The 125,080-nt window shown below is 40.2% G+C and overlaps 4 protein-coding genes across 14 annotated transcripts; 2 read left to right on the plus strand and 2 right to left on the minus strand.

Annotated features, from left to right (window-relative positions):
- Window positions 1-3,580: 3,580 nt before the first annotated feature.
- ACADSB (acyl-CoA dehydrogenase short/branched chain) lies at window positions 3,581-41,794 on the minus strand. The gene is made up of 11 exons (XM_033180100.1): window positions 41,642-41,794; window positions 24,207-24,366; window positions 20,858-20,958; window positions 17,993-18,199; window positions 17,288-17,458; window positions 15,500-15,625; window positions 14,180-14,272; window positions 11,352-11,441; window positions 7,474-7,611; window positions 5,559-5,658; window positions 3,581-5,036 (listed from the first exon to the last, which is right to left on the minus strand). Exons 1-11 carry the CDS (start codon window positions 41,681-41,683, stop codon window positions 4,966-4,968), a joined length of 1,299 nt encoding a protein of 432 aa, XP_033035991.1. The 5' UTR covers window positions 41,684-41,794; the 3' UTR covers window positions 3,581-4,965.
- Window positions 41,795-41,866: 72 nt separating this feature from the next.
- On the plus strand, window positions 41,867-63,274 carry IKZF5 (IKAROS family zinc finger 5). 9 transcript variants are annotated; one of them, XM_033180143.1, is made up of 5 exons: window positions 41,867-42,018; window positions 43,531-43,681; window positions 55,455-55,620; window positions 57,907-58,089; window positions 59,363-63,274. In XM_033180143.1, exons 3-5 carry the CDS (start codon window positions 55,488-55,490, stop codon window positions 60,304-60,306), a joined length of 1,260 nt encoding a protein of 419 aa, XP_033036034.1. In that variant the 5' UTR covers window positions 41,867-42,018; window positions 43,531-43,681; window positions 55,455-55,487; the 3' UTR covers window positions 60,307-63,274. The 9 variants fall into 9 exon arrangements, with proteins under 9 accessions (XP_033036034.1, XP_033036005.1, XP_033036047.1 ...); XM_033180114.1 differs by having other exon boundaries at window positions 41,882-42,018; window positions 55,442-55,620; XM_033180164.1 differs by having other exon boundaries at window positions 41,898-42,018; window positions 55,442-56,088.
- Window positions 58,392-73,859, minus strand: PSTK (phosphoseryl-tRNA kinase). 2 transcript variants are annotated; one of them, XM_033180191.1, is made up of 7 exons: window positions 73,207-73,858; window positions 70,819-71,110; window positions 70,373-70,571; window positions 67,694-67,769; window positions 67,114-67,207; window positions 63,674-63,907; window positions 58,392-58,680 (listed from the first exon to the last, which is right to left on the minus strand). In XM_033180191.1, the coding sequence occupies exons 1-6, from the start codon at window positions 73,531-73,533 to the stop codon at window positions 63,708-63,710; spliced, it is 1,188 nt and encodes a 395-aa protein (XP_033036082.1). In that variant the 5' UTR covers window positions 73,534-73,858; the 3' UTR covers window positions 58,392-58,680; window positions 63,674-63,707. The 2 variants fall into 2 exon arrangements, 1 of the variants encoding a protein (XP_033036082.1); XR_004429912.1 differs by lacking the exon at window positions 58,392-58,680 and adding an exon at window positions 66,582-66,749 and having other exon boundaries at window positions 63,691-63,907; window positions 73,207-73,859.
- A 22,498-nt stretch (window positions 73,860-96,357) lies between these two features.
- CUNH10orf88 (chromosome unknown C10orf88 homolog) lies at window positions 96,358-116,760 on the plus strand. Of its 2 annotated transcripts, XM_033180078.1 has the most exons (6): window positions 96,358-96,673; window positions 97,698-97,901; window positions 99,020-99,092; window positions 102,245-102,451; window positions 109,547-110,001; window positions 114,998-116,760. In XM_033180078.1, exons 1-6 carry the CDS (start codon window positions 96,510-96,512, stop codon window positions 115,230-115,232), a joined length of 1,338 nt encoding a protein of 445 aa, XP_033035969.1. In that variant the 5' UTR covers window positions 96,358-96,509; the 3' UTR covers window positions 115,233-116,760. The 2 variants fall into 2 exon arrangements, with proteins under 2 accessions (XP_033035969.1, XP_033035978.1); XM_033180087.1 differs by lacking the exon at window positions 97,698-97,901 and having other exon boundaries at window positions 96,480-96,673.
- Window positions 116,761-125,080: the final 8,320 nt, after the last annotated feature.

Raw genomic sequence — 125,080 nt, forward strand, 5'->3', positions numbered from 1 at the left:
AAATACATTTGGATTCTTGTCTTTGTTCCTGGATGATCTTAGGCAAGTAATCTGTGCTATGAATCCTTCACTTTTAAAATGAGAGAGTTGGGTGGCTGGTTCTCTAAGGTCTTTCTAGGTTTAACTTTCCATAACTTAAAAATCTTTGACACAGGCTTATTTTTGTGTTGTAAAATGAAATCTCTAACAATACTAACTTGGCAGTTGGGTGGAATCCAGTGCCGCCCACACACATCTGCTCAAACAGTTCTTTACCTTCTGAGCACCAAGACAGCCCAATCCTCAAATAAACCACAATGGCAGGCTTCAGAAGGCTAATGGCTAGTTCTCCACCAGACACAAACGCAAGATAGTTTTAAAGCTCCTGAAGTCATAGTTATCAGAAGAAAAGCTATAATACAAGAACTACAGGGAAAGCCTGCAACATTCTCTTTGGAAAAATGATAAAATAACACATCTTACCATTTACTGATTCACTAACGGAAGAAGGTACGTACATATATTAACTATAATACGTAATTAATTTTAACTGTTATTTGTGAATATGCACAAAATATACATACAAATTAGAACTTGATCAATAAATATAAATTCAAGGTCCAGATGCAAATGGGAAGCTCTCTGATGCTGGTAATTTTAACAAGAGGTTTATTGTACTTTCACATGTTTCTAATTCTACAGGAAGAAGTTGGGATTCTTTTTACTAATGTTGGCTTCTGCTCCATTATCTGTAAAGTCCACCTCTTTCATATAATCACAGAAATTAAAGATGTCCAAGGCTTCTGTAGGGCATTTCATCCATCTCCTACTCATCAGATTATGGTCTTTTTGTTCTGAAAGACTGAATGAGTGGGTTTTCATCATCTCTCCATTTGAAAGTCAAGTAGGCTTTATCTCTTTGGATTCAAGGTCTAAATTTGTCCTTGTTTCTTCCTAATATTTTAATATAATTCCTATGTCAATTGTATTTACACAATTTTTAATATTTAACTCTGATTTGCATTATAGAAATTAGTCCACTTCAATAAACATGAATGTGCAAAGCAAAATTACTCTGGAAATGTCAGGTTTTTTAAATAAACATTATCCTTTCATTAAAGTACTAAAATGTTTCTCATTTAACAGTAATGATTATTCTAAGCAACTGCATGAGCCTGGGAACATTTTTCCTCTCTAACGCATGTTTCTCTTTCAGAAATTATCAAAACTCTCATTTCTCTGTTGTCCACCTTCCTCCTGAGGGGACTCAGGAAGTGTACCACAGAAGGGGTCTCTTCTGACTGAGAATCCCTAATACTGAAGAAGTGGCATCACCAGTGATATGGTTTGGCTGTGTCTGCACTGAAATTGCAACTTGAATTTATCTCCTGGAATTCCCACAAGTTGTGGGAGGGGCCCAGGGGGAGGTAACTGAATCATGGGGGCCAGTCTTTCCTGTGCTATTCTCATGATAGTAAGTCTCACGATATCTGATGGGTTTATCAGGGGTTTCCACTTTTGCTGCTTCTTCATTTTCTCTTGCCACCACCATGTAAGAAGTGCTTTTCACCTCCCGCCATGATTCTGAGGCCTCCCTAGCAATGTGGAACTGTAAGTCCAATTAACCTCTTTTCCTTCCCAATCTTGGGGAATGTCTTTATCAGCAGTGTGAAAACAGACTAATACAGTAAACTGCTAACAGTAGAGTGGGGCATTGCCGAAAAGACAGCCAAAAATATGAAAGCAACTTTGGAACTGGGTAACAGGCAGAGGTTGGAACAGTTTGAAGGGCTCCAAAGAAGACAGGAAAATGTGGGAAAGTTTGGAACTTCCTAGATACTTGTTGAATGGCTTTGCCCAAAATGCTGATAGCGATATTGTTAATAAAATTCAGGTGAGGTAGTCTCAGATGGAGATGAAAAACTTGTTGGGAACTGGAGCAAAGGTGACTCTTGTTATGTTTTAGCAAAGAGACTGGCAGCATTTTGCCCCTGCCTTAGAGATTTGTGGAACTTCGAACTTGAGAGAGATGATTGAGGGTATCTGGCAGAAGAAATGTTGAAGCAGCAAAGCATTCTAGAGACAACTTGGGTGCTGTTAAAGGCATTCAGTTTTATAAGGGAAGCAGCGCATAAAAGTTTGGAAAATTTGCAGCCTGACTATGCAATAGAAAAGAAAAATCCATTTTCTGGGGAGAAATTCAAGCTGGTTGCAGAAATTTGCATAAGTAGCAAGGAGCCTAATGTTAATTCCCAAGACCCTGGGGAAAATGTCTCCAGACTATGTCAGAGAACTTCCTGGCAGGCCCTCCCATCACAGGCCTGGAGCTCAGGAGGAAAAAGTGGTTTTAAGGGCTGGGCCCAGGGTTCCCGTGCTGTGTGCAGCCTAGGGACTTGGTGCCCTGTGTCCCAGTTGCTCCAGCTGTGGCTGAAAGGGCCAATGTACAGCTTGGGCTGTGGCTTCAGGGGGCAAAAGCCTCAAGTCTTGACAGCTTTCACATGGTGTTGAGCATGTGGGTGCACAGAAAGCAAGAACTGGAGTTTAGGAACCTCTGCCTAGATTGCAGAAGATGTATGGAAATGCCTGGATGCTCAGGCAGAAGTTAGGTGCAGGGGCAGGTCCCTCGTGGACAACCTCTTCTATGGCAGTGCGGAAGGGAAATATGGGGTTGGAGCCCCCACACAGAGTCCCACTGGGGCACCACCTAGTGGAGCTGTGAAAAGAGGGCCACTGTTCTCCAGACCCGAGGATGGTAGATCCACAGACAACTTGCACTGTGTGCCTGAAAAAGCCGCAGGCACTCGATGCCAGCCCATGAAAGCAGCCAGGAGAGAGGCTGTACCCTGCAAAGCCACAGGGGCGGAGCTGCCCAAGACCATGGGAGCCTAACTCTTGCATCAGTGTAATCTGGATGTGAGACATGGAGTCAAAGGTGATCATTTTGGAGCTTTAAAATTTGACTGCCCCGCTGGACTTCAGACTTGCATGGGCCCTGTTACCCTTTTCGGCCAATTTCTCCCATTTGGAATGGTTGTATTTACCCAATACCTGTACCCCCATTGTATCTAGGAAGTAACTAGTTTACTTTTGATCTTACATGTTCATAAGTGGAAGGGACTTGCCTTGTCTCAGATGCAACTTTGGTCTGTGGACTTTTGGGTTAATGCTGAAATGAATTAAGACTTTGGGGGACTGTTGGGAAGGCATGATTGGTTTTAAAATGTGAGGACATGAGATTTGGAGGGGCCAGGGGTAGAATGATATGGTTTGGCTGTGTCCCCACTGAAATCTCAACTTAAATGGCATCACTCAGAATTCCCACGTGTTGTGGGAGGGACCCGGGGGAAGTCATTGAATCATGGGGGCCGGTCTTTCCCGCGCTATTCTTGTGATAGTAAATAAGCACACGATCTGATGGGTTTATTAGGGGTTTCCACTTTTGCTTCTTTCTCATTTTCTCTTGCCGCCACCGTGTAAGAAGTGCTTTTCACCTCCCACCATGATTCTGAGGCCTCCCCACCCATGTGGAACTCTAAGTCCAATTAAACCTCTGTTTCTTCCTGGTCTTGGGCATGTCTTTATCAGCAGCATGAAAACAGACTAATACAACCAGGTCTATACTTTATTGATTTTGCCTGTTTATAACCTGTATAGTAAAACAATAGATTCATTTTTGCCTTCCCAAATATAAAATTATTTTAATATTGAATATACTTTTTCAAACTCCACAGCCCCCTTCTCTCCCTCATTTCTTATGAGATTTTGATACACTTCTTAATGGGCAAGAGATCTTTCTCTTGAGAATCACTGAACCGAAACCCAATTTCTGAATTATTATTCAGGATAAAGTGCAATAACCATGACTGAAGAAACCGTATTCAATTAACAGAAATTGTCAACAGAAAAATAGTGCATGACAGAATATTCCAACAATGTATTGAATATTTTCTGATTATTAAATCAAATTACTTAAACCTTATACTTGAAAATTAATGTACATTGGTTTTTAAAATGACCTACTGAAACCACCATAAAATGTATCTTTTATACAGGTCAATTATAGTAACAAATCATATTGCTTTACATTGTTAAAATAATATTTTCTTCCATTATATGACCTACAAAATTATACCCTTATTTTTCACTGATTCTCATATTTAAAACCAGAATTTTTAGATTTTTCTAAATAAATTTTCATCAGTTTTGACCTCACTTGCAACTTAGAGTTGAATCTATAAAGTACTGGATAAAAATTGCCTACTATATAACAAATTTTCCTCTGATGCCACCAGATTAAGATTTAATAGGAATATAAAGTAACTATTTCTATAAGTAATGTTGTACTTCAGATACCTTTGTTTTTCAAAATGATGGGATGAAACTTCTGTATACTCTGAAACTAGAATGATAATATAAATATCTGGCCAAGCACGGTGGTTTATCCCTGTAATCCCAGCACTTTGGGAGGCCAAAGTGGGCGATCCCTTGAAGCTAGGAGTTCGAGACCAGCCTGGGCAATATGGCAAAACCCCATCTCTACTAAAAACACAAAAATTAGTGAGACGTGGTGGTGCACACCTGTAGTTCCAGCTGCCTGGGAGGACGAGGCATGAGAATCACTGGAACCCAGGAGGTCGAGGCTGCAGTGAACTGAGATCATGCCACTGCACTCTTGCCTGGGTGACAGAGTGAGACTCCGTCTCAAATTAAAAAATATATATATGTATAGAGCTTTAAAAACAGTTTTGGAAAAAAATACAGGTGCTTATTTCCCAAGTTTAAAAGTGGATCTCCTGTGCCTAAGTTAAACAGCCTGAAAAGAGAAAACCAAAAAGGCCAACCCCCAGGACCCTGACTAAGGGCTTCAGTAAAATATTTGAATGCTGTGGAAGTTTATTCCCATGCAAGGCACTTGTTCCCAACAAGACACAACAGTTTAAAATTTTACAGCAGTGACACCAGGGAGGGGTCCTACTCCTACAGACGTCAGTATTCTGCATCGATAAGCTTTGCAATGGTGTTCAACTGGATGTTGGAAGCTCCTTCGTATATCGTACCTTAAGCAAAAGGAAGCAGAAGGAACAATGAGGAGTTGGCACACAGTTAAGACAAGAAATAGCTCTATAAACATCACCTCTGCGCTTGCTATAAAACAGTTACTAGTCACATCACTTGATGTCCCCTGAATAGAGTCCTATTTCACAGTGTAATTTTGACTAAGAGATGACAATTTTCCATTTGGTTTCTTGATGTCCAGGATCAGGATTAAACTGACTAAAGTTTAATCAAAAGTTGAAGATTTTGATTCTTCAACAATTGATGCATAAGTTCAGACTGTTACTTGTGGCAGTTTTACTAAAAAACTTGTTAAGGCAATTTGATATTTAAAAAAGTACAGAACAATTTTTTTTTTGAAGGACAAGGTAAGAAAAAAATCCAGCTACGTAAAGAGAGCCAATAAACATATACTACAGAAATTAAAATTGCCTTTGCCTAGGATAAAATTGACAAATAAAACAGCCAAAATACCTACAGAGGCAAATAAAACATAATAAAAATAAAAATAAATATCTATTTACCAATCTTTGCATCTCGGAAGTATTTCTCCACAGGGTAATCTTTGGTGTAGCCTACTCCCCCCATCCACTCGATACATTTACTGGTTGTTTGTCCTGCAATCTACCAAAAGCAAGTGCAATTACACACTGAAACCACATAACTTCTACATGATAAACACTTCTGGATAACATTTTCAGCAACATGGATTCACTGTTAGTGGCACTGGAAGGACTGAAGTTATCTTCTAAACTAGCACTGTCTCTTCAGTCCCATTCTCCATACCATTTCTGTAAAACATCCTATTAATTCACTAAATCCCCATTTTCTTAAGAAATTGGAGCATTGTTCACGTGAATCTGCCTGCTGAGGGATATCATTGATTCGGGAAATGTTTACTGGGGGCCTAACGGATGAGCTAGGGGACATTTCAAGCTGAGGACCAACATGTGGAAAGCCTCCAAGGGGAGAATGAACTCTTCCATTTCCAGCCCCTGAGGCAGCCAGTGGGCTGGGACTGGGGTGAAGTGTGAAAAGAGAATGGAGGAGCGAGAGACCCTGCAGAATGGCCCCTCAAGGACGTCCACATCCTATCCCTCAGAGCTGCGGATATGCTGCCTTCCATGGCAGTAGGGACTCTGCAGATGTGGGTAAGGACATGAGATGGAGAGAGTACCCTGAATTATCTGGGTGGCTGTAACATAATCACAGGAGTCCTTATAAGGAAAAGGAGGAGGCAGGAGAGTTAGTCATGGAAGGTGACATGACCACGGAGGCAGGAAGCAGAGTCAGAGAGAGATCTGAACACACCACATTGTTGGCTTTGAAGACAGAGGAAGGGGTTACAAGTCAAGGAATGTGAGCAGCCCCTAGAAGCTGGAAACAGCTGTCCCCCAGAACGGCAGAAAGGCAGCTCCTGTATTCCAGCGAGACCCACTTCAGATTTCTGACCTCTAGAAGTGAGAGAAAATGAAATGGCGTTGTTTTAGGTCCCTGACTTTTTGGTAATTTGTTATAGCAGCAATTGAAATCTAGTACGGATAGAGTTCCATTTGTTGTGAGAAGCCACTGAAGGGTTTCAAGCGGGAAGGTGACATGGCCTCGCTGCCACTTTGAAAAAGGAGAGAGGCTGGATGGGAGGAAGCACCAGGGACCAGGAGACCAGCAAGGTGACTGCAGTACAGAGGTGGCAGTGGAGAGGGAGACAAATACACCATTCAAGGAATCTTTTGGGGGTAGAATTCATCTGGGGGGTAGAATTCACAGGAGACGATGCTGGACTCAACGTGTGGAGTGAGGGAAAGCAGGGAGTCAAGATGACGTTCAGGTTCTGATGGTGAAGCAAAAGTTGGACGTGTTAGTCTGGAATTCAGAAAGAAGTTGAGGCAGGAGATTTAAATTTATGGGCTGGAGAGGTTAAATGAGAATTTAAAGCCATGAAATGAGTAAGATACCGCTGAGGCTGCGAAATAGCTGCCCGATGATTTGGCTAAATTCTCTAGCCACAGTCTAATGTGTTAGCTATAGAAAGCCAATGTATGAGTAGAAAGTTTTAGACAATCTTTTCTTGGTGTTTTAAATCTGATTTCTTCATATGATGGACCCATCATCTTCCACGGCATTCACTTTGCCTGAACTTGACACCATAGGCATGACACCCTCATTCAGAGGAGGCTCAGCCATGGATTTGAGATGGGTGGTCTATCTGAGCTGGGCTACTCAACGAATCACTGAGACCTCAGAGAATTCAAGTGTTTTCCTATGGCAGTTTTCCTTTTTTGCTTTTCTATTATAAGAAGTAAGAGTCCATGTTATCTTAACTTGAAAAACAACCAAAGTACAATCAACAATCCCAAGAGAAACTGTTAATAAGTATATATCTGGAAAAAAAAAAAAGAAGGCTAAATTACTTTTTCTTTTCCTTTTTTTTTTTTTTACCTCTGATGCATAGTATTTGGCCATTGATGCTTCTTTTATGAATGGCTTTCCAGCTTCTAAAAGCCTAGCAGCGTTGTATGTTAGTAATCTTGCAGCTTCCAGCTGGGTGGCCGCGTGAGCCACTTGGTGTTGGAGGCCCTGTAACAGTCAGGCCCAAGTTAGAGAATTATGATTTCAAAAAAGCACCTCAACCTGAAAGTCCTGCCTAGATACACAACACTGACAGACTCAAAATATACCCCAAAGGAAATTCACATTCATGTCTTTTAAACACTTTAACATTTGTAATCTAAAATGAAATGTGACATTATAAGTAACGTTAAACCCTCTTTTCCTAGAAAAACTTCAAAGTTCATGTAATTCTTCATGATTATGAAGATTTAAATAGTAAAATATCATAAAGTTAGGTTTAAACACTTGACTGTTATATTTAATAATTATTTCAACTCTCTTTTGATCAAAATTGAGCTTAAATTAATCCTGGCACAGCAAAACTTTGAATATATTCTTTATTTGCTTGAATTAAGAAAATTTTGATTTTGCATATGGCTTCCAGGCATTAAAAGATGTTAGCTACAAAGCAATGAAGAATATATGAAGCACCAATTACTACCACCCTGAAATTTTAGAGGGTGATTAGGTCCACACTAAATGTTTGCCAATAAAAGAAACAACGGTTAACTTAGTGAGCCAGAATACAAACATTAACATTTGTAAACAATTTCCTGGAAATAACAGGCACAGATGTTTATTACAAACTGAAATATTTCTCATGCCTAACCTATCCATCCACCCAGATAGTTATTGGGCACCTCTGAGATGGCAGGCACCGCCCTGAGCGTGACGGAGGCAGTGCACTGAACATTACAGCCAGAGTTCCTTGTTCTCATGATTTATAATATATAGTCCAGCAGGGAGAACAGACAATTAAATAATTGTAATAATGTGTGATGAATATTAAGACAGTGAACCTTAATTAAGGCAATCACACACAAATCCCAGGAATGGCCTTTCCTAAACAAAAGGGAGGGACAAGTTGGAGAAAAACGGCACTGTTCGTTAATACCCTACAGATTCTTCTCTTTCTCTTCCTGAAATATGTGATACACACGACAATTTCATATGTACAAAAAAAGACGATGTTCCATATATGTAGGCTATGAAGCATAATAGTAAGTTAAACACCCACAAACCTATGTGTAGAGTCAATATCTTCTCCCCTGTGATTTATCTTTTCACTTTAGAGCATCTTTCCAGGAAAAAAATTTACCAATCTTACCACCCATCTTATCTTTAGGATTAGTCCTTTTTGTGTCCGTTTACAAAAACCTTTCCTACTATGAGGTTATATTCTCTGTTTTCTCCTAAAATCTTTAAAGTTTTGCTTTTAACATTATGTCTTTACATCTGACATCTATTTTCTGTGTATGGTGTGAGGTAGGAATACAGTTTCATTATTTTCTCACACAGAAAGAATATTCCCATTTAGTGATCTGTAATGCCATCTCTATCATACATCAAATCTGCATACATGCATGGGTCTATTTCCGGCTTTTCTGTTTTGTTCCATCAGTGAATTTGTCTGTTTCTATACAAGTATCACTGTTCTAGGAATTTGGCTTTTTATGTGGAACTCAGAGATTCTGATTATTTTTGCAAAATACATTCAGTTCAATTAAACTTACAGTCACCATCCATGCTGTCTATTCCATTTGCCACATTAAGTACTGAGAGAGGCAGGAAAGTGACTGAGGCATGTCTCCTGCTCTACCAGAACTCACCATTGCTGAATACTCATTCCGTAACTACATTGTGAACACAAGGCCTGGCATGGAGAACATGCTAAATAAATCTATACTGAATAAACAATTGAAATTAATAAAGATGAATAGGCTGGTCTCTACCCTCAAGGACCATGCAGTCTCGAGGTCAGAAAGATATGAATGAATGCATGCAAAGCAAACATGAGATAACGTGTTAGAAAAAACTCTACTAACTTTAATCAAAGCATTATACAGCTATAATAATGTTGCTTTTTAAGATCAAAATGTCTTCTCCTCGATGTGCTTATTTCACATAGCATGTCTCTATCAAAACATCTCATGTACCCCATAAATGTTTGTGGGTACCTGTGTACCCACAAAATTTTTAAAAACTAAATTAGGCTGGGCGTGGTGGCTCATGTCTGTAATCCCAGCACTTTGGGAAGCCGAGGCAGGCAGATCACAAGGTCAGGAGATCGAGACCACGGTGAACCCCATCTCTACTAAAAATACAAAAAATTAGCCAGGCACAGTGGCAGGTGCCTGTAGTCCCAGCTACTCGGGAGGCTAAGGCAGGAGAATGGTGTGAACCCGGGAGGTGGAGCTTGCAGTGAGCTGAGATCACACCACCGCACTCCAGCCTGGGTGACACAGCGAGACTCCGTCTCAAAAACATAAAATAAAATAAAATAAAATAAATTAATTAATTAATTTAAAAAATCAAGTGTTCTTTTAACTACCCCTACTAGGCATCTCTAAAGATGTCATTATGATTATACCTGTTAGTATACCTGACCCCTTCCATCTATCAATCTACCTATCTATATGCACAAGAACACAGTTTCCTGTGCATAAAGAAGATCAAAAGCCTCCCTTCAAAACAACCTTTACATTCTGTCTCTTTCACTGTAATCTTTGTGGTAGCTGGCTCTGAGAAAGTACTCTAGTATAATAAAAATTCGACTAGAGGCCAAGACAAAAAAATACCTCTACTTTTGGTGCCATATTAGTTTTATGACCTTGGGAACTCAGCCTCCATGTGCTTCAGGTTCCTAGGCATAAGATGGGAATGACAGCATGGGCTGCGGTAGGCACTGGCCGGGCCTGCCACGCTCAGTCCTTCTGGGTCTTAAAATGACTGTGCATGTCCACAGCCTCGTATCTCTACATATGTGCAATCTGAGTGTGCTCATAGAAGGCCTAGTCATTATTATAAACCCGAAGACAATGCAACGTGAGAGCTAGCAGTGCAATCAGAAATTGTACTTGGAGCCTAGAGCTGCTTAAGGGAGGTTTTGCAACCATGTAAAGTAATTATTCTGGAATTTTAGGTGACATGCCTTCAGGTTGCCTAAAAGGTTTGGTAAGTTGCCACTCTAGGCTGCCCCCACCCTGGCAAGACCTCAAGGAAGGCAGGAAGAATACCACTGCCACCAAGGAATCCCCAGGTTGCCTGGGGAACTCTGAGAAGCCGCGGCACTGGACCAAACCAGTATTACCCAAGTGCTTGACTGAGAGCACCCCATTTGTATTTAATGCAGCAAACTGTGTCTTCCATGAGACGTAGGTGTCAAAGTACAGTCCTCTGAGGATTACCACATGGTTCTGGTCTGAATGGGGGCCCATAACAAGTGTTACCATCTACTGAGCACTTGTTATACCCATGCAATGTGTGAAACACTTTACACATACCTCATTTAAAACTGGGTAAGTAAGTAGTTTTATCTTCATTTTATAGATGAGGCAGTTTAAGACTAGAATGAGGTCACTTGCCTAAGGCCTAAAGCTAGTAAGTAAAAGAACCAGGATTTGAATCCAGGAAGTCTGACTCCAGACCCCCTGCCCCGAGCTTCTGAAGTAGTGAGGAGACAGCTTCATAGTGCTCACCAAGACATCCTGAATCACACCACAGCCTGGCCTCAAGGACTACTCCTCTGCCCTTGGCAAAGATCAAGGTATTCACAAGTACACTCCCTGAGACCTATTCCTTCCTCCCCTACCCATCTCCCATTAAAATCCCCCTGAGGGGATTCCCTCCATGGCTTTCAACACAGCCCTTCATTAACAGGAAGCTGGGAAGTCCAGCGCAGCAGAAAGACCTTAATAATTACACACCTGAAAATCAAACAGTCGTTTGCCAAATTGCATCCTTTCTTTAATATATGGAATTGTACAGTCAAAACATCCTTGTGCCAGTCCCAGCATCTGTTAATAGATAAAAAAAAAAATCAGAATTTCTTATTTTGTTACAAGTTTAATTATTCAAGTTGTGTATTCCTTCTAAACATAAATGGAATGAATGGGGTAGAGGAAGAACTGGAGATGATGAGGTGGTGAGGTGTGTGTTCATAACACATCTTCGCCCACTGCATTTGTAGAACTGAATTTCCAATAATTGGGAGAAAAGTTTGAGTGATTTCATGTGAATATGAGCATATTTAATTCTAGCAGAGGCAAATCTCCCAGCAAGGTTGTGTTCACACAACCTTTTTAAGTTAAGATTACTTTTTAGGACTCTTCTTTAAGCTTTGATTCTCCAGGTATAAAATAAGCCATACAAGTTTTGCTCAGAACCGGCCTTGAAGACTGTAGAGGAACTCCCTCCAGTTCTTCTAGAAGTGAAATGTGGAAGATCACTTCTTAACTTTCTACCTTCCCATCTATGTTGTATACGATTAGGATTAATGAGAGCTTCGATGGGAAGGACATTAGAACATAAGAGAGCAGTGGTTTGGAACCCGGCTGCACCATAGAATCATTTGGGGAACCTGATTTAAAACAATACTGACACTCAGGCCTAATGGATTCAGCATCCAAATCTTGGGAGTAGAGTAGGTGAAGGAGTGTGACCTAAACCTCAACTTTATAAAACTCCTTAGTGACTTAATACACAGCTAGGGTTGAGAACAATGCATAGAAAGCATCTAGTAAAAACATTAATTTACATAGGACATGGTGACAATTTTAGTTGAACTGTCTCACTGCTAACCAACTTTGATATCTATTATATGATTCAAGCTTAGAAATGGTTTCTAAATGTCAACATTAGGTGCCATTAAATCACTATCTAATTATGTCAAATTATGGTTTTAGAAAATCAATAGCAAAAGCTTTTGGGGGAAATGCCCAGCAAACTTATCAATTTATTTCATTAGTATTCGTTCACATTTTCTTTTAGTCTTTTATTTTGAACTCTCTAGAAAACAGAATAATAAATTAAAAATTAAAGGCACAAGAAAACCACAAACCCCAAATTCAAATGACACAGCAGACTCACTGCACTCTTGGCTGTGAGATAAGATGATGTCACTATACCCTTACAGCTAAAATTTGTACATAAATAATACCCTATATTGAAATGAAGACTGAAATGATCAGTTATCCATCAAAATGGGCTTTTCTACCTCAGTAAAATGTTTCTACTACAAACACTGAAAAACTGAATTCTCTTGGCCTGCAAGGTTTCAAGGACAGATGCCTTCAGTTCACTGTTACACTCCATGTGCCTCTTCCTCTCAAAGGCATCCACTGACATAGTAACTACCTGACCTTAACTTTTAATTAGGTTATTAGATAACTTGGAGTAATTAGACTGAAGCCCAGCCCGTGTATTTTATTGCCAGAACATCTATATTATTTATATGTCTGAAAAAAATGAGATCTAGTATTGTAGTTTTTAATGTCATCTCTAACTAAGTTGAATCACAGAAAAACTTTTAAGAGAACTGATAAAACAATATTCTTTAGTGACGCACTGTCTAGCATTGTAGGAAAACTAGACTAAGTTATGGTCTAAAAATAGTTAGCAAAGTAACAGCAGCAGAAAAAAATCTAGAGTAATAATCTAATATTTATTCCAATAGCTAATATATATGTAACGTCTTCAAAATTGAAAAGCTCTAAGTTCTTGAGTTTTGTATAATCACTGATTAAAAATATACTCTACAAAGGCCAGGTGCAGTGGCTCACACCTGCAATCCCAGAACTTTGGGAGGCAGAGGCAGGCGATCACGAGGTCAGGAGATCGAGGCCATCCTGGCTAACACGATGAAACCCCATCTCTACTAAAAATACAAAAAATTAGCCGGGCCTGGTGGCGGGCACCTGTAGTCCCAGGTACTCCAGAGGCTGAGACAGGAGAATGGCGTGAGCCCGGGAGGCGCAGCTTGCAGTGAGCCAAGATCGTGCCACTGCATTCCAGCCTGGGCAACAGAGCGAGACTCAATCTCAAAAAAAAAAAAAAAAATTATATATATATATATGTATATATATATATACACACACACACACACTCTACAAAAATGACACAATCTATAATAAAGCCAAAGACCTTATTAATGTTGTTAATCTGGAAAATAACTAATATCACTTAATAGAAAAACAATATACATTACAAAAGCCAAATTTGGTAAAAAAAATTTTGAATAGTTCTCATTTTATATATCTACTTAACTGTGGCTATTTTATTTCATGTGCTGCCAAAAAAATTGCCCAGTTTTCACATGCAAAACAGTAAGCAACAAATTTTTTATTAACTATAGATAAGAGATCTTTACTACACAGTGGAATGAATATTATTTATCCTTAATGTAAAAAATTCCTTCCAGAATGAATTTCATGCTTTGAAAAGTAGATATTTTTTAAGTGCCACATTTAATTTACGATACATTTTAAAAGTTATTGGTTCAGGTATTAGATAATACTTTAATGTTCTCAAAGCACAAACACTGTTACCACCAGGCCATTGTTTGGTTCTATAGACACTGACATAATTGACCAAAAGGGAATTTGAAAGAAATAATCAGAAGCCATTCTATCCCTCATGTAAGGGAATGATGCCATCTTGTGTCCACAAGCTTCCAAATTTTCACTGGTTTCATTGCATTTTTTTCTTTTCACATTTTAATTGACTCGCATCACGGAAGAGTTAACACTGGACTTACCTGCGCAGCGATTCCTATTCTACCTTCATTAAGACTCCCTATGGCATACTTATAGCCATGCCCAACTTGTCCCAAGATATTGGCTTCTGGAACCTGAAAATCAAATGTGCACTTATTTCTCAGTTTCATTTTACACAATTCATTTTGATTATGCATTTGTAAGTAGGCATAGACTCCCAATTCGTGTGCTAGCCGTCTCACAGAACTTGCAGCAATCTGTCTCCCTCTACACTGCTTTTCCACAGCTCTCTGAGGAAAAGGACTCAAGTTCATGCTGTTCATGACTGCATCCTCCAGAGCCTTGCACAGGTATTGAATGGATGAGTGAATCTAGAGTAAGGGAATCTCATAGAATTCATCAATAACATACATTAATACTCCTGCCACCCAATTCTTATCTGTAGGTTACAGTGTAAGATAACAGATTAGGAACTACAAAAATCTGCAAATACTTGCAAAAACAAGTGTAGTAAGCCTTTCTGCTGTTCAGACCATTCATCCTCATAAAAATCAACTGTGGGGTAAATGTGTGTGTGCGTGTGTGTACACAGGTGTATGTACAAGAAAGAGAAAGAGGAAGAGAGAACAGACGAAAATGCTTATTTACAGTTCAAAAAATAACAAAGAATTAGAAATAATAAAAAACTATACTTAGTTTTACAACATGGGTAGTTGGGGGAGTGAGCAGGGAAGAATGGAGAAAGAAATGGGAAAGTAAGAATGAGGAAAACAGTTGGGGTGAAGTAGTGAAGCCCAAATGACATCTGTAAAGACATCCTCCCCCTCGCTCCCCACAGCCATGCTAATCTAAAAAAAGATTAGGCTCTGTGATGAGTGGTGGAAAAGCCGACACCACCTGACCCACCTACAGAGAGTTCTACAGCACCAGCGCTAACATCCACGATCTGCTGCTGCTCACGTTTAATAGCCTGGCTGTTTCCGCTCTCACTGAGCAACACCCCCATCTTGTGGCCTTTAGCGCACCGACACCAGACTTCCTTCTCTGCAGCCCCGTTTGGTTCACAAGTCTCAAGCTCATAAAGTACACATGGTCAGAAGTACATAAGTTATAAAACATAAATGGTATGAATTCTTGACACTTGCTTCCCAGGAAAGCTTCTGGGCAGAAAGGTTTCCACTTTTGTGAAAAGTACATTTGTCTGGTCATGACTAAAGAGCACTGTTCAGGGTTTTACAAAATACTCTCCTGCGTGTGCTTATAGCCACTTAATATTTTCACACCTGTCTTGTACACCTCCCGTGGCTCCACGCAAGGCTTATTTCACATCAGTCTTTTACTGATTAGTCCAAGACACCCACCTTGACATTTTCGAATGTTACTGGGCAGGTGGAAGAAGCTCTGAGCCCCAATTTGTTTTCAGGTTTCCCGATATGAAGGCCCGGAGTATCACGATCTACTAAGAAGGTGGTAATTCCCTTATATCCCTAAAAAGAAGATTTAAAATGCTATTACCACTTGGATTTATAAAACGCCTTGTTTCTAAAGAGTTTAAGTAAAAAGAAAACTACAAATGGACTTTAGTAATAAATACTAACGGACTCAGAATTGCAACATGGGCATTATGAAATGAGAGCAACTAGAGGACATGAGATCCAAGAACCTTACCATTTCTTTCACTTTTTCAGAGGCCATTATAAATATTAAAATTATTATTACACGATTATAATCATGAGAATGCCATGTTCTCAATTTAATTTTACTATGTAAAGTTTTAGGCCGGGCATGGTGGCTCATGCCTATAACTCCAGCACTTTGGGAGGCCGAGTTGAGCAGATCACCTGAGGTGAGGGGTTTGAGACCAGTCTGGCCAACATGGTGAAACAACGTCTCTACTAAAAATACAAAAATCAGCTGGGCGTGGTGGCAGGTGCCTGTCAGGAGGCTGAAGCAGGAGAATGGCTTGAACCCAGGAGGCAGAGATTGCAGTGAGCCGGGATCACGGCCTTGCAGTCCAGCCTGGGCGACAGACAGAAATTCCGTCTCAGAAAAAAAAAGAAAAAAAGTTTTAACAATTTAATTCAATTGTTACATTAGTGAAAATACTGTATTTACCAATGAAAAATGTATTTATCATTTTGCTATATGTCTATTTTCCAACTGAATATTCTTTAAAATAAATGTACTAAATAGGTACTTAAATTCTTCATTACTAAATAGAAAATTGGAAATTCAACAAAATTAAAGATTAGGGCCGGGTGCACTGGTTCACGCCTATAATCCCAGAAATTTGGGAGGCCGAGGCAGACAGATCACCCAATGTCAGGAGTTCGAGACCAGCCTGGCCAACATGGAGAAACCGTCTCTACAAAAAATGCAAAAATTAGCTGTGCATGGTGGTGCGCACCTGTAGTCTCACATACTTGGGAGGCTGAGGCAGCAGAATCGCATGAACTCAGGAGGAGGAGGTTGCAGTGAGGTGAGATCACACCACTGCACTCCAGCCTGGGGGATATAGTGAGACTCCATATCAAGAAAAAAAAAAAAAAATAGGAAAAGAAAAAAGATTAGCTTACTATATAACACATTAGGAGATAAGTAACAATTGGTCCTCCACAAACAGTCATCCCTCCATATCTGTGGGGGAGTGGTTCCAGGACCCCCCATGGATACCAAAATCTGACTGTGCTCAAGTACTTTACATAAAATGGTGTAATATTTGCATATAACCTGTGCACATGCTCCGGTAGACTCTAAATCATCTCTAGATTATTTGATACCTAATATAATGCATGCACATCACTTTATTCACATGAATTCAACATGGTACTTGGCACAAAGCAAATTCAAGTTTTACTTTTTGGAACTTTGCAGAATTTTATTTTTTTTTACCAAATATTTTCAATCTGGAGTTGGCTGAATCCATGGATATGGTGGGCCAACTCTAACTAATAATTTTGTCAACAATATTTACTTTAGGAGATTAATAAATAAAGCAAAAAAATGTCAGCTCAAGTCTGACATTTTCAGTACTGAGAAGACTAAAGAGTTCAAGATGAAGTCATAAAAAGGAAACAGAAGGATGAAAAGATAAAGAAAGAGAAAAGAAGGGGTTTGGAAAAAGAAAGAAATTTCGTTTTCAAACTTACAATGGTAGGGTCTACATTCGCCATCACCAGAAAGAGTCCCGCGTACTCAGCACTGCTGATCCACATCTTTGATCCATTGAGGACATAATAATCTCCCTCTTTATCAGCTCTGGTCTTCAAAGCAAATGAGTCACTACCTGCTCCAGCCTCTGAGAGGCAGAAACTTCCTACCTACATATGGGATAAAAAAAGTCCAAATTAATAACTATATTTATACTCTGTATAACAAATACTTATGGAAAAATGGACATTTGTAAATCAAATCTTTAGCTGCTTTTTTAAAAAGCCTATATTTATGAAAATAGCAATGGTGTTCTGAAAGTATTATTTTCCAAAAATATACCCTATTTGTCTAAGACAAATTTAAAGACTTACAAACACATACTCATTGAAATTGATTTTAATAATCACAGTAGAAACATATCACAATGTAAATGAAACCATCAACAAAGGTATTAGAAAATATAATTAGGACAAAAAGAAATAATGTTATTATCTGATGATTATTTTCTAAATTTCCAAGTGGCAAACAAGAGGTAGAGTGTACTTTTCCAGCAGCATTAATTTATTGAGCATTGCTTGAATTAATGATACTGCACTGTGGTCTTGGATAGTAAGGTCAACATTGCAGCTACTTTTTTCCTGAAAATATTGTAAACTTACTAAAGATTAGATCCATTAGATCAACAATTTATCTCAACTCACCATTTCTGTAGTGAGCTGAGGCAAATAGGTGGCCTTTTGTTCTTCCGTTCCATGTTTTCCAATCAGTGTGTTAATGAGTGTGTTCTGGACCTCACAAAAGACAGCCACAGATGCATCAACTTTGGCTAATTCCTCTATCACGATCACAGTGGATAAAAATGAAGCTCCTGTACCTCCATATTCTGGGTCAACTGCAATACCCATCAACTAAAGAAAAAACAAGGCAACATAGATTAAGAAAGCTATTTTTATATGGGGAAATTTCTTGCAAGAACAAGTTAAAAAATAAAATGTAACCATATTTGCTTTTTTTTTTTTTGGAGACAGAGTCTTGCTCTGTCTCCCAGGCTGGAGTGCAGTGGCGTGATCTCAGCTCACTGCAATCTCCACCTCCCGGGTTCAAGTGATTCTCGTGCCTCAGCCTCCCAAGTCACTGGGATTACAGGTGCCTACCATCACGCCCAGCTAATTTTATTATTATTATTATTATTATTATTTTTAGTAGAGATGGGTTTTGTCGTGTTGGCCAGTCTGGTCTCGAACCCCCGACCTCAGGTGATCTACCTGCTTCAACCCCTCAAAGTGCTGGGATTACAGGTGTGAGCCACTGTACCTGGCCACCATATTTATTCTTAATTTTAAAATTTTGTATGTATATTTTATTTTAATTTGGTATGGCAATTTTTCCATAGGTAACAAAAAAATCTGTAACAGAAACTGTATATTTGAAAAGGATAAAATTATATTCCATCATTTGCTTCCTTTTGGGATTAAAAAAATAATGAAAGGTAAAATGCTTTAAAGTATAGCTTAATGGAATGAGAAAATATCTTATATAAATATACTTAGATGACCTTTCTTGCTAAGAACTGTTGTTGCCTGCTTAAAGAAGGTAGGTGGGGTTTTGGTTTTTCAACATGCCCTACTCATCTTATGCTGATTTCAATGTCATAAGGAAACAGAAGAAAACAGCCTACTCCTCAACGGGAATGTCTATGGTTTCATTTGGCAAAGTTTCTTCCAGTCAGGTTCTTTCACCTTGACTTTTTTGACAAGTTAATAATTGAATGACCATTCATTTTATGCCACCTTCAAAAGTTCAGGATGGTTAGCAGAGGTGGTGGTGTTTGCTAGAGTCACACTAGCCAAAGAACGGGTGCCTGTAAACATGACCAGTGCTAGCCAAGCCTTTCCAACAACCCCGTTCCGTCACTACTGAAGCTCACATAGTACTCTCAATTTCACAAAGAGAATGTGTGCCTGTGTAATTCAAAGCCCACCACTGTTAATAGAAGGATAATTCTCTTAGTCTCTCTCTAGACATTCCTGGAGTCACACTATGCTGCAGTCAGGGCTGTGGCTGTTACATTTTGGGCTCCAACAGGAAAACAACCAGAAATGGGAGTGACTGAATGGTGATAAAACCAGAAATGAGGAAGAACGGAAGGATCTGGGTTTGCCTGAGGACTGAGTAGGGCACTCTGGCTACCTCATGACAATGTCTTGAACAGATGTCAGAGACATTGCTTCTCTAAAAAAAGTCACTAATCTCTCCCAAAGTGGAAATATTGTTTTTGCAAGCCATTATGCCAAAAAGCCATGACAATGGGAGTAAGGAGGCAGGTGAGGCTCCATCTGCGCAGCAGCGGTTTGTGGAGATGAGTAGCAGGGTGCAGGCAATGCATCCCTCTGCAGACAGCCCCGCTGCAGAAACGACCACCACAGGGGAGATCTCATGCTGTGAAACCGTGAGACTGCTTCCAGAAGCCGAGAGGGTCTGCAAGCAATAGAAATAAAACCTGGCTGAGGAATGGACTCACAGAGTCCATCTCTTCCCCACATCAGCCTCCTGTTTGACCACTATGGCTCTACACAAGATTCCATTTTCCCAAGAGTTTGACTGCTAAAAGAAAGATGGAAGAATCGCTACTACGCACGGTATAAAAAAAGCTGGTTGCTTTAAAACAGAAATAAATAAAACTATCTAGCTAAGTGGCAATGGTTATTTTTCAAATCGGATGGCAGACAAGATTTAGGCCAATGGCTCTGAATAGCAGCCACTTGTTCTGGGACATCTTTAGTATTAAAAATAAAAAAATAAATATTTTATACCTCTGGAGAAGTGAGAAATGATGAGTGTGGTGATTTAAAAAATGTTCTTCTAGAAGCCCCTATGCTAATAGCCTCTCCTCTATCACAGTGAGAGTGGTTTTACTTGGATCTATTTCATATGTTGTATTTCCATTAAAGAGCTATATGACTTGGAAAGATGGGAATCTGTTGCCTGGCTAATGTGGAATTCATGTATCACCTCTGCTTCTAAGTTTATCACTTACATAGAGATTCAGGTAGAATATAAACTATGCTATGTAGTGTTACTATCTAAAGTAGGGTTTCTTCACGGTGGCACTGGGTTGGATAATTCTTTGTTGTGGCAGTTGTCCTGTGCACTACAGGATGTTAAGCAGCATGCCTTGTCTCTATCCCACTAGATGCCAGTAGCACACCTCCGCTGTGGCAACCAAAGATGTCTCCAGACGTTGCCCAATGTCCCCTGGAGGGCAAAATTGCCCCTAGTTGAGAACCACTGGTCTAAAGATACAAATAAATTACCATCTTACTTCCAAACTTTTCCTTAAAATATACAGTATTTCCAATTAAAAATGTTAATTCCGTTTTTAAAATCTTTTAAGTACATAAATATTAAGTACGATTTCAATCAAAAAAAGAAAACAGCTAATTTTGACTGGGAAATGAAGGGTTCATTGTGCTATCATTACAGTCCCTGAATTTAAAAATATGCCTATATTTTAATACCAAAATGTTTTTATGAAAGCTTGAAACTGGAAGAATTATAAAATATACCCCTTGTTGAAATAATCCTTGTATTACTGATTTCTCCATTTTCGAATTTTCATCCATGGTTGAAACCAAAGGTGCAATTTGTTCCTGAGCAAATTTTTTAACTGTAGGAAAAAGAATTACTGGTAAGTCTATGTTAAAGTTACAGTCACATTAATAGTTTGCTGACAAAATTTTACATTTTAACTAAGTTAAAATATACACAGGTACCCTTCTTATATTTTTAAAATAGAATTTATAAAGTTTTCTTTTCAACAGAGAAAGGTGTAGTTCCCCATATCCCTTTGTAACTCTTGATGACATCACAAAATAAATGATATGTGTAGATGGTGCAAAAACACAAGCACAAAATGAAACACGAACGCCATGCTCCACTCTACCCAAAGGTGACTAATTTTAAGTTTATTATGTATTCTTTCTGAAAACTTGTCTTTGAAAATCATCTCTACTTACCTGTACACACGCACGTTCACACATAGGAATCAGGAGATACACATTGGTGTGTGCCTTGCTTCCCTCAACTATATCTTGATGATCTTTCTATGTCAGCATATCCCATCTAACCTGGTCCTTTTCATAGCTGCGTGGTCATACAGAACAGTGTTTCTCCACCTTGGCACTATGGACACTTTGGGGCAAGTGAGCCTTTGTTGTGAGGCTGTTCTGTGCATTGCAGGATGTTGAGCAGCATCCCGGCCTCTACCCCACTAGCTGCCAGGAGCATCCCCACTTCTAAGTTGTGGCAATCAAAAATGTCTCTAAATATTGGTAAACGTCCTCTGGGGGCGAACTTGCCCCAGTTGAAAACCACCATTTCACTTTTTAATGTTTTTAAGACTTAGGTGCATTTAGAATTCATTTTGATGAAAATACCTTCTTAGGGTTACTACCAACGTAATACCAAGTCGGTAGAGAAGGCAACAGGGTTAAACTCAGAGTTTAGTGCATGCGGCTTGCTTCAGTATTCCTTTGTTTCTGCACGGGTGACTCCCATTATGTAGAATCTCTTCCCTTCCCTTGTCCAACTGGCCAACCGCACTTTGTCCTTCACGGTACAGCTCAAGCTCCACACTCTCTGAGAAGCCTTTCCTGACTGCTTCCTTAGCCCGCTTCTGCCACACCTAGCAAATTCTAGGTGTCCTCTGCTTTGCTCACCAAATACCTCCGTGACATTTACCATGTTATTTTGAAACTATTTCCTTTATTTGACTGTCTTTGCCATTAGACTCTGAGTTCCTTAAAAGCAGTGACTTTTTTTCTTGCTCATCTTTATTGCTTCTGTGCTTAGACTAGGTGGGTACTAAAGAAATAAATACGACTGAAGACAGAGAATCAAGATACTCTAAGCAAATTCTTTGATTTATGTAAAACTATTTGACGACTCACCCTGTTTTTCCTTAGCCATCCCAAACTCACTTCCCTGAGAACGTATCTAAAAGGTGAGGGAGCAAAGGAAAAGAAATTTACTAGCTGGGCGCAGTGGCTCAAGCCTGTAATTCCAACACTCTGAGAGGCCGAGGTTGGTGGATCATGTGAGGTCAGGAGTTCGAGACCAGCTTGGCCAACATGGTGAAACCCCATCTCTACTAAAAATACAAAATTAGCCGGGCGTGGTGGCATGCACTTGTAACCCCAGCTACTTGGGAGGCTGAGGCAGGAGAATCGCTTGAACCCAGGAGGCAGAGGTTGCAGTGAGTCGAGATAGTGCCATTGCATTCCAGCCTGGGCAAAACGAGCAAAACTCCATTTCAAAAAATAAATAAAGAAAAGAAATTTACTTATCGTGACAGAGTTCTAAGACAGTGCCAAGATTCCCAGCTGCTGGTGTATACATGTCCTCTCTCAGTTATTCAGACATGAATCTAAGTGCTGCTGTGAAGTTGATTTTACAGGTACAATCAAGCTCCCAAATCAGCTGACCTTAAAACAGGGAGGTGACAGTTGGGGGGCCTGACCTAATCAGGCGAGCCCCGAAGAAAGATGGGGCTCTTTCTGGTCAAACACGTCTTAAGGATGAGAGAGACTTGATGCTGGGAGGGAGAGTTACTGGTTTTGAAGATGGAGGGAACCACATGGCAAGGAATACAGAGGCCTCCAGGAGTTGGGGACAACCTCTGGCTAACAGCCAGCTGGGCAACAAGACCTCAGCCCTGCAACTGCAAAGCACTGTGTACTGATACAACCATGGGAGCTTGGAAGGACCTTGAGCTTCGGACAAAAACACAGCCCAACTGACATACTGATGTTGACCTTCTGAGACCCTGAGCCTGGACTTGCTGCAGCTGGACTTCTGACCTACAGACTGTGAGCCACTATACGGGCGCTGTTTTAACTTGTTAAGTTTGGAGTGATTCAATACCCAGCAATAGAAAACGAATACACTTACCATCCATATTCTCTAAGAACAACATTCTGATGTTCTGCTACGGATTTTTAAATAGATCATAATTTTACACCTACACCTATACCTATAAATAAATGAATGCAAACTGCTTTAAGGTTTAGTGGTATACAACTTCTGCTTCATTCAACCACAGGTGTTTCATAGATAAAGGTAAAATTTAAATTCCACATAAAGTATGAAAACCCACTGTCTAGGCTGGGCATGGTGGCTCATGCCTGTAATCCCAGCACTTTGGGAGGCCAAGGTGGGCAGATCACGAGGTCAGGAGATCGAGACCATCCTGGCTAACATGGTGAAACCATGTCTCTACTATTAAAAAAAAAAATACAAAAAGCTAGCCAGGCGTGGTGGCACGTGCCTGTAGTCCCAGCTACTCAGGAGCCTGAGGCAGGAGAATTGCTTGAACCCAGGAGGCAGAGGTTGCTGTGAGCCAAGATTGTGCCACTGCACTCCAGCCTGGGTGACAGAGTGAGACTCCATCTCAAAAAAACAAACAACAACAACAAAAAAACCCACTATCTAAAGAAAAGTGGAATATAAACGTACTTCTAACTCTGCAAGGCTATATAAGAAACTGGTAACAAGGTGGCAAGAACTGGGGAACTACAGAACATGGGCGGGAAAGCCTTCACTTTTAACTACATAGCCTTTTATTCTGTCATTTTAATCTTGGATATGCGTTGCTTTTCTTAAAAAAGAATTTATGTCAAAAAAACTACATTCACAAATTTAGATGAACGTATCTTTCAATCCTGTCATATGTGACTTCATATTGTAGACCCAATTCATGACCAGACGAATAATAAGGTGACATTTGTCCAGCTATTCAGGAGACTGAAGCAGGATAGCTTGAGCCCAGAGGTGGGGCTGTAGGGAGCCATGATTGTGCCACTGTGCTCCAGAGATCCTGTCTGGGGAGAAAAAGGTGATACTCATAAATTTACTTACCTGAACTCTTTATCATCATCTCCTCATCTGTGAGTGTTTGCAGGGGAGCCAAGTGTAATCCATTATTTGTTATATCGAGTAGAGCTTCTGACTGGGAAGATTTTGAGACATGAGGAGGAATCTTCCAAGAAGACAAACAAGTTGGGAAATTTCTTCTTAGCTGTAGGAACAGCCCCCATTAAATAGGGAACAAAAATACACACACACACAAAAAGGTACTTGAATATCATTTTCTTTGGGAATAACTTTATAACCCATTCTTGTATTTCATGTCACCAAAACAAGGAAACTTAACCTAGTGCACTTTAAAATTCAGTCTTTTAAACATAACACAAATTAGTTTGTTAACATGACGTGATACCTTCTTTATCCAGCAATGAGCTATTTTAAATAAACAAATTTCCTAGATAATTAACTTTTACCAATAAAGGAGACAGAACTTTCTCAAAAGATTTCATTCTCCAATGTACTTCACATTTCAGTGACATTTTAGAAAGGGAAACTGGAACTATAACACCACTGATGTCTAAAACTGACCATTGTCAAGAGCCTTCTCTTGCGAGGGCACAGAGCTACCTGCCCTGCTCTGAGTGGGCCCAGGGAGCTGGTGATGACATAGAGATACCTGCCCTGTGCTGAGTGAGCCCAGGCAGCTGGGCTTTTGTAATTTCCGCGGCTAATTTTTTTTCCAGCATCTTACAGGCAGCATAAAGATTAAGAAAATAAGCTCTGAAGTCTGAAAGAACTAGTTTCAAATCCTAGCTTCTGATATTTAAGTTACGTGATCTTGGGCAAGTGATTTTTAACCTCTCAGTTAAAACCTCTCAGAATCTCAGTTTCCTTACCTGTAAAATGCAGATACCAACCTCTTGAAGTTTTGTGAGGATTAGTAAGACCATCCATAAAAGGGCTTAGCCTACAGTAAGAGCTCAATACACCGTAATGACTATTTCTACCACAGCTGCTAAGAACACAGAAGTGGAGGTGGTCATCAGAGAAACAGCAACAGTAACGATCTAGTTAACCTGCCAGCCATCATTGCCCGCCATGAGAGTGCCTTCCTGCTATAATGTCCCAAATCCTTTAACAAACATAGTAACATACTGAAATATGTTTTCTCAGTAGTTTTGATTACACACTGAAAAGTCAAGAAAAAGAAACTGTGCACGAGTCACTGCGTTTGAAACCACTGTCAATCTTGGCTGCACGTTGGTCAATCTTTGCAACTATGTGCCTAGGAGCAGACATACTCTGCTCTGGATTCACCTGGGAACGAGAAACATTGGCCAGTCAGAAGAAAAGCGGTATGCATCTCCATTTTCCTAGCTAATTGTTTTGTTTTGTTTTCAGAAGTAGGAGTTGGTTTAGGGCAAAGTTGCATGGAACATTTTTTCTCATTAAAGACAGAGTTGGGACAGGAAAACTTTGGGCTAGAAAGGAGGACAAAGGGGACATAAGGTATTTTCTTCTTGATGACATGGACAGGAAGAGTCAAAAAGAAGGATAAAGGAGAAGTGAAGTAAGAATCGAGGTGCAAAGGGGCTCAAGAAGGGGAAGAATGCCGCTAGCAGCAGTGGGAGAGAATGGTCGGTGGCAGCTGGCACAAAGAAAGGAAGAAAGAGGGGAAAGAATAGAAATTGGAGGCTAGGCATGGTGGCTCACGCCTGTAATCCCACCACTTTGGGAGGCTGAGGTGGGCGGATCACCTGAGGTCGGGAGTTCAAGGCCTGCCTGACCAACATGGAGAAATTCCGTCTCTACTAAAAATACAAAATTAGCCGGGCGTGGTGGTGCATGCCTGTAATCCCAGCTACTTGGGAGGCGGAGGCAGGATAATCACTTGAACCCGGGAGGTGGAGGTTGTGGTGAGCCAAGATCGCGCCATTGCACTCCAGCCTGGACAACAAGAGCGAAACTCTGTCTCAAAAAACAAACAAAAAAAAAAATTGGAGAAGGAAGAGAGGTAAGCATAGGGGCCAAGTCTGCTCACTGGCTGGTGGTGGAGCCTTGAATGGGGTTCTTGATATATATTTGAACGAATGAAAGAATGCATCAACTAGTCTTCTTCACAAAAGGCTCATGAAACTTACCTACTACATTTCAAAAACTATAATACATTGCCCACATTTCTTACTTCTAAGGGAGATTATTTACTTCACTAAATCCATGACAGAATTCTGTGTGTCTGTTAGTTAATATATCACCATTGTACCTAAGTTTATCTTTAAAAGAAAGCTCACGGGGCCGGGTGCAGTGGCTCACACCCGTAGTCCCAGCACTTTCGGAGGCCGAGGCAGGTGGATCATGAGGTCAGGAGTTCAAGACCAGCCTGGCCAAGATGGTGAAACCCCATCTCTGCTAAAAACTACAAAAATTAGCCAGGTGCGGTGGCAGGCGCCTGTAATCCCAGCTACTCAGGAGGCTGAGGCAGGAGAATTGGTTGAAACCCGGTGGCAGAGGTTGCTGTGAGCTGAGATCACACCACCGCACTCCAGCCTGGGCGACAAAGTGAGACTCCATCTTAAAAAAAAAAAAAAAAAGAAAGCTCCCTACTGAGAAACTTAAAAGCCAGTGGATCTTACATTAATACCTATTTTTCCCACAACTGCGAGCCTCTTGGTTTCAATACTGCTACTGACAAAGTATAGGACCACTCAAAACATAGCAGTGATTTTAGATTCATAGACACGGTAACAGAGACAATTGTACTTTAAAAGGTAAGAAATGGTATAGGATCACAGGGTAAGATTATTAAAGATACTCTTCATAAAATACAGTGACAATATGCTAAGTGAATGGAATCCATTTTTGAGCAAAGCATTGAGAGATATAACCTAACGTTTTTCGGCAGAAGAAATTTTCCATTTATTAATACTATGACAGTCTTTAATAAAAGAAACTTTTCTTTTCCTTGCCTTTGACTGCACAGCCTGATGTTTTGATGTTGATTTTCTAATGTCCCCTGGCCTTCAGTGTTGACCTCAGCCTTTGCAGCTTTGGTGTCCACTCCATCAAAATGATTTTCCACAGTTATAACCCATTGCACCACATCATCACATTTTTTTGTATAGAACAGCAATTGCTACTTGAATGGAATAATGGTTATTTATGCCTTGCCAAATACTTTCCAGAGCTTGAGTCTGATCTGTTTCTTACTCAATTGACCAGAGTTCTGTTGCACCTAGAAGTGTTGATGATTAAGTCTGGGCCTCTGTGGACAGAACAATAAAGTCCATGAACTTGGACAAGGGTAAAATTACATCCTTATTTCACTAACCTCTAACTAAAATACAGCATTTCCTTCTATTATGAATGTAAGCAACAAGTTACAGTAGTCTTAGCAGTATCTGTGACTCTGTCATCAAAAGAAATTACAGATACTTTTATATCACATTGATTTGGTACAAATATCTTGAAATATTATTTGTGCTTTTCGTTACTTCAAATTCACAGCAGTTATCTGTGAATAGAACTACTGCTGGATCTTATTTAATTAACAAACACACATTACTATATCACAATTAAAAAGTATTTTTTATATCCAGCATCTTTGGGGGAAAAAATAGATTTCCCTTGTAACCCTCTATATTTTATGCACTTTGAATCATTGAGAAAAGGTCTATAAACTTTATTACATTGTTGTTTATTCTTCATTCAAGACACAAAGAAGGTTAGGAACTCCTGACTGTGGAATGTTCTGGTAAAGGCTCTTTTGCCAGTTAGTAAAAGAATTGAGTTAGTTCCCTTCCTCCATTATGCTCCAGCATAATGAAGTATTGCTCTAAACATTCTTAAAGTACTTTAAACCTAGAAGCTTTCACAATATATGAAAGGCAAAGGAAGATGTATCAGAGGTGTTGTGTTGTCTCCTGAAGCTTCTCCCCAACTACTTGACCCTTAAGAGTTAGGAAGGGTTGTGGGGAGAAAGAAGAAGAAAATTTTTTTTTCTTTTTCTTTTTTTTTTTTTTTTTGAGACAGAGTCTCACTCTATCACCCAGGCTGGAGCGCAATGGTACGATCTTGACTCACTGCAAGCTCAGCCTCCCAGCTTCAAGTGATTCTCATGCCTCAGCCTCTTGAGTAGCTAGGATTATAGGTATGCACCACTACACCCAGCTAATTTTTTCTATTTTTAGTAGAGATGGGGTTTCACTGTGTTGGCCAGGCTAGTCTCGAACTTCTGGCCTCAAGTGATCCGCCCACGTCGGCCTCCCAAAGTGCTGGGATTACTGGCGTGAGCCACCATGCCCAGCTAGAAAGGAAAAATTCTTACACTCTGTGGGTTGAGTATATAAATCACTGTTGCAATCACTTTGGACAATTTAGTGATAGTAAAGATAAAAACATATGCCATGGTTTGCATGTGACCCTTCTAAAATTCAGATGTTGAAATTGAATGTCATAGTATTAAGCAGGGGCCTTTAAGAGGTGATTAGGCTATGAGAGCTCCTCCTTGGGAATGAGACGAAGGCCCTTCTAGAAGAGGCTTCACACAGCACCAGCCCAACCCTTCCATTCCGCCAAGTGAGGATGTGGGAAGAAAGCCTTCCTCAGACAACCGAACCTGCCTGTGAATGGATCTTGGAATTCCCATCCTCCAGAACTATGAGAAATACATTTGTTTTCTTTATAAGTACCCAGTCTATGGTATTCTGTTACAGCAGCACAAAGTGAACTAAAACAACATATTTACACTAAGGCCCAGTAATTTTACTTCAGTTCATATGCACAAGTAGACATGTGCAAAAAGATGTAGTGATTTTTGTAAAGGCAAAAAACTAAAAATCCATTTATCTGTCAACAAAGCAATGCATAAATTGTCATATATTGACACAACAGAATATCTTATAGCAGTTAAAGGGAACTAGGGAGCTATGTGGATCAACATGCATAAATCTTGAAAATACAGTATAGAGTTAAAGATGCAGTTAGCGAGAGGATTTGTTCAGGATGACAGCATTTATGTACGCTTTAAAACACCAAATGATAGTATATATTCTTATGAGGACATAAAGATATAGCAAAATTTTAAAAACACAACAGGAAGCATACAGATGAGCTTCAGGATGGAGGTTATATCTGAGGAGAGGGTGCAAGTGTGAGTTTTGTGTTAGTATTGTTTTATTTCTTCTTTTTTTTCTCTCTCTCTCCTTTTTTTTGAGACAGAATCTTGCTTTATCACCCAGGCTGGAGTACGGTGGTGTGGTTTCAGCTCACTGCAAACTCCGCCTCCCAGGTTTAAGTGATTCTTGTGCCTCAGTCTCCAAGTAGCTGGGACTACAGGTATATGCCACCACGCCCAGCTAATTTTTGTATTTTTAGTAGAGACAGGGTTTCACCATGTTGGCCAGGCTGGTCTCCAACTCCTGACCTCAGGTGATCTGCCCGCCTCAGCCTCCCAAAGTGTTGGGATTATAGGCGTGAGCCACCACCACACTGGGCCAGGCACTCTTATATTTGTGCTTCTCTTCCTATGCGTTTGAGCACGTTTTCATATGTCTACAAACTATTCGTATTTCTTTTTCTGCATACAGCTTATTCATGTTCTTTGCCCACTTTCCTATTCAATGTCTTTTTCTGTTCCCATTGATTTCTAGGAACTTTATACAAATTAGGGAAATTGGCTCTTTGGTGGCAGGAATTGCAACTTTTAAAAAAACCAGGTCGGCTGGGCGCGGTGGCTCAAGCCTGTAATCCCAGCACTTTGGGAGGCCGAGACGGGCGGATCACGAGGTCAGGAGATCGAGACCATCCTGGCTTACACGGTGAAACCCCGTCTCTACTGAAAATACAAAAAACTAGCCAGGCGAGGTGGTGGGCGCCTGTAGTACCAGCTACTCGGGAGGCTGAGGCAGGAGAATGGCGGGAACCTGGGAGGCGGAGCTTGCAGTGAGCTGAGATCCGGCCACAGCACTCCAGCCTGGGCGACAGAGCGAGACTCCGTCTCAAAAAAAAAAAAAAAAAAAAGCCAGGTTGTGATTTGTCTTTTGACTTCGCTTATAGTTTTGGGTGTTTTGCCACGCAAATGCATTATTTTATTTATTTATTTATTTTTTGTGACAGGGTCTCACTTTGTCACCCAGGCTGGAGTGCAGTGATGTAATCACAGCTGACTGCAGTCTTGACCTCCCGGACTCAGGTGATCCTCCCACCTCAGCCTTCCAAGTAGCTGGGACTATAGATGCACACCTTTCCCAGCTAATTTTTTGTTGTTGTTGTTGTTGTTGTTGCGGAGACAAGGTCTCGCTATGTTGCTCAGGCTGATGTCAAACTCCTAGATTCAAGTGATTCTTGTGGCTTGGCCCCTGCAGTGATTGCAGGCATGAGTGACCGTGCCTGGCCTAAAAGCCTTTTATTTTTATTAATTACTTTTTCTTCAGGGTGATCTGGTTTAACATTTGTTTTGTTTTGTTTTTGTTTTCGAGACAGTCCCACTCTGTCACCCAGACATGAGGGCAGTGGCACGACCACTGCTCACTGGAACCTCAACTTCCCAGGGTCAAATGATCCTCCCACCTCAGCCTCCCGGATAGCTGGGACTGAGGCAGGAAATAGGGTCTGGAGGCAGGGAACCTAAGGGCTTCCTAGAACAAAATTAAATGGAAAGCCCCCAACCTTCTAAAGCCAAGTAAATAATTTTGTAACTCTACTTCAGCTATGGCAGGAAACATCATACACCAAGTAACCAACGGGAAACCTTGAGAGTATATTTGAACCCTAGAAAATTCTGTAACTGGGCCCTTGAGCTGCTTACTTGCGCCCGCCCCCACCCCGTGGAGCGTGCTTTCATTTTCAATACATCTCTGCTTTTGTTGCTTCATTCTTTGCTTGCTGTGTTTGTGCATTTTGTCCAATTCTTTGTTCAAAATGCCAAGAACCTGGACACCCTACACTGGGAACATATTTTGGTTAGCCAGCCAGGTGGTAAGCCCAAAGTGTGGGGTTTATTTTTCACCTTTTCCTTTCTGCACCATCCAGGGGAATCTCTCTCTCTCTTTTCCTTTCCAACTCAGGATCCTTGGTGGGCAGCATCTAAACATGGAGGCAACTGCAGGTTTCTGGCCAGGGCCACTCTCCAGCATTGCCTGAAGGCCAAGGAATGAATAAGGATAGTTGCCCTCCCTAGAAGAGGTAAGGACTCTTTTCTATCATTTCCGGTTGTGGTCCCTGATCCCTATATGTGGCGCAGCTAATCTGGACTGAACTTGAACACATTTGAGTTCTCTTCTTATGCTAAATTCTTCCCTTCCCCTATTTGACTGGCTAAGGACAAAAGAAACCCACTCAGCCTCCAGTGCCTATCATTACAGCTCATGACTATCACTTGAGTGGAATGGGAAGCATGGGAAAGCAAGGCCTTATCAAATTATGAGGATGCTAAAAGTTGGGGATTACACCCAGGAACCAAAGGAAAGCTCATAGTAGGCCATTGCCTCTGGAGGGAAAACATGCAAAGTGGGATTGGTGCTCACCTAAGGTCAGAGACATCTGACACTCTAAGAGTGGACCCCAAAGGGGGATGCCTCAGGGGATGGAACTCCAGACTTCAACCTCTCCAAAGGGGACACCCTAGGCAGAGGTTCTGAGGTCCAGTACTAAGCCCTCCTTAGAATTTTCTCTCACAGATGACAATGGGAAATTTTGCAATACTGTTTGGTCCCAGTATTGTTTGGAATCTGGAGTTTGCTGCTGAATGGGAAAGTGGGATGGAGTTGCATGTACCCAGGCAGGCTTTTGTGCTGCTGCTCTAAGCAGGGGGCCTGGTTAATGAGTGATGCTCTCCTTTGGTGCTGTTTGGCCCCAGTGTTCTTTGGAGCCTGGGGAGGTTTGCCCTTTAAAAATCAAACTGCCATGGAAACTGCTTTACCCACAATTTTGGTTCACAGCCTTCATTGGATTATCTATTGGGGCATACAAAGTAAAACTGTTGAGCCTGTATTGCTATCTCACGGCTAGAGTTCCAAGGTAAAAGCTATTGGATCTGTGTGTGTGTGTGCATGTGTGTGTGTGTACCTGTCTAGATGTGTTTATTTGTATATATACTGACTATTAAATGTGGTGTCTACCAAACTGGCTTATAAGTAAAAGAGTGTTCATAAATTAAGTACACAAGTCTAAGAAAATTTCAAGTTCACATGAGTTCAGTATAAACAAGCTGGTTTGAAAACTATTGATAAAACAAAACTAGAAATGCCTTCAGAATTGTCAACATACATTTTTGTCTGGATTTTATATTTGTTTCCGCTAGATATTTTGAGGTGTCAGGGTTTGTCATACAAGGTTATAAAACTATAAACCCAGCCAAAACAAAATTATCTTGATTTGCATGTCTTTTTTTTTTTTTTGGACAAATGAGAGTAATTTAATGTTGTTAGCCAAGTCTTCTGAGTTATCAGTAAAAATATCTGTGTATTCTGTACTCCAACGGACTCCACTACTTAATAAAAATATGCCCTAGTTTGATACTCTTAAAAAAAAAAATCTGTGTATTTAACTTTGAGGCTCTTACTTAGGTTTAGGTGAGCACTGGATGTTCACTGGCTATTAAAACAATTATAGTGTCTAATATCTCAGTTTGCAGAAGTAATCCAGATGAACTGTTGAAAATGAAGGAATTGAGTACAGTAAACGGGATAAATGTTTTAGGTAAACTTTTTTGGGTAAATTAAAATCTTAATTTTGATGCTCATTTACTATCTGGGTCATTTTCAATTAAGAAAGGGTTGTGATATGGGGAAATATGTTTCTAAAATTGTGCAAATGTTCTTATCTATAAATGCCCATATCTGATACTTCAGAATTTCTTGTTTTTTTTTATGGTTTCATTAAAGTTTCAGGTTACTAAGGATATCCTTGGGTTACTGAAGATAAGAATTCTAATTAACACATAATTCTGAATACAAAATACGCCAGAAAGGGTTGTGTTATTAGTGAGAAAAAGTAGAATTTTGTGTAATTCAGAAGTTATCTAAAAGTTAGTTCAAATTACAGATTTGAAAAGGTTCCCTTATAACCACATGCAGTACTTTCTCTCAGTCTCCACCATCCAGACCAGGAATTTTGGCGTTCATGTCATAGTTAGCTGTAAAATCATCTTAAGTAGTTGGAAGTCTTTGCAAACTCAAAATTAACTACTCTAGACTCCTTCTGGGAGGGGCAGTGGAGATTGTCCAATGCTGTGGCTTGGTAGCTGTGGCTTCACCATTTTACAGTGGTGTCACAGGTTCAATCCTGGCTTGGGGAAAGAGTTCTTTCTGGTTTGACATCTGTGTGACATTTACCATTTGCTGATTCTCTTCCCCTCCATGAACTGGCTCAAATGTTCTTTTCTCTGAGCACCTGGGAGGTTACCTTTGGTAAAATTCAAAGCCAGAAATACTGGCCACTTGGCATGGCTAGAATTGGGTAATGGGAGATTTAAAAGGATTTTTTTTTTTAATAGAGCACTATGGTTAAAAGCCTAATTAAGACACAGCGAGACTCGTCTCAAAAAAAAAAAAAAGAAAGCCTAATTAAAAGTGGATATCCAAGCTATATGTATACTTAAAAAGCCTTTACGTATTTTTTTCCTCTTCTTGGATCTTGTTTTACTGGAAAGAAGTTCTTTTTTTTTTTACTCTCTTCACAGTTGACTATTTTTCTCCATTTTGTCTTGCCACTCTTAATGCACACATGAGAGGCCCTAAGATAACTTTGGAGAGCATGGGACTCCTTGGGAAAAACAGAAAAGTCACCAAGGACCCTATTTTGGGGGAAAATCCCTGTTTTCCTCAGAACCCCAAGAATTAAAAGTGCTATGATAGATCCCTCTCAAAATCTATTCTTGTCTTCCAGTTATACCTGCTTATTAAGCCGTAGAAACTGTGTGTTTCCCTGGCCCTGTTTCGTGAAGAGCTCCACCCTGAGGCCAGTAACCCAATTAGTAGATTGACAGATGAAAAATCTTAAAACTACTGCATCTTTTGTCTATCTGTGTAGTTATATATGTGTTATGTGTGTGATGTTTATATAAAAAAGACATGCAAGGTGTGTAAAGAAAGTAAAATATGTTTTTTATAAAAGATTATAAGAAGCCATGGGAATGTAAATTTTTGCCCAGATGGTTAAAGGATTGTTTTCAGTTAAATAAGATAAAGCTAAAGGTTTGAACAAGTTGTGGAAGGTTTGTAAAAATTAATCTCGTAAAATAAATTCTCTGTGTGAATATACTGACTACATTCGAAAGGGTATTATTTTATTTTTCCATAAATTGAGCATTGGAATAAAAGCACAAGGTTTTCTTAAGGCACTGATCTGCTCTTTAACAAAAATGTATAAAGAGACGATGAGAATCCCATCTTATGGTCATTCTGATTAAGATTGAATGGATTTGTCTATAAGGTTTCATTTCAAAATAAAATACTGGGGTTGATATTAACGGTGGACCAATGCAGGGGGGAAATTTGGCTTTCTCTCCCTTGAACAAAATTTTCATGTAATTGTAAAGGATAATGAAATACCCAAGCCAGGATTGAACCTGTGACACTATTATTGCCTTGCAAATAAACTACTGAATAGAAGAAGACAGGAGACAGATTGTTTGGAAAGTTAAGTCTTCTTATTTATTTATTTATTTATTGAGATGGAGTCTTGCTCTGTCACCCTGGCTGGAGTGCAGTGGCACGATCTCGGCTCACTGCAACCTCCACCTCCCAGGTTCAAGCGATTCTCCTGCCTCAGCCTCCCAAGTAGCTAGGATTACAGGCACATGCCACCACACCCAGTTAATTTTTGTACTTTTAGTAGAGATGGGGTTTCACCATGTTGATCAGGCTGGTCTGCTGGCACTATGGCAACCATTCCAAAATATGTCGAAGTATATTTTGGGGTTAAATATTTTGATTTGCTGCTCTGGCAAGGGAGATGAGAAAATGAATCTCTCATACATTGTTTTTGGGAATGTAAAATGGCACAGTCACTCTGGAAAACAGTTTAGCTGTTTCTTACACAATTATATGACCTAGCAGTTGTACTCTTTTGTATTTATTCAAGAGAAGTAAGAACATAAGTTCAAAGACCTGTGCACAAATGTCCACAGCAGCTTTAGCCACAATAGTAAAAAACTGGAAACAATCCAGATGTCCTTCAGTGGGTGAATGGTTAAACATCTGTGATACATCCCTATCATAGTGCAGGGACCCATTTGGAATCCCAGAGTTGGCATAACGCTTCTTTTAAGCTGAAGACATCTAAGATTCAACAAGTGGAGGAAAAGCTTGTTCTAGAAGCTTCCCTTATCCTACTGGGGAGTTTTTGGCCCTGAAGATGGATAGGCAAATGTTATTACACAATTTCTTACCACTTGTTTGTTTTCCTAAAAATCTGTCTTTCCCAAGGGGACCTATTTGTTTTTCCTGTAGAGGCCCTTTCTCCCCCTTCCTTTATATACCTAAGGATATTATTAGGTACATAAAGGTTAGGATAGTGTTACCACAGGGGCAAATCAGATAACAAGATGCAAGATCTCTCTGTATTTTTTTTTATAACTGCATGAAAAGATGTAAATATAGATATACAAACATGTAAATATAGACATAAATATAGGTATATAAACCCTTTAACCATTTAATGAGCCAGGTACTTGCTCATTATGCATAGGAAATAAACCTTTTACTATTGTTAATCTGTCTTTTGTTATTTAATTTCCAAGCCCCAGTCACTGAACCCAAGAGGGTGGATGAAAATTTTTTCCTTCCCCTACAATAAATTCTATTCAGCAAAAAAACAAAAAAAGACTGGATGATTCTATTTATCTAATATTCTTGAAATGACAGATTTATAAAGCTAGAGATTAGTGTTTACCGGGGATTAGAGACCAGGACAGGAGGTTGGGGTAGTGAGTGGTTGTAAGAGGACAAACAACACAATCCTTACGCTGTTGGAACTGTCTGTAGCTTGACTATAGCGGTGGATACACAAACATATGTTATAAAACTGCACAGTCCTACACACACATATACATGTAAAACGGAATATCTGAAAAAGCTTGGTGTGTCATATTGTAAAAGTTGTCAGAATCGGCCGGGCGCGGTGGCTCAAGCCTGTAATCCCAGCACTTTGGGAGGCCGAGACGGGCGGATCACGAGGTCAGGAAATCGAGACCATTCTGGCTAACACGGTGAAACCCCGTCTCTACTAAAATATACAAAAAATTAGCCGGGCGAGATGGCGGGCGCCTGTAGTCCCAGCTACTCGGAAGGCTGAGGCGAGAGAATGGCGTAAACCCGGGAGGCGGAGCTTGCAGTGAGCTGAGATCCGGCCACTGCACTCCAGCCTGGGCGACAGAGCGAGACTCCGTCTCAAAAAAAAAAAAAAAAAAAAAAAGTTGTCAGAATCAAAATGGAGTCACTAATGTAAAACAAACAGACACAACAACATTAACAAATAGAGTGAGGGAAGGCCATTAAAAAGGGTTCTCATATTTGCAAGCCTGATAAAAAAACTATCACCAAAGATTGCAAACACCAAAATATTGCACAAAGGCCATCACAACCTTACAGAAAAAATACTTCCGCAAGACCTATCTGTCCCAGTGACTGCCTGTCCAACCCCAGACCTGCATCATCCTTGTTACTGATCTTGTAGCCAACTATAATTATTTTAAAACAATTATGTAATCTTATGGCACGAGTATTTCCATTGCAATGCTCTATTCCCAAATAAGCATCTTTTCTTTCAAAAAGCCTCTTTCTGTTATTTAGGTTGACAGTATCAATGTCAATTTCTTGGTTGTGATATTGTACTATAGTTTGGTAAAGTGTTAACCACAGGGGCAAATCAGATAACAAGATGCAGGATCTCTCCGTATTTCTTTTTATAACTGCATGAGAATCTACAATTATCTGAAATGAAGTTTAAACAAATTCTCTCACCACCCCCAAAGGAAAATTAAACTACTTTATGGGCTTTAAAATTACAGGAATTGATGTGGCTTATGAGAATCATGTCAACAATTTATTAGAATTTAATGAAAAAACACTTAACACTATATTCAGTTTCGATTTCGATTTCCTATGCCAAATTGTTTATACCTGCTTGATATGGTTTGGCTGTGTCCCCACCCAAATCTCATCTTGAATTGTAGCTCCCATAATCCCCATGTGTCATGAGAGGGACCCAGCGGGAGGTAACTGAATCATGGGGGTGGGGTGTTCCCGTGTTGTTCTCATGACAGTAAGTCTCACAAGATCTGATCGTTTTATAAAGGGCAATTCCTCTGTACTTCTCTCTTGCTTGCCACTATGTAAGATGTGCCCTTGATCCTCCTTCACCTTCCTCACCACAGTTGTGTGGTCTTGCCAGCCATGTGGAACTGTGAATCCATCAAGCCTCTTTTTCTTTATAAATTACCCAGTCTTGGGTATGCCTTTATTAGCAGTGTGTCAATGGATTAGATTTTAAGTTGATCCCAATTTCATATCCCCAAGCCAAAACTTCTACACCAGAATCTGTCCAACCTCTGCTTGCTTTCTCCAGAAATAATAGCTTCGGTTTTAGGTATTCTCCAAAACTGCTAAAAACACAACTTTTCCCATCTACCAGTCTCTGATTCTTCATTCTGGTCTTTAGGAATTCCTAACAATGCCTTGCCCTTTTAAGAATCAGGCACAGTGGCTCATGCCTGCAATGCCAACACTTTGGGAGGCCAAGGCGGGAGGATCACTTGAGTCCAGGAGTTTGAAGCTGCAGTGAGCCATGATCTGTATCACTGCACTCCAGCCTGGGTGACAGAACAAGATCCTGTCTCTAAAAAACTAACTAACTTAACTAATTTTAAAAATAGCTAATGTTTACTGAGGATTTACTATGAGTCAGCTGTTCTAAGTATTTAAGAACATTTAAGAACATTTATTATGAGTCAGCTGTTCTAAGTTCTCAGGCTAAGAGGTGTGTCATTCCATAGAGAAAGGCATGAGGGTGAGAGAGGGTAAGAGAGAGTGAGAAATGAGGGGAGAGAAAGAGAGAGCAAGAGAAGCCCAAAGTTGTCCTTTTAGGAGGAACTCACTCTCTTGAAACCAGCATTAATAATTTACGAGGCCAGGTCCCCTATGACCCAAACACTTCCCATTAGGCCCCCCACTCAAAACCTCCGCACTGGGGGTCAAGCTTCCAACACATGAATTTTGGGGGACACGTTCAAACCATTTGTGCTCTCTCTACCTGGATGCCAAATACATGTCCAGAAAAAAATACTTCTGATTTTGTTGAAGAGCAAAAAGTTGAACAACAAGAATTATATCTATTTTGGCAGCTGCTGTCTAGCAGATGTTCAGAGAATTAACTGAACAAGAAATCACCTCAAGGATATTTTTCAAGAATCACTTCTTGGCTGGGTGCAGTGGCTCATGCCTGTAATCCCAGCATTTTGGAGAGTGAGGTGGGAGGATCGCTTGAGGCCAGGAGTTCCAGACCAGCCTGGCCAACACAGTGAGACTTCATCTCTACAAAACACTTTAAAACTTAGCCAGGTGTAGTGACACATGCCTGTGGTCCCAGCTCCCAGGAAGCTGAAGTCAGAGAATCACCTGAGCCAGGAGTTCAAGGTTACGGTAAGCTATGATCATGCCACTGCACTCCAGCCTGGGCAACACAGTGAGCCCTTGTTAAAAAAAAAAAAAAAAAAAGAATCATCTCTTAAAAGACATCAAGCGGCCTGGTGTGGTGGCTCATGACTGTAATCCCAGCACTTTGGGAGGCCGTGGCAGGTGGATCACGAGGTTAAGAGTTCGAGACCAGCCTGGCCAAGATGGTGAAACCCCATCTGTACTAAAACTACAAAAATTAGCCAGGCATGGTGGCAGGCACCTGTAATCCCAGCTACTCAGGCAGGAGAATCACTCAAACCCAGGTGGCATAGGTTGCAGTGAGCTGAGACCGCGCCACTGCACTCCAACCTGGGCGACAGAGTGAGACTCCGTCTCAAAAAAAAAAAAAACAAAAAAAGATATCGAGCTACATTAAAATGCTTTGGAACCACAGGTTAACTACAAGGTCCAATTCTCCACTAATTGGGTTGCTTAGAACAAATGGACAGGGCAGTTCTAATCCATCTGCAGGACTAGGAGAGACCTTCTGAGAAGGGAGGGGTAGGCTGAAAGCCAGTGTTGCAATCTGATTGTTGTGTGACTCGGGAACACTGGTTATTGCCTCCAAGTTCATTTGCAAAATGAAGCCACTAATATACCCAATTCAGACGTTTACAGGAAGAGTAAATAGAGTAGTGGGTGTAAAATGCTGTCCCTGGTCTACAATAAGTGAGTAAATGCTCTCTATTTGCCTCTGGATAGAAACCAAAATTAGCCTTACCTTGCATTTCTTCCCACTCCATGCCACTTGTGTCCACAGCAATCTACTTACCCTGTGGCACTAGGAAACTCCAAAGCTCCTGACCTTCAATAGCTCCTCACAATCCAAAAGGATCAACCCCCAATTCCCTAAAATGGCCTCAGTCCCCTTCTGTTGCAGTTTTCTGAACACTCCTTTCCCCTCCTAAACTCTAACCCAGCTTCCAAAGAGCATATCACTTCTCAATGGTCCTAGTCATTTCTATCTTCTGAATCTGCACGCAGATGGCAGCCCCTTAGGATTTGTTCCACACCTATGTGATATGAGGTTCGTTCCATATAGTTCTAACCTCTTCTCTAAAAGATAAACTTCTTGAAGGTAGAGTGTTTTACTCATTATTACATCTGCCGTAGCACACAATGCTTCATGCGTGGCAGTAAGAGCTGATATTTACCGAGAGCTGACTATATGCCAAGCACTATTCTAAGTGCCTCACATGAACATATGAACTCATTTAATTTTCACACCAGTTTTGGAATAGGCACAATTATTCTCTCCATTTACAGATCAGAAAACCGAGACCCAAAGCATAACCTGTCCAAGCTTATACCACTAGGAAGTGAGAGGGCCTGGGTTCAGACCCAAGCAGCCTAGCTGCAGAACCCACGTTCTTAACCACTACGCTACAGTCGATGTTCAATAAATTTGGCTAATTTATGTAAAAGAGCTTAAAAAACTATAAAGGACTATAAGCCACAATAAACCAAAAGTCCAAACAAAATAGGCTTTTGATATCTGTAAGGAAGGGGAGACAGTAGTATATGAAGGTTAAGTTTAAAATCAGACCAGAGTTCGAATACCAGCTCTATCACTTTCTATCTGTGGGCAAGTTACTATTCTTTTTCAGCATCTACCACTGCATCTGCAAGATTAAACTACTTGTTAAGATGGTTGTGAGAACTGAGATGACTCAGGTAGAATGAGAACGTGCCTACCACAGATTATGTGGTCAATAAATTTTGGCTCTAAAACAGAGTCAAATGGTAAAACCAAGGAAATTTTCTTTGCTAAGTTATTAACCAACAATTATAAACAGTATTAAACAATAATCACTTACTATTTTTTTATTGCATTTCAGGCCTGTAAAACAAATAACATTAATTATCTCTAATGAGTAAAAAGGTAAGAGTTCTGCCTCTGGGCATAAGACTGGAGCAGCAGTTGGAAAGCCTCTCATTAAAGCAAATGCAAAGGAAACACGGAAAGCACACGTAAGCAGTGGGAAAATTCCCAGCGAAGTGTACTGACAAACACAAGTGTATCCAAATGTGTACGTTCTGGAAAGCATGCTATATAATAGATCCAAGGGGTGAAGAGCATAGGATGTTTAACACAGGAGCTGTTAAAGAACCAAGTTTGTGTAGCTGCAGAGATCAGAATTAAGCACAAAAGGCTGGTTTCAGCTTAAGTTCATGGAAGAGGGACCGACACAGGCTCCCCTGGGCCGCGGTGAGTCTATCCACGGAAGATACCCGAGCTCCAGACATAAGGGGCAGAGGGAACTCTGTCCCTGGCCGGGAAGCCCGAACAACTCCGAAGTCCCTTACTACCTTTGAGCGGGGCCGCGGAAGGAAGAACAGGGAGACACCCTGCTCAGAATGAGACTGGGCCTATATTTTAACAATCTTTTTGCGGGGGAGGAGGTGTGAAATGTAATCACTGGGGAAAGGTGGGTTAGGGCATCAGGGAGGTAACACCTGTGCAAAATGTATCCAGAGATCCAGAGATCAAGACTCGGTTGCTTTCAGGACGCAACGGCCTGCAAAGGACATCTTGTTGATGCGACCCTCCGACTCCACTGAAGGCGCTTGCTCCGCCAAAGCAGCTTCTAGACAGCCCCGACCTCCTTGCCACCAGCTGCCGCCCCCAGAGGCCTGAAAGGGGTCGGGGTCGTGGGCTGCCCGCGGGTAAAGGGTCTGGGGAGATGGGCCCACGACGTGGAGCGGGGCTCAGGCTGGCGCCCCGAGGCCCGTTAGAAGGCTCTGCCAGCTGCGATGCCAGGGACCAAGGTCGCCCTGGGCCCCCAGGACGCCAGCCTCGAACGCACTCACCAGCCTGCTGCCGCGCAGCAATCGCACTGCCAGGCTCTCCATCGTCGCCGCAGGCCTCTCGGCTCAGCGCCTCTGGGTAACTAGTCAGCCCGTGGGAGCTACGCGAGGTAGGCCCCGCCCACTCAGTACCCGCCCCGCACACCCCCTACTTAATCCCTGCCCACTGCTGCCTACGGAACCCCGAGAGAGACAAATAGGCCCCTCCTCGTTTCCGCCCTCCATCCTGTTCACGCGAGACTTGAGCAAGGCAGGGGGGCGGGAAGGGAGTCGGAGACACAACAAAGATGGCGGCGGCGGCTGCGACGGTGACGAAGACGGTGGCGGCGGCGGCGGCGTTGAACAAGGCGGTGTGGTTTACTCGATGCAGCTGTCAGGAGGTAAGTAGCAGGCTGCCGGCTCGGACGGCGGCGACGCGGCGGGACAGGGCGGATAAGAAGGAGCGGCCGGAGGCGAGAGCTGGGTTCGCCGCGGGCCGGCTGATCCGGCGAGAATTCAGCGGAGGGTCGGGCGTGGTCGGTAGGCGGGCAGGTGATGGCCTGGGACCTCCTCAGCCGGAGTGCGGTGGACTGCGGCGCCTATGGCCACGAGAACCCTGAGGGAGCGGGGTCTCCTGCTGTCGGCGCCGTCGAGCAAGACCTCGGAGGCTCTGAGGCGGGAACTGCTGCCTGGCTCTGACAGGTGGTTCTGCGGGAGGCGTCCGGAGGTTTGCGTCTTCACGGGGTCCCAGGGGCGAAGGGAGTCAGGCGGGCGCAGGTCTCCTAGGTGTTTCGAATCCTGGCGAGGATGTCGCTCCGAATCCTGGTGAGGCTGCCGCCCCGACGCCGGTCCCAGGCTGCTCGTTGGGAGAAGGACATTTAAAGCCTTCGTATTTTATCTAATGATCCTGCCCGGATTCGTCTCTACTGCATGGGCACCCTTATTTTAGGAACATGTGAGATTTGAGGAAGACATTGTAGCAAATAGCTATTCGGGTTCATTCGGGGTTTAGATCTCTGGATAAACTGTGTGGAGTGCGAGTAGCCAAGCCTAGCATGCTCGATTACTGGATCTGAAGCTAAACGAGTTCTAGCAAACACTAACCACGTGGCCTACTTAAAGTCCCCCTGATGTGCTGGTCAGAACCCGAAAGAGGTGTGACAAGCGGGAGAAGAAATAAAGGCGTCTTAAATTATGTGATATGAGGAAATTCAGTTTTGAAAGAACAGAACTTATTTAAAACTACTTAAACGTCGGAACTAACAATTTCAAAAATTCAATTTAATTTTGATTTATGTCATGTTGTCACAACAACTAGAGGTTATTATTATTGATGAGAGCTCGTTACAGTGAATTGAAATGTCTGGTGTTATTTTCCCCTAGCGGTCTAGGATATTTCCCAGAAAACCGTAACTGTTTTGTGTTGTGATAGGATAAAAAAGATGGAATTCAGATATGCCCTTATCGGATGTGCATTTTTTTTGTTTTTTTTTTTTTTAAAGCCCTTTCCCGTTTCCCTACTTAGGACTAATGCATTGTTTTTATGCAACTATAGCTGTTCAGCAGTCCTAGGCTTGACCGTTTTAGAAATGTACTGTGACTAAATGAAGTTAATTTTAATTTCGTTAAACTGAAGTTTAACTTAAATTTAGACATTAAAAATCTTGCCCAAAACGAATCCACCAGTGAGAAAACGATAGTCACACCAGTTATTCTTTGGTGATCCTATGGAGTTTTTGCTGAAGTGAAGCTACTGCTTTGTTCTTTGATTATCTGTCAGTTCGTTTTCTTTTCAGCTAATGTAATGATAAGATTGGCATAAGTTATTAGCTCATTCAACCTGTAGATGCTAATTACGTTCTTATCTTAAAGGTTTTGATTTGTGGTGTGCTTTTTGTTTGTTTTTTGTGCAGACCTCTGTATGGCTTTTCAATTTTAGTTGAAATTCTCTCTCCATGGCCTTTTGGAGTCGCTTGCTGTATCTCCAGAGTAAATTTCAATTACTCTACATTTCATCAATGTTGGAGTGGCAAGAAAAAGGAGGAACTGATTTGGGGTGAAAAGGTTAGATTGTATAATTTCTCTTCTGATTTATTTCAGCATGGTTTTACTTATATTTTATTTTTATATTTTGATTTCTGTTTTCTCAGAGCCTCATAATTTCCTTTTTTGTCTTCAAGAGTTTTTGACAGTTCTGAAATCAGGAATTATGTTCTAATTATTTTTGAAGGCCCATGTTACTCCATAGAAACCAATCCTTATTTGTCAGCGTTGACTGTTTATATGTGTTCTATAGCAGAGTAAATCTCAGTGACCATAATTATTAGGCTATGCAGGGTAAGCACGTCTATTGAACTGTAATCACTTTGTGTGTATAGGCCTGCCTAACCCATAAATTATTATGTAAGTAAGTTAGTTGCTAATACTGTATTCTTCCTTATGGCTACCCATGAGAAGTAAGACTTCTCATGAATGCTAGGTGAAGGAAACATATCCTGCTGTTCCCTAATCATGTTCTCAAAATTCTCCCACAGTTTATAAAAAAGACAGAAGGAAGATAGGTCAGAGAGCCTCTTCTCTGGTTGTTTCATAGTTGTGAGTGCCTCCGAATTTGCATTTCAGTGCCTGTGTTTTAAATTATTAGCTACTGGTTAAGAGGTGGGGGGGTGCATGTATACATGCTTGCATTGATCAACTGCTTTACATTTATGAGACTGAAGAAGAAAGATCAGAGGACTTCATACAAAATAAATCCTTTATCAGAAACCAAGGAAGATCGGAAATTAGCTTAAATTATCTACTTGAGGTAGAGGTTTTCCTGTCCTTTGGGATATCAAAGCTTAATTATCATACACCTCTTTTTCCCCTACCGGCTTGCATAGCTTCTGGTTGTTTTCTAAAAGCATTAATTTTGAGCCTTGAATAATAATTTGGGGGATGCTACTGGCATGATAATACTTTAGGTATACCCTAGCCAGTTTCTATATAGATAACCACCTACACCCCATGGAATTTCATACTAAATTCAACGTAACTTTAATCAGAATAATCACAGGAAGGACTTGGGAATTTTGCTATATCATAAGGAACAATCATCATGAAGTATGGGAATATTGTTCTCTTTGGTTGATATGATTAGATATCTTAGTTCAGGTTGTTATAACGAATTACCATAGACTGGGTGGTTTAAACAAACACTTATTTTTCACAGTTCTGGAGGCTGGGAAATCTTAATATCAAGGTGCCAAGAGATCAGGTATCTGGGGAGGGCTTGCTTTCTGGTTGTATCCTCTCATGGCAAAGAGCAGAGAGGAAGCAAGATCTCTGGGATCTCTTCACAAGGCACTAATCCCATTTAGAGGACTTCACCTTTATAACCCTATTATCTCTCAAAGGCACCACTCCAGATACCATCAAATTAGGGGTTAGAATCTCAACATATCAGCTTTTAGGGACATAAACATTCAGTCCATGACGATACCAGCAGAAAGAGTACATCTGAGTTGTAATAACACCACCCGCATCTGTAATAATACTGGAGAATACTTAAGTATATTTCTTGTTTAGATGACATGATATCACACATTGAAATTTTGTGTAAAGTAAGTCATCTTTTGGCTAACTCCAAGGTATTGAGTTAATGTCCAGTATGGGAAAGATACCACTAAAAAAATTATAGTTTGTGGATTTTCTAAAGTATATTTTATTATGTTTGCAAAGGTTTTAAAATTTATCAGTGCCTCAGAGGCATCTCTGGGCATCAGTTAATTTGTGGAATTCCTAGATTAAACTTTGAGACCTGAGACTGATGATAATTACATTAAAGACAGGAAAATGACTCGGATAGAAAATCTTTATTTTCTTTCTATAAGAGGAAGTCTTTTGTAGTTGCAGAATTTTTTTTTTCTTTTTAAAAAGTAGAGATGAGGTCTCGCTATGTTGCCTGGACTGGTCTTGAACTCCTGAGCTCAGGCAGTCTTCCCACCTTAGCTTCTGAAAGTGCTGGGATTATAGGCATAAGCCACCATGTCCAGCCTAGTTTCAGAATTATTACTATTTTTCAATTTATTGTGCTTAGAAATACTGACTTGAGATGTAGAAAGCTGAGTTTTGAGCCCAAGACTCTACTTCGCTTTAAGCACCTTTCATTCATGTGTGTCTCTGCTATAGACTCGGGCTTTGCGAGCACCTGTCATACCCTGTGTATATGATCTGCTATAGACTGGGGCTTTGCGAGCACCCGTCATACCCTGTCTGTATGATCTGCTATAGACTTGAGCTTTGCGAGCACCTGTCATACCCTGTCTATATGGTCTACTATAGACTTGGGCTTTGCGAGCACCTGTCATACCCTGTGTATATGGTCTGCTATAGACTGGGGCTTTGCGAGCACCTGTCATACCCTGTCTATATGATCTGCTATAGACGGGGCTTTGCGAGCATCCGTCATACCCTGTGTATATGATCTGCTATAGACCGGGGCTTTGCGAGCACCCGTCATACCCTGTGTATATGGTCTGCTATAGACCGGGGCTTTGCGAGCACCCGTCATACCCTGTCTATATGGTCTGCTATAGACCTGGGCTTTGCGAGCACCCGTCATACCCTGTCTGTATGGTCTGCTATAGACCTGGGCTTTGCGAGCACCCGTCATACCCTGTCTGTATGGTCTGCTATAGACCTGGGCTTTGCGAGCACCCGTCATACCCTGTCTATATGGTCTGCTATAGACCTGGGCTTTGCGAGCACCGTCATACCCTGTCTATATGGTCTGCTATAGACCTGGGCTTTGCGAGCACCCGTCATACCCTGTCTATGGTCTGCTATAGACCTGGGCTTTGCGAGCACCGTCATACCCTGTCTATATGGTCTGCTATAGACCTGGGCTTTGCGAGCACCCGTCATACCCTGTCTATATGGTCTGCTATAGACCTGGGCTTTGCGAGCACCCGTCATACCCTGTCTATATGGTCTGCTATAGACCTGGGCTTTGCGAGCACCCGTCATACCCTGTCTATATGGTCTGCTATAGACCTGGGCTTTGCGAGCACCGTCATACCCTGTCTATATGGTCTGCTATAGACCGGGGCTTTGCGAGCACCCGTCATACCCTGTGTATATGGTCTGCTATAGACCGGGCTTTGCGAGCACCCGTCATACCTGTGTATATGGTCTGCTATAGACCGGGCTTTGCGAGCACCCGTCATACCCTGTCTATATGGTCTGCTATAGACCGGGGCTTTGCGAGCACCCGTCATACCCTGTCTATATGGTCTGCTATAGACCGGGGCTTTGCGAGCACCCGTCATACCCTGTCTATATGGTCTGCTATAGACCGGGGCTTTGCGAGCACCCGTCATACCCTGTCTATATGATCTGCTATAGACCGGGCTTTGCGAGCACCGTCATACCCTGTCTATATGATCTGCTATAGACTGGGGCTTTGCGAGCACCCGTCATACCCTGTCTATATGATCTGCTATAGACTGGGGCTTTGCGAGCACCCGTCATACCCTGTCTATATGATCTGCTATAGACTGGGGCTTTGCGAGCACCCGTCATACCCTGTCTATATGATCTGCTATAGACTGGGGCTTTGCGAGCACCCGTCATACCCTGTCTATATGATCTGCTATAGACTGGGGCTTTGCGAGCACCCGTCATACCCTGTCTATGTGGTCTGCTATAGACTGGGGCTTTGCGAGCACCCGTCATACCCTGTCTATGTGGTCTGCTATAGACTGGGGCTTTGCGAGCACCCGTCATACCCTGTCTATGTGGTCTGCTATAGACTGGGGCTTTGCGAGCACCCGTCATACCCTGTCTATGTGGTCTGCTATAGACTGGGGCTTTGCGAGCACCCGTCATACCCTGTCTATGTGGTCTGCTATAGACTGGGGCTTTGCGAGCACCCGTCATACCCTGTCTATGTGGTCTGCTATAGACTGGGGCTTTGCGAGCACCCGTCATACCCTGTCTATGTGGTCTGCTATAGACTGGGGCTTTGCGAGCACCCGTCATACCCTGTCTATGTGGTCTGCTATAGACTGGGGCTTTGCGAGCACCCGTCATACCCTGTCTATGGTCTGCTATAGACTGGGGCTTTGCGAGCACCCGTCATACCCTGTCTATGTGGTCTGCTATAGACTGGGGCTTTGCGAGCACCCGTCATACCCTGTCTGTGGTCTGCTATAGACTGGGGCTTTGCGAGCACCCGTCATACCCTGTCTATGTGGTCTGCTATAGACTGGGGCTTTGCGAGCACCCGTCATACCCTGTCTATGTGGTCTGCTATAGACTGGGGCTTTGCGAGCACCCGTCATACCCTGTCTATGTGGTCTGCTATAGACTGGGGCTTTGCGAGCACCCGTCATACCCTGTCTATGTGGTCTGCTATAGACTGGGGCTTTGCGAGCACCGTCATACCCTGTCTATGTGGTCTGCTATAGACTGGGGCTTTGCGAGCACCCGTCATACCCTGTCTATGTGGTCTGCTATAGACTGGGGCTTTGCGAGCACCCGTCATACCCTGTCTATGTGGTCTGCTATAGACTGGGGCTTTGCGAGCACCCGTCATACCCTGTCTATGTGGTCTGCTATAGACTGGGGCTTTGCGAGCACCCGTCATACCCTGTCTATGTGGTCTGCTATAGACTGGGGCTTTGCGAGCACCCGTCATACCCTGTCTATGTGGTCTGCTATAGACTGGGCTTTGCGAGCACCCGTCATACCCTGTCTATGTGGTCTGCTATAGACTGGGGCTTTGCGAGCACCCGTCATACCCTGTCTATGTGGTCTGCTGTAGACTGGGGCTTTGCGAGCACCCGTCATACCCTGTCTATGTGGTCTGCTGTAGACTGGGCTTTGCGAGCACCCGTCATACCCTGTCTATGTGGTCTGCTGTAGACTGGGGCTTTGCGAGCACCCGTCATACCCTGTCTATGTGTGGTCTGCTGTAGACTGGGGCTTTGCGAGCACCCGTCATACCCTGTCTATGTGGTCTGCTGTAGACTGGGGCTTTGCGAGCACCCGTCATACCCTGTCTATGTGGTCTGCTGTAGACTGGGGCTTTGCGAGCACCCGTCATACCCTGTCTATGTGGTCTGCTGTAGACTGGGGCTTTGCGAGCACCCGTCATACCCTGTCTATGTGGTCTGCTGTAGACTGGGGCTTTGCGAGCACCCGTCATACCCTGTCTATGTGGTCTGCTGTAGACTGGGGCTTTGCGAGCACCCGTCATACCCTGTCTATGTGGTCTGCTGTAGACTGGGGCTTTGCGAGCACCGTCATACCCTGTCTATGTGGTCTGCTGTAGACTGGGGCTTTGCGAGCACCCGTCATACCCTGTCTATGTGGTCTGCTGTAGACTGGGGCTTTGCGAGCACCCGTCATACCCTGTGTATGTGGTCTGCTGTAGACTCGGGCTTTGTAAGTACCTGTCATACCCTGTGTATATGGTCTACTATAGACCGGAGCTTTGTGAGCACCTGTCATACCCTGTGTATATTGATATATGGGATAGAGGCCATACAGGTCAAGTGGACACAAAAATGCTTAGGGATGAAATGACACTTAATTTTTAAATCATGACAGGACGTTTAAGTTTATAAAGCATACTAATATATTTAAAATTCTACTTTAAGAAGAGTTTTTCTTCATGTTTGCAATGTTACAATGTTATCTTCTCATTTCAGAGTCATTCTTTTATTTTTTTTTTTTTTGAGTTTATCATGCATTATGGTTGAAAAGCAGCACACAATTTATGGCAGGGAACACAGTGAAGTTTATAATGTGACAATGTGATAATAGCCAAGACTGTCAAAATATGCCAGCCGTCCTCTGTAATTAGGCTCATTTGTGTTCTTAAACTTGAGATGCATGTATAAAAATATCATTTTCTTCTGCTTGCTTTCTGGCAGTCTTGTGTGTTTTTACTGCACTGTCACATGTTGTACTGTAGCAATGTTATACTTTCTAATCAAGATTTGGTAAGGATTATCTTGCTTCCAGAAGCCTGTCAAAGTACATTCAGACATTTTCCAGGGGAAATGTATTAGTTTTCATGTGAACTGATTGGCAAGAAGTGATGCTGAGTTACAATGTAAATACTGAGATTTCTTTCTTCATTATAGCTTTTATAATTAGAACACAATCTATAGGGCTATACAGCTTTTACAAATTAAAAAAGTGTTTTCCCAGATCTTATTCTTGATAGTCTTTTTCATTGGAGCTGACTAGCTTACATTTTCCCACCAAGAGCAAACTTAAAGGACAGATAATCAGCACAATCAACTGTAGTCACAAAACAAATAGTAACACAATGATAAAGAAACTGAGAACTAGTTCAAATAAAGGTGATAAGATGGGGAAGAAAACAACTGAAACAAATGTGTTCAAAAGCCAACAATAATTCTTAAGATTCAGAAAATTGAGCCAGACTAAAGCAAGTGATTTAAAGAGGTGGCCTGTAAGTAAAATAAGCAGAGATGAGTTTGAGAAATTGCAAAGTGATTTGAAAAATTGCAAATTGGGATTACTTGAGACTAAAGTGGAACATCTTTGTTTCATTGTAACTAAGAAACAAATAGATGTTTAGTATATTCTCCAACCACATTGATGAACCAATAGAAAAAAGCAAATAACTGAATCAGGGGTGGTGAGAATTTTAAAATCCAAGTCATAACCATTTGTTTTTTTTGCTACAAAAGTAATTATTAGAAAAATGGCTACCATTTTCTGATAGCCTACCATATGCAATACATGTCACAATATACTTTATGTATACTTACCTATAAAACTTAAGATAGTACTGCAAATTGGATTATGATTCCATTTTACGAACTAGGAAACTAAGGCTGAGAGAGGTCCCTCCCTGTTCAGTCTTAAAGCTAGTGAGTTTGACTTAATACCAAAATATGGTTCTACCTCCGTATCCAGTAGGTACTAGTTCCAGGACCCCTGTAGATACCAAATTTATGGGTGCTCCAGTTCTTTATATAAAATGGCTTAGTATTTGCATATAACTCACAGTCTCATCCTTTTGTATACTTTAAGCTCTAGATTATTTATAATACCTAATACAGTGTAAATGTTATGTAAATAGTTATACTATATTGTTTAGGGAATTATGACCCCCCCAAAAGTCTGGTGAAACCCCGTCCCTACTAAAAATACAAAAAATCAGCCACGTGTGGTAGTGGGCACCTATAATCCCAGCTACTCTGGAGGCTGAGGCAGGAGAATTGCTTGAACCTGGGAGGCAGAGGTTGCGGTGAGCGGAGATTGCGCCATTGCACTCCAGCCTGGGCAATAAGAACGAAACTCCATCTCAAAAAAAAAGGAAAAAAAAGTCTGTACATGTTCAGTATAGATGCAGCCATCCAGTTTTTCCAAATAATTTTGTTTTGCAGTTGGTTGAATCAACAGATAACAGAACCTTTGGATATAGAGAGTTGTCTATATTATATTTGTCCAGAGGATAAACTTTCAGTAGCCTCAACTTTCTAGACAGTTTTCTAAAAAATAGGCTTTTCTACCTGAAAAGGGGTAGTAATTTTTTTTTTTTTTTTTGAGACGGAGTCGTGCTCTGTCTCCCAGGCTGGAGTGCAGTGGCACAATCTCAGCTCACTGCAGCCTCCGCCTCCTGGGTTCAAACAGTTCTCCTGCCTCAACCTCCCAAGTAGCTGGGATTTCAAGTGCCTGCCACTGTGTCTGGCTAATTTTTTTGTATTTTTAGTAGAGACGGGGGTTTCACCATGCTGGCCAGGCTGGTCTCGAACTCTTGACCTTCTGATCTGCCCGCCTCAGCTTCCCAGAGTGCTGGGATTATGCTGGGATACCGTGCCTGGCAGTAATAATTTTTTCTTTTTCTTTTTTTTTTTTTTTTTTTTGACAGAGTCTTGCTCTGTCACCAGGCTGGGGTGCAGTGGTGCGATCTCAGCTTACTGTAACCTCTGCCTCCCGGGTTCAAGCGATTCTCCTACCTCAGCCTCCTGAGAAGCAGGGATTACAGGCGCCCACCACTATTCCCGGCTAATTATTTTGGTATTTTTAGTATAGATGGGGTTTCACCATGTTGGCCAGGATGGTCTTGATCTCTTGACCTTGTGATCCACCCGCCTCAGCCTCCTAAAGTGCTGGGATTACAGGCGTGAGCCACCATGCCCGGCTACTGATAATTTTAAAAAGCTCCTGGAGCTACCATAGCTTCTAAAAAGGGAGGAAAGGAATGATTCACAAGTATTGAATTAAGAAAAGTGAAAATTCAGTTACCTGTAAGTCCTTATTTGGCTAAATTTGTTTGGAATAAAGAACAGACTAGATGTGAAGAGAGAAGACAAGAGGTATGAAAATAAGATTTATCAGTCTGAAGCCAGAAAACAGGGAAAACAAAAACAGCCCTGTGTTACTGAGTGGTTGTAAAGTACAATAACTCATATTAGTGGTATATCAAATCTTGGTCTATTTCCAGTAGATTTCTAGTTAAGTCAAAGTAGTTTTGATTCTTAAAAAGTTGGTCATATTTTTGTAAATTGGAAAATCTGCTTTTGTGGAACCCCTCATTCCTCAACCCTACAGTTCTACGGTTTAAAAACAGGCTGAAAAGGACCAGTAACAGTCTGTTCTTGAAGAAGAAAAACAAAGCTGGGGGACTTAAATTACTGTGATAGCAAGACTTATTATTAAGACTATCTGGTATGGCTGCAAGGACAGATAGGCTAGTGGAACAGAATATAGAGAATCCAGAAGCAGATCCACATACATATAACCATTTGATTTAAAAAGGAGACATTGGAGCTTAGTAGAGAAAGGCCGATCTGGTAGGTACACATTGCTGGGACAATTGGATATCTCTGGAAAAGAGTATGCTTTGACTTTTACCTCCCACCATACACAAAACTCAAGTCCAGATAAAAATATGAAAGGTAAAATAAAAAGCATTTAGAAGGAAGTATAGGAGAACATCTTCAAGTAAGATGTAGGCAAGGATTTAGGACACAAACAACTCTAAATGTAAAGGATAAAAATGGGTAAATTGTACTATATTAAGAGCTTTTGTTCATCAAAAATTACCATTAAGAAAGTGAAGGCTGGGTGCGGTGGCTCACGTCTGTAATCCCAGCACTTCAGGAGGCCCAGGCGGGCAGATCACGAGGTCAGGAGATCAACACCCTCCTCGCTAACATGCTGAAACCCCATCTCTACTAAAAATACAAAAAAATCAGCCTGGCATGGTGGTGGGCGCCTGTAGTCCCAGCTACTTGGGAGGGTGAGGCAGGAGAATGGCGTGAACCTGGGAGGCGGAGCTTGCAGTGAGCAGAGATCCCGCCACTGCACTCCAACCTGGGCAACAGAGCCAGACTCCGTCTCAAAAAAAAAAGAAAAGAAAAGAAAATGAAAAGGCAACCACAGTGGGAGAAGATACTTAAGATGCACATATCCTAATAAAGGACTCATAAAGCATTCTTCCATATTAGAAAAAGACAACACAATAGAAAAATAAGCAAAAGGTATGAGCAGACATTATACAACAGAGGGTATCTAAGTGGTTAATTAGCATATATTAAAAAGTTTGCATCTTCATTAGCCATCAAGGAATCTAAATTAAAACTAATATGATACCACCAGACACCCACCAGAACGGCTAAAACGAAAAAGGCAAAAAAATGCCCAAGTATTGTCAAGGATGGGGAGCAGCAGAACTCTTGTTTACTGCTAGTGGGAGTGTAAATTGCTATAATCACTTTGAAAACCTATTTGGCATTATCTAAAACTGAATATATGCATGCCTTTGATCCAGCAGTTTCACTCCTATACAATGAACAGAAATATGTATGTAATCAAAAAACATGTAGTAATATGTTCATGGAAACTTTATTCATAGCAGCCAATTACTGGAAATTACCCAGATGATCTAAAAACAGTATAAGAGATCAATTAGTTGTGGCACGGTCATACAACAGACTCCAGCAGTCAATCTGAGCAAACTTCAGTTGCATGCAGCAATATGGATGAATCTTACAATTATAATGTTCAGTGATAGAAATCAGACAAAGGTTCATAGTGTATGATTCCATTTACATAAAGTTGAAGAACAGACAAAACTAATCTACAGAGTCGGAAGTCAGGATGGCTGTAACCCTTGTCAGGGCAGAGGGTCCTAGCTTTGGAAGGGTACACCAGGGGGGCTTCTGGGATGCCGGCAGCCTTCTGTTTCTTGATTGTGTTGCTGATTTTATGAATGTGTTCATTTTGTGACAATTCATTGAGCTCTGCTCTTATAATTTATGTGCTTTTCTGTATATGTATGAGACTTCAAGAAAAAGTTAAGCATATGTATTGAAAGTGAGTAATTTTTTGATGCCTACCACTGGCTACTAAAGATGGAAGCTTTTTTAGATGGAAAATTATTTGTTAAATAGTTGGAGTTTAGAAAAAGAATATTTTATCATAGGGTATATTTACCAGAGATTTGTACTTATTTGCATAAAAATTGTTTTTACTGGAAGAAAAGACTTTTTGTCTCCCAGGTGCTAGACTTCGTCGTCTTATTCTTACTAGAAAACTTTTTGGCTATTTTATTGGTGAATTTGGGCCATCTGGTGAAGACCAGCTTGTGATTGCAGAACCCACAAGAGACTTTCCCTTTTTACACTAGCATCAGGGATTTTCTTTTTCTTTTTCTTTTTTTTTCCTAGTCTTGGAGTGGATAGGATAATAGGTAGTAGAAGTGGTGATTTGGATATTTCTAGAGCGGGGGTTGGGAAGCTAAGGCCTGTAGGTCAAATCTGGCTCAATGCCTGTTTTTATAAAGCCTAATTGGAACATAGCCCCACCCATTTGTTTACATATTGTCTGTGGCTGTCTGTTGTCGGTGGCTGCTTACAGTGACAGTTGAGTAATTGCAGTAAAGATGAGCATGGCTTGCAAAGGCCTAAAATATTTACTATCTGGCCCTTCATAAAAACTCTGCTACCCCTAGTTCTAGACCACTTATTTGCAGACTACTCATTCATGTGAACACTATGTCTAAGAGCCTTTGCTGGTAGTCACTAGCAGCATGCAGCTATTTCTATTTAAATTAATAAAATTAAAAACTCAGGTCATTTGTATTAGCCAAATTTCAAGTGCCTCTGTAGCTATATGTGGCTAGTAGCAACTGCATAGGAATAGCACAGATAAGCAACATGTCCATCATCCAGAAAATGGTCTCATTCTGTCCACCAGGATGGAGTCCAGTGGTGTGATCACGGCTCACTGCAGCCTCGACCACTCAGACCCAAGCAATTCTCCTACCTCAGCCTCCTCACTTCTAGTGAGGAGTGAGGAACCGGTGAAGCAGGGGGCTTGAATTGTGCATGCCAGCACTGTTACCTCCTGAGATGGAGTAGACTTTTCCTTTGAAGCTGGAACCATCTGCATGTGCCACCACACCCAGCTAATTAAAAACGTTTTTTTTTTGTAGGGACAAGTTCTCCCTATATTGGTCTCCGGCCTGCTTGGTTTCTTTATTGTCTTCTTCATCGATGATTTCTGCTTGTGTTCTTATTTCTTTATTCTGAACTTGTTTTGTTTTTTTCTGCCTTTGAAATTTCTTCCCATCCTCTATGACTAAGTTTGAATCCCTATTTATATTTAATTATTAAATATATTGATTTTTTTGCCATTTTGTGTATGTCATCTTTAGTTCACCAGGAAGATTATAAGATACTAAAAGGCAGGCACTGTGTTTTCTCTTGCTTTGTATAGTGTCTTGCACAAAATAGTCTTTGTCATTTGTTTACTATGTACTAGATCTCCCTAAATAGTGTAAAATTATTTCAGTTTTGTTTTCTAGGTATAACAGACTGTAAACGTTAAAAAAGCAAAGATGGGTGAAAAAAAACCAGAGCCTTTGGACTTCGTGAAAGATTTTCAGGAATACCTGACTCAGCAGACCCATCATGTGAACATGATTTCTGGATCAGTTAGTGGGGACAAAGAAGCAGAGGCTCTTCAGGGAGGTAGACTCATTTTAATACTACTAAATAAATCACTTTTTATACACTACTATGATTGTGTGTAGCTGTTACTGTGAAGGCCACTGTGCATTAATGTGAATCATTCTGTTTTTTTCTAGAAAGATACAGGGCATTTTTCCCCCTTTTTAAAACATATCAGACTTCTGCTGGAGAGTGCTTAACATGGTCTGGAGATGCATTATGGCCTTGTTGGAAGGTTAGGGGCTCCAAATACCCTTCCTGTCCTCCAGTTTTTATGAGCTAGCATTAGACACAAGGAACCCAAAGGGGACTGGAACATCAGCTTCACTATACAAACGATTAGGCCATCAGGAAATCTGGATTCGACCTGAGACCAAAATAGGGGTTTCAGTTTCTTCTCTTAAAATGAAGAAAGAGCTGACCATATTTACCTATCCAAGAAGAGAAACGAAAATAGAGAAAGTGGTAACCTCCTTGAGCTTGCTAGAGGTAAATTTTGTCTAATTTGCTTGCCACAAAAAACTGGAATTTATTCCTAACCTAGCTCGGAGATCAGCAAACTATAGCCTGTGGGCCCCGTCTGGACTGCTGTTTTTGTAAGGCCTGCAAGCTGAGAATGGTTTTTACATTTAAAGATGGTTTTTAAAGTGTCAAAAGAAGAATAATGTAATGATATATTAAAATTCTGTGAATTTCAAACTTGAGTACACATAAAATTTAATTGGAACACAGATATGCTCATTTGTTTATATATTTTCTATAGCTTTTTTTGTTTGTTTGTTGTGCTAAAACAGCAGAGTAGTTGTGTTAGAGACCATATGGCCCACAAAGCCTGAAATATTTACTATCTCATGCCTATAGAAAAAGTTTGCTGACTCCCTGACCTAGATAGTCTGGGTAGGGCCTTATAATCCAGGGACTGGCAGCAGGGACCAGGCATCACCTGGGAGCTTGTTAGAAATACAAAACACCAGACACCACCCCAGATCTACTGAATTATAATCTGTGTTTTCATAAGATCCCCCAAGTAATTCATATACACATTAAAATGTGATGGTGGCTGGCTTGGGAAAGCAGTGGGAGAGAGGGAGACACTGAGCCTTGTCCTCTAACGCAGTGTTGCCCTCTTGTATATCGGTCTTGTCTCAACCAGCAGAATCACTTCTCCTCGTGAGGAGTGAGGAACCCGTGAAGCAGGGGGCTTGAATTGTGCATGCCAGCACTGTTACCTCCTGAGATGGAGTAGACCTTTTCCTTTGAAGCTGTAGGAATGGAAATTTCCTTCCTAACACGCAGATTTCCAGACAGGATTCAAGAGACCAGGGTTGTAGTCCCAGCCATTTGCTGATTTTCCTGATTGTGAGCACCAGGTCTCTTCAGTTTCTTTCTACAAAAAAGTAGTCAGATGACCTTAAAAGCAAACAGCCAAACATCTTTTACTCTGAGATTCTTAAAACCCTAACTTTCAGAGGTATCAGGGACGATAGTTTCCTTTATGTGCTTAATTAGAATTTTAAGATCCTAAATGGAACGGAGATCTAGAACGCTCGTATAAACAGTGGGATGTGGTCAACTTATTCACTGCTTCAGACTAAAATAGAGTTAGGGTTTTGGAGATTCTTTGCCAGTTACAGTTGTAGAAATAGCCAGGGTGCTAAACGCCTATGTGTAACTGTGCCATCACTCTCCAGTGAATCTCTTTATTCCCCTTCCTCCTCACCTGTTCTCTTCTTCAAAAACATGTTAAGGACGAATACAATGTGTGTGTAAGTAATTTTGTTTTCTTTTTTTTGAGACAGAGTCTTGCTCTGTCGCCCAGGCTGGAGTACAGTGGTGAAATCTTGGTTCACTGCAACCTCTGCCTCCTGGATTCCAGTGATTCTCATGTCTCAGCCTCCTGAGTAGCTGGGACTGCAGGTGCGCACCGCTATGCCCAGCTAATTTTTTTTTTTTCTTTTAAGTAGAGACAGGGTTTTGCCATGTTGGCTAGGCTGGTCTGTAACTCCTGGCCTCAAGCTATCCCCCCACCTCTGCCTCCCAAAGTTCTGGGATTACAGGTATGAGCCACCGTACTGGCCTTGTGTAAATAATTTGAGATCCCCCAAAGGTTCTCAGAATATAATAACAGAATGTATTACTGTTTTTTTATAAAATTAGCCTCAGTTCAGAAAGTCTGTTATAAAATGGATTTAACTTTTGTGGGAAATGAACTGTCAATTTATAAGATTTTTCAACCACTTAAAACTGAAATCCTAAATTGAGTTGATTCTGAGATGCATAATTTCTTTTGCTGTACTTTGTTTATAGCTGGAACAGATGGTGATCAAAATGGACTTGATCACCCATCTGTTGAAGTTTCCCTGGATGAAAACTCAGGAATGTTAGTAGACGGGTTTGAAAGGACCTTTGATGGGAAGCTCAAGTGTCGGTACTGCAACTATGCCAGCAAAGGAACAGCCCGGCTTATTGAACACATCAGAATCCACACAGGTAATGGAAAGACAGCTGGAAAAAGCATTTCTGTGAGGGTAGGAGAGGGGCCAAGGGGGGCAGGTTGGTTTGTCATAGAAATAGTTTTAATATTCAAAAATGAAGGTTTATGTAAAGTTCGAATAAATGGGAAAGTTACTCCATTTTTACAAAGCAACAACATAACAACATACAAACAGGTCAGAAGTGAAGCCCTTTTTAGATCCTCTCCTTCCTTAGCCATGTTTCCCTCTTGATACAAATAATCTCTCAACGTCTGTCTGCCTCTCAGATTGGGAAGGAATAATGCTAAAGCACTGCGATGTGATAAAATGTTTTAATCTTTATCCTATTACATTTCAGTTGCCCAGTTGCCGAAAGGGGGAAAAGTTTCAGAAAGTATACAGTTGCAGATGGTACTGCTAATCCCAGATCTCACTTTAGCTGTCCCTTCTGAGAAACTTTCCCAACTACATCTGCCCCTGCCCAAGACCAGGTCAGACGTCCTTCCTGTGTGCTTCATGCATCCTGTGCTCATTCATCACATCATCGTGGCCTGAGAGCCTCTTGAGGACAGGGACTGTGACAGGACCATCTTTGTACCACCAGAGCCTAGGAGGGCATGTGACACATACTTATTAGATGAATGACTCTACATCTCATATTCCAAATGTTTATTTCACATAATTGGGCAGTCTTCAGTTAACAACATTAACTATAATTATTCCTTCTGGCAGCTGAAGAGTAGGAAGATGGAGGAGAAGCACTAGCAATTTTGAAGGGATGCTTTGCATAACTCAGACTAGCAAGCCCATTTCAATTCTGAGCTTTCTATTTCATATAAGGACTTTTAAAAAAGCTTTTTGTATATTTTTTCTGAGGAAAGGGTATGCATATGTGTGTATGTGTGTGACTGTGTTTGTATATAAATGTATACATGAACATATAACTCAGACATACTTTTGATAAACTCATTATGTAAGACTATTACTAGAAATATTTCAGTTGTGCTGTTTCTTCTCTCTAAATGCATTTGAAGCCATAACAGTTTTTATACTGTATTGACTAATATAACATCAATGCTTATCTCAAGTTGTTGCTGATGAGTTCTTAAGTTTTATTTCAGTTTGTGGGTTTATTTACAAATTTTAACAATCTCATATGCTATGCAAATATGACTTTCTGAAAGCATTTTTCTTTTTGATCAATTTCCAGTTGTCCAATGAATGGACAAGCAAACTTTCCGTAAATGAACTACTCTTGTAGTTTCTCCATCATTTTTCTTTTGAAACAGGTGAAAAACCTCATCGATGTCATCTTTGTCCATTTGCATCTGCTTATGAGCGTCATCTGGAAGCCCATATGCGTTCTCATACTGGAGAAAAACCATACAAATGCGAATTATGTTCCTTCCGCTGCAGTGATCGAAGTAACTTGTCCCATCATCGAAGGCGCAAGCATAAAATGGTACCAATTAAAGGTACTAGGTCTTCCTTAAGCAGCAAGAAAATGTGGGGGGTTTTACAGAAGAAAACAAGCAATCTAGGCTATAGCAGAAGAGCACTAATCAACTTAAGTCCACCTTCCATGGTGGTTCAGAAACCAGACTACCTTAACGATTTTACCCACGAAATCCCAAATATCCAGACTGACTCCTATGAAAGTATGGCAAAAACCACACCAACTGGTGGCCTTCCAAGGGACCCCCAGGAACTCATGGTTGACAACCCTTTGAATCAGCTCTCTACTCTAGCAGGGCAGTTGTCCAGTTTGCCACCTGAAAACCAAAACCCTGCGTCCCCTGATGTCGTTCCCTGCCCTGATGAAAAGCCTTTCATGATTCAGCAGCCCTCCACCCAAGCAGTCGTTTCTGCCGTATCAGCAAGTATTCCTCAGAGCTCCTCTCCCACAAGCCCAGAACCTCGGCCATCCCATAGTCAAAGGAACTATAGTCCAGTGGCAGGTCCAAGCAGTGAGCCAAGTGCCCACACGAGCACTCCCAGCATAGGAAACAGCCAGCCAAGCACCCCAGCCCCAGCCCTGCCGGTCCAGGACCCTCAGCTTCTGCACCACTGCCAGCACTGTGATATGTACTTTGCAGACAACATCCTTTACACTATTCATATGGGATGTCATGGGTATGAAAATCCTTTTCAGTGTAATATATGTGGATGCAAATGTAAAAACAAGTATGATTTTGCCTGTCATTTTGCAAGAGGGCAACATAACCAACATTGATTGAAAATAGTCATATTTTACTTAGTTTTGCTGTTTTGTGGTTTGGTTTTTTTGTTCTTTGTTTTGGTCATCCCTAATAAAGTGTCTGCTAATTCAAGGCTTATACATTATATTTATAGAATATAAATTTGACAGTGGAATAAAATTTTCCCTTTTTTTCATAAAAATCTGGTCAGGGTCATTTATATATTAGAACAGTTAGACACATTGGTGTCTCTTTTCCTTTCGACATTGGATAATTGGAGTGCAGTCATAATCTTACAAGATGTTCATTTGAATTTCTCACATTTGTGGTCCATAAAAACTTCAAAAGGCTTATCCATACTTTTGATGTTTCAGTATACATTGAACTGGATGTTATTTCTGCCATATTTCAAAATAGTAGAATAAATTACTTTCTTTAATGGAATTTATTACTAATTTCAGTGTTTAGTACAGAAATTGCCTTAAAAATTGCTATTTATTGAAATACCACTTAGTTCACATTTCTTAAGTTGAATTGGTAGTTTCATTTCAACTGATAATAGTAAAGCTATTTCAGTTTAGCAAATTTTTCTTTTTTCCACAAGGGGAAATGTAAAACAGTTAAGACTTGAAATTGAAAACTCTTTTAATATTTAAAATGACTTGTTTATTCAATGTCTAAACACGTCAGTTGTCCACTGGATTTTTATTTTCACAGGTAAATACACTAGAGTGCTAGATGCCTTTTTCCCCTCTCAGTTTGACTTTCATTTAAATCCTTCATTCTGATATCATTACTGTTAGGTGAGGTGGATAACTATGAGAATCTCTTATTCTTCCTATTCCGTTGATGACCAAAGAGGTAAAGTGACGTCCTCCTTAAAATTAAAATGCAGCCTCCAAACAAATTTCTCAAGATTCCTTTTCCTTCCTTCTATCCATTTATTGCCCATAATTTCCAAGAAAAGGTGGGTATAGAAACACATGAGAAAATGTGATAGTGAAGTCATATTTACAAAAATGAGAATATGTCCAAAATGGATTCTTGTCTCCTCTTCAGAATTAGCCGTTTAAAATATTTTCTGTGAATTCAAATTGTAATTCTTATTTGCAGTTTTACCAGACTTCATGTAGAGTGACGAAACTATGTAGAAACTAAATCATTGCTTTAGTGAGAAAGGATAAAAGAGTGTGGAAATGACTATAAAATGCATATAAATATGACATTTGTTTATAAAAATAAGACTTAATAAATATAGAGTAATTCATTTTGAATAGGAGGCTATTGTTTTTTATATTGTGTAATAACTCACATACTCTGAAGAGAGCTTGGTCAAACAATAAAATATACTGTTACTAACTTGGTTTCTTTTCTGTGTACTTTGCAAAAATTCTATTTTTAATTTTGTTCATATGTTGAATGTGCTTCTAATTGGCATCTTAAAGAGAATATTAAGCATCTATTAACCAAAAAAGACCTCTGATAGTAAATGAAAGGGAAATATTGGTAGTATGTACCCACAAAAACCCCAGGTGCCAAGTTAATGGATCCTCTGCCTTCCCTTTCAGATGCTAAAAACCACTGTAATGAGTTCTTGCAGTTTAGCATCTGATCTAAGCTACTGCATTGTTTAAAGAGCAGCATCAAGGACAGTTTCTCCAAACTGGAATCTTTGTCAAATCTTGTACTTTAAAATTCTACAATTCTGTTACATTGTTGCTTAAATCACTGCCTGCTCAGATCCCTTTTTACTGTGGTAGTTTCCAAGTGTATAACTTGGCTTTAGTATTTATCAGTTGCCAGAAAGAAACAGGTTGTCATTTGGAAGCTTTTGTGGTGATTTTTTCCCATTTTATTCCTCAGATAAAAGCAGTACCCCAAAATAGAAAATGAAAATTTTCATGAAACAAAGAGAAAGAACTCCCGTGTTAAAGCCAGCTTATTAACTCTATATTCTCAGTCAAATGCATTTTTTTCTAACAACTGAACATGGATGTTGTGAAGGTGCATTTTAATTTAAATATGGAAAAGATTTTTTTCATAATTACATACTAGAATGTAAAATTATAATTTTGCTATGACTTAAAGAGCACAGTTGATATCCCAAAGGTGTTAATGCTTAGAAGCTACAGTTATTCTAAATGCACTAAAATTTTTGAGGCAAATCTACCGTAGAGGCTTTTTGGTATTGTATTTTAAAAAATATTTAGATTTTATTTAAATTTCCTGTGAGGTAAATTCTGTATTTGGAAAGATGTTCATGTCTTCCCCTCTGTATTGAATGTTTCTCTCATTTTATTTTTAATCAAATATTTTATAGAAATGAGTTGCTGGGAAGTGTTTAACATGCACTATTTATAGTACTTTGCCGTTAAGAGGCAATGTTCTGAAACTAAATTTATTTTTGTTCAGTGAACATATGTTTAGATTTTTAAAGTTGGTAGATAATTTATCTCCACTAATATTTTTTTAAGAAACTGTGAAGAGATTAACTGGGAATAATTTTATTTCAGATTTTACTAGTGTAGTGTGTAGCTACAACTTCCTGAAATTCAAGTTAAGGCTAGACTTTCACTTTGAAAAAATTCCGCTGGGTGTTTCCAGGGCTATTTCATTTTAGAAATAAGTGTTTGCCATTCTTCTGCAAAAACTGAACAAGGGGAATACTACAAAAAATAACTCAGAGAGAAAATCCTCATTTCAAGTTCTACAAAATATTTATCAAATGAATGTTAATTTTTGTTAAAATTCCCTGCTAAAAACGTTTTCGTTAGTCTTAGAGGATACATGCTTTCTAGAACTTGTTTTTGTTAACATGTGCTTTGATGTAAAGAACATATTTTGTATGCAAAACATAACTTGCATTATGGTTGTAAAATACACTATATTGTTTAGGGATTCTGGAAAGCAGTTTAATGCGGAAATAACTATATCTAGTATGCAGTTCATATTGTGAATGAAGCTTTGCTTTTGTAATAAATAAAAAATAAGACTTTCTAATGACCTTGATTTTTCTTTTTTGGAAAATAAGATCAAATTAGTGTTTTAGTAATTTTCTGCTAGTAAAATGTTAAGTTAATGAAAGAAATAGATTTTATGGCTACACTGCTTTGAATTTCTAAAATACCTTACCTGAGAAGATTCATCACGAGCTAAAAACCAAAACAGCTCCATATACCTGCAACTTGTCCCCCTCCTAGTTTCTTCTCTTTATGCAAGATCCATTTAACTTGACTCCTGTCCCCCAAGCCCTACCCTAAGTGTTCTGGCACATGAGGAAGGCTGCCTCTGTGCTTAATTATCCACATCATGTTTGACAAGTGACTGACTCACTTTGGCATTACTAGACTAGAAAACATCGTAATACAACACTGTTGTTTCAACAAATTTGCAACAGCTTACCAAAATGAGACATCTGATTGGCAATTCAGAAATTTTAATGCTGCTTTGAAAAATACTTCTGTACAATATTATCTTTCTCATAATGAAAAAAAGAAATGACATCTGATATGTCAATGGTTTGCTGAAAGCACAGGTATTTTTTGTTGCCTTGTTTTAGGTCTTCCAAAAACTCTGCTTTGAGCTTGTTAAGTTCTTCTGCTAGAAGCTTCAAGTTGTGAGGAAGCACTTGTTCATCTAAAATAAAAAGATATTCTCAAATTACTTGTAAATTAAAGTAATCCGGGGTGTCTGATGACATTAGGAAATTAATTTGATTACTTTAAACAAACCAGTTAGATTCTACAAATAACTGCAATTGAGTTTGTGTAACATACAGAAAAAAGGTCACAATGTGATATTCAAAAATCATCTGAAACAAGTCAAAGAATTTAAATAACTTGTTAGGAAACATGTGAGCAGAAAAGACTAACTTGAAAGGGACTTTTTGTTGTTGTTGCCAAGAAAAATCAAGACAGCTGACTTACTACCTTACTAAATTAAGCAGAAAGGCAAAAAAGCAGAAATAGATGACAATTTAGTTTTGAACCTGATAAATATCTAGAACAGTAGTTGTCCAATATAACTTTCTGCAATGATGGGCCTGTTCTATATCTGCTTTATTCAATACAGCAGCCACTAGCCACACGTGGGTGGTGTTACTGAGAAGCTGAACTTTATTTTTTTGTTAGCTTTATTAGGACATAATTCACATACAGTTTACCCATTTAATCTGTGTAATACGGTGGTTTTTTTGTATATTTGCAGATATGTGCAACCATCACCAGTTAACTTTAGAACATTTTCATCATCTCAAAAACCCATATCCTGGTGGCTCAAGCCTGTAATCCCAGCACTGTGGGAGGCCAAGGCAGGCAGATCACCTGAGGTCAGGCATTCGAGACCAGACTGGCCAACATGGCAAAACCCCACCTCTATTAAAAATACAAAAATGAGTGGGGCATGGTGGCACATGCCTGTAATCCCAGCTACTCAGGAGGCTGAGGCAGGAGACTACTTGAACCCAGGAGGTGGAGGTTGCAGTGAGCCGAGATCATGCCATTGTACAACAGAGCAAGACTCCATCTCAAAAACAAAGCAAAACAAAACCCCATATCCTTTAGCTATCATACTCCTTACCACCTTCCCTTCTGCCCACCCCCCAATCTCTAAGGAGCCACACAACCACTGTCTATCTCAAGATTTCCCTGCTCAGGACATTTCATTTGACTGGAAATAGACATACACTTGGTCTTTGGGACTGACTTCTTGCACTTTGCATCATGTTTGCAAGGTTATTCCACGTTGTATAGCATCTATCAGCATTTCATTCCTTTTTACGGTTGAATAATATTTTGGTGTGGATACACCAAATTCTGTTTGTCAGCTGACACGTGGGTTATTTTCATATTTTGGCTATTATGAATAATGTTGCCATAAACATATGTGTACAAGTTTTTATGTGAACATGTTTTCATCTCTCTTGGGTATACACCTGAGAATGGAATTGCTGGCTTGCGTGCTAACGGAATGTTTGAGGGACTGCTAGCTGTTTTCCAAAGCGGCTGTACCGTGTGACATTCCTAACATATTTCTACACATTCTCAACAACACTTGGGTGTTTTAATTCTAGACCTCCTGGTGGGTGTGAAGTGCTATCTGAGGGTTTTGATTTGTATTTCCCCGATGACTCATCATGTTGAGCATGCTTTCCTGTGGTTATTGGCCATTTGTATATCTTCCTTGGAAAAATGTCAACTCAGATCCTTTGCCCTTTTAAAAATTGGGTTGTGTTTATTATTGAGTGGTAAGAGTTCTTTATATATTTTGGGTACAAATCCCTTATGAGATATATTATCTGCAAATACTTTTTCCCATCTATGGCTTGTCTTTTCACTTTCCTGATGGTAGAGGAACTGAATTTTTAACTAAGCACAGATTAAAAACTACTACCTTCCCTCACCAAAAAAAAAAAAAAAATACACACACACATACACATATATGGCTCTATATCTGTATGTTTTTAAATGGGTGTGATATGAGTGATTTGGGCATAACCGTACCTCCCACAACCCCCGAGGACCTTGCTTCATTTTATAGACAGAAAAGAAGAAAAGCAAATGGTTGAGTGAGAAGTCCTGGAACTTTTTTTGTTTTAATTATGATGCCATTTCTGTTCTGGTCCTCTGTTTCTCAAACTTTGCATTGTAACCCATTAGTAAGTGGCAATCGGTATTTTTCTAAAATGAAATCAAGTAGAACACAGAGTTCATTAAACACGTGAATGTGTTTTGTGAAACTTGTTTCCACACATGAGGTTCATGTACTCGGTTATACCCTGGGTTACAATATAAAATCAACTTATAGATCATAGTTTTATACAAGTTCGAAAACAGTATGGCTGGTATATTGTTTCCTTTTCCAATGTTCTAAGCTTTTGTAAAGGTAATAAATGATGGTGATGCGGGGGAGCAGAATGGGAAGCACAGACTGGAACTGGATGTAATTCTGGACCCCAGGTTACCCAAATATTTAGTAGCTGTTCAGCCTTGGACAAGTTACTTGTTCCTCTATGAACCTCCATTTCCCCATTTGTAAAATTATACCTACCTTATAGGACTGTGAAGATTAGAAACAGTATTTGTAAAGCACTTAATATACAGAAAGGTGCTCAAAAAATGTTCGTTGCTGGTTTTAAAGGTACAATTTTAAATATAGCCATACAGTATTCAAGACCTAATGGAATTGTGTAAAACTCTAGTTACCACATATTTCATCTATTATATAAATTCTGGTTTATAATACATTGACTTTATTCAAATTCCATGCTGATCTTACACCCAGCCTCTGACTACCTCTCCCACTTTCTTACCTCACCCCATGCTCAATGGCCTCTTCTCTATTCCACAACACTCCAACCAACCTCTGGGCTTCTGCACTTGATGTGTTCATTGCCTAGAATGATCCTCCAGATATCTGCATGGTTCGCTCTTTCCCATCTTTGCTTAAATGTCATCTCTGAGAAGCCTTCCTGATTACCCTTTTAAAAATAAATCCTCCCATCACTACACTGCCTTACCCTACATTTTCTTCAGAGCATGGGCGAACACTCATGTAATTATGTTTTGTCTGTCTCCTCATTAGAATGTTCTGCTCCCTGCCGATTGTCCAGCATCTACAGTAAGGCCTAGGACAATAAGGCGACTCAGTAAAAATTTGTTAGATGGATGAACACTCAGTTCCAGAATCAGAATTTTTAGTTATATTTAGTCAAATTGCATAATTAAATTGAAAACATGATGTGAATATTTATGACTGAAAACTAATAAACTGTGTGTCAGGAATACAAGTAGCAGTAGAAAGTCACAATCACACCAACTCAACACATAACTGACACATCATACCTTTTGCTCCCTTCATTGTCTGAGATACAATCCTTCGGAGTGTCTGATCAGCTTTATGAAGAACGTTAGTTGAACAAATAATTCTATCTGTCTCCTATGTAATACAGACATTGTTATTAGAAGTCACATAGTTTTATAAAATAAATGGCTAAAGCATAGGTCACATGTATTTGAAGGGACTAAAAGAAAAGTTTAACTGGCTTTTCTGTTATTCTTCCCTACAAGAGTCCAACCAAATCAGATCCAGTGGTTAACTGGGTTCCAGCTAGGGCAGTGATATGCTGGTGAATGTCTAATAACTGACTGTCCCAGAAAAAAACCCCAGACCTATCTGTAGTGTTTGCCAATTTCTGTGGTGTAAACATTCCTACCAACAAAACATCAACAGGCTCCAACACTTTTGAAAGTTTTCAATCGGCTTTGGCCAGCCGGCATGAGCTGCCAACAGTGAGTGCTGGTGAGAGGCCAAGCCAGTGACAACGCATCTCTCATTTCGCTCACATTTTATATTCAGCTCAAAAGATCTTCCTACAAAAAGTTGTTCCTTCTCATTTACATTAAATCTACGCTGGAAGTTTACCTTTTGTTCCATATCGTCCTCAGCATATTTTACTGGATTTTCCAAAGCAGTGAGCAATAAATCAGTCACCTCCAGGCTACAGAGAAAATGGGATAAAATACAATAGATCCGTATATCCAACATCTGACTTTCAAAGAACTTGTATTTATGAATATTAAACTGAATTCTAGAGGAATGAAACTGCTATAACCCAAGATCCTTAACAAAAGGAAAAAAACTAAATGATTTAGAAGCTAGCTTCTATGTAGAAAATCCAAATGCAGTAGCTCAAAACAAATGATAAGCTAAGGACCCCTCATTAAAAAATACCAATTTCCTAAGACTCATGTCAATAAGCTTTGAAAAGTCATTCTCCCTTCCCCTCTTACGGCTGAACTGGGGGCCACAAGAGCTCCATTTTATTCCCTACGGAAAGATGCTTGGTCTTTACTTTCTGGCTCCCGCTTATTTACTGGATATGGATGAACAAAGTTTCTCACTGAGCAAAGTCCATGAAGGTTTCAGGCAGAATTCATTCACTGATTTAACAAATATTTATTGAACGTCTTATATGAAAAATACTGTGCAACCACGTGCTGAGCTGGGGGCGTAGCAAGATCCTTGCCTTTGCCGAGGCTGATAATGTAATAGAGATATAAAGCAAAAAATAATTTCAGATGGTGGTAAGTAGATAAGTGAGCAAAGAATGAACAAAGTGACAATGATAAGAGTGACAGGGCAGCCCAACTAATGTCCTTTGCTTTAGTTAGGATGGTCAGTGAAGGCAGCCAAGTATCAATATGTGGGAAGGGCAGGGGGGCAGCAAATACAAGGGCCCAAGGGCAAGAACCAGCTCCTTGTGTTCATGCAGTAGAGAAAGGCTGAAAAGAAGCAAGGAGGGAGAGTGGCAGAATATGAAGTTGGAGAATTCATCTGGGTTAGAACATATAAGTTAGGGTAAGGAGTTTAAATTTTACTCAGATTATGGGAGTGGCACTAAAGAGTTTTAAGCGAGTGAGCTCATCAAGTTAAAGCTCAGCCTCAAGATGATCTTCCTCACACTGAAAAGAGCCCAGGTTCTGGAGTGAGTGAGATCCCACTGGGTCCAAATCTTGGCTCTGCCACTTCCTACCTGGGTATATTACTTTACTTACCTGGGCCCCAGTTATCCCGTCTATAATATGGGGATGATAGTTTCTACCCTTAAAGGGTAGAAAACTACCCTTTCTTCCCATCAGGTGGATGGTCTCAGGAGGCAGTGCCCGTGGCCTCTGGCCATTCCTCTGTACACAGGTCTCAAGAGGACAATCTAAAAACAGCTGGTTGTGAGGACTGAATGAGACCATATATATAAAGTGTTCAGAACTAGGAGAGAATTTGAGTTTCAGTGTCTATTTAGCCAGTGATCACTAGCTAATTTTCATATCCATGCCCTTTTGTTCTATTTAGTCTGTTTGTTTAGAGACAGGGTTTCACTGTCACCCAGGCTGGAATGCAGTGGTGTTATCATAGCTCACTGCAACCTCAAACTCTTGGGTTCAAGTGATCCTCCCTTCTTGGCCTCCCAAGTGCTGGGATCACAGGTGTGAGCCACTTGTTTATAGTCTTAAAAGAGGTAGAGCATAGCAAATATATTTTTAAGGGAACTATAACCTTAAGAGAAGATTCCTAAAAAGAACTGCAAAAGGAATTATAGACACTGTTCCCAATATAACCCAAAATTTAAGAAAATATTAGCCACGGGTGGTAGCTCATGCATGTAATCCCAGCAATTTGGGAGGCCAAGTCGGAAGAACTGCTTGAGGCCACGAGTTTCAGACCAGCCTGGGCAACATAGTGAGACCCCGTTACTACAATAAATTAAAAAATTAGCTGGGCTTGGCAGTGTGGGCCTGTAGTTCCAGTTACTTAGGAGACTGAGACAGGAGAAGTGCTTGAGCCCAGGAGGTCAAGGCTGCAGTGAGCTGATACCAGTCCCTCGTGGACAATATGTAGGAACTAAGGGAATGTGGGCAATATACCTCTAGAACTGCACAGTCCAATACAATAGCCACTGGCCACATGAGGCTATTTAAGTTTAAATTAATAAGTTAAACACAAAATTCAGGTCATCAGTGACACTAGCTACTTTTAAGGGCTCAACAGTCAAATGTGGCTAGCAGCTACCATATTAGTGCAAATACAGAACATTTCCATCGCCAGCAAAGTTTCTGCTAGAAATATGCTGCTCAAGAACTCTCACGACATACATAATGAATGAAATGCATTAGACAGCACAGCCTATAAGCCTCACATACAAAAGCAATGTAACGATGGTGAGCTCTAAGGCAAACAGGACCCAATACCAATTGTACTCTTTCACAGATTTCTTTCTATAAGAAAACTACCACGCGACCTATTTAGATTATGTATTTTAGCAAGAGAATCAGATGTGTTCTCTGAATTTCCTGCTCCAACTACTGAAAGACAGTATAATCCTAACAGTTATGAGCAGACATTTGCAAATAAACTTGGGTTCAAATCTCAGCTGTCATTTACAAGCTCAGTGATTCTGGACAAACTAAATTTTCCCATTACACTTTTGGCTTCCGCACAAGGGGGAAATAATGTCTCTCCAATGCCTGTGTGAGGACTAACTAAGCCTGACCATGAACCTGGCACAGGGGAGCATCCAGGGAGGGATGACTTTGAGTGGAATACCTGGCCTCCGAAGCACATGATGGACTCGGAATCGTGAGGCTGTTGTGTTCCCAAGCATTTTTCTCAGGGTTGGGCTTTTCTAGCTTTCTTCCCATCAGGTGGATGGTCTCAGGAGGCAGTGCCCGTGGCCTCTGGCCATTCCTCTGTAAACAGGTCTCAAGAGGACAATCTAAAAACAGCTGGCAAAAGCCCAGTGAATCTGAAAACAGTTTAAAATGACAGAATTACTGGTATACTACTTTTCCACAATATGAAATAAACATATATTAGACAAATTATGACAATTATAGTAGGAAAAACTCCATTTGCAATACTGAACATCTAGCTTTTAAAATTAAGTCAATCTACATAACCTCCTAATCAAGTTAAATTCTCATTGAAGACAATAGTGTTTTTGATATGTGAATAAGAATCTCCATGTGTAAGAAACAAAAAGTTTTAATTACATTTCCGAGCCAGCTGGTAGACTTCATATCTCATACTCTGATAGTAAAAATTGTCATCCAAAACCAAAAACAAAGGTCTAGAAACAGCAGTTTTTGTTAAGAGGTAGCAAGACTGGGCCTCATATGCTGCAGAAAATATCAGATCTTGATCCTTTAGGCAGGTTATAAAATCTTCCCACATGGCTTCAGTCCTGCTGGGTGGGACAGACATCTGACACCCATTAATGACAGCCATTAAGAAGTATTCCAGGTACTTCAACAGTTCCTGTCGAAGCAATTTCCATTGGGATGGCTACAAGAGACCAAAGAATTGCAATTCATATTAGGCCACTAGGGTGGTTGGTCATCTGGCCTCACTGCCACCCTGCCCCATATGAAAATTTCACCTCACAATATGGAACCATCTGTCTTTCTCTAACACGCCTGGTTTCTCATGACTTTCTCATGACCATTCCTACTGCCTGGAAAACTAATGATACTAGCTAGTGCTCTGTAAAGTTTTCTCAGACTCAACCATGCAGAAGGCAGCTCAGCCTCTCCCTTGCCCATCATGACTCCCCATTCTATACATATATCTCCACTCTGGCAGTGCTTACACAGTTTAAGCATTTGTTTATGCTTCTCTCTCTGCCAGATCACTGTCCATTGTATACTCAGCCTCCAGCAGAGGGTCTGGCACCTAATAGGTGCTCCAGAAATGTATATTAAATGGATGACTGACTGAATGAGTGAATAAATAATTTACTTATCATCCAAGAGAAAGGTGGAGTCAAAATCGGCATCCTACCAAAATAGTCTGGCTCAGATATAATAATGCAGGTTTTCCCTTGAAATGAGAAAGGCAGTAGACAGCAAAAAGATCAGGTGAAAAGTCCTTGGGTCAAGAAGAAAAGACCTCAGGCTAACAAGTTGATATGGGATGGGGAAAGATGGAGGAAACAGACTGAGGGAAATAAACAGCTTGAGAATACAAGTAATCTTGTGCTGGTCAAGGGCTGTGGAGAATCCTGACATAGGTAAGAAATCTAAGCTGGAGGGAAAACGGGAGGACAGGAGAGTGAGAACTCTCACTTGCCTGCCCATTCCTTACCACCACTGAGATTACACTACATACAACAAACCCATCAGCTAAACTCACTAAATTGGAAACACATATCACTTCCTAAGAGGTGAGCAGATGAGTCCCAGTTTTTGTCCATAGGAAAAGCGTGGAAAAAACAACATAACACAAGTGAAGGGAAAGCCAGCAAATACAACAATCCCTATCGACAACTTTCAGCTGTCTCCCAAGTGGTGAAAATACTATCATCCAAGTCAATCCTGTGCTATCCCGACACTGTACTTACTTCGCAATTAACCAAGAATGAGAAAGTAGATACACTTTGCTGGAGAGCCCATGCACCAAATGTACTGTATTTATATATACTTAAAGAGTGGAGTCACATAACGTTTGCATTTGATTTCTGTAAATTCATCTACATTAGGCATTAAACAACAAAATAATAATGCTAAAATTTCAGAATATTTCAAAGAGTATTTACTCAAGAGTGAGCATGAGATGAGAGAAATGAATGTAATCTACTCTTCCCCCACTGGTCTCAGTTTCCACATGCTTCTCCAAGAGGATGTATCTCACTGTGCTGTGAGACGAGGGGGGCTTAAAGAGATGTACTTGGAATATACAACTTGTTCCGTAAATACAAACCCATTACTTCCTCTGGTGGTCAACTAAGAAACAGCCATCTTTCCCAAAGCTGGCAGAGGCAGATTGACTTTGAGATGAACAAAGATTAAGCTTCATAGGTCTGATAATGCATTTGTACAGCCTCTTTCTATCGTTCTGAGGGACCCTAGCAATTCTGTTACTTATAATTTGTATTCTTTTTCTTAAAGAGGATTCCTCAAATTACAAAACCTGAGCCCACTCGTAGCTAGACGTTTAGAGCTTCTTTCCCTCTCCTAAGGAGAAACTTCCTAAGGAAGTTTCAAGAGTGCATCTGACTACAGGGGCTGTCCACCTTGCACGCTGACTTGAGAACCTGACCCTGTCTTAAGACTCAACTGTATAGAATATACAATATATACATGCATCAAAAATACAGATAAGCCTCTAAAATGCATCGCTCTAACCGTTGGCTTTGTAACTACTTTATGACACATTTCTACAGCCAACTCATTCATCCTCTGCAGTAACTATGTTAACCCAGCTCCACTTTTCTCGAACTTCACCTCCCACACCAAGCACGGTCTAGCGTGCAGTTGGCGCTCATGGCAAATCACCCAGCACCGAGTGGACTCGAGTGGCCCGGCCCCGCCCCACCCCGTCCCGTCCCGTCCCGCCCCGTCCCGTCCCGCGCCGAGGCCCAGGCCCCGCCCCTCCGTGCTGACCGCCGGTCGCGCTCTTGCCCCGGCCAGAAACGCGTCGGGCATGACATCATCATACGCGACGACACCAACGGCCCAACCCTGTTTCTGCCGCAGCCGGTGGGCGAGGGCGCGCGCGAAAGTCGATTTTCCTGCCGCGGGGAGGCCGCAGAGGACGCAGAGGACTCGTTTCCGCGGCCCGTCGCTGCCGGTTCCTCTGGTGTTCTCGGCGGTCTTCATGCTGCCCAGGGAGACCGGAGGAGGCTGGGAGAGTCGTCTCCGGGCCACCGTCTGTCCAGCGCGCACGCGCAGCCTCTCCGCCGCCTGTCGGCGCAGTAAAGGAACTGGCATGGCTGGGTTTCCGTGCGGCCCCAGAGGCACCTGCTCCACTGGCGCCCTGCTGCTCCCGAGGACACTGCGTTCCTAGCTCCTGGACATTCCCAAGGAGTCCCAGAGTTAGGATTAATCTTCAGATAGAATCACCCTCCCTGTCGAAAGTTGCCAGCCAGCAGGATTGGCGCCTCAGTTTTATTAGGATGAGGTCTTTCTGCTCAGGAAAATCCCAAAAGAGACGTTGAACCTCCAGCAATCTTTAGAAAATAAGTTGCTGGAAATCAAACAATAGGAGGCGAGGCTGACAGTCCGACCACCGCACTCCTTTGCGGTTCCCAGATGTGAACAGTGCAAGGGCAAAGTAAACATTCGTTATTGTGCCCTCACGCCACTAGTGGGCAGCAAGCGTGAAGAAATATGGTCAGGAAAGGCATCCATAGACCTCAATTCCAGTGCATGCAGGCAGAGAACAATAGGTGTTTGTGTTAAAAAGTAATACTAAGCTATGGAGAAGTATAAAACAAGTTTTTTTGTTTGGGGGTGTGTTGTAGAAAAATTGAATTCAGATAATAGTTTTTTGTTTTTTGAGACAGGGTCTCACTCTCTCGCCCAGACTGGAGTGCAGTGGCCCCATCTCAGCTCACGGCAACCTCAGCCTCTTAGGCTCAAGGGATTCTCCTGCCTCAGCCTCCGAGTAGCTGGGATTACAGGCGCATGCCACTACAGCCCAACTAATTTTTGTATTTTCAGTAAGAACAGGGTTTCATCATGTTGGCCAGGCTGGTCTCGAGCTCCTGACCTCAAATGATCCACCGGCCTCGGCTTCCCAAAGTTCTGGTATTACAGGCGTGAGCCACCGCGCCCGGCCCAGATTCTAGTTTTAACCTTATGTTTTAGGGGATAATTCCTTCTTATCTGTAAAGGGTATGTTCAAAATGTGAAGACGTGAGGACAGAATCAGTGTATACTGGGTCAAAATATGACCAGTAACCTCCGTAACCTGCTAAAGCTGATATAATTTGTGATTATAAAGCACATACAAATAATCTTTTTCTTTTTGGATTGAAAGAGCAATGAGTTAAACTCTTCATGACATTTTATCATTATAAAGGTCCAGTATAAGGTCCCTCTCCTTAATTTGCCCCTCCCCTACTTTTTTAAGAGACAGGGTTTTGCTTTGTCACCCAAGCTGCACTGGAACTATAGCTCACTGTAACCTCGAATTTCCAGGCTCAAGCAATCCTCCTACCTCAGCCTCCTGAGTAGCTGGGACTATAGGCATGTGCCACTGAGCCTGGCTCCACTGTCTTTTATCTCCCACCCTCCACATCCACACCCATTTAACCCCTGCAGGCAACCGTGTTCTTTTGTTTTTTCTTTTTATCATAGTTATTTTTGTTTTGGTTATGTATTTTTTTTTAAATAGGCTTAATTTTTTAGAGCAGTTTTAGGTTCACAGCGAAACTGAGCAGAAAGTATAGTTCTCATATACTCCTTCCCCTCCTCATTCATAACCTCCCCCACTATCAACATCCTTCACCAGAGTGATACATTTGTTACAATCAATAATCAATGCACCTACATTGACACACCATTATGACCTAAAGGCCATAGTTTACTATTGGTATACAATAGTTTACTATTGGTATTGGGGTTTACTCTTGGTGTACATTCTGTAGGTTTTGGCTATGTATAATGACACGTATCCATCATTACGGAATAGTTTCACAGCCCTAAACATCCTCTGTGCTCCGCCTGTTCATTCTCCCTCTCCTCTAACCTGACACCATTGATTTTTTGTGTGTGTCTCTATAGTTTTGCCTTGTCTGGAATAATATACAATTATATAATTGTAATCACACAGTCTTTTTAATTTGCTTCTTTCACTTAGTAATACGCATTTAAGGCTCCTCTGTCCTTTTATGGCTTGACAGTGCATTTCTTTTTAGCCATAAATAGTATTCCAGTGTCTGGAGGTACCAGAGTTTAGTTTTCCACTCGCCTACTGAAGGAAATCTTGGTTGCTTCCAAGATTTGGCAATTATGAATAAAGCTGCTATAAACATTCATGTGCAGGTTTTTGTGTGGACGTAAGTTTTCAACTCATTTGGGCAAATATCATACCAAGGAGTGTGATTGCTATATCATACAGTAGGAGTGTTTAGTTTTCTAAGAAACTGCCAAACTGTCTTCCAAAGTGGCTGTACCATTTTGCATTCCAATCAGCAATGAATGAGACTTCTTACTACTCTACATCCTCCCTCGTATTTGGTGGTGTCAGTGTTTTGGATTTTCGTCATTCTAGTAAGTGCATAGTGGTATCTCATTGTTCTTTTAGTTTGCATTTCCTTACCGACATATGATGTTAAACATCTTTTTTTTTTTTCTTTCTGTGAGACAGATCTTGCTCTGTCACCCAGGCTGGAGGCAGATCATGGTTCACTGCAGCCTCAACCTCCCAGGCTCAAGCAATCCTCCTGCTTCAGCCCCCTGAGCAGCTGGGACTACAGGCATGACCATCATGTCTGGCTAATTTTTATTTATTTTTTTGTAGAGATGAGGTCTCCCCATGTTGCCCAGGCTGGTCTCGAACTCCTGGGCTCAAACAAACCTCTGCATGACCATGCCTGGCTAATTTTTATTTTTGTAGAGATGAGGTCTCCCTATGTTGCCCAGGCTGGTCTCAAACTCCTGGGCTGAAACCAACCTCATGCCTTGGCCTTCCAAAGTGCTAGGATTGCAGGCGTGAGCCACCATGCACAGCCGAACATCTTTTCATATGCTTATTTGCCATCTGTACATCTTCTTTGGTGAGGTGCCTGTACATATCTCTTTGCCTATTTTATTTACCATTTTTGAGATGGGGTCTCACTCTGTTGCCCATGCTGGTCTCAAACTTCAGGGCTTGAGCAATCCCCCACCTGAGTAACTGGGGTTACAGGCATGCACCATTATGCCTAGCTTCTTTTTGCCCATATTTAAATTGGGTTGTTTTCTTGTTGTTCAGTTTTAAGCGTTCTTTGTATATTTTGGATAACAGTCCTTTACAAAGTCCCTGTGGCAAACATTTTCTCCCAGTCTGTGGTTTATCTTTTCATTCTTGTCACAGTGTCTTTTGGAGAGAAGTTTTTAATTTTAATGAAGCCCAGTTTACCAATTACTTCTTTCATGCATCATACCTTTGGTGTTTTATCAAAAACATCATCACCAAGCCCAGTCTTCTAGATTCTCTGTTATCTTCTAGTCTTATAGTTTTGGTATTTACATTTTGTTCTATTATCCATTTTGAGTTAATTCTTGTGAAGGAGGTAAAGTCTGTGTGTAGATTTTTTTTTTTTAATGTGGATATCTAGTTTCAGCACCACTTGTTGAAAAGACTATTTTTTTTGTCCATTGCATTGCCTTTGCTCCTTTGTCAAAGATCAGTTGATTGTATTTATGTGGGCTCTCTATTCTGTTCATTGATCTATTTGTCTATTCTTTTGCAATATGACACTATCTTTATTATTATAACTTTATAGTAAGTCTTGCAGTCGGCTACTATAAGTCTTCTAGTTTTGCTCCTTCTCCTTTAATATTGTGTTGGCTAGCCTAGATCTTTTGCCTTGCCACATAAACTTTAGAATCACTTTGTTGATATCCACAAAACAGCTTGCTGGGGTTGAGACTGTGTTGGATCTATAGATCAAGTTGGGAAGGAATGACATCTTGACAATATTATTTCTATTCATGAACATGAAATATCTTTTAGTTTATTTCTTTCAACAGAGTTTTGTAGTTTTCATCATATAGGTTTCATGTATATTTTAAAATTTTTATAACAAGTTTTAAATTTAAGTATTTCATTACAAGGTGTTCATGTAATGGTATTGTGTTTCTAATTTCAAATTTCACTTGTTCATTGCTGGAATTAAGAAAGTGGTTGATTTTTACGTCTTGACCTTGTATTCTGCAACTTTGCAATAATCATGTGTTAGTTCCAGATTTTTTGTTCCAGATTCTTTTGGATTTCTACATAGACAATCATGTCATCTGCAGACAAAGTTTTATTTCTTCCTTCCCAATATGTATACCTTTTATTTTGTCTTATTAGCTAGGACTTCCAGTATAATGTGGAAAAAGTGGTGACAGAGGACATTCTTGCCTTGTTACTGATCTTAATGGAAAAGTCTCTAGTTGGTCACCATTAAGTATAATGTAAGCTATAGGTATTTTGTAGATAGTTATCAGGTTGAGGAACCACTCCTCTATCCCTAGTTTGCTGAGGGTTTTTATCATGAATGTCTGTGGTATTTTGTCAAATGCTTTTTTTGTATCAATTGATATGATTATGTGATTTAATTATTTAATCTCTTGATATGATGGATTACATTAACTGGTTTTCAAACACTGAACCAGCTTTGCATGCTTGGAGTAAAACCCACTTGGTTGTTGTGTACAATTTTTATATATTTTAAAATTCAATTTGCTAATATTTTGTTAAGGATTTTGGCATCTATATAGATACAAAAGAGATAGGTATAGGTCCAAGATAAGTATTGGTCTATAGTGTTCTTTTCTTGTAATGTCTTTGTTTTTGACATCTGGGTAATGCTGGCCTCATAAAACAAGTTAGAAAGTATTCCTTTTGCTTCTACTATCTGGAAGAGATTGTAGAGAATGGGTATAATTTCCTCAAATGTTTTGTAGAATTTGCCAGGTAATCAATCTGACCTCAATTATCTTTTCAATAATCTATTTTGGAAAAACCGTTTTTAAAGTTTTTTGTAAAAACATAATGCTTTGTATTTCAGAATTCCAAAACAAACTATTGTAACTTCAAAGTTAGGTGTTTACTATCTAAAAAGACATGTTTCCCAAGAATAGGTTCAAATATAAGCATGTGACATTGACATATAGCCTTAATTATAGTTTGCTCTTAAATTTGTAAAGCTTTCCATACAGACCTCAATCTCACCTGAGGCTCAGAAAAGGACAACAGTGTGATTACATATTTACTGGATATATGGTTCTCTTAAATTAGCAGGGTGTAGCCAGGCATGGTGGCTCATGTCTGTAATCCCAGTACTTTGGGAGGCGGAGGGGTGAGGATCACTGCGGCCAGGAGCTCCAGAACAGCTTGGGCAACAAAGCAAGACCCCCACCTCTACAAAAATAATTAGCAACATGACATCATCACATTACTACTGGAGATTGATACAGGGTCTAGGTGGGTGGATGCAGGACCAACAATAGGGCCCAGAGCAACTGGGAATGTGAACTTAGGTCCCATTTTGCATACTCCCTCCTTCTCTTAGCCCCAGGGTTGCCCACTTCACCCTACTGGAAGGGGCGCTACTCTTGGCTGCATTTCAAGCTCCTCTCACTCTAGCTTGGGATGCCCCAGAAATCATTCTTCTGCAATGCATATTCAGTGTGGCTGCCTTCTGTAGTCTACTCCCTTGTCCCTGCACACAGTGGGGTTCTGCGTAGTTTCGTATGAGAAAATAGTTATGTGGGAAAAATTATTCTGTATCATGTAAAAATGGTCATCCCCATTATAGTTTGGATATTTGTTCTTTCCAAATCTCATGTTGAAATTTGATACCCAATGTTGGAGATGTGGCCTAGTGGGAGGTACCTGAGTCATGGGCATTGTGTTAGGCCATTCTTTCACTGCTACAAAGAAATACCAGAGAATGGGTAATTTATAAAGAAAAGAGGTTTAATTGGCTCACAGTTCTGCAGGCTGTACAGGAAGCACGGCACTGGCATCTGTTCAGTTTCTGGGAGCTTTTACTTATGGCAGACAGCCAAGCAGGAGCAAGCATGTCATATGGTGAAAGCAGGAGTAAGAGAGAGTTGAGAGGGAAGTGAAACATACTTACACCACTAGATCTTGTGAGAACTCACTCATTATCATGAGGACAGCACCAAGCCATGAGTGATCTGCCTCCATGACCCAAACACCCGCCACCAGGCCCCACATCCAACACTGAGGATTACAATTCAACATGAGACTTACTGGGGACATATATTCAAACTACATCAAGGGTAGATCCTTTACGAATAGAGTAATTCCCTCCCTGGGGAGGGAGAAGTGAGTTCTTGCTCTGTTAGTTCCTATGAGAGCTGGTTGTTAAAAGGGCCTGGCATCTCCCCTCTTGCTTCCTCTCTCACCATATGATCTCTGTACATGCAGGCTCTTCACGTTCCGTGACAAGTAGAAGCAGCCTGAGGCCATCAACAGAAGCAAATGCTGGCTCCATGCTTCTTGCACAATCCACAGAATCATGAGCCAAATAAGCCTCTTTGTAAACTAACCAGCCTCAGGTATTTTCTATAGCAACATTAAATGGGTCAAGACACCTCCATCACCCCTTATTAACAGAGGTCTTTTTCGCAGGCCAGCAACTGTCGCAGCTCCCACTGTTCTGAGCTCAATGTATGTTTGGTGGACTGACATTTACAAAAAACCTTTGTGTCAGAAGAAACCTGGGTGGCAAATTAAGTGGAAACAACAGAAACTGAGTGACTGTGGAAGAGGCTAGTGACAGCCTACTCCCTACCAAGTACAGTGGTTTTTCACAGGCAAGATCATGACACACTAGAGCCTTGAACTCCAGGGCCTCAAGCCAACTGAGCCTCCCAGTAGCTGGGACTACAGGCTTGACCAATGGTGCCCAGTTCTTTGTGTCAATTTTCCTGCTGTTATAACAGAAAACCACTGACTCGGTAACTTTTTACTTTATTTTTTATTTTTTTGAGGAGTTTCACTCTGTTGCCCAGACAGGAGGGCAGTGGCACGATCTCTGCTCACTGCAACCTCCTCCCCTGGGTTCAAGTGATTCTCCTGCCTCAGCCTCCCAAGTAGCTGGGACTACATGCGCCTGCCTGCCACTACACCCGGCTAATTTTTTTTTTTTTTTTTTTTGTATTTTTAGTAGAGATGGGGTTTCACTGGCCCCATATTGGCCAGGCTGGTCTTGAACTCCTGACCTGGTGATCCACCTGCCTCAGACTCCCAAAGTGCTGGGATTACAGACATGAGCCACTCGCACCCAGCCAACCTTTTATATTTTTAAAAAACCTTTTAAGTTCAGAGGTATGTGTGCAGGTTTGTACACAGGTAAATTTGTGTCATGGAGGTTTGTTGTACAGATTATTTCATCAGCTAGGTATTAAGTCTACTACCCAGTAGTTATTTTTCCTGATCCTCTTCTTCCTCCCACCTTCTGATAGGTCCCAGTGTGTGTTGTTCTTCTCTATGTGTCCATGTGTTCTCACTTAGCTCCTACTTACAAGTGAGAACAAGTAGTATTTGGTTTTCTATTCATGCATTACTTTGCTAAGGATAATGGCTTCCAGCTCCATCCATGTCCTGCAAGAAAAAGAATGATCTTGTTCTTTTTTATGGCTGCATAGTATTCCATGGTGTATATGTACATTTTCTTTATTCAATCTATAATTAAAGGGCCTTTAAGTTGATTCCATGTGTTTGCTATTGTGAATAGTGCTGCAACAAATATATACATGCATGTTTCTCTACAGTAGAACAATTCATATTCCTTTGGCTATATACCCAGTAATGAGATTGCTGGGCCAAATGGTATTTGTCTTTAGGTCTTTGAGGAATTGTCACACTGTCTACCACAATGGTTGAACTAATTACACTCCCATTAACAGTGTATAAACGTTCCTTTCTCTCTGCAGCCTCAGAAGCATGTTATTTTTTAATAGTAGCCACTCTGACTGGTGTGAGATGGTATTTCACTATGGTTTTGATTTGCATTTCTCTAATGATCAGTGATGTTGACCTTGATTTCATGTGACTATTGGCTGCATGTATATCTTTTTTTGAAAAGTGTTCATGTCTGATATGGTTTGGCTCTGTGTCCCAACCCAAATCTCATGTCCAGTTGTAATCCTTAATGATGGAGAAGGGGCCTCATGACAGGTGACTGGATCATGGAGGTGGACTTTCCCCTTGCTGTACTCATGACAGTGACTTCTCACGAGATCTGGTTTAAAAGTGTGTAGCACTTCCCTTTTCTCCCATTCTGTAGGTTGTCTGTTTACTCTGTTGATAATTTCTTTTGCTGTGAAGAAGCTCTTTTAGTTTAATTAGATCCCATTTGTCAATTTTTGCCTTTGTTGCAATTGCCTCTGGAGTCTTTGTTGTGCCTATGTCCTGAATGGTATTGCCTAGGTTGTCTTCCAGAATCTTTATAGCTTCGGGTTTTACAATTAAATCTTTACTCCACATTAATTTTTGTATATGGTATAAGAAAGGGGTCCAGTATTGATCTTCTGCATATGGCCAGCCAGTTATCCCAGCACCATTTATTGAATAGGGGACTCTTTTCCCATTGCTTGTTTTTGTCAGGTTTGTTGAGGATCAGAGAGTTGTAGGTGTGCAGTCTTATTGCTGGGATCTCTATTCTGTTCCATTGGTCTGTGTGTCTGTTTTTGTACCAGAACCATTCTGTTTTGGTTACTGTAGCCCTGTAGTATAGGTTAAAGTAAGGTAGCGTGATGCCTCCAGTTTTGTTCTTTTTGCTTAGAATTGCATTGGCTATTGGAGCTTTTTGGTTCCATATGAATTTTAAAATAGTTTTTGTCTAGTTCTGTGAAGAATCTCAATGGTAATTTAATAGGAATAGCATTGAATGTGTAAATTGCTTTGGGCAGTATGGCCATTTTCATGACACTGATTCTTTGTATACATAAACATGGAATGTTTTTTCATTTGTTTGTGTCATCTCTGATTTCTTTAAGCAGCAGTTTGCAGTTCTTGTAGAGCTCTTTTACCTCCCTAGTTGGTTGTATTCCTATGTATTTTATTCTTTTTGTGGCAGTTGTGAATGGGAGTTCATTTCTGATTTGGCTCTCAGCTCAACTGTTGTTGGTGTATAGAAATGCTAGTTATTTTTGCACATCGATTTTGTATCCTGAGACTGAGCTTCAGTTATTTATCAGCCTAAGATGCTTTTGGGCTGAGACTATGGGGTTTTCTAGATACAGGACCAAGTTGTCTGCAAATAGGGATAATTTGACTTCCTCTCTTCCTGCCTTTTCTTTTACCTGACTGCCCTGGCCAGGAATTCCAATACAATTTCATTATTCACCCAAAGGTCATTCAAGTGCAGGTTATTCAATTTCCACATAATTGTATGGTTTTGAGTGAATTTCCTAGTCCTGATTTCTCATTTGACTGCACTGTGGTCCAAGAGACTGTTATGATTTCAGTTCTTTGCATTTGCTGAGGAGTGTTTTGCTAATGTTTATGTGATCAATTTTAGAGTATGTGCCATGCAGCAATGAGAAGAATGTATATTCTATTGTTTTGGTATGGAGAGTGCTATAGATATGCATCAGGTGCACTTGATCTAGTGTTGAGTTCAGGTCCTGAATATCTTTGTTAATTTTCTGTCTCAATGATCTAATATTGTCAGCGAGGTGTTAAAGTCTCCCACTATTACTGTGTGGGGTCTAAGTCTCTTTGTCTCCAAGAACTTGGTTTATGAAACTGGGTGCTTCTGTGTTGGGTGCATATGTATTTCGGACAGTTAGATCTTGTTGTACTGAACCCTTTAACATTATGTAATGCCCTTGTCTTTTTTTTATCTTTGTTGGTTTAAAGTCTGTTTTGTCAGAAACTAGGATTGAAACCCCTGCCTTTTTCTGTTTTGCATTTACCTGGTAGATTTTTCTTCATCCCTTTATTTTGAGCCTGTGTGTGTCACCGCATGTGAGATAGGTATCTTGAAGTCAGCATACCAATGGGTCTTGGTTCTTTATCCAACTTGCCACTCTGTGTCCTTTAATTGGGGGCACTTAGTCAATTTACATTTAAGGTTAGTGTTGATATGTGTGGATTTCATCTTGTCCTCATGATGTTAGCTGGATATTTTGCAGACTTTTTACATGTGGTTCCTTTATAGTGTCACTGGTCTGTGTACTTCAGTGTGTTTTTGTAGTGGCTGGTAAATGGTCTTTCCTTTCAATATTTAGTGCTTCCTTTAGGAGCTCTTGTAAGGCAGGTCTAGTGGTAACAAATTCCCTCAGCATTTACTTGTCTGAAAAGGATCTTATATCTCCTTCACTTATGAAACTTAGTTCGGCCAGATATGAAATTCTGGGTTGGCATTTCTTTTAAGAGTTTTGAATATTGGCCCCCAATCTCTTCTGGGTTGTAGGGTTTCAGCTGAGAAGTCCAGCATTAGTAAGATGGGCTTCCCTTTGTATGTGACCTTGCCTTTCTCTCTGCTTTTAACATTTTTTCTTTCATCTTGACCTTGGAGAATCTGAGGATTATATGTCCTGGGGATGATCTTGTGAAGTATCTTACTGGGGGTTCTCTGCATTTCCTGAATTTGAATGTTGGCCTCTCTAGCTAGGTTAAGAAAGTCCTCATGAATGCCACCCTGAAATATGTTTTCCAAGTTGGTTTTATTCTCATCTCTTTTAGATGCACCAATCAGTCATAGATTTGGTCTCTTTCCATAATCCCATATTTTTTGAAGGTTTTTTCAGTTCCTTTTTATTCTTTTTTCTCTATTCTTGTCTGCCTTATTTCAGAAAGCTAGTCTACAAGCTCTGAGATTCTTTCCTCTGCTTGGTCTATTCTACTATTAATATTTGTGACTGCATTATGAAATTCTTGTAATGTATTTTTCAGCTTTATCAGCTAAGTCATGTTCTTGTCTATATTGGCTATTTTGTCTGTCAGTTCCTGCCATGTTTTATGATTTTTAGCTTCCTTGTATTGGGTTACAACATATACCTGTAGTTCAATGAACTTTGTACCTATCCATACTCTGAATTCTACTTCTGTCATTTCAGCCATCTCAGCCTCAGTCCAGTTCTGAACCTTTGCTGGAGGTGATGCAGTCCTTTGGAGGAAAGAAGGCACTCTGGCTTTTTGAGTTTTTGTCATTCTTGCGCTGATTCTTTCTCATCTTTGTGGGCTTCTACCTTCAATTTTTGAGGCTGCTGACCTTTGGGTTTTTTGTTTGTTTGTTTTATCCTATTTGATGACCTTGAGGGTTTGATTGTGGTATAAGATGAATTCTGTCAACTGGTTTCATTTTTTGAGAGATTTTAGGGGGCCAAAGCTCAGATTCCAACTCCTGGACGGCATTCTCTAACTCTGGGGGACTTGCATCAAGCCCTGCCATTGTCCTATGGCTCCTCATGGTTTAGGGTCCACTGTGCTGGGGAGTGCTGTGGTGTGGCAGCTGCAGCAGAGTGCTGGTGGATATGGGGGTTCCTGTCTCCCTGCAGGTGTTCAAGGCCAGATAATGCCAGCAGGGGTGGCTGGAGGCCCCAGTTGGGTGGTCCTGCCCAATGCGGAAGAACAGAATCAGAGACCTACTTAAAGAAGCCGTCTGGCCACATTTTCATAGAGCAGCTGTGCTGCACTTAGGTACCACTTCTACCCTCTGGTTGGCATGAAGGCTGGAATGGCTAAGTCACCCAAACAGCAAAGATGGCAGCTCACCCTTCCTTCTGGAAGCTTAGTCCCAGGGAGGTTTCAAAACTCTGTTGGCCGAAGAACACTGGCAGGGGTGGCTGGAGATCCCAGCTTGGGAGGACTCACCCAGAAAGGAGAAACAGGATCGGGGACTCACTTTAAAAAGAAGTCTGCCCGTGTTTTTGTAGAGCAGCCGCACTACGCTGGGGAATCCCTTCCACCCCTGGTTGGCTTGGACTTTTCAAAGCCCAAAGGCTGCTATGGTTAAGTTGCCCAAACAGCAAAGATGGTGCCCTTCCCCTCCCCCAGGAGCTCCAATTTGGCTACCGGTGGCTGGCTGGAATTCTAAGAAAGTGGGTCTTCTCCCGTGAGGTGCCTTGGAAATGGGACCTATAGACTGTTGCTGCTCAGCCCCCTAGATTCAGCCTCTTTCCTAGGGGTATATATGGGTTGGGGTGTCTCACCTCCCAGTTTGCTGGAGTTGCATCTGCTTTTGCTGGGATGCCCAGAAAGCCATCTAGTATCTAAGGCTCCCAAGTCTCCATGTATCCCCTTGAGGGGGCTCTGCTGAGACTCCCTGTAGTTCTGTCAGTCAGACTAAAGGCCCTGGTGAAATGGGTTCATGACAGCATCTCCCAACCTAAGGGTTGCAAAGATTCATGAGACAAGTGTGGGTTCCTGGGGTGACACACTCATTCACCACTTCCCTGGGCAGGGGAGGTTCCCTTGGCTCTGTGTTGCTCCCAGATGGGCAATTTTCCTGCCTTGATTTTCTCTGTTCTCTGTGGGTTGAGTTGTTTCCTTGATTATTCTCAAAGCAAGTACCTGCATGTTTCAGTTGAAGGTGCTGTATTTACTTTCTCCTTCCATTCGTTTCTGTGAGAGCCACAAACACTAGCTGCTTCTAGTTGACCATCTTGGCCACCTCCTGTTAATTTCTTTAATTTTTTTTTTCACAGTTCTAGGAGGCTGGGAAGTCCAAGAGCCAGGCACCAGCATCTGGAGAGGGTAATCCTATGGCAGAAGGAGGAAGCAAACATGTGAGACAGAGAATAGTAGGCCAAACATCCTTTCAGTAGGAGCCCATTCCTGTGATAGCTCACTCTTGCAAGAATAGCATTAATCCATTCATGAGGGATCTGCCTCATGAATCATGTCTTAAACACCCCATCACTTAATAGTGTCACATTGGGGATCATGTTTTCAACACATGAACTTTTGGGGAATACATTCAAACCACAGCCCTTGACTTCTCACTTTTCTCCATTGACTGTCTTTTTTCTTAAGAATGGGCCACACTTTCTTGCGTTTTGTCTATCAAGTAATTTTGGATTATGTTCTCAACATTGTGCATGATATACTGTAGATATTCTGGATTTTTTTAATTGATTTTTTTTTTTAAGAAAACAGTTAACTTGGCAGAAATAAAACTAAAAACTCACTCTGTCTTACCTGCAATGAAAAGTTGTTCAAATTTCAGTTACGTTATTTTAGCTGAAATGTCTCCCCCTGCGCATGCATGGGTTGGTGCTCAAAATAGTGCATTCAGAAGTTCCCTGGGCTATTTTTTTCCCTTATCTTTGTTGACTTTTATTATATTTAAGTACACAAAACATTAACATGGTTACTTGCCATCTTCTCTACGCCATTCCTATCCAATTCTTGCAGGTAACCAATCACATTTTATTTTTATTTCTTTCCTGTATTTCTTTGCAAAGATAGGCCTGGGAGGCCAGGTTTGGTGACTCACACCTGTAATCACAGCACTTTGGGAGGTCAAAACAGGAGGACTGCTTGAGCCTAAGAGTTTGAGACCAACTCTGAAATCACAGCAGACCTCTGTCTCTAGAATTTTTTTTTAATAGGTAGGCACGGTGGTATATCCCTGTAGTCCCAGATACTTGGGAGGCTAAAGTGGGATGATCATTGAGCCTGAAAGTCAAGGCTGCAATGAGCTGTGATTGTGCCACTGCACTCCAGCCTTGGCAACAGGGCGAGATCCTATTTCAAAAACAAAAGAAAATAGGCACATGTATTTAAACTTCCCCTTCCTTCTTATACAAAGGTAGCATTATATAAATTTTTTTCACTTTACTTTTTTCCCCCTACATAAAGTATATCCTGAAAATCACTCTGTATCACTTCATAGAAATCTTCATTCTTTTTTGTGGCAGCATAGTACTCTATTGTGTGGATGTACACTATTTAATTCAACCACTCTCCTATGTCTGGACATTTAAGTTTCCAACATTTTAAAATGATTCTGAAATAAAAAATATTGAGTGTTTATATTTCTGTATTACTTAACACATATCTTCAGGTTAAAAATCTTAGAAACAGGAGCAGAGTCAAAAGGCCAATGCATATGCAGTTTTGTTAGATATTGCCAAATTCCCCTTCATTAAAGATTATACTTGCTGAGAGAAGCAATTTTCCATGTGCCCTTAGTATCCCTTTGCCCTTAGTATGGCAATAATAAAACCCTGACTGCTCTTTACATAAGTTATTTCTTAGGATGATGTTTCAATCAGCAATCTTGAAAGATGAAGTACAGTGAGCAATTTTCAGAAATAAAATCATGTCTTCCTCCAGACAGAAAGTAAGCTTGCTTCTGTTTGCTACAAACCCAGTGGATCTCGCAAAAAAACAGTGTTCCTGTTTTGCAGTGCAACTCCCTGAGTGTATAGGCACCAATCGTGGGCCCCCTGTGTCATCACTGTGGGAGTAAAGGAATGGGAAATAGAAAAAGCCAACATGGGCCGGGCGCGGTGGCTCAAGCCTGTAATCCCAGCACTTTGGGAGGCCGAGACGGGCGGATCACGAGGTCAGGAGATCGAGACCATCCTGGCTAACCCGGTGAAACCCCGTCTCTACTAAAAAAATAAAAAATAAAAAATAAATAAAAAAAAATTAGCCAGGCGAGGTGGCGGGCGCCTGTAGTCCCAGCTACTCGGGAGGCTGAGGCAGGAGAATGGTGTAAACCCGGGAGGCGGAGCTTGCAGTGAGCTGAGATCCGGCCACTGCACTCCAGCCTGGGCGACAGAGCGAGACTCGTCTCAAAAAAAAAAAAAAGAAAGAAAAAAAAAAGAAAAAGCCAACATGAAGCTGCGATTATTGCTTTGCTGTGAGTAATAAAGTCCTTAGTCTCTGATCCAGGAGTCTTACATCTTCTGCCACTAATCATGAAAGAGTAACAGCTTCTAACCGATTAGCTTGTGAGTAAGCTAAGTATACAGGGTAAAATCTCAGACCTTATATAGTTCATGATAGTTTTGGTAATGATGATGATGAAGATAGAATGCAGTTGCTTTCTAGAAAAGAAAGAACAAAAGGTCCTTGTGGGCCGAGTTAGGATATTCAAAACTACCCAAGACCTAGAAGCAAATGCTTTTGTCCAAGTTGTAGATAGGTGAAGGGTAAAAGAGTCCACCAGCATCCTACTTGTTCAATTTTTATTGTCTGAGTGGTCAGAGGCAGGATTGAAACACGCTGCCTAAATGGCAACTTGGTTGCTGCTTCTTTGAGTAGGAAGAGGAAGGAATGTTATCCGGACAAAGGGACAGCAATCCCTACTTACCCCCAGCTGATAGGCAATGTGGTTGTGGCTACCGTGTCACCAAGTGCCCAAAGCTCAAAGAAGTAGTGTTATCAATGAAGATATAAAGCTTGGGCAGAGGTAAAGCAGTTCATTTTGTGTGCCTGAGCAGGCAGTTGCTTGCTTCTATTTTTTTTCAGACATGGTTTCGCTGTTTCACTCAGGCTAAAGTGCTGTGGAACGATCTTGGCTCACAGCAACCTCCACCTTCCGGGCTTAAGAGATCCTCCTAGCTGGGACCACAGGCACACACCACCATGCCGGCTCATTTTAGTATTTTTTGTAGAGATGACGTTTCACCATGTTGCACAGGCTGGTCTCCAACTCCCAGTTTTAAGCAATCTGCCTGGCTCAGCCTCCCAAAGTGCTGGAACTACAGGTATGAGCCACCATACCCAGCCTGAATCTTAAAGTAAATCTTGCTTCCTGGCACTCAGTGACTCTGCCCCTTTGTGCCACCTTTTGCCTCTCCCTTTACCTAAACCTTAGCTGCTTTAAGGAAAAAATTGAGTATGCTGAAGAACTCTGCAGAGGAAAGGGATTCAAACTTTTATCGCTCTGTTAGGTACAAGTACTCATGTTTGGACTAACCTGGTCTTTGGTGTCACTGCCATTAATTATAGGGGGCAATAAATGAGCCAAAAAGCAATCCTCATCCCCAGTGGAGATGAGGCCAACTTTCCTCACATACAAACATATAACCTGAAGGGGCATGGGTCACTCCTATTAAAGATTTGTTGTTAAAGTTGATTTAAATCACAATTATATTAGACTGGTTAAGTCACATAGGCAGTGTCACTGAGTAAGTTCAGCTTCAGTTGTCATCATTCCATCCCTTCTGATCCTCAGAGAAGCAATGACATCGGTAGTAATGCTTCATGCTGGAATAGTCATTCTGCTTTGAACTCAGGGTAAGGCTACTTGACCCACCTCACCTTACTGGCTGTTCTTTCAGTGCTGCCACTTAGGGCCCTGGGCATTGCATGAGGTTCTTGCCTTACCTCTTAGGTCTCCTGACTACCACATAAGCTGCAGGAAGTACCCAGCACCTACTTCCAATTTCAGCCTCAGCTAGATTTTCCCATGCTGTTCCTAAGAGAGCTTTCCATTCACTTTGATACAGATTCTTGTTCCAAACATGGTAATTGTCCTTAGGAGGAATTGTATTCATCCGGGAATAAGTGAGCAGAAAGAGCAAGGTGACAACTCTGAGTCTAAATACCCTGATATCTAAAATGAATGACATCCTCAAAAGGACACTCAGACATCTTAGAAAATCTGAGATTCCACCACTGCCATCCCCAGTATCTTTAGAAGAAGGCTTTCTCCTCTAGTTTCCTTCACAGTATTCTACCAACTTAGCAATAGGGTTCTGTAATTGGTAACAGAAAATGCTAACAGTCTAGCTGCCGAAGCCCAGCTTTTCTTAATCACAGCAATGGCAAGTAAAACTCCACCCCCAACTACTTTTGCCCATCTTTTCCCTTCCTTACCAATTCACATAGCTAAGCTTTCTGAAACTCTAGTTACAAAAATAATTTCACCTTTAAAAATACCTTGGATGGCCAGGCACAGTGGCTCACGCCTGTAATCCAGGCACTGTGGAAGGCCCAGGTGGGTGGATCGCTTGAGGCCAGGAGTTTGAGACCAGCCTGGGCAACATGGTGAAACCCCATCGCTACTAAACATACAAAAATTAGCCAGGAATGGTAGTGCACGCCTGCAGCCCCAGCTACTTGGGAGGCTGAGGCACGAAAATCACTGGAACCCAGCAGGCAGAGGTTGCAGTGAGCCAAGATTACGTCACTGCACTCCAGCCTGGGCAACAGAGCGAGACTCTGTTAAAAAAAAAAAAAAAATTGCCTCAAACTGTTTCACCTTTGCTTTGCCAGCATGACTTATTCATAACCTCTGCAAAAATCTCACTTCTAGTTGCTGAGATGGTCTAAAACATGTTATTTATAGTTTAGTAGACATTTAATAAATGTTTGTCCCTTGGCCACCAAAAATTCATGGGCCTGTGAAAACAAACTTCCTATTTTACTCTCTAATGAGGTATCGCTCACACCCATTTCAACAACTCCTCCTACAAAATATAGGTCCATATAAAATTTATAAGCCAATTGGCTCCCTTTTTAAAAACTCAACATCAATGTCATTTGCAGTCGAATCATTTTCAAGTCACCAGTCTTATCTTCCTATTGAATTTTTATAAAAACATAATAAAGGTATCCTAAAATGTGAGCCAGATAGTCAAACACTACTGTATCTTGAACTAATCTGACAATATCTAGTGTTTATTTCCCCAAGATTACTCTGTTCCTGGTATTGTGAGGTTCAAAGCAATTACTAAATCTGCTGAAAGTGGTTAGACCTAGAAGAATCATCAATCTCAGTAACCCTAAGAACCACCAAAATGTCTGAGGAAAGAACAAAGCTACAAGATCCATCTCTGCTAATGAAGGAGCTGCGTATTATCCACCTCTGCTATTTAGAAACAATGATGTAATAGGTTTTAATTCCTTGGTTTCTGAGGCTTTCAACACAACTTTGGAAAAAAGTAGTTCCCACAGATTTCCATTGCTTTCTCACTGTGTTCTTACTTCCTACCACTGTTATATGTTTAAAGTAATTATAAAGATAAATTTATAAGTATAAATTATTATGATTTATAAAGTAATTATAAACAATTTAACAGTTTAATAAAAGGGCCTTGTATTTTAAGGCTGTTACTCATTCAATATTCACTTAATATTTGTGTACCAGACAATGCATTAAATGCTGGGGATTCACATGTAACTCAAGACACCTGCTGCTATTTAAAAAGCTCACACTTGATTTGAAGAGAGAAAGTGAGAAAAGTAAAATGTCCACAATAAGTAAAGAAAAATATAATTAAAAATTAATAAAACTTACCTTTGGCTGTTCATATGTTGTGCAGAAGCCCCATTAACCTCACTAGAGAAGGCATCAGGTTCAAGAAGCTAAAGAAGAAACCCAGAGCCAGCAAATGAGACACGGGTTTTATCAGGGGCTTATATACAGGGGAGAGGCCAGTGGCGGCAGACTAGACAACGTAATTGCACAGCCCAGTGGCAGGGGCTGGGCATGAAAACTACAACTGCCTGCAAAGACATGCAGTTTATACAGCATTTTCACTTAACAATCTCCCCATAATGACCTCTACCTGGCAACCTTCATCTAACTCAAAACTCAGGGCCTCAATCCCCTGTGCTGCCCAAGTTCCACGGGAAAGGCCGGGGTATCAGATGTTTATCATAAATAATAAACGAATCTCCAGATTGGCCACGCCCTGGATTCCCTAGCTCAGAACACACATTCAGGTACATCTGCCGTGCAGGGTCATTGTAAGGGTATGCTTAAGTTATTGCTGTCAGGTATATTTACACTACATCATAGTATGCTGTATATAAAAGCACGGCTATCAAAAGTAAAACTGGTAAAAAGGACTCTGGCTTCCCCTTAACCTGCAACCCAACAGTACAACATATTCCCGAAGGGACGTTAATAAACTTACCTCAAAATTCTATCATTCTGCATAAAGATGGGTTATTTCTGTAGGAAACGTGCAATATTACAAATGAGTTGACAGCATATTATGTAGAATTTTTGATGAGTTACGTCTTCTGAAGGTGCAAGTGCCATGAATGCATAACGAAACATAACAAATCCTACAGCTGATTTAGCTTGGATGCTACTTTCCTTCATTAACATAAAAAAAGAGTATGTTCACCCAGACCTTCCTTTAAGACTCTAAAACCTTCTAAGTTATTGCCAAGTTCCCAAGAAAACAAGATAAAACCATTTTACAAAATGAGTTCATTAAGAAAGTTCATTTTAAGCCAGGTGTCCTGAAGCTGAAGTGGATTTTTCCTTTTTCCCTTTTAAATGAATCATAAAATATAGTTGGTGATATGGTTTGGCTATGTCCCACCCAAATGTCATCTTGAATTGTAGCTCCCATAATTCCCACTTGTTGTGGGAGGGACCTAGTGGTTATCTTTTCAATCCACTCTTTAAATACTCATTCCCATTAGTGTACATTACTATAGACTCAAGAACAATGCTGCTGATTTTTTAATTAGGAAGATGTAAAGGTGTAAAAGTGCTCTGGAACCGAAGTGTTAAGGAACTCTGTTATAAAGCCCACAGTTGGCAGCAAACTACGGTTATGTGATTCCCACCTACCTCACCCCCAAAAACCTTTCTTTGTATCTAGATAGGTATAAAGTAATTATTATTTAATTAATTTTAAATAATTATTTAAAATTGACCTCCAGAGATCAAACTGATAAGAGTGTGGCTCAAGCATGGCCTTACTATATAAATCACACACTTGAATATAAGCTAGCTAGGTATACAAAGACACTCTTATCAGGCAGGGCATTCCAATAGGTTAGCGGTCATCTTCCCGGAGCTGGTCAAGAGCCAACTTCTTTGGAAGCTACAGGGTTTGAACCTCCCAGACTTCCTGAGTTAACCCTTTATTGCATAACAGTTTTAGACAAAATTGGGTGTGTTCAGGGTGGTATGGCCATAGACTGCTGCGTAAGAGTTTTAGGATAAGAAGGTGTTATACAGGTGATAACCATGGACGTGGGCACAGATTCAGCTCTAGTTCAAGAATCTCTGCAGCATTTCTATATTTCCTCAGAAAGGTTGTATTGAAAACGATATACAGTCTAACAATAAGTCTAACTAGAACAGAGGTTCCAGTTAAAATGAGATAGAAAGCAGCTATAAACGAAGGTGGGAGAAAAAGATAGGGAGGTTGTTCTTTTCCACTCCTCCCTTAATTGCAGGCCCTGTATTGAAGCAGGGTGAGAAGGAATTCCTGGCAACTGTGGGACCTGCAAGGACCAGAAGAGAGGGAAAGCAGGAGAAAAGGTACAACTCAAGTGGTCCTGAGAAGGAAGTTAAGTTCCTATAACCACCTTGCTGGGAAGTATACTCCTGTGTAAAAGGCAGGGCATATACAGTAAGAACTCACTCTACTTAAGATAGTCAAAACATCTAAACTGTGGCATTACTAAATGAATGTGCTCAAGAAAATTAGTACTCTAAGTTACTTTTTTCTAAAATGTACCTTTCAAATGTGTGTTGGCTCATATTCTGAAAACAGATTTGAAATATGCTCCTAAATATTGAGTTCTTGCATATCATTACTGGTGGGAAGTTTCCAACTGTATTAGTCCATCTTCATGCTGCTGATAAAGACATACCTGATACCGGGTAATTTACAAAGAAAAAGAGGTTTAAAGGACTCACAGTTCCATGTGGCTGGGGAGGCCTCGCACTCATCGCAGAACAGCAAGGGAGAGGAAAGAGAGAACAAGAGTGAAGTGAAAGGAGCTTCCCCTTATAAAACCATCAGATCTCCCAAGACTTATTCACTCCCACGAGAACAGTATGAGGGAAACTGCCCCCACCATTCAGTTATCTCCCATGGGGTCCCTCGCACAAGAAGTGGGAATTATGGGAGCTACAATTCAAGATGACATTTGGGTGGGGACACAGCCAACCATATCACCAACTATATTTTATGATTTATTTCAAAGAGAAAAGTAAAGCAAAAAACTCATTTGTAATTCATGACAAGAATAAAGGATCATATTAAGATTGAAGTTAGCTTTGAACCATAACCACCCTGGCTTTGGAAAAAAAGCTTAAGATTGAATGTACTAATTTTCCTTTTTCTGCTGCTCTTAGTTTATGTGATAAAAGCTGTCACCAACCTATCAATTCCATACAACAAACCTGTACTCAACATAATGCCTAATCTCAGCAAGCATGCGGATAGTAGGGAACACAGATACATAAACTGGCAAAGTCTGACACCAAAGGAGAATTATACTGCCTAAAAAAGTGGTCAGTGCAGCACAGAGAAATTTGTTTAATTCTATAGCAGGATGAAGTAAGCTTGGTTTCACCTGATAAATAGGATTTTTCCTACTATTGAAAAAAACGGCATTCTAGGTAGAGGAAACTGGAAGGTAGGCAGGGTTCATAGTACAAAGGACTCTGCCTGCTATGCTAAGGAGTGAAGGTGTTGATTCAGTTAGGAACATCAATCACCAGAAGGAGAAAGGGGCAGTGCAAAGAATGAAATGGAAGGAATGAAAATGAAAGCTACTGACAGAAACTCCTGGAATTGTTCAGATGAAGCTAGTGCCCAACAGAAAAAGCGAGATAGAAAAATCTTTCTTTAAGAAAATGAAGACTGGTGGTTTATTGGCTCTATGGAAATAAAGGAAAGGATAGACCATAGGAATCTTTCGTTTTCTGATTCCTGGCCATTCAGCTTTATTTAAGGAAGTCAAAATCCAGTTTACAATATTGATATTGCTCATGAAATTGCAGATTAGTTTCTGAAGAGCCTATTTTCCTTCGGACTGTCCACATTTTTAGGATCAACGTTAACTTATGACCACAAGAAGCAGGACGTACAGGACAAAAATAATGACAAAGACAACTTAGAATGAGTCTGAAATATTAAAAAAACCTTTGCAAATGAGGACTTTGCAATTCTGCTATGATAGACCTTTGGTGACATTTCTCTCTTTCAATCTTGGTGAATTCACCTACCATATATACATTCTGGTGATTACTTATAGAAAAATACAGTTGGTCATTTTTCTTGCTTTGACACAGGGAAGCAGAATGCAAAGGTTACTCTATTCTCATTTTTAGCTAGAGGGCACACGACCTAGTACATAAACTCAAATGAACACATAAGCAAAAAGATTAAAGTAATGTGCACTGAGTCATGAACCCAGAATAGACAGCTCTGAAACAAAATTAGATTATGGGTGAGCAAAAACGTGATTTCCTAGAGAGGATACCACCTTAAACACAACTCTGGAACTCTAGATTATAGACGAGTGGAATTTCAGAGTTTTCCTTTTCTCAAAAGACAGAAAAATAATCTGCACAAGCCTCTACAGGAAGAGAATGAGGGGGCACACTATACACAGTCCCATCCTGTGGGGCATCTAGAAAGTTCCATCTGCTTCCACTACTCTGTATCCATAGCCTTAAGCTCCTTCAAGACTGAGTTCACTTTCTACTTCAACAGAGTCCTGAGACCCCATTTCCACTCGCTGTTTCCAGTGCCATGAGTAGTGATCTCATGGTGCAGCCCCTGCCTTCGGTCCCTGGGTCTTTCTTGCATTTCAGATTTCTGTCACCTAGAGCGTCCGGTCCTGGCTGCCCGGGTTCCCGCGGCCCGAGGGGCAGGTCACACATGGGGTCAGGAGGCGTCAGCTGAGATGGGCACCCGGCGAAGGCCAGCGTGGCTCAATGCCCATCACAGACGCCCTTCAACCCCCACTCTAACGCGAGAATATGTGTGAGGGAGGCTAGGAGAGTTCGGAGTAAAAGTAACCCGAATTGGCAGCGCGTCCACCGCGCTCGCTGCCACAAACGCTGCACACCCGACGGAGTGGAGGCAGAAAAGGCCCTGGCGTCCCCTCGGGAAAGAACGAGGTCAGAAGTCAGTCTTACACGCCGCATAGAGCGACGAGACCACATCTACCTGACCACAGACGTTCCACAGCAGCTCAGCAACGGCAGTTCCTGCCGCCTGCTGTTTCTCCACAGTCAACGCCAAAAACACCCTAGTGCCGGCGCGCAGTGCACCGCGCCTGCGCATAGTCTCCAGCGAGCGAGAGAGGGTCTGCCAGTGAACAGGCTCCGCTCTCGACCGCTTCCCGGCACACTTTGAACCCCGCGCCTGAGTCCACCAGGCACATGCGCATGCGTGTCTCTGGTACCTACTCTCCCCACCAAAGCCAGAAGTGGCCGGTACTTGAAGCGGAGTGAGCCGGAAGTCGCTTTGCCGCCCACTTTCACGTTGTACCGGCGGAAATTCAAGCACTGGAAGAGAGGTTCCGGGGCTGGGCTGGCGTGACTGAAGGCGGCAAAATGGAGACACGGACCGAGGACCGGGGCCTCACCCGCCGCCCCACGCTGGCCTCTTCTTGGGATGTTGCAGGCGGGGCCCTGACCCACAACCTCCTTCTCACCCGGGCCGGTCTCGGCCCCGGTGACTTCGACTGGGAGGAGCTGCTGGCGCCGCCTGCTCCAGGGTGCGCCGAGCCGACCGGTGGACGGGGTCGCTACGCTCGGCAACTGCCGCGCTCTTCTGGGAGCTGTGAGGGGAGGCTAGAGGGTCTGAGCCCGGGATCCGCGAGAGCAGTTGGTGCCGGGTCTCTAGTGGGGGAGGGGAGCTGCGAGGTGGTCCGGGGTGGGTCCGGCCGGGAAGGGGCCGAGGCTCCCAGGCGTGAGCGGGGAAAGGTGACCCGGACTCGGAATTTCATAAACGTCCCGGACAGGCGTGACAGCTCCTCAGGGCTGCTGTCAAAGTCAGTCCACCCACCTACCCTCAAACAAGCCACCTCCTCTCCATCAAAACAAGCTGTGTAAAAAGTCTAGCTATAGACGACCGTCGTCGACTTAATTTCGAAAAAGATGCAGTTTTGTCTTTTATTGTGCCCTGCTCCTACTCCTGTGCACACAGTAGGTGTCCAGTAATTTATGTAATTATCAGAGAGTCAGTTTCAGGGGATTGAGTACAATGTTGACGATTAAGGAAAAAATGAGAGGGAAAGCCCTGATGTGTGACACCTCCATTTCCGTATGAATTCTGTGTTGAGCGCTTGTTGGATGCTTGGGAAGGTGCTTGGACCTCAAGAGCGAGTGGAAGTGAGTTAGAAGAAAGAAGCCCGTGCCCGGCACGGTCGCTCACGCCTGTAATCCCAGCACTTTGGGAGGCCGAGGCGGGCGGATCACGAGGTCAGGAGATCGAGACCATCCTGGCTAACACGGTGAAACTCCGTCTCTACTAAAAATACAAAAAATTAGCCAGGCGTGGTGGCGGGCGCCTGTAGTCCCAGCTACTTCGGAGGCTGAGGCAGGAGGATGGCATGAACCCGGGAGGCGGAGCTTGCAGTGAGCAGAGATCGCGCCACTGCACTCCAGCCTGGGCGACAGAGAGAGACTCCGACTCAAAAAAAAAAAAAAGAGTAAAGCAACCTCATGACCTAACAAGTGGGTTATGAGTCATGTTCAGAGAAGTATACTGTGTGATATTTTCACCAATTTTCCTCTCAGCCAGGATCTGGTGATTTTGAAGAGAAACCTGAACAACCAAGATGAAAACCCCTGCTTCCTTTACCTGAGGTGTGGCCCCGACAGAGGTGAAGAAATCGCTTCTATTGGCATTTTAAGTTCAGCAAGAAATATGGAAGTGTACTTAGGAGAGGAGTACTGTGGAACCAGTAGGGGCAAGAATGTTTGTACTGTCCTGGATGACAGGTGTGTGGCTTGTACACGGGAAAGTGTTCTTCCGAATTAGTGTTTTGATTTTTCTCACTTTTTGCAATAATTACTGATTCTCTGACATTGATGCCATATGTTATGGGAGAGAAGATAAAAATGTGCCAGTAGGCATAGGAGTTTAGAACTTTAGAGATCTTAAAGACAGTGTAGATCAGCCTGGTTATTTTTTAAATGTTGAAGTTTAGAACTAACAGTGGAGGTGAATTGGTAGGAGGTCATAGCTAGTTAGTGGAAGAGTTTTATTAGAATGAAATTTTGAGAGGTGTGTCTTTCTCCTTAAACTCAAAGCAGTCTGTCTTCCAAAAGTTAACTTGGTAGTCAGTCTGGAACTTTGAACACATTTTCTTCTTGGAAGCCCATTAGAAATGGTGGAAGGGGCCAGGCGCGGTGGCTCAAGCCTGTAATCCCAGCACTTTGGGAGGCCGAGACGGGTGGATCACGAGGTCAGGAGATCGAGTCCATCCTGGCTAACACAGTGAAACCCCGTCTCTACTAAAAAAAATACAAAAAAAACCTAGCCGGGCGATGTGGCGGGCGCCTGTAGTCCCAGCTACGTGGGAGGCTGAGGCAGGAGAATGGCGTGAACCCAGGAGGCGGAACTTGCAGTGAGCTGAGATCCCGCCACTGCACTCCAGCCTGGACGGCAGAGCGAGACTCCGTCTCAAAAAAAAAAAAAGAAAAAGAAATGGTGGAAGGATCTAAGACTGTGCTACATAAACCTATTTATTAACCTGTAACGCAACTTGTGATTTCTTATGAAGATTTTTCCCCAATCTGTCTTTAATGTAACCCAAAATATGACTGTTTTGTATCCTGCATGTTGGAAACAATTGCTGTGTTTATTGAGCTTTAAAATACGGTCTGGCTACATGGTTGTACCTATGTTATAGAATGTAATTTTCTCATTGAGCCTAGTAAGTGGTAGATGTAGTCATAGGCAGTGTGCTTCAGTAATGGATCCCAACTCTTCATGCCTCACCAGGAAAACTGAATCTTAGGATTTAAATATTGTTCTGGAAACATTTATTTGTAAGTGTAAATATTAAAAGTGACAACATATGTAAGTAAAAAAGATTAATTTTTTTTATTTTTAGTGAACATGAAAAGGTTATTTTGTACAAAAAATATCTAAAATTGGAGTCCTCCACACATGCTTGTAAAATAAAGGTAAGTTGTCAGTTGTTAACTAATTTGACAACTAAGTTGTTTTTGTACTCTGTGTATGCTTGTTTTCTTTTGGATTAGTAATACAATTAGTCCAACTTGCTTGCTTGTTTTTTTTTTTTTCTTTTCAAGATAGTATCTTGCTCTGTTGCCCAGGCTGGAGTGCAGCGGGACAATCATGGCTCACTGCAACCTCATCTCCCGGCTCAAGCTAACTTCCCACCTCAGCCTCCTGAGTAGCTGGGACTACAGGCATGCACCACGATGCCTGGTGTTTTTTAATTTTTAGTAGAGATGAGGCTCAGAAATACTTAGTAAACATATAAAAAGAAATTAGTTTTCTAAAAAATTGTCAGCCCTTTTTAACATTGTATTAAAAAAATTTTTTTTTTTTTAGTTTTTCACCTGGTGACCAGGGAGTAGACTTTTTCTCTTAAAATTTAACTATGAGCCACGTGCAGTGGTACATTTTTATAATCCCAGTTACTCAGGAGGCTGAAGTGGGAGGATTGCTCAAGCCCAGGAGTTCAAGACCAACCTGGGCAACAGAGTGAAACCCCATCTCACTAAAAAAATAATAAAAATAGAATTTGACCATTTATTAACTTTGGGTAATGTATTGTTAATATAGTAGTGCTGTGTATTTTGAAGTGTTGGGAAATTGAGCAAAAAACATTTTTAAAAACTCTGTATAAACTCTGGCGGCAAAAACCCATAAGCAGTTTTGGCCCCACTTATAAAAGAATGAAATTAGAGAAGTTTCAAGCAAGAGAACCAATAAGTTAAAGGGATTGGACTGTTGTCTTCAGCATGAAAATATGACTGTTAGTTGTGTCTTCAGAGTCTAGGGATAAGGTAATGAGTTGGAAGTCCTCAGCCCTGAGTGTTAATTCAGTTCTGTCGCTGACTAGTGAATTAGTCTTGGGCAAATTTTGGACCTATCTCGGGGTAAAATTAGCTGAAGAAAATTCTTGGATTTTTTTTATCTCTAAAATTTTGTACTTATTATCATTACTTATAGAAGATTGAAACTTATTTTTACAATAAGAAAAAATAAGTGATTTTCACAGGCAGATAGCAAACTCACAGAACTGATTATCCCAAGATGTTTTGGATAGTATATATTAAATAGCTTCTAAAACCATTTGAACAAAGTGATGTATAAGATTTGAGTGCCTCTTAATGTCAGGTACTATACCAGTCATTTAGGAATTAGCAATAAGTAAATAAACTGAAATGTCTGCCCTTATGTTGCTTGTGTTCTAGTGGGTGAGACAGACAATAAGGAGACTCAATGAGTAAAATAAGTATTATATTTAATGCTGAAAAAGGCTATGGGGTTAAGAAGAGAAAGGGGAATTATAGAGAGGTTGAGAGGTAGGAGGTTAATAGGGTGTTTCCTTAAAATGTTGAAGACAGTCACGTCTTTGGTTCAACACTCAAGAGTTCTTGGATCATGAGTCTGTATTCACCTATGTCCTTGTTTGATATATGAACCTGTGTGTGTCTCTGAAGGTGAATGGTTTTTTTTTTTTTTTAACTCTTCTATGAAAGTACATGGGAATGCAAAGGGTTATTTCAGGGAAACTCTAGGATTGATAGGAAAGCTTGTTCTGACGCAAGGTTTTTGAGCACTTACAAGTTTTTGAGCACTTAGTGGTCGCTACTGGAAATTTTAACATGTAATCCTCACAACAACTATATGAAATCATTGCTACTGTCTTCTCTCATTTTAATCCTGACTCAGATTTAGCATTTGCCCAGGGTCACACAGGTTGTAAGTACCAGAGTCATAATTTAAACTCAGGTTTGTCTGATTCTAAAGCCCGTTCCCTTTCAATTTTGCTACTCTGTTGTCTGTACCACACATGAAATGTCTCTTGTTTCAGAAATATAGACAGAATAAAATGTTGGATAAACTACAGGGATAGAAGCCAGAAGAGCTAGGTTTCAGGCTGGTCCTTTACTAATTGAGTGTCCTTTAACAAGTTAGAAAATCACCCTTGAAGTCGTCATGTCTATGTGTAATCCAGCAAGCTATGTTACATCGTTCTGATGTTCTCTTATAGTTCTGAATTTGAAAGGATTGGATTTTACTTATTATTTCAGTAAACATTTTGCATGGGCATCTGGCCAGCCTTATTTTTTGTTAAGTAGCAAGTTGTGGTATGTTAAGGTCTCAAATTGGTAGGTATATAGTAGTTCCCCTTTACCTGCAGTTTTACTTTCCCCGGTTTCCATTACCCACAGTCAGCCGAGGTCCAAACATACTAAATGGAAAATTTCAGAAATAAACAATTCATAAGTTTTAAATTGTGCTTCATTCAGAGTAGTATTATGGAATCTCCTGCCATCCTGCTCAGTCCTGTCTGGAACATTGAATCATCCTTTTGTCTAGTGTATCCCTACTGTATATGTTACTGCCCATTAGCCACTTACAGCCAAATGTATCATCAGAAGGTCAGTAGTAGCCTAGTGCTGTATTACAATGCCTGTGGCATTCACCTCACTTCATCTCATTACGTAGGCATTTTATCATGTCACATCATTACAGGAAGGGTAATAAGATGAAGTGAGGTGAATGACATAGGCATTGTAATATAGCACTAGGCTACTATTGACCTTCTGATGATACATTTGGCTATAAGTGGCTAATGGGCGGTAACATATACATAACTTTTATTATATTGTCAAAATTATTCTATTTTATTATTAAACACTTACTATACCTAATTTATAAATTAAACTTTATCATAGATATGTATGTATAGGAAAAAATATAGAGGTTGGTACTATATGTAGTTTCAGGGAGCCACTGGATGTCTTAGAACACATTATCCACAGATAAAGAGGAACTATTGTAGTTTATTTTTAGTTCTTTAAATAGGTAAACATTTATTTAACGACCTCATTTGTATTGTACATGAAGTCTTAATTTTTGAAAGGACTCTTTTATTTAAATAGTTCATCTGAGCCTCATGATAAATTGGAATTTTTCCTGACTATTGCTGTTCTAGAGAAAAGTTTAAAATATACTTGAAGTTAGTTTTTAGATTCTTGAATGCTTCACTCTTGTTCAGGTGATACCAAGAAGTGACCTTAAATGATGATTGTTTTTAATATTATTATTTTCTGGAACTTTTGTTTTATAATAGTTGCTCTCCTTTGGCGAAAGGCAGCGTGTGTTCATCAGTAAAGTTGTGGTACACATGAGATCAGTTTTGGCAAATTCTTCAACAAGCTTTCCTGCTCTAGGATCAAGGATAGACCTTGACAAGGTCCAAACCATAATGGAATCCATGGGGTCAAAGTTATCTCCTGGAGCTCAGCAGTTGATGGATATGGTTAGATTTCAGCAGCGGGTAAGTAGAAATGGATTTCTTTCCAGATACCATTAACAATTTCAAAACGATTGCTTTTAGTAAAGAAATGTAGTGACTTAAAATTTTTCTTTTATGCTGATTTAACTGTTATCTTTTAGTTTTATAGAAGTTAACATTTTTATAGATTTGCCCTTCTACAAAGTGTTTTGACTACACATTTTCATACTTTTTATGAATTCATTCATTCAGCAAGTTTTTTTTCTTGCAGTGAACAAGGCACTGGTTTGAGCAATTTTGAGTGTGCGAAGATGATCAGTTAGTCTGTAGTCTAAGAATTTTTACATTCTGGAGCATGTAAGTGGGGAATGATGAAAACACTAAGGAAAGGCTCACTAAAGGAAGTGGTATTTTATCTAGCCCTTTAAAATGAAGGGTGGGATTAAGCAAGTAAATTAGGAAGAAGGCCATTTCAGACAAAAAATAAGGTGAATAAAATCTTCAATGCTAGAAGAAATTGATATAGCTGAGAAATGAATAGTAGTTCATTTCTCTGAAGCAAAACAGTAATAGGGGAAGTTTAAAGTAGATTTCAGCTAGATCATAAAGAGCTTTGGATCCTACTTTAAATTTGTAGATGTTTTTGACTTATGTTTCAAGAAATGTTAAGCCACTGTCATGTGTAAGGTGAATCTGAAGAAAGTGAGACTGCAAGGAGAAGACGAGCTGCATATTATTCACCTCATCCAGATAAGAGTGAATGAGGTCTAAGATTGAACATAGTAACATAATGCTGGATTGTGAGATGCTAAAATGATGGAGCCATTGGGACTTGACAGCTAACTTAATATTGGTATTATGATAGAAAAAACAAGTTAAACATGAAATTGAGGCTCTGAAGATGGTGATGCTAATAATATAAATGCAGCCCAAAGGAGGAGGATGCTTGGAGGAAAAAGGAATTTAATTTTGGGAACATTGAGTTTTAGCTGTGAATAAGACATTCCCTGAAAGTATGTTGCAAACATCTGGAAACAGAGGATTGGGAGAAATGGAATGAACCTTCAGTGACTGGAAGGGAAGTTTAGGGGTGTTCCCACAGTAGCTAACAGGTACTGTGGTGAAGGGAGGGACTAAAGCAAGGAAGAAAGACCGTTGGAGAGTAGCTGCATTTGTAAAGATACAGGGAGAGGAGAAAGGTAACCAGAAACGTAGAAGGCAGCAGTGTGAAGAGTAGCAAGAGAAAGAATTTGATGTTAGGGAAAGTGACTTCAAGCTCTTGTCCTGCCTCTTCTTAGTTCTGCATCCTATGGCAAGTTGATTCATATTTTTTTCAATATGAATTCCTCATATACAAAATCTAAATGGTAACACCGTAAGGATCACAGAATTGATGTGAAAATTTTAAATAATGCAAGAACTCCTTGTAGATTTTGTGTGGTTCACAAATACTAATGTAGTCCCAGTATTATAATATGGGCTGAGTTAAGAGAACCAGGGGAGCTGAAGATGATGGAAACCACAGAAAGAATTTCAAAAAAGATGGAAATGTGTACTTTTCTTCCTCCCACACCATGTTCTCACCTGGATACCTCAGGAGAATCCTAACTGGCCCTCCTGCCCTGCTACAATCCATTCTCCACAATGTACCGAGAATGACCTCAAAGGGTAATTGGATCTCATCCTTCTCCTGTGCAAAGCCCCCTGACTGCTTGCCTCCCTTTGTACTTAGAATTAATCCTGATTCCTTACCTTGATCTCTAAAATGTAGGCCCTGCTCGCCTTCTCAACCTCATCTCCTGCCATGTTTCCTTGGGCAGCTTGCTCCAGACATTCTGATGTTTGTATTCCATAAATATCTAAATATGTTCCCACCTCCAGACCTTTGCACTCATAACTGTTCTCTGTGGCCAGAACCCCCTCTCTGTGATACTTCTGTATCTGCATTTTTCTTATTCAGATCTCATTTTAATGTTACATCCTTAATGACAACTTTCTTAGCCAACCAGTGTAAAGTAGCATGTACCTCCAAATCCTTATCGGTTTCATCAGTGCCCTTTTGACCACTTTGTTGTTTTTGTATTGGTTGCATGTTTATCTACCTAAAAGATAAGCTTCATGCAAACAAGGCTTATCTGTCTTGTTTATGGCTCCAAGTATATATACACAGTCATGGGTCACTTCACAGTGGGGATATGTTCTGAGAACATAGGTGATTAGGGGATTTCACGGTTGTGAAACCATCATGTACTTGCAGAATCCTAGATCATATAGCCTACTATCTACCTAGGTTACAAACCTGTATAGCATGTTACTTTACAGAATACTCTAGGCAGTTATAATGGTAAGGATTTGTGTATCTAAACATAGAAAAGGTACAGTAAAAATATAGTATACAAGGTGAAACATGGCACACCTGTGTAGGGCACTTACCGTGAACTAATCTTGTAGGACTAGAAGTTACTCTAGGTAAGTCAGTGACTGAATATGAAGGCCTAGAACATTACTGTACACTGCTGTAGACTTTATAAACACTGTACATTGAGGCTATGCTAAATTTTTTAAAGCATTTTTTATTTTTCAATAATAAATTAACCTTAGCTTATTGTAATTTTTTTTTTTCTTTGGAGACAGTCTTCTTCTGTCGCCCAGGCTGGAATGCAGTGGCATGATCTTGGCTCACAGCAACCTCTTCCTCCTGGGTTCAAGCGATTCTCCTCCCTCAGCCTCCCTAGCGGCTGGATTGCAGGCACATGCCGCCACACCGAACTAATTTTTTATTTTTAGTAGAGATGGTGTCTTGCCATGTTGGCCAGGCTGGTCTTGAACTCCAGGTTCTCAGGTGATCCACCGGCCTCAGCCTCCCAAAGTGCTGGGTGGGATTACAGGCGTAAGCCACCATGCCCAGCCTATTGTAACTTTTTAACTTTGTACACTTAAATTTTAAAAAACTTTTTGAGTCTTTTGTAGTAACACTTAGCTTAAAACACAAACTCGTTATATAGCTGTAAAAATATATTTGGTTTCTTTATATCCTTTTTCTATTAAGCTTTTTTTGTATTTTTTTATTAATTTTTAAACTTTTTTGCTTAAAACAAAGACACAAACATTCACATTAGCCTAGGGCTAGAGAGGGTCAGGATCATAAGTATCACTGTCTTTCACCTCCATATCTTGCCCCACTGGAAGATCTTCAGGGACAGTAATACCCATGGAGCTGTCATATTGTATAATAACAATGTCTTCTTCTGCAAGACCTCCCAGAGGACCTGCCTGAGGTAGTTTTACAGTTAACTTTTAAAATATATAAGCAGAAGGAATATACTTTAAGACTAAAAATATGGTATCGTAAATACATAAACCAGCAACATAGTCATTGATTATTATTATTATTACTGTGTAGTATATGGTGTACATAATTGTACATGCTATGCTTTTTTTTTTTTTTTTTTGAGACGGAGTCTCGCTCTGTTGCCCAGGCTGGACTGCAGTGGCACAATCTCCGCTCACTGCAAGTTCCGCCTCCCAGGTTTATGCCATTCTCCTGCCTCAGCCTCCTGAATAGCTGGAACTACAGGCGCCTGCCACCTCGCCCGGCTAGTTTTTTTGTATTCTTTTTTTAGTAGAGATGGGGTTTCACCGTGTTAGCCAGGATGGTCTTGATCTCCTGACCTCATGATCCACCCGTCTCAGCCTCTCAAAGCATGCTATGCTTTTATATGACTGGCAGTGCAATAGGTTGGTGTACACCAACATTGTGAGTAATGTGTCACTGTAATGCCACTTGGCGATTGGAATTTTTTAGCTCCATTATAATCTTATGGGACCACTGTCATATGTGGGTCCATTGTTGACCAAAACTTTGTAATGTGACACATACATACATATATGTGTGTGCGTGTGTGTATGTGTGTATATATGTGTATATATACATATATGTATGTGTGTATATGCACACACACCTATTGAATTGATCAACTGTTTCTTGGAGATCCTCAGGGAGTAAGTTTGAATAGTGACGAGACATAAACCAAGTTGTGAGGGATTAGGTAGTAACTGGGTATTTAGGTAGTAACTGGGTATTTGGGATGTGGAGTTACTAAGTGCACACGGGTTTTTTTTTTCAAGTTTAGAGATAAAGAGGAAATTAGAAGATACTTGTGTAAAGGAATATTGAAGATAAATAAAGACTTTGACAAGCTTGTGAGATTTGAGCTTTATTAAGAATTTATTTAGGGCAATGTGTTTTTTCAAGTACAGTCCGTCATTTAACACCTGTGTCAGAATCCTTTGAAAGGTCTTCAAAATGCAGATTCCTGGCCCTCACTACTCATTCCCAGAGGGTGGGGTCCAGGAATCAGTGTTTTAAACAGTCATGTCTAAGTGAGTTTTATGTACATTGTAGTTTGATAATAACTCTTTTAATGGAAGATTTTAAAAAGGAAGCAATTGTTTGTGAACAAATTTTGGAAACAATTGGAGAATATTAGTTTACTGTCTGATTTCTCTATTTTAAAATCTTGAAACTAGATATATTTTTATTTTGGCCATGTCTTTAAATTTTTATAGTTTTATTTATAAGTAATTTTTCTTCACCATGAATTTTAACCAACACGGCCACCTGAGAATTCTTCATTTCCTATGGTGGCATGTAGACATATCTGAATTTCTTGATATTTAATCCAAACAGAAAAGATCGTCTAAAGAGCTCTCATCTCAGAAAATATGACCTTTTTAAAATTGTGGTAAGAATACTTAATGTGAGATCTACCCTCTTAACAAATTTTTAAATGTACAATATGGTGTTGTTAACTATAGACCCTGTTGTACAGAAGGTCTGTAAAACAGATTCATCTTGTAAAGCTGTAAGTTTATACTCATTGAATAGCAATTCCTCGTTTCTTCTTCCCCCATCTCCTAGCAACCACCATTCTACTCTCTGTTTCTGAATTTAATTATTTTAGATACGTCACGTTAGTGGAATCATCCATTATTTATTCTTCTGTGCCTGGCTAATTTCACTTAGCATGTCTTCCAGATTGATCATATTGTCACATGACAAAATAGCCTTCTTCTCAAAGGCTGAATGGTATTTCATTGTATGATACTCATTCAATGATATTTCATTTTCTTTATCAATACATCAGTCAGTGAACATTTAGGTTGTTTCTGTATCTTGGCAGTTGTGAGTACTGCTGCAGTGAACATGGGAGTGCAGATAATCTTTTTGAGATCCCAATTTCAGTTCCTTTGGATATACGCCCAGAAGTGGGATTGTTAGATCATATAGTAGTTCTATTTTTAATTTTTTGAGGAGCCTCCATACTGTTTTTCATCACTACTGTACTATTTTACATTCTTAACCAATGACTAATTTTCATAATCAGTGAATTTTTATAAACAGAATATTATATGTCAGAAAGGAAAAATTTACATAGCAAATACCTTTACATGTAGATTTTTCTGTTTAAATGTTCTGCCTCTTTAATGTTCACCCATAATTTTGATATTGACTGTAGTGTAAATATTACTTTTAATGTAGTATTCCACTGTACAGTTTGTTTTGAAATGTCATAGAGAAATAAATGGACTTTCCTGTTATAACTGAATAACTTCCTTTGAGCTTATGGGGAGTTGTCCAGTGTTAACATTTTGTAATTTTACTTAATTCGTCTTATTCCAGGAATATTTAAATATTCAGGTTTATTCAAAACTTGCATTTTATAAAACAAGATAAACTTACAATAGGTTAACATTTCTCTATAAAGAGCACTTTTCCAAAGTGCAGTTTGGTAAAAAGTTAGATGGGGACATGACATTACAAATCTTCCCCCAGCTTCCCTGGCCCTTATTATTCTCCTTTCCGCGTTACTTTTCTCTAAAGTATTTATCAGCATCTCCATTTCATGATACATTTTTTCTTTCTTTTCTTTTCTTTATTTTTTTCTCTTCTTTCTTCCTTCTTCACTTCTTTTCTCTTTCTCTTACTTTCTTTTATTTCCCCTTTTTCCTTCTTTTCTTTTGTAGTTTGTGTCGCCTTGCTCCCCTGTCATACAGGCTCTGTGAGGTCAGGGATTTTAATTTATTTTGTTCACTGCTTTATTTCCAGTGCTTGAAACAACACCTAGCACAGAGTAGATTCCTGGTAAATATCTGTTGAATAAATGAATGTTGTTCTGGCTTAGTTTAGTAATAACTTTTTAGAATATCTGTAAGTATATGAGCTGAGTTTCTTCAGCTAATTTACATATTGCTTTTTCAGTCTGTTCCACCAGCTGTTGAACAGCAATAAGTGTGGGATGATATCCCCTGATAAGAATCTGTAGTAGACTTTTATGTTTTGAATTTAGAGTAGAGCCATATGCCTTAACACTTAGGCTAGAGGTATTTTCTTTTATCTAATGGAAAAATTAAAGAGCATAAAAGGGAGATATTGTAATCATCCCTTCAAGGTAAACCAGAATCTTCTCAGGAAATAATACTACATAAGCAGTTGAATTGAGGCTGCAAAACAACTCTCATTATCCTGGGAATTCTTAAAGCAAACCCAGCCAGAAGTAGCTAATTTCAGTCATTGAAAATGTCACAAATGTATCCATAGAGCATCTAACTTTAAATAGCGTAGCTATCTGTGTAGTTTCCAGGAAAAATTCATTGCAAAAGATTCTACTGGATAAAAGTGAGTGACTTACCATATTTTGACAGTTGGGAATGATATAATTGAATTTTAAGAAACTTATCAGTTCTTGTGACTCAGTTGAGAGTAGTACATTTTATTATCATAAAGAGACATTTGTAGTGGAAACATTAGTGTCAGTGCAGTTTGACTATTCATGCTAGTATTTATTTAATATTTTATTTTGGGAAAAACTACAATGAAGTAATTGAAAGTCATGACTGTGGAGTCAAGTGGCCTGCATTCGTGTCCCAATTCTGCCACTTACTGGCTGATTACCTCGGCTACGTATTTAGCCTTGGTCTCCTCAGCTTAATATTGGGATAGTAGTAGTGGCCTACTTTATAAGGATGTTTTGAGGATCAAATGAAACAATACACAGTGCCCAACTCATAGTAATTACTCCAAAAGTTAGCTGTCAGTATTATTAATATTAACATTTACTTGTTTACTTTGTTTAGAATTGTATTCCCATTGGAGAGCAGCTTCAGTTGGTGTTGGGCAATTCTGGATACAAGCATTTGATTGGACTACAATCCTCATCTACCTTAGGAGCCTTGGACAAGTCATTCTCCACACCTTTTCCTTTTAGAACTGGATTGACATCTGGGAATGTGACTGAAAACTTACAAACCTACATTGATAAAAGTACACAACTACCTGGTGGAGAGAATTCTACCAAGCTTGATGAGTGTAAAATTGTGCCTCAAAACCATTCCCTTCTTGAAAATGATCTTAAAAATGCAACGTCCTCTTTCTTACCAAAGAAAGCAAGTGACAACTCAAATATATCTAACTCTGAGTTGCTGCCTTTTCTCCAGAATTTATGTAGTCAAGTTAATCATCTCCGTGTGGGAAATAAGACCGAGTGTCAGGAAAACATCACCAAGCATGGCGAACGCATTCTTGGTGTTGGGTAAGTATTATTTTAAGACATATGAAGTTTTGATTTGGTAGGTGGAAAAATCAGATAAAAGGAAACAGATTTGTCTCAATGAGTACTCCTAAAATGCGTTTCCAGAGAAAATTTTAGCAAGTTTTACATTTTACCATTAATACACTTAAAGGGGATAACTAACGGATTACTTTGAAAGAAGTCCCTATAACTGGAGGTTTTGCACACTTCTCAGGCATTTTGTGGAAGGGTCACAAGTATTAGTTCACAGTTGGAATAGAAAAGTGATTTGCATGAATGGAAAGGAGCTGTGGGAATCATAATCTTTATGTTGTTTTTATATATTTGTACTATTTTGTGCCTGGGTATGTAAAGCATGTCACTGTGACATTTTCCTTGAAGATTATGTTTGGTCTGGGCAAATACCTGAATTATTAAAAAACTATATTAGGATAATAATAATTTGTAGTTTACAGGCTATTATCCCCAGTCTCTTAATCCCTTATTTTGGCAGTACATATTTGATTAAGAGGTAGCTAAGTATTTAGTGTGTTCCTAATTGCTTAATATACAGTGTGTCAAAATGGTGTTCTAGACTAGAATTCAGAACTCTAGGTGTGGTTTTGGCTTAAACATGTTGCCACACTGTTTAATATTCTTTAGCATAAGAGATTTTATTTGAAAATGAGGCAGTTGGATTATTTTGTAACTAAACACCACCAACAACCAGCAGGATTGAGTTGATATTTATAGAGAACTCTACGAACAATAGGAGAACATACACTTTTTTCAAGCATCTATGGAAGATTTGCAAAGATAGATTATATCTTGAGTCACAAAGCAAATGTGACCAAATTCAAGAGGATTGAAATAATACAATGTATGCTTTCTGACCATAAATGAATCTCACTAGAAATCAATAAAAGACAACAAAATTTCCAGATTTTGGGGAATTACACAGTATTCTTAAATTTATGGTTCAAGAAAAAGTTTTGACAGAAATTAAACGTATTACACAGAAATGAATGAAAATACAACACATCAAAATTTGTGGGATGCAGTTAAAGAAGTGTTGATAAGGATATTTATAGCACTAAATGATTACCTTAGAAAAGAGGATTGTTCTCAAATCAGTAGCATAAAACTACAATTCAACCAAAATAAAATAATCTGAATAGTCCGATGACCATTAAATTGAATTTACAATTTTAAAGCCAAGCAAACTGAACTAAAAGCAAGCAGAAAGAAGGAAATAATAAAGAACAGAAATCAGTGTAACTGAAAACAAGCAAACAAAATCAGTGAAGCCAGAAGCCAGTTCTTTGAAAATTTCAGTAAAATTGATAAACTTCTAACAAGACTATCAACAGATAAAAAGAGAGAAGATGCAATCATCAGTATCCGGAATGTAATGAGATGTCACTACTGATCCTAAGGCCATTAAAAGATAACAAGGAAGGGAATATTACAAACAAATTTATGCTCATAAATTTGACAACTTAGGAGAAATGGATTAATTTCCCCAAAACTACAAACTACCAACCAAACTCAGCCAACATTAAATAAGTAATAGAATAGTACTATAACCACTAAAAATATTTAATTAATGATTGGAAAGCTCATGAAAAAGAAATATCCAGGCCCAGATGGCTATACTGGAAGTTTCCACTGAACATTTAAAGAACATCAATTTTGCATGCTTTTAAAAACTAGAAGAGGAGGGAAGACGTTCCTGCTCATTCTGTGAAGTCAGTATTAGCCTGACACCAAACTAGAATGCCCCCCAAAATTAAAATACACAAAAATACGTGTAAATATATGTAAATATGTAAATCTATAAAAAGTACTTATACAGTATATGAAAAAATTTATAAACCTAACAAAATATATACAGGATATGTGAACTGAAAAGTATAAAATACTGACGAAGGAAAGAAAAGCCCTAAAAACTGAAGAGACATACCATATTCATGGATTTGAAGATACAACATAGTAAAAACGTCAGTTCTCTCCTAGTTCATATATAAATTTAATGCAATTCCTATGAAAAATTGAGCATGATTTTTTATGAATGATTCTAAAATTTAGAAATGGGAAATTTTTTTAAATGGAAAGATAAAGGAACTAAAAATTTTTGAAAAGGTATAAGAGAAATCACTACTTGATTTCAAGACATATAGCCACAGTATTCAAGACTGTTATTGTCAGAGGGATAGACTTATAGGTGGATAGCACAGAAATAACTCTACACAAGTACACCAAGTGATGTTTGACAATGCAAAAATAATTCAATAGAGGTAGAATTGTCTTTTTAACATGTGCTGGAGCAGTTGGATATCCACAGGCAAAAAATGAATTGTGGTCTCAACCTTATACTTTATGCAAAAATTAACACAAAATTACTTATAGACTAAAATGTAAAATACAAAACTATAAAGCTTTTCTATGGGAGAAACTCTAGGGACCTAGGACTAGTAAATGAGTTATCAAATATGACATCAAAAGCATGATCCATAAAATAAAAAACTGATACATTGGGCCCCATCAAAATGTAAAACTTTTGTCTGTGAAAGACCCTGTTAAGGAAATTGAAATACAAACTGTGAGAAATTCTTTGCAAAGTACAAATCCAGCAAATGACCTGTATCTGAAGTACATAAAGAACTCTCAAAACTGTATGTTAAAAGAAAATAAATAAAAATAAAACCTAATAATCCAATTCAACCATGGGCAAAGTAATAGTCATTTCAACAGACAGGATATACAAGTAGCAAATAAGCACATGGAAAGTTGATCAACACTGATTTCATGACTATTAGGGAAATGCGTATTAAAACCACAAGATATCACTACATATTTGGATGACTAAATTTTAAAAATGGTAACAATACCAAATGCTGACAAAGATGTGTGGGAACTGGATCTCTCATACATTGTTGGTAGGAATATAAAATGGTACAGTCACTCTAAAAATTATTTTGGCAATATCTTAAAAACCAAACATACAGTTACCATACAACCCAGCAGTTATACTCCTGGACATCCCAGAGAAATGAAAGCTCAGGTCTACACAGAAACTTGTACACAGTTGTTAGTAGATGCTTTCTTTGTAATATCCCAAAAGTCCCAACTCAAATGTCTTAGCAATAGGTGGAATGGTTAAACTGTGGTACATCCATATCATGCAGTTCTGATGATCGGTAAAAAACAACTTGGACATCTCTCAAAGGCATTTTGCTGAGTGACAAGAGAATCACAAAAGGTCACATACTGTATGATCTCACTTATATAACATTTTCAAAATAATAAAATTGTGAAGATGAACAACATGTTGATGGTTACCAAGTAGGTATTAGGGAAAGAAGACTTTAGGGAAGTAGATACAACAAAAGAGGGGTAGCAGGAAGGAGATCATTGTAGTTAAAGAATGGTTCTGCCTCTTGATTATGATGGTGGTTAAATAAACGTGTACATGTGATAAAATGGCATAGAACACTACACACACATACTAATATCAATTTCCTGGTTTTGATATTGGATTATAGGTAGGTAAGATGTAACCACTGGGAGGATTGGATAAAGGGCACTGAGAAACTAATATCTTTGCAACTTCCTGTGAATCCATAATTATTTCAAAATAAAAGAGTTTCCTAAAAACTCTCTTTGGTGTATTCTAGAGTAGTAGTTCTCAGACTTTTGTTCTTTACACTCTTAAAAATAATTGAGGACTCCAATAAACTTATGTAGGCTACATAAAAATGTTTGTTTAAAAATAACAATAAACCCACTGTGTATTAACATAAATAACAGTCTTTATGAAAAAAAGCCAGATTTTAAAATTTTATTGAGAATAGTGTTATTTTAAATGTATGTGAATCTATACGTAATAGCTTTTGGCTGCCTTATATTTATTGAATTATACATGTATAGTCAAATATAACTAGTAAGAGCACAGTAGGAATACTGAGAACAGAGTGGATTAATCTCTGAAAAAGCATATATTTATACACTAAATCTCTACTACTTTGTGAAATTTTAGGAAAGAGAAGAATACACATAGATTTTGTAGCCTCTTTCATGAGTATAGGATGAAAAAGTCAAATAATATCTTAGTATAAACCTACTTGTGACCTCAGTGAATTCCCAAAAGAATCATGGAGACCCCAAGGTTCTGTGGACCACATTCTGAGAGTTCCTGTTCTTGTTTTGAGATGGAGTCTTGTTTTATCACCCAGGCTGGAGTGCAATGCTGCAATCTCGGCTCACTGTAGCCTCTGTCTCCTGGGTTCAAGCGATCCTCACAGGTAGCTGGGACTACAGGCGCCCACCACCATACCCAGCTAATTTTTGTAGTTTTAGTAAGGGACAGAGTTTCACCATGTTGGCCAGGCTGGTCTCGAACTCCTGACCTCAAGTGATCCACTCACTTTGGCCTCCCAAAGTGCTGGGATTACAGGTGTGAGCCACCGTGCCTGCCCTGAAACTTACTGTTCTAATGTTCATGGTGAACGTTAGAAATTGATGTTCTTTTTATTTATTTTGTCAGTTTGCCCATTCTAGTTAAATTCTCAAGTGTTTTTATATCAGGTTAAAAAATAACCTTCCAGTAGTTTAGTAAGGTCGTTTGTATGAAGGAAGAAAAACTTTATAGAGTTGCTTGGGGAAGTATTAGAAAATACACGTGTTGACTTTAGAAGAAAATTGGGCAAGATCAGTTTTGATTGGAGCTCAAAATCAAAAAGACCCTTTCTAAAGACTTGCTCTTTGGGGGTTCCTTTTCACTTTTATATTTCTGTTCAATTGTATACTAAAAAAGAATTAATAATGTGTTGGGCATTTAGGGCTGTGGTTGCCTATTGTGGATGTATATTAGAACCTAGAAATGCATTGTAAGAAGACAGAGCACAGCTGTGGAGACAATTCTCAGCAATTTATGTTCGCCGCTCGTTTTATAAGCTTGGTTGTTTTTGTTGTAATATTAGGGAAAATTTACATATTTTTTTAAATGTATTTTTAGAATGGAAGAGCAACCTGTTTGCTCCTACTTGGAAAAGATTCTTTCTAAAAATATGGAACTGATGGAAAAGAAACTTATGGATTACATTGACCAGCAAATATATAAACTCCAGGAGCACATTGATGATAAGATTGCTTTGTTAATGGATTTGCTGCAAAATCCCAACTCCCCGCCCACTGGGATACCTCTGAGACATTATGACTCTGGAGAAAGACTTTCAAATGGAGAAAGATAAGCTCTCAACGTAAACAGTGTACTGCAGATATTTATTACATATTTATTACAAAGCCAAAACCCAAAAATATTTATAAAAAGCAAATATTTAATGTCCTTTGAGGGATCATTGTCTTACACAAAGTGACCTCAGTTTTCATTTTTACTACACTTGTTATTTTAAATCCAGTACTGTACATCGAGTTAATATGATACAGTCAAATTATTTTTGCTCACGATATTTTTCAGTCTTACAGAAATGTATGTGTACTTGTGTTGAGAGTTCAAAATGCTTGAGGATTTCTAATACAGTTCATTAGTTTGTATTGTATATGTGTTTAAGTATAATTTTTATTTATACAAGTATTTTACAGTCTTAGAAGTATGAAAAATAATGCTTAGAGTATTTGAATTTTTTCTTTTTCTAATTGTCTTGGAAAATTGGATACTTAAGACTTGGAGCCTTTAATTCAGATTACCAGTTTACGTTTTGTATTGCTTATCTGAGATAATGAATAAGATGTGATACTTGGCATGTGTAAAATTAGTTCACTCTGGGGCTGTTAATATTATTTGTTTCATTACAGAGTAGCTGTAGGTAGGAAAGTAAACATCAGAACCAGCCTAGTCCTTGTTATGATTAGTACTTTGGATCTGATGTTTCCTGTAAAACAGATGCAGTCATCTTGTTTGACCTCAGTAACTCCAGACAGTATAAGAAAACCTCTCCTTTTGAGCTGATACGGGTTTTCTCCCCCAGAATCCTTTTCTGGCATGTTTATTGTATGAAATACTGAGGCTCTCCATTTAAGGATGAACACATATGAGTCAAGGGATTGCAATTCTCTCTGATAGGCTTAGGTTTCAGATCTTATAACTATTGTATATGCATTGAAGTGTGATATATTTGCATATAAAAATAAATGCTCCTGCTCTGGGAACTACTTGTCTTTAGTTAGTAGAACTGTTTTATTCTCAACTAATCTTTACTTCAAATGTCTTATTTTTTAGAAAATGGGCATCTCATACTCATTTAATGTTTTGGCAAATTTCTTCTTTAAAAGTGTTACCTGATGTAATTCGTGCGTGACATAACTGAATTTTTACCCTGCCCTAATAACTCTGCTTATCTTTAAGAAACAGGGTGCCTGTGTTGAAAAGTTCCCTTTGTAACCAGACCAGAGGAGACTGGTTACAACCGCGATAGCTGACCAAATGACTTTAAAAAGACCTCAGCCTTTTTATAATCTTATTTCTGTGCTAAATGACACTCCCACCAGCGCCATGACAGTTGACAATCGCCATGACAATGACCAGAAGAAGCCATGAAAGGACAAAAAGGAAGGCAGCACTCTGGTTTTAGGAAGTTCACTGCCCATTTCTGAAAAATCCATAAATATTCCTCCCTTTGCTTTAATGTGAAACACCTTTATTAGAGAAATTATATTTTAACCCCCTCACTCCTCATTAGTTGAAAAGTTGATTTGTGAACCATGCTCCTGCTTCTCAATTCTGTGGCAATTGAATAAAACCTGCACTGTTTGTCACTCTTTGGTTTCATGTATCGGCTTTGTGACACCCAACAGGGAAAGACCCCATCTTTTGGAGGACCAGCTTTGTTGGTAACAAAAGGAAGGCTAATTTATATGCTGTTTGTTCATTTTTATCATACTACAAACGTGATACAGTATATGGAACAAACTGTGACCATAGTAATGTCAGGATTTGCATATCCCTTTTGCTAGTCCTTGAAGGGCCGTTATTTATGGGATGTTCATAACATATATAAGATAGTATCTCCATTCTCATTGAGAAGTCTGTCTCAAGTTTGAATCTGTTAGTTGATAGTCCTGCATCCTGTGGTAGTTGCAGTCTGTTCATTGATTTACCAAGTGCCTCACTATGATGTAGTAGCAATTACTGTATTCCAAGCAAGGATAATGAATGAAGTTAGAGGCAGACAGTTGAAAGGCCAATTCTGAATTCCTTCTGCATGCATTTGATGATGAAGTAATTGGGAAGCAAGATCACAATAATTTTAAAGAGTAATATTTGGCAATTTGAAATTTGATAAATTTGTGATTTCTCTACATACTCTTATGCATTTGTTATTTGGAACAATGCCAGCATAACATAGAGGAACTGTTATTTGAATTAGCTTAGTGTTTATGTTAAAAGTCAAAGACAAAATATCCCTGAAAGTATTTCTTTTTTTTTTCTTTTTCTGAGAAGTCACCCAGGCTGGAGTGCAGTGGTGCGATCTCGTCTCACTTCAACATCCGCCTCCTGGGTTCAAGCAATTCAACTACCTCAGCCTCCTGAGTAGCTGGGATTACAGGCGCACACCACCATGCCTGGCTAATTTTTGTATTTTTAGTAGAGACGGGGTCTCACCCTGTTGGTCAATCTGGTCTTGAACTCCTGACCTCAAATGATCCACCCACCTCAGCCTCAAAAAGTTCTGGGATTACAGGCGTGAAACACCACACCCAGCCCCTAGAAGTATTTCTATTTCAAATGGCTGATTTAGTTTGGCTTCCCAGTGTGAGGTAGAAAACTTCTGAAATTATTATAGTCTGTCTGGGCATGGTGGCTCACACTTTGGGAGGCTGAGGCAGGGAGTTTGAGTCCAGCCTGAGTAAACATAGTGAGGCCCTGTCTCTACAGAAAAAAGAGTGTTACAGTTAAGGAGCCATGAAAGGTCATTTATTAAGGGTCAGTATTTTTCACAGTTGCCAAAACATTTCATTAACAGGGAAATTAGTTTCCTTCCTTGAAACTGAAAAACAGTATTTTACTAGGATGTTTACATATTGACATTCACAAATGTTCAACTGTTTTCAAACTTACAGATGCATTATGCAAGTCTTTGCAGTGAATGTGTTTACAGAAGTTAATACATTTAATTTCTTGATTTCAGACTTAAAAAGCCATTTTAGGTTCGCAGCAAAATTGAGAGAAGTTACAGAGATTTCTCATATATTCCCTGTCCTTACATGTGTATAACCTCCTCTACTATCAACATCCTCACTAGAGTGGTACATTTGTTACAATTGACGAGCCTACATTGACATCATTATCACCCGAAGTCTGCAGTTCACATTAGGATTCACTCTTGGTGTTATACAGTCTATGGGTTTGGACAAATGTATAATGACATGTATCTACCATTATCATATCATATAGACTAGTTTCACTGCCCTAAAAATCCTCTGTGCTACACTTACTCATCCCTCTGGCAGCCACTGCTCTCTTGACCATCTCCATGGTTTTCCTGTTTCCTGAATTCCATATAGTTGGAATCATATGGTCTGTAGCCTTTTCAGATTGGCCTTCTTTTACTTAGCAATATTCATTTAAGTTTCCTCCATGTCTTCTCATGGCTTATTTCTTTTTGTTTTATTTTAACATAAAAATAGTTGGTTATAAACCAGAATTCTTCATAGTCCATATAAATAATGATATAAAGCTAGGCATTACAGGACTTCTTGTATACCAGGATCATTTTCTTTTTTTAAAGCCAGGATCATTTTCACCTAAGATAAATTATTAAACAGTTTCTCTTTAATTGTGACTTATCCTTAAAAACAAAAACAAAACATCTATCAAGCTCAATACATTCAGTATAAGATATTTAGGTCATGTGGAGAAAATGACTCAATGTAGCCAACATACAGTTATCACTTGAGTGCATTTGTCATTCCCTCTGTCCCATGCAATGTCAGATTTCAGATTCCTGACCTTTAAAAATAAGGATTCTTCTGTGTTAAGATAATATTTCTCTATTTTAAAAATAATTTTTTTCTTTAAAAAAGCTATTGTGTGAGTTGTTGGTTTATCTAATTACTCATTTGGGAATTAAAATACATCGCTTTTGAGTCAGTTACCTAATAACATTTGTCATAAGGAGTCGGGAAGATACAGTTATGTGTTGTTTTAAAAAATAAAAACATTATATTGTTAGTCAAAAGCCACGCAGGTAATGGTGAATTTTCAGTGTATATTTGTCTTAAAATGTTACTGATTTGTATATTATCAACTGATAAAAATCCTGTGCATGCTTAATGAAAGAAAAAACACTTCAAAAGTGATATTTAGGGCTTCACTTAAGCCTAATGTGCCATAATGAGTTCTTAATTCGTGAAATAGCTTTTTTCTTACTTCAACTGCTACTTGAACTTTGACCTGTTTTCAGATCAGTAGGTCCTATGTTTCAATCAGTCTTCCACTTGTATGAAGAAATGGCTTGTTTCCTTTTAGAGATATGCCTTGATTGCAGCCAAGACTGATGGTCACTACTATGAAATAACAAAATCTCACACTGAAGATACACAAAATTCATTCATTTCTTCAGTTCATGAGTGTGCAATGCCAAGAGTGAATCCTAATATAAACTATGAACTTTGAGTGATAATGATGTCAATGAAGGTTCATCAGTTGTTACAAATGTACCACTCTGGTGAGGATGTTGATAGTAGAAGAGGATAGGGAATGTATGAGACATCTCTGTGCCTCTTATGTATCTTCCTTTCAAAGACATTAAACCTGAAATCTTCCATAATGTCCAGATAAGGGACAAGTCTCATCTCAGTTACATCTGAAACAGAATGTGGTCACATTACAAGATGTACAAAGGTTCATATTTTCAATATTGAAAAGGATGATACCATTCTCTGAATTGTCCAGTTTGTGAACCCAAAAACTTATAGAGAGAAAAAACCTGTAGCTCAGACTAATGTGAGCTAACACTTTGGATTTGTTCTCTTTGCAAGATAGCAAAGTTCCCTTAAGCCTAAAAATTTCTGAGTCCACATGAATTAATTAGGAAAGCAATACCTATGTATTACAATTCAAATACCTTTCCTTAATACTTGATATTGTTAATAAAGTAGATAGTGGTGTTGCGGGAAGTCAGGGACCCCGAACGGAGGGAATGGCTGAAGCTGCGGCAGAAGAACATAAATTGTGAAGATTTCATGGACATTTATTAGTTACCCAAATTAATACTTTTATAATTTCATATGCCTATCTTTACTGTAATCTCTGAACATAAATTGTGAAGATTTCATGGACACTTATCACTTCCCCAGTGAATATCCTTGTGATTTCCTATGCCTGTCTTTAATCTCCTAATCCCGTCATCTTTGTAAGCTTAGGAGGATGAATGTCGCCTCAGGATCCTGTGATTGTGTCAGCTGCACAAATTGTTTGTAGAGTATGTGTGTTTGAACAATATGAAATCTGGGCATCTTTTTTTTTTTTTTTTTTTTTTTTTTGAGACGGAGTCTCGCTCTGTCGCCCAGGCTGGAGTGCAGTGGCCGGATCTCAGCTCACTGCAAGCTCCGCCTCCGGGTTTAGGCCATTCTCCTGCCTCAGCCTCCGGGTAGATGGGACTACAGGCGCCCGCCACCGCGCCTGGCAAGTTTTTTGTATTTTTTTAGTAGAGACAGGGTTTCACCGTGTTAGCCAGAATGGTCTCAATCTCCTGACCTTGTGATCCACCCGTCTCGGCCTCCCAAAGTGCTGGGATTACAGTCTTGAGCCACCGGGCCCGGCCCAAATCTGGGCATCTTAAAAAAAGAACAGGATAACAGCGATGTTGGAGCAAGAGAGGTAACTTTGAACTGGTCTGGGCGGAAGAGAGCTATATTCCTCCTCTTTCATAAGCAAATAGGAGGAATATCGCTGAATTCTTTTTCTCAGCAAGGAACATCCCTGAGAAAGAGAATGCGCCCTGAAGGTAGGCCTATAGACGGCCCCTTTTAAGGCGTCCCGTCTTTTATGGTCCAAGCCGATGATGAAATAAGCCCCGGTCTCCTATAGTGCTCCCAGGCTTACTAGGATGGAAAAATTCCTACCTAATAAATTGTGGTCAGACAGGTTACCTGCTCTCAAACACTGTTTCCTGATAAGATGTTATCAATGACAATGCGTGCCTGAAACTTCATTAGCAATTTTAATTTCTCCTCATCCGGTGGTCCTGTTATCTCGCCCTGCCTCCATTTGCTTTGTGATATTTTATTACCTTGTGAAACATGTGATCTCTGTGACCCACACCCTATTCGCGCACTCCCTCCCCTTTTGAAAATCGCTAATAAAAACTTGCTGGTCTTACGGCTTGGGGAACATCACGGATCCTGCCAACATGTGATGTCTCCCCGGAACACCCAGCTTTAAATTTCTCTCTCGTGCTCTTTCCCTTTATTTCTCAACCGAGCCGAGACACTTAGGAAATAGAAAAGAACCCACATTAAACATCGGGAGTGGGTTCTCCCGATAGTGGTGCAGTTAAAACTCATTCGCTTTTAGAAAAAAATTAAACTTGCTTTTAAAGTATCCTCCCCACCCGTATTTCTGTTTTAAAAAACAAAACCTCATATATTTTACTGCTGCTCTTTCCAGCAGTAAATATTTTGCGTGTGTATTTTAAAGTTCTAGTGATTATGGGCTGTAGCTATAGAAATGTTTTAAGTTAAATTATAAGTACACGTTCTGTTTTATCAATGAGGTAAATTTAATAACATTCTTTGTAGTACTAGAAATAATTCCCATGGACATTAATTTCTCACATTCATATTTTTAATCTTGCCAAGTTTTGAAAACCCAAATTACATCATATTTGTCCTCCTACTTGCACACATATTTTCCATTATAAAAATATACAATGCTTTACCGAAATTATTACAATTCTTACAATCATGTTGCTTAAAGATAGGGAAATATTCCGATACATGCATTACTAGGTGATTTCATTGTTGTGTGAAATCATACAGTGTACTTACACAAACCTAGATATTATAACCCTACTATACAACTAGGCTGTATGGTATAGCCTATTGCTTTTAGGCTACAAACCTGTACAGCATGGGACTGCACTGAATACTGCAGGCAGTTGTAACACAATAGTATTGGTGTATCTAAACATAGAAAAAGTACAGCAAAAATATGGTATAAAAGGCCAGGTGTGGTGGCTCACAGCTGTAATCCCAGCACTTTGGGAGGCCGAGGCAGGCGGATCATGAGGTCAGGAGATCAAGACCATCCTGGCTAACACGGTGAAACCCTGTCTCTACTAAAACTACAAAAAATTAGCCAGGCGTGGTGGCAGGCACCTGTAGTCTCAGCTGCTCAGGAGGCTGAGGCAGGAGAATAGCATGAACCCAGGAGGTGGAGCTTGCAGTGAGCCAAGATCACACCACTACACTCCATCCAGCCTGGGTGACAGAGCGAGACTCCATCTCAAAAATAAATAAATAAATAAATACCTTAGCTTGTTGTAATTTTTAACTGCATAAACTATACATTTTTTGACTTTTTCACTTTTGTAGTAACATTTAGCTTAAAATACAAACACACTGTAAGCTGTACAAAATTCTTTATATCATTGTAAGTTTTTTCTGTTTTGAAATTTACATTTTTTTTGGTTTTTAAACATTTTTGTTAAAAATGAAGAAACACAAAGACACATTAGCCTAGGCCTACAGAGGGTCAAGATCAATAATATCACTGTCCTTTATCTCCACATCTTGTCGCACTGGAAGGTCTTCAGGAACAGTAATACCCACGGAGCTGTCATCTCCTATGATAACAATGTCTTCCTCTGGAAGACCTTCTGAAGGACCTAACTGAGGCTGTTTTACAGCTTACTCTTTTTATATAAGTGGAAGGTGTACAAAATAGGAACATATATAGTAGAAGTATATAGTAGAAGGAGTCTAAAATAGGGACAGAAAATAGTAAAGTAAATAAGCCAGTAACAATTTATTATTATCCAGTGTTAAGACATTACAACAGCAATGACATTACAAGGCCATAGGAATTTTTCAGCTTCATTATAATCTTATGGGACCGTGTACAGTAGATGCACCTGACAACAATGACTTAACCATATCCTGAGAATGACCCTGTATGGCAGGCACACCTGAACGTGTGTTCAGACTTCCAAGCAAAGGAATCAAGGAGTGGCCAACCTAGAGACTCATTCCTTATCTATGGGGAACATCTGAACCCCTGGCCCATCCCATGGAGCTCAGGTCGTACAGAGGATTGAGGCCTTTGTTTTGGGTTAGATGGAGATTGCCAGGTGGAGGTTAGCCGGAGGGTACAGTGTGAAAATGCTGTATAAACTGCATGCTTTTTGCAGGCTGGGCAGTTCTCCTGCCCAGCCCACTGCCACTGGACTCTCCTCTGTATGTAGCCCCCAATAAAACCCCATGTCTCATTTATGGCTCTGGGTCTCTTAGGCCTCTTGAACCTGGTACCATCTCCACTGGAGTCTGTAGGGGTTCAGCACAACAGACCACCATCACATATGCAGTCCGTCATTGACTGGAGCATCCTTATGTGGTGCATAACTAATTTTGAAAAAATTCCATGGGAAGACTTTGAAAGCTGCTTCTCATGGCACCAGGGAATCACTGAAGAACTATGCATGATGTTTAAGAAAGAGAGTGACATGATCACCTCTGGGCCTTGGAAAGAAAACTGGAGTGGAAGTCTCCTCATGAACCTGATGCAGGTGAAACTCCAAATTGGGGCTCAGCTTGGGAGGGTTCTTGGCTTCAGTTGAAAGAATTCAAGAGTGAGCCAACAGTGAAAGACAGCACATTTATGTGAGCATCAATGTGCAGTGAAATGGATGCTCCATGGACAGAGCAGGGGTATCCCATAGGGAGAGTGGCACTTGTGGACTGCTGGCTATCTATATTATTGCCTATGCCTAATTATATGCTAAGTAAGGGGTGAGTTATTCTTGAACTTTCTGGAAAAGTGGCAGCCGACTCTGGTGGGTGAAGTCACTCCAGGGCAGGGTGTAGTTGGCTGGCCTGAGCTTGAGCATCCCTCTCTGCTCCCTGCCTGGGGATCAGGAAGCTCTGCCTCATGCAGCCCATGTGTAAGTCCTAGGTATTTTATTTGTAGCTATTATAAATCAGATTACTTTCTTGATTTCTTTTTTTTTTTTTTTTTTTTTTTTTTTGAGATGGAGTCTCGCTCTGTCACCCAAGCTGGAGTGCAGTGGCCAGATCTCAGCTCACTGCAAGCTCCGCCTCCCGGGTTCACGCCATTCTCCTGCCTCAGCCTCCCGAGTAGCTGGGACTACAGGCGCCCGCCACCTCGCCCGGCTAGTTTTTTTTTTGTATTTTTTAGTAGAGACGGGGTTTCACCGTGTTAGCCAGGATGGTCTCGATCTCCTGACCTTGTGATCCGCCCGCCTCGGCCTCCCAAAGTGCTGGGATTACAGGCTTGAGCCACCGCGCCCGGCCACTTTCTTGATTTCTTTTTCAGGCTGTTTACTGTTGGCATATAGAAATGTTACTGATTTTTGTATGTTGATGTTGTATCCTAAAACTTTACTGAATTTGATTTTCAGTTCTAATAGTTTTTTGGTGGTGTCTTTAGGTTTTTTCCAAATAAAAGATCATATCATCTGCAAACAAGGATAATTTCACTTCTTCCTCTCCAACTTGAATGCCCTTTATTTCTTTCTCTTGTCTGATTACTCTAGTTAGGACTTATAGTACCTATTCTAGTACCTCTTCAATAGTACTTCTATTCAACTACTGTTGAATAACAGTGGTGGTAGTAGGCACCCTTGTTGTGTTTGTTCCAGATCTTAGAGGAAAGGCTTTCTGTTTTTCCCCATTCAGTATGATACTAGCTGTGGGTCTGTCATATATGGCTTTTATTGTGTTAAGGTATTTTCCTTCTATACTCAGTTTTTAAAAGTGTTTTTATCATGAAGGAATGTTGAATTTTATCAAATGCTTTTTCAGCATCTATTGAAATGATTATATGACTTTTGTCTTTTATTTTGTTGGTATGATGTATCACATTGATTGATTTAAGTGCATGGAGCCATCCTTGCATTCC

This window comes from Trachypithecus francoisi, unplaced genomic scaffold (genome assembly GCF_009764315.1).
Source record: "Trachypithecus francoisi isolate TF-2019V2 unplaced genomic scaffold, Tfra_2.0 Contig01579, whole genome shotgun sequence".
In the NCBI taxonomy this organism is placed as follows: Eukaryota; Metazoa; Chordata; class Mammalia; order Primates; family Cercopithecidae; genus Trachypithecus; species Trachypithecus francoisi.

What these genes read in the sequence shown, in the direction of transcription:
- ACADSB (XM_033180100.1), bottom strand. Translation starts at nt 41,683, where the DNA reads ATGGAGAGCCTGGCAGTGCGATTGCTGCGCGGCAGCAGGCTG. An exon ending in CTCAGCTCACTACAGAAATG is followed by an intron (nt 17,459 to 17,992) that starts GTGAGTTGAGAT and finishes TCCCATATGTAG; the next exon opens with GTAGGAAGTTTCTGCCTCTC. An exon ending in TAACATTCGAAAATGTCAAG is followed by an intron (nt 14,273 to 15,499) that starts GTGGGTGTCTTG and finishes TTTGATTTTCAG; the next exon opens with GTTCCAGAAGCCAATATCTT.
- IKZF5 (XM_033180143.1), top strand. Translation starts at nt 55,488, where the DNA reads ATGGGTGAAAAAAAACCAGAGCCTTTGGACTTCGTGAAAGATTTTCAG. An exon ending in AGCAGAGGCTCTTCAGGGAG is followed by an intron (nt 55,621 to 57,906) that starts GTAGACTCATTT and finishes CTTTGTTTATAG; the next exon opens with CTGGAACAGATGGTGATCAA. An exon ending in ACACATCAGAATCCACACAG is followed by an intron (nt 58,090 to 59,362) that starts GTAATGGAAAGA and finishes CTTTTGAAACAG; the next exon opens with GTGAAAAACCTCATCGATGT.
- PSTK (XM_033180191.1), bottom strand. Translation starts at nt 73,533, where the DNA reads ATGCCAGTTCCTTTACTGCGCCGACAGGCGGCGGAGAGGCTGCGCGTG. An exon ending in GGGCAAGAGCGCGACCGGCG is followed by an intron (nt 71,111 to 73,206) that starts GTCAGCACGGAG and finishes GGTCTCTTGTAG; the next exon opens with CCATCCCAATGGAAATTGCT. An exon ending in AGGACGATATGGAACAAAAG is followed by an intron (nt 67,208 to 67,693) that starts GTAAACTTCCAG and finishes TGTATTACATAG; the next exon opens with GAGACAGATAGAATTATTTG.
- CUNH10orf88 (XM_033180078.1), top strand. Translation starts at nt 96,510, where the DNA reads ATGGAGACACGGACCGAGGACCGGGGCCTCACCCGCCGCCCCACGCTG. An exon ending in CACATGCTTGTAAAATAAAG is followed by an intron (nt 99,093 to 102,244) that starts GTAAGTTGTCAG and finishes GTTTTATAATAG; the next exon opens with TTGCTCTCCTTTGGCGAAAG. An exon ending in TGGTTAGATTTCAGCAGCGG is followed by an intron (nt 102,452 to 109,546) that starts GTAAGTAGAAAT and finishes TACTTTGTTTAG; the next exon opens with AATTGTATTCCCATTGGAGA.